A 137,593-nucleotide genomic window follows, 5' to 3' on the forward strand; every position below is an offset into this window, starting at 1 on the left:
GACCCAGGGAAGCCGGTGGTGGGGCTCAGTCCCAATCCGAAAGCCTCAGAACCAAGGAAGCTGATGGTGTAACTCTCAGTCCAAGCTGAAGGCCTGAGAGCCTGCAGGGTCGGGCTGGTGTTAGTTCCAGAGTCCAAAAGCTGGAGAACCTGGAGTTTGATGTCCAAGGGCAGGAGAAGGAGGGCAACCCAGATGCAGAAGAGAGCCTCCCTCTACCTTCTCACAACATCTGGCCCCTGCCAGTGGAGGATCTCCATACTCAGGTCACAGACTCACACACCAGTCCCCTCCAAAACACCCGCACAGGCACACCTGGGACAGCCCAATCATCCTCCTCAAATACCAAACCACCTGCACTTCCCTTTCAGCAGAAGAGAGACGGCGCCAGTCCCTGCAGAAGCACTGAGAATGGCCAGCGCTTACCCAGCTATCCGGGCACCCCTCATGAGAAGCACTGAGAATGGCCAGCACTTACCCAGCTATCCAGGCACCCCAATCAGAAGCGCTGAGAATGACCAGCGCTTACCCAGCTATCCGGACATCCATCAGAAGCGCTGAGAATGACCAGCACTTACCCAGCTATCCGGGCACCCCTCATCAGAAGTGCTGAGAATGACCAGCACTTACCCAGCTATCCGGGCACCCCTCATCAGAAGTGCTGAGAATGACCAGCACTTACCCAGCTATCCGGGCACCCCTCATCAGAAGCGCTGAGAATGACCAGCACTTACCCAGCTATCCGGGCACCCCTCATCAGAAGCGCTGAGAATGGCCAGCGCTTACCCAGCTATCCGGGCACCCCTCATCAGAAGCGCTGAGAATGACCAGCACTTACCCAGCTATCCGGGCACCCCTCATCAGAAGCGCTGAGAATGGCCAGCGCTTACCCAGCTATCCGGGCACCCCTCATCAGAAGCGCTGAGAATGACCAGCGCTTACCCAGCTATCCGGGCACCCCTAATCAGAAGCGCTGAGAATAGCCAGCACTTACCCAGCTATCCGGGCACCCCTCATCAGAAGCGCTGAGAATGGCCAGCGCTTACCCAGCTATCCGGGCACCCCTCATCAGAAGCGCTGAGAATGGCCAGCGCTTACCCAGCTATCCGGGCACCCCTAATCAGAAGCGCTGAGAATAGCCAGCACTTACCCAGCTATCCGGGCACCCCTCATCAGAAGCGCTGAGAATAGCCAGCACTTACCCAGCTATCCGGGCACCCCTCATCAGAAGCGCTGAGAATGGCCAGCGCTTACCCAGCTATCCGGGCACCCCTAATCAGAAGCGCTGAGAATAGCCAGCACTTACCCAGCTATCCGGGCACCCCTAATCCAGGCAAGCTGACAGCCAAATCAGCCATCACGGTGGGTTCAGGAAAAGCCCCCAACAAAATAGCCTGAGACCTTAAAGTCAAATGGTTAAAAAAACAAAAGTAGAAAATTCTATTTCTCTTAAACTGACTTTGTATGAGTTAATTTTTTTTTTTTTTTAGTTCTCTGATGTAGCATAACTCAATATTTTTCAAATTCTTTGTCCCGGCAGAAACTCAAAGATACAAATATTCAAAATGCAAAACTGCCACCTTTAAAAGATAAACACTTCTAATATTTTAACGTATTTCTCCAGTCCCTTTCCTATGCATACCCGACATGGTTTTTTAATTAAAAATGGGTTCACATGATCTGTACTGTTCTAAATTGCCCTTCATATGTGATGATATGTTGCAATCATCTTTCCATGGCACTGACATGTTTCTCTATATGATCATTGCAATGAGGTTGTGCAGTCCTCTCACTGGATGTGCTGTCATTTGTTTAACCAATTTCTGTGTTGCCAAACATTTGAGGTCATTTACAATTTTCACTGTTAAAAAGCAACAGTCCTATTCCTGCAGCATTATCCACGTGCGAGATTAGGTCTTCAGGATGTATTCCTTAAAAGATGAACTGTCAAATGGAAACATACGCAGTTTAGAAATTTCACATTAACTGGCTCTCTGAAAAGTTACGCTGATTCAAATTCCTGTGAATGTACGGCGGTGCCATTTGCTGAAATCTTTATTCAAGGTCTACAAACTCAACCTGACTTATTTGCTCATTTTAAATCTACACTCTCCGTTTTATGCAACTATTAAAAGATTAAAACTTCAGGTATTCATTCTACATCAAGAATTGGTAAATATCAAGATGATTCAATAAAATTTGGAAAATCATTGAAATCACCACTAGTTGTAATTTTATCATTACTTACTACACATTTTTTTTTTTTTTTTTTGAGATGGAGTCTCGCTCTGTCACCCAGGCTGTAGTGCAGTGGTGCAATCTTGGCTCACTGCAACCTCTGCCTCCTGAGTTCAAGCGATTCTCCCGCCTCAGCCTCCCGAGTAGCTGGAACTACAGGCATGGGCCACCATGCCTGGCTAATTTTTGTATTTTTAGTAGAGACAGGGTTTCGTCACGTTGGCCAGGCTGGTCTCAAACTCCTGACCCCAGGTGATCTGCCTGCCTCAGACTCCCAAAGTGCTGGGATTGCAGGCATGAGCCACCATGCCCAGCCTTATTACACAATTTTTTTTTTTTTGAGATGGAGTCTCACTCTGTTGCCAGGCTGGAATGCAATGGCTGCTCACTGCAACCTCCGCCTCCTGGGTTCAAGTGATTCTCCTGCCTCAGCCTCCTGAGTAACTGGAACTACAGGCGTCCAAAACCACACCCAGCTAATTTTTGTATTTTTAGTAGAGACAGGGTTTTGCCACGTTGGCCAGGCTGGTCTCAAACTCGTAATCTCAAGTGATTCACCTGCCTTGGCCTCCCAAAGTGTTGGGATTACAGGCATGAGCCACCGCAGCCAGCCTGGGGTTTTTCTTTTTTTAAAAAAACAAACAAACAAAAACAAGGTCTCACTCAGTCTCCCAAGCTGGAATGCAGCAATGCAATTATAGTTCACTGCAGCCTCAACCTACTGGACTCCAGCGACCCTCCCGCCCGTGTCCCAAGTGGCTGGGATGATGGGCACGCAGCACCACACCCAGCTGCTGAATTCTCTTCCAGCGTGTCGGGATCTCGTCGTTACGCTTCCCTGGCTGCGAGGAGGAACCTCACCACTATCAGTGCATGTGTCCGGCTGTGAGTATTCTCTAACACCTAATAAAATGATTATGGTCATTTCGTCCTACTGTTTGTTAAGACCTTCCAAGGTGACAAACCCGTTAGCCATCCCAGTAACACTGAAGGATGTATTTTATCCCCGTCTTGCAGATGAGAAAACTGAGCCTCTAGGGCTTAATCAGTTTGCCCCAGGTCATCCAAATGATAGAGTGAGGATGTGAACTGAGACCTAGCTATCCCCAGGGCCCTCTCCGAGCACCACAGGGCTCTCCCTCCATCTCTTGAGAAAGTGATTCCAGATGCCAAGACCCACAGCCACTTACAGAGGGACAGAACACTGTCACTGGGTCACAGCCATCCGTCAGGAGCTGTATCCGTGGTGCGGCCCCACCGTTGTCCATCACTAAGTATTATGTAACTTCCTCGATCCACGTTGAACGCAAACGGAATAACAACCAGGCTATTAGAGCTGATGATGGAACCTCAGGAACAGAATCTGATTGGCTGGGAAAGCCAGGACCTGCTAAAAACACTGGGATCCCTGCCATGGAAAGTCATGTGCATTAGAGACGCAAGGTGCTGAGCTCTGCATCGGCCCCCAAGCAGACCTCACATCGGTTCTGGGACAAGGGGCGCCACTGCATGTATTAAACACAACTGCTGAAGTCCCCCTGGGTACAGCGTCCTAGGAACCATGCCATCTATATTTCACTGTGATCATCTCCTTGACATTTATAAATTCATAACGTGTAATGAACTAACCTGAAATGGAAGTCTTTCATTAATGCATGAAACAGAGAGTGTATATTAAAGATGAATAAATAAAACAAACAAGATTGAGTTTGTAGACCTCAAATAAACTGGCCACAGAAAAAGCCTATGTCCGTGTGACTCCTTGGGATTTGAGGACTGGGCCAGTAGCTGAGATGGGTCTCCGAGGGGCCAATGGCTTCCTTCATCATGGAGGAGGTCGTGCAGGCAGGGGTGAGGGCTCCCACCAAGATTGCAGACACTGTTAGGTGTGATGCCATTTGCTTATTTCTGCTGCAGATTTCAGAAACACAAGGGAGTCTCTGAGCTGGACATGCTTGTGTTGCCTGAATTCCCAAGGCACGTTAAGATGCTCTGGACACTCAGGGACACACACGCCCCTGGACTCAGCAGCATGTGACATCTCCCAGAGGCCAGCTCCTGCCTCCACTAGCCATCACCATCATCTCAGGGTCTCCCTAGTGTCCACCATCAGCAGGTTCCTGGGCTGGATGGAAAGGCATCTAGAGCTTTCCTCTACCCCGGTGTCTTCCTTTCACGGCCATTGCAAAGGCAGAACATCAGAGTCACATGACACGACTTCTTTCCTTTCTAGTCACAAATCCTGGAGAATTCAGACAAGAGTGATGTAACTGAGGCAGGAGACAGAAACTTCAGGCTGAGCAGCCCTGGAGTCTAGGAAATAGCCAGGGTTGTTCTAAGTAACCTTGAGTTCGTGGACAGGAGGGATGACAAGGAGGGAGAGTTGCTGGGCAGAGGCTCAGGAGTGGTGGGAGGGGAAATGGAGAGACGCTACCATCTAGTTCTACTGAAGGGTGAGAGAACACTGTATCTGTCAGCTATGGCCACAGTGGTGCTGCATAACAAACCACCAGGAACTTGAGTGGCTTCCACGATGATTCATTCTTGCTCACATGTCTGCAGTTTGGCTGAGGATCCACTGACCCAGGCCAGGCTCACCTGGGCTTTTCTGCAAGCTGTGGGTTGGTTCCAGTGTCCAGATATTTCTCCTTCTCTTTGGACCAGCAGATGAATCATGGCGGGGTTGTCTCAAGGCAATGATGGAAACACAACAGGGGAAACCCAACCACACAAGCAGATTTCAAGGGTATGCTTGCATCATGCCTGCTAATGTCCCATTGGCCAAAGCATGTCACATGGGCAAGTGCAAAGCCACGGAGGTAAAGAAGGACATTCTGTGCTTATTCGGAAAAACAGCAACATCACATGGCAAAGAGTGTGCTTACTGAGAGCTGAAGAATTGGGAAGGACCACACAGTCTACCACACACACATCCATACCATCCCTTGCACGTCACCACCAAGGCTGCAGCAGCTAGGATTTGGTTTAGCTATCAGTAACACAAAAGAATGGCTTAAACAAGATACAACTTTGTTTATCTCAAATTCTTTAAGTCCAGAGGTGGCCAGTATAAAGCGGGTATCGTGCTGCATGGTGTTAAGAACCCAGATTCCTTCTATTTTGTTGCCTCATTATGACTGGCCTCCAGTTCGCAAGTCACTTTATAGTCCAAAGTGGCTGCTGAGCTCCAGCCATCACATTCAAATTCCAGCAATCAGGAAAGCACATAGAGAAGGACATGGTTTCTCCACTTAAAAACACTTCCTGGGAGGGTAACACACACACACTTTCATTTCCATCCCATTGGTCAGAACTTTGAACACAGTTGCATTAAACAGCAAGGAAGGCTAAGAGATGTACCTCTTTATTCTGGGTGGCCAGTTAGAATTAGTTTTCTGTTCGTTTGCAAAAAGGAGAAGGGAGATTGGGAGAAAACGACAGCCTTTGTCACAAAGCCCAGTAGGAAGATTCCCCACCCAAACCCACCTCGTGGCCGTTGAATTAACAAAAACACTTTGGTTTGCAAGTACAAGAAGCCCCCTGAAGGGAGGCTGTGTGGAGACAGGAATTTACTGCAAAGTCCAGGACTGCTTCACCGAACGCACGGGCATGGGCACAGCTGGGTCTCGGGAGTGAGCTGGAAGCCAGGACTGGCTTTGCAGGAAGCACAGAAAGTCCCTGCTCTCTGCTTCTCCTCCAACGCCATCTCCAGTCTTCCCGCTGGATGCAGATGGGCATTCTCTATGTCTCCATCCACGTGGCAAAGAAAATGGCCAGCAAGAGGCCAGAGTTAGCCACCCCTATGGTCAAGAGAAGGCTGAGGCTGCCATCTCTTGGTCCTGGGGAGGCCACCGGAGGGGACATTCATTCCTGGCTGGTCAGTAGCCTCCTCCTTGTATCTGTATCAGAGCCAGTTCCCTTTGGAGAATCACTTCCCTCAGGACTCCCTGCATGCTTCTAGCCAGGGGTGGGCGTGAGCCAGGTCAGACCCATCAGACCCTCCCTTTCAAACACACTCCTGCAGGAATACGGCAGAAGGAGCAAGCTTGCCTGGACCACCCACTTCTAGCCCGGTTCTCCAGTCTCCTGCTGACTCCGTGAGCTTCCGCATAGCTTGCCACTGTTAGCCACCGTTTGGTTTCTGTCACTTGCAACCAAATTAGCCTGTCTGGCAAGATTACTCCACCCTCCCTGGGCCAGGTATGCGAGGGACAGGGTCACTGCTCCAACACTTTCTGTGGTGACCACAAGGAGGGGGCAGACAAGTCAACAGATGTCACACAGATGTCCCTCTCCATGTCCTTTGATCCTGCCTCTTGGGACTTGGGGTGAAGGGGAAACAGCATAGGCTCCCACATCAGAAACTATCATAGTTCAAATCCCAGCTCTGCCACTCACTGGCTGTGTGATCGCAGGCAGGCAGCTCAGACTCTCTGAGCCTCAGTTTTACCATTTATACAATGGGGTTGGTGATGACTGTTACGCCTTGAGTTGGGCTGAGGCTTAGAATATGTCCATAGGCAATGTGCTTGGCACATACTAGGTGTTCAGTAAGTAGCCATTATTAACCGACTGGATTTTACAGTGGGGGGCAAGGGATACGCACACTGGAATTTGCTTTGGGCCTTACCCTTCCCCTACCAGCCCACCCCCACTCCCACTGCACTCCATCCTCTGAGGCATGGGTCAGCAAAGTTTTCTGTAAAGAGCCAGATAATAGGAAACAGTTTAGGCTTTGTAAACCATACAACATCTCTGTTGTAGATTCTTCTCTTTTTCTATTTAAAAATCTAAAAACCATTATTAGCTCAAGGGCCTTTACAGAAACTGGGGATGGGCTGGACTTGGCCCATGAACTGGAGTCTGCTGGCCCTGCCTAAGAAACAGCTCTGCTCATCCCAAAACCACATCTCCAAGCAAGTCCATGAGAGCTCCCCAGACATCACGGGGCAGCGTGGAGAACAGAGAACACCAGGGGGTCTGCCATCAGTCACCCCCAGGGGCGTGGGTCTGCCATCAGTCAGCCCCAGGCATCTCAGGTATACCCGTTCCTTCTTCAGAACCAAGCAAGAGGACTCTCAGAACACAACTAAAAATACCTGAATGGTAAAGTCCCTACCCTGTGCAGGGCCCTGCCCATGAATGATTTCACCAAATAAAGGTAAGCTGGATCTATCCCCATTCTGCAAATGAGGAAGATGAAGCCCAGAGAGGTTAAGTAACTGGACGAAGGTCACACAGCTAACAAGTGTCAGAACCACGATTTGAACTCCAGTCAGTCTTGCTACTCCCATCCTTGGTTTCTCCTGTCTCTGTGATTTACAGGACAAACTCACCTTCCACTCCTAGATGTGGATGCTCTGAGCCTGACGCTGGCCACGGGCTGACCCTGAGGTCAGGACTGCTTGGCTACTGCCATCAGTGAGTGCTCACCAGCCCCTGGGACCCACTCGGACTGGGCCAGGAGCCCTCTCTCCCTATTGAAGCAAGGCCTAATTTCCAGAGCTCTTCGGGAGAGCTCCTGCAGCTAAAAGGAGAGGCTGTAAACACTAAATATAACCGCTTGAAGCGGCGCTGACAGTTCCTTGCAGAATGGAGGCCCTGATTACATAACAAAGCTGCCTGGGGAAGGGAGACTTGTGCCTGCTCAGGTTTTTCCAAAAAGAAAAAAGAAAAATCAGATAAAGAAAGTTAAAGCTGTGCTCCCTAAACCTCATTCATTCATTCCCTGGACGGAAACGTATTAAGCCCTGCCTGTGAGCCAGGCACTAGCGCAGGCACTGGGGACGTGACAGCAAATCTCACAGGCAAAATTCCCTGCACTTGTGAAGCCGCCAGCCTGGTGCCGGGAGACAGACCATAAGCAGATGAATAAATACACTACGGAGCAGGGCGGGTGAAAACGACCGCAAAGTCAAACAGGCGAAGAAAGTATTTTTAGAGTGGAAGGGGACGGTTTTAAGCAGGGGAGGGAATCTGAAAAGATGACACTTGAGCAAATACAGAGAGTGAGAGAAGGAGCCACACGGAGGTCTATAGGGAGAGGCTTTCGGGCAGGGGGCGGGACGTGCACAAGCCCTAAGGTGAGACCACGCACCCAGTACAGAGGCACAAGCGGAGACCCATGGCCTGAAGAAGAGCGCTCCCAGCAACCGTGAAACCAGAGCTGTAGCCACCAACAAGCAGGGGTGGTTGGGCCGGTGGGGGCATGGAAATGGCTCTCAAGGGGAAGAAGAATGAGCGTTGATTCATTCCGAATTCCTGTGGTAGGCAGAGTTCCAGTATGGCCCCTAAGATTCCTGCACAGGAGGCCGTGACTATGATGGATTTTACACCTGTAATTAGGTTGTTACAGGGTACAGCTGACCCTGAGAAAGGGAGATTAGCCTGGGTGACCCCTTAAAAGAGACTGGACTCTTTCTGCAATCAGGGATTGGAGGTGTGAGAGATTCAAAGTGAGGGCGATTCTCCGCTGCTGGCTTTGAAGATGGAATAGGCCAATGAGAAGACACGTGGGGTCCTCCAGGAGCTTCCTTGTGGACAGCCAGCAAGGAAACAGGGACCCCAGTATGACCACCACAGAAACTCAACGCCCACACGACACCAACCTTGAGCACGAGCTTGGCGGAGGGTCCCAGGCTCCAGATGAGGACACAGCCCAGCCGACCCCTTGATTACAGCCTGGTGAGACCCTGAACAGAGAACCCTGCCAACGCCGTGCCTGGATGCCCCATCTACAGAACTGGGAACGAGTAAGTGGGGTTTGTTTTCAGCTGCTAAGTTTGGAGTAACTTGCTACATAGCGACAGAAAACAAACACATATTCATTAAATATCTGAGCACGCACTACAAGCCAGACCCTGTTAGGTGCTGGAGACATAGCCACGGGCAAGACAGACGAGACTCCTGTCCACACGGAGCTGACATTCGAACTGGGAAAATGAACAATGGGCAAGACACCGCGAGAGGGAGGTAACGGCAGCACAACGGGCTAACGGGCTAAGTTTTTTTCTTTTTAGGGTCTTGCTCTGTCACCCAGGCTGAAGTGCAGTGGCCTGATCACAGCTCCCTGCAGCCTTGAACTCCAGGCTCAAGTGATCCTCCCACCTCAAACTCCCAAGTAGCTGGGACTACAGGTACACATCACCACTCCCCACTAATTTTTTTTTTATTTTTTGTAGAGACGGGGTTTTGCCATCCTGCCCGAGCTGGTCTGGAACTTCTGGGCTCAAGTGACCTGCCTGCCTCAGCCTCCCAAAGTGCTGGGATTACAGGTATGAGCCACCACACCTGGCCAATGGGTTAAGTTTCAATGGCCCATGCCAACAAACCGGCCCCCAGCAGACAGAATCTTTAGCCCGATCACCTCTCCAAAGCCCTGTGCGATTTGGCCCACCCATCTCCAACCTCCTCTCCTGTTGTTCTGTCCTCTCTCCTTGTGCTGAAGCCTCCTGGACATCCTTCTCTTCCCCATACATACCATGTTGTTCCCACGTGAGGGCCTTCGCACCTGCTGTTCCCTCTGCCTAGAACACCCTTCCTCCAGATCGCCGCATGGCTAGCTTCCTCTCATCTTTAAGGCTTCTCCCAAAATTCCCTTCCTCTGAGAACTTTGCTGACCACCCCATCTAAAGAAGCGCTCCCATCCATGAATCTATTGACCTACCATGTTTTATTGTCTTTATGGCATGTGTCATTCTCATAAGTCATTTATTAATTCGCTTGTCGATGGCTTATTTCCTCCCCTGGAATACAAGCTCCACTTCTGCAGAAACGGTCCTTTCATCACTGTTTCCCTGAGACTAGAACAGTTCCTGGCCCGGCACAGACACTCAGGAAGTATCTATTGACTGAATGACTGGAAAATTCCTTTGATCAGCCAGTGCTTGTTTTCATTTCTTCCACGGGGAATAAAAAAAAGCACAGCACTGAAAAAGGAATAATTCATAGGAAAACGAAAATCCTAAGCAATAGTGAGACAGCCATTTGCATAATGACAAGCATCTGATTCGTAATAGAATCCCACCTCCGAAGTGAAATGTCCGCTATTCAGATGCAGTCAGGCCCCATGAAAGGGCTCAGATACACAGGAGCGGCGGCTACAAGGGTGGGAGTCCAAATCCTCCAGCGGCTGCTGCTCCCCATCATAACAGTCTCAGCTGCTGCCATCTAGAATGTGCCAGCTATTCCCGGCACCGTCAGCTGTCTGACCCAACACCCGTTCCCAACTTCTTTCTTTGTCCCTTGCCTCCTCGCTTTAGAAGGGGTGGAAAAGCTAAAAACCCCTTTCCCTAGACTCTCCTGCAGTCCTACTTCTGTTCAGTGAGATGAAATAAAAGGGTCTGGAGATCATCTGGGAATACCTTAGCCTACCTAAAAAATAGAACCGAGGTGCCTGACCAGGCCCTATCCCTTTTTCCTGCTTCAATGTAGCCTTGATGGCTGGAGTCACAGCAATCATTTTGTGACCATGAAGAGAAGGTCAAGAGAATCACAGAGATTTTTGGTCCTTACGTCACTAAGCAGCTTTATCATTATCCATAAATAACCACCTCTAAAATTCTTGGTATATGAGAAAAATAAATCCCAACAAGGCCACAATGGTGGGGTTTCCTGGTTGTTTGCAAGCAAAAAACATTTCTTGCTAATATACTGACTATATGGGTACAAACAGCTTCACTTAAGTGAATGAAACTGTCTTTTGCCCAAAGCAATTGCACACCCACTATCTAACCTCATCATGGCAACATCCCCTGAGACTTTTCATGGGCAGACTTTAGATCCTCCACATGTTAGGCAAAAAAATCCACGATTCAGAGAGGTTAAGTGACTTGCCCCAGCATCGCACTGCCATACAATGAACCTTGAAACTCAGAACTAAAACCTAAGCCAGGAACAGGCACTCATGCCTGTTATCCTGGCGCTTTGGGAAGCCAAGGTGGGAGGATAACTTTAGCCCAGGAGTTCAAGACCAGTCTGGACAATATAGTGAGACCCCATCGTTACAAAAATATACATATAAATTAGCTTGGCATGGTGGTGCGCACCTGTGATCCCAGCTACTTATGAGGCTAACACAGAAGGATCCCTTGAGCCCAAGAGGTTAAGGCTGCAGTAAGCTATAATCATGCCACTGCACCCCAGCATGGATGACAGAGCAAGACTTCGTCTCAATAAATAAATAAATAAATACTAAAACCTGGACTTCCAAATTTCCAGTCCAACTTATGGAGAAACAAGAACCCATAATATAAAACAGGATCCCTGGGGCAGCTCTAATAAACCTAAAAACTTTCCTTGTAAATTTCTGCTTTAGGCTAAGAGAAAACTGTCATAACCCACTTAGAAACCCAGGACCCAAGTGTTCCAGTCTCAAAGTAGTGTTGTGGCCAGTGTAACACTGTCCATCAACCAAAAGGGAACTCCAGCAGAACTTACGGTCCTTATTTGCATTTCTTGAATACAATAAAGACAATACATGGTTCACAGAAATATTTCTTAAAATTCTCCTCTCTCCCTGATCCATGTCCTTCACACTCCATACCTCCTCTCATTTCTCCAAACTCTCCCCAAATCTCTCCTCCCAGCCTCTTGTGTCCTTCTTCCTGATCCACTTGTCGATTTATTGTCACTCAGCTCCAAAGCCACCCTTCTTTGCCGTGTTTAGCGATCCTGGAGCTGGGCCCTGGAAACCTTTCTCCTTTGCCAGCTGGCAGAACGCTCAGCTTTGTCCGTATAAGGCATGGGTTACCTGTGCAGCCATATGGCAGGAGAGCCCATCCACTCTGGGCTCCAGTCCTCCTCTCCTACCACAAGCAGCTCTTCTACTAGCAGCTCTCACCACCTCCAGTGACCCTCTCAGGCCATGCTCTCCTCATTTGGTGGCCATTTCCACAGTAGCCTTGAGGGACCCTCAGCTACACTCTCCCTACACAGTGGCTACTTCCGCTTGAGCTTCACCCATCCCCTCAGGCCATGCTCACCACACCCAGCAAGCAGCTTCAACCAACCAGCTTTCACTCTGCCCTTGAACCATGTTGCCCGTGAACCATGAACCATGTTGACTCTCCCCGCCATGTTGGGCATTTCTTAGAGAACAGCTGTGGCCACTCACATGCTCTGGCAATGGCAGATGGTATATATGGACCAGCTGCAGCCTTCGTTGTTCGACAGTGTCCTCATCCAGCAAACTGTATATTCTTGTAGTAGCTACATTCTCTTGGAAGAAGACTGGTTCTTAGTCTCAGGGACTAGAAGAGTTCCAAGTTCATAGTTCTTCACTCTCCCTTTCTCCTCAGTCTAGAGGTAGTAGTAATCTTTTTTTTTTTTTTTAAGAAACTGATGTTTATTTTCCATCAGCCTTATGTCCATATTGCTTAGGAGCCCGTGCAAGAACAGCTAAGACCATTCAGTGGCCTGAGCAGAGGGAGCTGCAGACCAGTCTTCCGTGGCAGGCTGGGCGCTCCAGTCTTCAGTAGGGATCTGCTGAACAGGCACAGAGGTCACCTGCACGCCTTCAGACCAGCCTGCAACCTCAGGCTGAGTAGCAGAGAACGCAGGAGCTGGAGCAGTCCATTCGCCCTGAAATTCCTCCTTGGCTACAGCCTTTTCAGCAGTAGCCTGCTCTTCTTTTTCATCTCTTCAGGATCTCTGTAGAGATGAGGCATGACCTCCCACGAGTGTTCATGGGAAATGGTGCCACGCACGCGCAGAACTTCCCAAGCCAGCATCCACCAAGCCAAACCCACTGAGTGAGCTCCCTTGTTGCGTGGGATGGCAATGTCCACATAGCGCAGAGGAGAATCTGTGTGACACAGAGCAATGGTAGGTACGTTAACATAAGACGCCTCCGTGAGAGGCTGGTGCTCAGCCCTGGGGTCAGTAACCACAAGCAGCCGTGGCTCCCGGAAGGCTGCCTGGATCTGGTTGGTGAAAGTTCCAGGAGTGAAGCAGCAGCAACTGGGGTGGCTCCAGTGGCAGCAGCAAACTTCAGCACAGCCCTCTGGCCAGTATTCCTGGAGGATATGACACTGACATCAGCAGGGTTTTCAATGGCAACAATGGCACGAGCTGCCAGCAGCAGCTTCTCCCAGGTCCTCTCCAGATTTAGGATGTAGACGCCATCACTTTCCTTCTACAAATGTACTGTTCCATCTGGAAGTCAAGGTCGGTGCCAAGTGGGTCCCTGCTGGAAGGAACTTAAGGACATTTGCAGGAAATCAAGGGCTCCAGACATTGTGAAAGTTTCCCTTTAAGTTACGATGTGAGTCCAGAACAACACTGTATGGACCCTTCCGTGGGTAGCGCAGAAAGGCAGGAGTAACCTTTTTATACCTGATACTTCTAGACCCCTTAGAGTCCTCTTTGACCCCATTAGTAAGTTAAGCACATTTTACTAGTTAATCATTCTTTTTTGTTGTCTTTTTTTTGAGACAGTCTCTGTTGTGCAGACTGGAGTGCAATGGTGCAATCTCAGCTCGCTGCAACCTCTGCCTCCCAGGTTCAAGGGATTCTCCTGTCTCAGCCTCCCCAGTAGCTGGGACCACAGATGGGTACCACTACACCCAGCTAATTTTTGTATTTTAAGTAGAGATGAAGTTTGCCTTGCTGGCCAGGCTGGTCTCAAACTCCTGACCTCAGGTGATTCACCTGCCTCGGCCTCCCAAAGTCCTGGGATTATAGGTGTGAGACTGCGCCCAGCCCTGAGGTGGTTTTTTTTTTTTTTTTTTTTTCTTTTTGGACAGGGTCTTGCTCTGTCACCCAGGCAGGAGTACTGGAGTGCAGTAGTGCTATCATAGCTCACTGCATCCTCAATCTCCTATGCTCAAGCGATCTTCCCACCTCAGACAAGTATCTGGGACTACAGGCACGTACCACCATGCCCGACTATTTTTTATTTTTTGTAGAGACCCAGGCTGGTCTCAAACTCCTGACTTCAAGTGATCCTCCCGCCCTGGCCTCCCAAAGTGCTGGAATTATATGTGTGAGCGACCATGCCCGGCAATAATTCTATATATTAGACTTTCCCACTTCAAGGTGCCGATGTGGTATCAGTCAGGGTCTCCTGATAGGCCCCTGACTTATATAGAACTAGTTAAGAAAGTAGTGGTTCTAGATACAGACAGACCTCCAGAAGTGAGATTTGGAGGCTCGGTCATGCCTTTGGAGTTGGGTGCCATATGGGGATTTTGACCATGTGAAATGGGAGAGCAGTGACCCACGGCACACAGTGCCATCACAGTGAATCAGTCTATCACCTGTGGTTGGTTCTGACAACGTGCTGACCAAAGCACATGCTTGGGAAGGTAGGTGGCTGAGGCACTTGACATGATGACCATGACGACGGCCTCAAGGGCTGTAGTGTGGGACAGATGCTCCTGTGTGCACTGGAGCACTTACAGGAAAATAAAATGGAATCTCAGGTCCCTTGACTCATATCAAAGCACAGTCCTAGAGCCAAAGAGCTTCCATGATGCCCTTAATGAAAATTCTTATTTATTATAGCCTGGCTTATTTACATTAGCCAGGGCTAATGCTACTGAAAATCAAAACCACAATTGAATTGTGTGGGTTATAGAATTACACCAGGAGTACAGAATTACTCACAGCCTCACCACGTTTCTCATATGAAAGGCAGGACATTGAAAAGGATGCTGAAGCTTAGAATGGGGACATCTGGTGGGACTCAGATGAAACTGAGAATCTTGAATCCGCAAGTCACTCTGAGCCTCTTTTGCCTCAGGAAGGAGATTGCTCTCTTGTGTCCAAGGAGACTAGTTGTCCTTTTCTTGAAAACTGTATGACAATCTCGCATGAGGAGACAGCCATTCTCCTTCAGACCCACCACAACTTCTACCTGTTGGCACCAGACTCATAACTAGGATCTTAGTGTTTTTTTGTTTGTTTGTTTGTTTTTTGAGACAGAGTCTCACTCTGTCACCCAGGCTGGAGTGCTGATCTCAGCCCATTGCAACCTCGCAGGTTTGAACAATTCTTCTGCGTCATTCTCCCAAATAGCTGGAACTACAGGTGTGTGCCACCACGCCTGGCTAATTTTTGTATTTTTAGTAGAGAAAGGGTTTCACCACCTTGGCCAGGCTGGTCTCAAACTCCTGACCTCATGATCTGCCTGCTTTGACCTCCCAAAGTGCTGAGATTACAGGTGTGAGCCACTGTGCCTGGCCGGATCTTAGGTTTTTAGTACCCACTATGGCCTAGAGTGGATAGCTTTTACACCAAGAGAACTCAATATTTTGCCAATGTATATTGGTGGAAACATAAGGAGTGTGTCGGAGCATCAGACCATGGCAGGCAGAAGAACATGACTCTACAGTAGACTAAACTCACTGACCTCGGTGCACTAAGATTTTTGGATATCATGTGTTAGTTTGCTTAACTGGAGGTGGCTCTCAAAGCGTATTTGGCTGGTGGCTGGAACCAGGACTCCACAGTGGCCTAAGTTTAGTGAGCAGAGATGCCAGAGCTGCCCTGGCATGCTATGGAGGCGGGAATCCAAAGGTGTAGGGAGACTGGAACGTTGAAAGGATTTACCATGGCAAGCTGCACACCCGTCCACCAGCTACATCCCCCAGGAGACCCCCAAAAATGCTTTCTTTACTTAGGTGTTGAGAAATACATTCATCGGGGGAACACCTGCATCCTTAGACGGTCCGTGGCTTTCTCCTTTGCAGACCAGGTATGATGAGTTGGGGGTGTGGCCACCATTGATATGAGCGCCCAACAGCAGAAGCCAAGAGGCAGTGCCCAACCTCCAGACGCAGCACAAGCACACCCGCCATAAAGGACTGCAGGACAGAAAAACTGTCCCAAGGTCCCTGGGACTGAGATAGACGAGAAGCCTACTAGAGTATTGCTTCCTCATTCCACAACAAAGAGAGTGGAGCAACGGGTTCAGGCCCATAGAGTTAACTTCAAGGAGAAGGAAAAGAATCAGAGGCACAAACGGCAGCAGAGGCAAGAAACCAGCAGCCCCAGAGAAAGCCGCAAAGAGACAGCAGGTTCCCACGAGGTCAAGCTGTGTGTCCTGCTCTGGCGCCCTGTGGGAGACCCCGATATCCTCATGAGGCTGGGTAGCATCGTGTGGGCTTTGTATTCCTTCCCTCTGTCTAGCAGATAATAGATCTGTGATTATTGGCTCAGGGCAGGGATGTGGCTTTCATGAAAGCAAATACAAAAGCCTTTTAGTTTCATCGTTTTGTTTTTCAAAGACCCTTGCTCTTAGGTTCTGGAGTCACCAAGTGAAATGTCCATGGGAATCAGGCTAAGTACCGTATGTGAGTGAAACGAGGCGGGTGTAGGGCACTAGGGAGTGGGTTAGATGCAGTGAACCGGAGAGTGCACACTCTGCTTCAAAAGGTTCCAATTTAAATTTAAAAAAAAAAACGGTAGAGAACAGGTATAGGGCTCCAGATTGACTGGGATTTTTTAGAAACCATAGAGGAATCAGGGCTCAAAATAGAAATAAATCTGAGTGGTAGAAAAAGGAACAGGAATTGCTGTGGTAGACACCTGTCTTGTGTATCCCCCTCTGTACATTTGGAGAATCCCCCACTGTCTGAGTCTTCATGAGAAACAGCAGCTGCCTCACACAATAAATGCCAAATAATTTTAAAGTAATAATAGTAGGTTGGGCATGGTGGCTCACGCCTGTAATCCCAGCACTTTAGGAGGCTGAGGCAGGTGGATCACAAGGTCAAGAGATCGAGATCATCCTGGCCAACATGATGAAAGCCCGTCTCTACTAAAAATACAAAAATTAGCTGGGCATGGTGGTGGGCACCAGTAATCGCAGTTACTTGGGAGGCCGAGGCAGGAGAATCTCTTGAACCTGGGAGGCAGAGGTTACAGTGAGCTGAGATCACACCACTGCACTCCAGCCTGGAAACAGAGTGAGATTTCATCTCAAAATAATAATAATAATAATGGTAATACCTAAAACTTAAAATGCTTACTCAGTCACCTCTTCTACATGCTTCCACATACATTCTGACATTTAGTTCACACAACCCCCTCCCCACACAGAGGTAGCCATGACTACACTAACCCCATTTTGTAGATGAGCAAGCCGAGGCAAGCATGGTGTCCAAGCTCACACAGATACGCAGAGCCGGGATTCAAACCCAGTCTGTCTCCGGCGTCCACACACTTAACGCCTTGTCACCCTTTCAGTGAGGGTATTCACTTGTGACGGGGCTTGGCCAACCAGGCTTGGAATTTGGAGCAATTGATCTGAAGAAGCAGAGACAGGGAGAAGCTATTCTGGTGGCAGCAACAATGTCCAGTACCCACGGGCAGCAGGGCGGTAAGGATCGGCTCCGATGTTCTCTGGCTCTGACGCCCTCTGCCCGGCAGCAGTGGTAGCGACGGCCCCGTCAGGCTAATTCCGCTGCATGCTTGCCTTCATCTGCATGTCCTCTTTGGAGTCTATTTTTGCAGTTTCTCAACAACTCTGTGAGCTCTCCAGGTGTTGTTTCAATAAATTCCTTTTCCACTTGAGTCAGTTAGAGTCCATCTCTATTACTGACACCCAGGTATCCCAACTGATGGGTCCCATTTGATGCACACCTGAGTCTGTGAACTCAGATCTGTGGCGATAGCGCTTACAATAAGTTCCCTTGTGACTTGAGCTTCTGTGGAAGGGATTCTGGTCCTTGCAACTCACCAGCCCTGGATTCGAATAACCCTGACTTTTCAAACTCTGAAGCCACACCAGAAGGGGAACGAGGCTGCAGATCTACCCAGCTCTAGTACAATCACATCTGTTCAGGTGACAGCGGCCAGGACTGCTGCAGATAGCACCATTATAAACAGGTACTGAGCTGACCCAGATGAGGGGTTTTTTTCATCACATTTCATCATTATTAAGAATTAGCTCTGTGTCATTAGCACACCGAGCTATCAACTCAAATCCGTCCTACCATCTGGAAGAGGCTCACACGAACAGCATGGGGCACAGATGGATGCTGTTAGGAGAGTTGTGAGCAGAGATCAGAGGAGAGGGAGGGAGGGAGGGAGAGACAGAGACAGAGACAGACAAAGCAAGACGGACAGAAAGAGAGAGGCAGAGAGAAATAGAGAGATGGACAGAAAGAGAGAGACAGAGAGAAATAGAAATAGACACAGAGAGAGAAATAGAGAAACAGGGAAAGAAAGGGAGAGACATAAAGAGGGGAAGAGAGAAAAAGACAAAGAGATGGTGAGAAATAGAGACAGCGACAGAAAAACAGAGACATACAGGAAACGGAAATAAAAGAGGCGAGAGCGAGAGACACACAGACAGAGAAGAGTGAGAAAGAAACACAGAGGCAGAGAGACAGAGGGAGAGAGAGAGAGAAAAAGACAAAGAGATGGAGAGTGAGCTAGAGAGAGGTGTAAGGAGAGCAGCTGAGAAGCAGGGACTGTAAGAGAGACAGACAGCGTCCGGGACACCCCATGACAAGGAGAGATGGGATATGTCAGGACACCCTGGGGCGAAGTTCTCAGATAAAGCCACAGCTGTGCTCCCTCCCTCCCAAGCGCCACGCCCAGCCTTACAAAGGAAGGTGGGGCCCTCCTACTAAGGGGTCAAAGGTGAACGAGAAAGAGGAATAACCCAAATGTCCATTAATAAGGCAGAGGCACAAATTACACAAGATTCATACAATGAAATACTATTCAGAAACTGAATTTTAAAATGTTGTTTTAAAAAAAAAAAAAAAAAAAATTAAAATTTAAAGGAAGTCTCCCTCGGGAGATGTGTTAGTCTCTTCAGGATGCCACAGCAAAATGCCATAGTGGGTCATTTATAAGTGTCAGAAATGTACTGCTCAGAGTTCTGGAGGCCGGGCAGTCCCGGTCGCCGTGCAGCAGACGCCACGAGGCCCCCTCTGCACCACAGTGGCCCCTTCTCGCAGCACCTTCACTTCGGGGAAGGGTAAACAAGCTCCCTCGGGCCTCCTTGATGAGGCACTAATCCCAGTCACGACACTGGGGCCCTCATGGCCTCATCACCTCCCAAAGGCCCCACCGCTTACTACCCTCGAGGTAGGGATTAGGTCAGGAGCCAACAGTCCTAATTATTCACATTTGTTTCAACAGCTTCACCTGCTCTGTCCTCAGCTTGCCATTTCTGGCAGGTGACCTAAGACAACAGAAGGGTGTCACTAAATCCCATTTGGGGCCCTCACCAAGGCTTCCAGACGAGCATCTGTGAAGCACACCCTTCTGTCTCCCTCACTTGAAGCCGGCCTTGAAGGGGGGCATTTGGAGCAGGGCAGAAGGTTCTAGTGCAAGGAGGTGAACCCCTTTCCCTCTCACCTCCCCCCATCCCCATCCCTACCACCCTGAACACACACACACAGGGCCATGGCTAGGACAGTCAGCAAGTCCCTCCCTGAGCCTGGTCAGGCCCAGAGCAGGAAGAGCACTGTGACAGAGTCCCCTCTCAGAGCCATACCTCCGCAGGCTGTTCCCAGGCTGCTCACAAAGGCCCCATGAAGAACCAGGGCAGGAATCCATTTGCCATGTGTCCCCATTTTATAGACGTGGACAATGAGTGCCAAAACAGGTGATGTGACAAGCTGGCCAAGGGCCAGGCCTTCTGCACTGACAGCCTGCAAGGTGGAGCCACGGATTCTGCCTGCACAGCAACCATTCCCTTCCCTGCTGAGAAGAGGAGGCAGCTCTCCTCTGGTCAACTACAAAGGGGTGTTGTTGGAAAGGGATGCTCCCAACCATGAGTGGTCACATGACCCAAGCCTAGCCAATCAGATTCACAAGGAGGGTTTGGGACGAGCCAGGTATCCAAATTTCCACCAATGAGAGTCAGGCCTGGGAGTTTTGCTGGATCCCTTGGCACCGAGAAGGCTGGCTTCTTGGAAAATGCCCCTCGGGTGTTCTTGGGTTGCTGAGAAGCAGGCCCTGAGAGGAGGCTAGGAGGACAAGGGATATTGAGAGTGATTCCTGTGAAAGACAAAAGGTGGAGGAAGCGAGGTCAGGCATGGTGGCGCATGCCTGTAATCCCAGCACTTTGGGAGGCCAAGGCAGGCAGATCACAAGGTCAGGAGATCGAGACCAGCCTGGCTAATACAGTAAAACCCCGTCTCTACTAAAATCACAAAAAATTAGCCGAGCATGGTGGCACGTGCCTGTAGTCCCAGCTACTTGGGAGGCTGAGGCAGGAGAATCGCTTGAACCCGGGAGGCAGAGGTTGCAGTGAGCTAAGATCGCACCACTGCACTCCAGCCTGGGTAACGAGTGAAACTCCGTCTCAAAAAAAAAAAAAGAAAAAGAAAAAAGGTGGAGGAAGCAGAACTGGAAAGAAAAGCCTTCAGCCCCTGACATGAATCTGACAGCGGCCATCACAGCAAGGTCTGATAAATTTATATTTAAACTTATATATATATTAATGAAATAATATTATTGGCTAGAATACTCATCATCTAAAATATTTTGAGTACCACACTTAGATGTTTTTGTTTTCCCAAACTTGACCTTTGTACACCAAAGAAGGCTTCTTCCCACGCCGCATAGCTGGGGCGGAGCTGGTGAGCAGAACTGGGCCCAGCCACTGCCTTTGCTTTGGTTTCCTCTGAAGGAAAAATATGCCAGCAAAGACAGTGTTCTATAACCCATCTGAGTGTCTCATTACAATTACATAACGATAATTGCCAGCTTTAAGTTCCATTTGGCAACTTGTTAAAGTCATTGAACAAAATATAACTAATGAACAATTATAATGAAGTTCATAATTAGGTCCTTGAAACACTTGATATAAAAAATATTTCAGATTCTTAAAAAAAAAAAAAAAAAAAAACTGTACTCAAGTGAGATCAGGTGAGGCAGACCCAGGAGCTGGAGAAAACTGGGAGAGGTTCCTCTGGTTTGAAAGGAACGAAGCCCCCCAGTCATCATCCAGGTGACTGGCCTCCCAGAGCCGATACACTAATTTGAAGGAGACAGTGGATGTGAGTGGCTAACTCTAGGCTTGGCGGGTAGTAGGTGAACAAGAAATACTTGTTCCTTCCCTCTTATTGGGCAGGAAGTTCACTGAGGGTAGGCAATGCCATCCATTACTGTCTATATTCTGTGGGGCCTTGTCTGGAAGCCTGTCACCCAGAGGTTCTTAGAAAGTGTCGCTAAAACGAGAATATCAAATCTGCTGCTTCCTGAAGACCTCCTTCCCTGCCACTCAAGATGTACGATAATGGAGGAACCACAGGTCACACACTCAGATCAGCAAGAGTGTAGCGGACTCTAGTTGGCAACCCAACAGCCATTCCCATGATCAAGGTGAAAAATTCAATACCTAAATAGTAACTTCACAGTGGAGAAGTCTGGCAGCCCCACCCTACCCAAGCACCCAAAGTTAACAGGCCCAATAATGGGACTAATGAGCACTGGCCTCTGACACGACCTACCAAGAAGGCATCAGCACCACCTCCACGCGTCCCGCCGAAAGTTCCTAACTGAATCCAAACATCAGGAGCCATCAGCGTCAGCACCACCTCCACGCGTCCCGCCGAAAGTTCCTAACTGAATCCAAACATCAGGAGCCATCAGACAACCCAATGTGAGGAGCACGCTGCAAGTCACTGGCCTGTCCTCTCTAAAACATCAAAGTCAAGTGAGGCAAAGAAAGTCCCAGGAAGTTCTTCTGATTCACGAAGAATAAGGAGATGTTTCAATAGCGCGCAATGTGTGATCTAGGCTTTTATTCTGCCATGAAGGACATTATTAAGACAACAGGCAGGATCTGAAAAAGGTCAGTAGATTAGATGATAGTAGCTTCCATGTTAATTTCTTGATCATTGTGCTTTGGCTATGTAAAAGACAATCCTTGTTTTTAAGAATTCACAATGGAGTATTTAGGGACAAAGGGACATTGTGTCTGCAGCTGACTCAAACCGTTCAGAAAAAAATCCACAGACATGTGTATGTATGCATGTGTGTGTGTGTAGGGAGAGAGAAAAGGATTAAGCAAATGTCACATGATGCCAACATTTGGGCAGTTTGAGTGAAGAGTATCTAGAATTGTTTGCGTTATTCTTGAAACTTTTCTTTAATTTGAAATTACGTCAAAACACAAAAAGGAAAGGAATACAGATACCTGCTTCCTAGTTTCCTCTAGAGCTAGGAGTGGCCATGAGACACAGTTCTAGCCAATGAATTGGAGGAGAAGGCTGCTGAGGATCTTTCTGGGGAGAACTTTTTCTCTAGTAAAATAAGAATGGGCTTCAAGGGACTTCTCCCTGCACTGGCTGCCTCACTGCTTTAAGTATGTGAGGATGTGGTGCCAGAGCTGCAGCAGCCATCTTGTGACCATGAGGAAGAGGCCAAGAAACTCACAAAGCTTTCTGCATGTATGAGTTTCCCTGATACTGTTGCCCCACTTATGAGGTTACATAGGATCATTCAATTCCTGTCCTCCTTCAATCCTATTCATCATTCCAGGCCCAGTGTCAGAACCTGTATCACTAGGGACCAGGGGACAGGGCAGCCCCCATGCCAAACATGACCAAAGGGAAAAGAGAGCTTTGGAGACTTTTACATCAGCAATTAAGTGCTATGGCCTAGAAATGACACGTCCGTTCCATGCACAACTCATTGGCCCTCAGAGAACACGTGGCCTAGCCTTGATTCCACAATTCTTATTCTTGAGGGGTTATCATGCCTAGGTTTTGCCCCTTTTCCTCAACTATAAGTTCCTCATGATAAGTTTTTGAAGATACTGATGATCAGACTTTTCTCCAAACTATTAAAATCATCACCTGAAGTCAGGAGTTCAAGACAAGCCTGGCCAACATAGTGAAACCCCATCTGTACTAAAAATACAAAAATTAGCCAGCATGGTGGAGCACACCTATAATCCCAGCTACTCAGGAGGCTGAGGCACAAGAGTCGGTTGAACCCAGGAGGTTGCAGTGAGCCAAGATCGCACCACTACACTCCAGTCTGAGCAACAGAGTGAGACTCCATCTAAAAAAAAAACAAATCAGAATCCCTAGAAGTAGGTCCTGGAAATCAGTATTTTACAATTCAAGTGTAATGTATGTTTATAGTCCACAGCAAAAATCTTAACTGTACATCTCAAATATTTTTATTATGGTAAAATATACGTAACACAAAACTTGCCACTTTACCCGTATTTAAGTGTACGGTTCAGTGGCATTAAGTACATTCACAGTGTCATGCAAAAGTCACCACCATCCATTTCTAGAACCTTTCCCCATTGCAAAGAAAAACCATGTACCCATTAAACACGCACTCTCCATTTCTTCTCTCTCCCCATCCCTGAATAAGCTCTGGTCTACTTTCTGTCCCTGTGAATTTGACTATTCTAGGTATTTCACGTAAGTGGAATCATACGGTATTTACCATCTTGTGACTGGTGTCTGTCACTTACGATAATGTGTTCAAGGTTCCTGTACGTTGCAGTGTGTGTCACAACTTCAATCCTTTTTATGGCTGAATAATATTCTATTGTAGGGATGGACACATTTTGTTTATCCATTCGTCACTCAGTGACGAATGCTGGGGTGGTTTCCCAAGCATTGGTGATCGTGAATAACGCTGCTACAAACGTTAGCGTACAAACATCTGTTTGTGTCCTTGCTTTCAGTTCTTTCAGGCATATACCTAGGAGTGCAATTCCTGGCTCATAGGGTAATTATAGGTTTAACTTTTTGAGGAACCACCAGTGTGTTTCGACAGCAGCTGAACCAATGTACATTCCCACCAGCAACGCACCAGGGTTCCAGTTTCTCCGCATCCTCACCAAAGCCCAACTTTTCGGTACGCATATATAAACTCAAGTAAGCACCACGTGGACAGACATCTAACATTTCCCGCACCCCAGAAGCTTCCCTCATGGGAATCGGTATTGTTGCAGGCTCCCCGGCAGCCAGGGTCAAGAACCATGCCCTAAAGTTTTAGTGGTTCTATCTCTGGCAAGGCTGGCTCTCAACCTAAAAATAAACCTCGAGTCTGAAGACGGAACATTAAAAATGACATTGTCACCTTGACAGAGTGGCTAATAACACCCCAGCGGGCAGGAGCCCATCCATCATGGGCTGCTGCCTTGCATTTAGAGAGCTGAGGAAGACAGCAAGATGGAAAGGAGGGAGGCGACACAGGACAAGCCAGGTGGCTGCCTGGGCACAGAAATCCCAGCCCACACCTCCCCAGGCCTCTCCCCAAACTGGGAACAAGAAATCTAGCAGCCAGACGGAAGCACTGCCCTCCCTGAATTCAATTTGCAAGGTCAACCATGCAAGAACCCAGGCCTAATAGAATTGTCACATCTGTGTCGCGGTCATTTACAACGCACTCTTGCCGCGTCTGAACATGAAAGCAATTATGTGATACATACTTTGGCAAGAACCTGAGGTTCCCATCAAGGGAGAGAAAAATGCTGTCTAGTCAGATTATTTAAAGAATGAAAAGAAGGAAAGCCACAAAGACACATTCATTATGAAAATTTGAAAATTTCCACTTCCCTAGAAATCACATAAGAAGACTTAACAGTCGGAATCCTTTTGAAAGCTCCATTGTCTTAAGAGTATAAATAGCATCTTTTTAGAAACCCACAATTTCAATCAAGCTGGAATAATGGGAAGTACCATTCATGGAACGTTGTCTTTTAAAATTTCATGACACATGAAATGATTCTCACTCCAAATCTAATTAGAGGCTCAAGCATATGAGAGTTTGTAACAACGTCAAAGCGACTTGGAAAACGTACATGTAATTGATCTTCTTCACTGGGGTATGATTTTTTTTAAATCAATCTAGATATTCAGGAGGTACCCAAAGAAAGGACCATGAGAAACAGTGTTATCAAAAGAAGGAGTCTCTCTATCCTTCTTGGGAGCTGTTTCCAAAAGGGCTGGCCCTAGCCCATGTGACCTTGGGCAGTTCCTTGAACTTGGGCCTTATTCTCTATCTTCAAAATAGTGATCATGATGACACCCATCTCCCAGGTTGATAGGACTGTGGCCCTGGAACAGCACCCAGCATACGGTATGTGCTATAGCAATGTTAGCTATTATTGGCACCAAGTGGCTAAGCCCTAACGGCTCAACAGAACCCAGCCCAAAGCCCACACAACTGTGTCTCCAGCACCTGAAGCCAGTGGTCTCAGGCCCTGTTGCAAACGGACAGCTCGGCAGACCACACAGTAAGAGCCATATCCTTTAGACCACACAGTAAGAGCCATATCCCCAGACAGCCCAGGCTGACAAAAAACCTTAGCAACAGGCACAGAGGGGACCCAGGAGTCATTACCAAAACTGCAGGCGCCACAGTCTGCTTGATGCAGTTCCCTGCCCCACAACCTGGCTGAGGCATGAGCGCCCACCACCTCCCTCTGCAAATGCCTTCTTTCAGCAGCCAGTTCCCACCAGCAGTCCTTAAGCACTCCTTGCCTGTAGACCAGGGACCCCTGCCCCAGGCCACTCAAGGTTTCCATCCTACCTGGGGCCTCTGATGGGCCATAGGAGGGCACCGTCTCCGCTCTCCCAGGACATTTTTCCGAGAAATGGGCCATTGACGAAGACGGGTGGCACAGCACACAGCTCATGAAGTCTGCAGCCAGACTGCCCAGGCTCCAGCCACAAATCCACTACTGCTGGCTGTCTGATGCTGGGTGGGTCAGCCTCTCTGTGCCTCAGTTTCCATCCTATAAAAACAGAGATCATAAAAGCATCTTCTTTGTGGGATACTTGTGAGGGTTAAATGAGTTGATGCTTTATGTGCTCAGGACAGCCTAAGAGCTCACTGAGGGTTTGCAAAAGGAGTGAGCAAGAAGCAGGGCTATTTTCTATGAACAAAAGTAAATTTTTTATGAACTCCCACTCTCCTAGGGATGCGAAGTGAATCTGCCACGGGTGAGACTTCCCTTCTTTCCCCAGGGTCGTGCCTAAATTTGGGCAGGAGTGTGTCTCACCACAGCAGGGGTAAGGGGGACATGTTTTCACCATCACCTCCCCACCCTGGTGCCCACTGGGGCGGCCTCATCGCTCTCTAGAGCTAATCATTGATCTAGGAAGGTGCTTCTGGCAGAGCCTGGGGATGATGATGACGCGGCCCCCGAAGGGCTGTCCGAGGGCTGATGAATCAATGCATCATCAAAACAGGGCCCAGCCCATGCTGGTGGTCATTCCATGTTAGCCACTGTGACCTGGCAATCAGTGACCCAAGGAATATGGGCGCAGCCTTGCCTGATCTTTCCTTTCATTCCAAGAGAAGCTGTGAAATCTCCCAATTTCTAAATTGGCATTGGATCCAAATAAACAGTGATTGTGAAAAGCAAGCAAGATACAGCTGAGGGCTGGATTTGAAACCTTGGCCACGGTTTGAGATGTCTGTCCCTTGTTGCTAAGTTTGCCTTTCATGGTTAGTGCCATTTTACAGATGGAAGAAGTGAGGCCCTGAGTGGTCGAGAAACTTGCCCAGTATGACCCAGCTGGCTGAGCCAGGACTTGAATGCAGACTTGGATGCAGGGCCAGTCCTCTCACACTCGTGCCTACCATTAATGGCCACAGCCTTTAGATAGAGCAGTCTCCTGCTGTCCCCAGCTTCCCTGTGGCTGTACCGGACCTTCTTCTTGGATTTACATCACCAAATCTCTGTTCCAATTACAATTGCTGTATAACTATCCCAAAATTGAGTAGCATACAGCAAAAGTGATCTTATATTTCACAGATTCCACGGATCAGGAATTCAGTCAGGGCTCGAATAGGTGATTCTTCTGTTCCACGTGGTGTCAACTGAGATTACGCAATGATATTCAGCTGGCAGATGGCTGATCCTAAGGCTGAAAGATGGCTCCATTCATATGCCTGGTGCCTTGGTGAAGATGGCTGGAAGACTCAGCTCTGCTGGGACTTCGGACCACAGCGCCCCCACGTGGCTTTTCCAGCATGGTGCCTCAGGGTATGAGACCTCTTAAATGGTAGCAGGCTCCTGCCGGTGCATCCCCAAAAGAACCAGGCAGAGGTACCTGGTTTTCCTGGTCCAGCCTATAAGTCCCTGAGCGTGAGTCATCTCTGCTATATATACTTTACAGAACAAACCAGTCACCAGCCCACCCAGATTTGTGGGGAAGGGATATAGACACGCCCCTCACCAAAAGAAGTGTCAAAAATTGTGCCACCATTTTAACTGCCACAACCCCTGAGGTAACTGTAAAGTTCAAGAGCACAACAATTTTATCAGATAGATTTGTGAACCCGCAGACTCAGAAAAAAAATTTTTTTTTTTTTTTTTGAGACAGAGTTTCGCTCTTGTTACCCAGGCTGGAGTGCAATGGCGCAATCTCGGCTCACGCCTCCTGGGTTCAGACAACTCTCCTGCCTCAGCCTCCTGAGTAGCTGGGATTACAGGCACGCGCCACCATGCCCAGCTAATTTTTTGTATTTTTAGTAGAGACGGGGTTTCACCATGTTGACCAGGATGGTCTCGATCTCTTGACCTCATGATCCACCCACCTCGGCCTCCCAAAGTGCTGGGATTACAGGCGTGAGCCACCGCGCCCGGGGACTTTTTTTTTTTTTTTTTTTTTTTAATTCTGATTGGGAACTCTTCCAGGCCAGAGCCAGGTAATTCTTTAATTCTCCGACCGCCCAAAACAAGGTCTGTCTTACAGATTTGCATGCAACCACCATCAATGGGGGACTCATTGCCTGAGGCAAAGGTCCCCAGCCTTTCTGGCACCAGGGACCTGTTTCGTGGAAGACAGTTTTTCCACGGGGGGAGCTGACTGATTCAGGTTGAAACTATTCCACTCATCAGGCATTAGCTTCTCATAAAGAGTGCACCACCTAGGTCCCTGAGATGCCTGCAGTTCACAATAGGGTTTGCGCTCCTAAGAGACTCTAATGCCATCGCTGATCTGACAGGAGGCAGAGGTCAGACAGTAATGCTGGCTCGCCCGCTGCTCACCTCCTGCTGTGTGGCGCAGTTCCGAGCGCCCGGGGCTTGGGGAGCCCTGGTAAGCCATCCATAGTCAGGCAGAGAATGAGGCAGACCTAAGCGCAAAACTCAGCCACGGCACTTCTTCCTCACCTGGAACTCGGCCTCTTCACAAAAGCCCCATGGCTGCTATTAGGTGGAGGTGTTTGTGTCTTGCCTGAGATCCATCCTCGCCCCCGTCATCCTCGAGCCCTGATCTTCCCCTGAGGCACAACCAAGCCCCCGCACTCAGGTCACGTGTTTCCGGTTGGGCTGACCCCACCACGGCCACCCCACAGTCACATGATTCAGGTACAGCCAATCAGAACCTCCCATTCCCCTGGTCTCTATGATTGGTTCAGAGATGGTCACATGACCTCGGCCAGGCCAATGAGACTCCTCTTCAGGTCTTTCCTCAGAACTTGGGCAAAAAGTCAAGGACTGAAGACCAGGCAGAAGAAAGCAAGAAGGAGAGCTTATTAAAAAATCACAGATAGCATTTATTGAGCACATGCTATGTGCCCAGAATTGGCAACACGTTGATTTCACCAGCATCACAGCCTTGTGAGATGCACAGTATTCTTTTTTTCCTTCTTTTTTTTTTTTTTTGAGATGGAGTCTCTCTGTGTCACCCAGGCTGCAGTGCTCACTGCAACCTCTGCCTCCTGAGTTCAAATGATTCTCCTGCCTCAGCCTTCCGAGTAACTGGGATTACAGGCACCCACCACCACCATGCCCACTTAATTTTTGTATTTTTAGTAGAGACAGGGTTTCACCATGTTGGCCAGACTGGTCTCAAACTCCTGACCTCGTGATCTGCACCCCTCAGCCTCCCAAAGTGCTGGGATTACAGGCATGAGTCACCACGCCCAGCCAAGATGCATAGTATTCTTAATCCTCACATTGCTAAATGGGATAAAAGAGGTTCAGAGAGGTTAAGCGACTTGTCTATGATCACACAGGAAGAGGAAGAGCCATCACACACATCCAGGCACTTGGTTCCAGAATAGTGTTCCAGATTTAACAAACCTTCAGGATATCTGGTTATATTTTAATTTCAGATTAACAATAAATACTTTTTGTGGTATAAACACATCCTATGCAATATTTGGGACACTCTTGCACTGAAAACTAGCTATTCATTGTTTTTTCTGAAGCTCGCATTTAATTGGGTGTCCTGTATTATATCCAGCAACCAATTCCAGAGCTCATGGTCTTAACCACTAGGCCCTACTGTCCGTATAGACACCATGAGAGATGCTGAATCCCGATTACATTGACCCAGCCCTGGATCCTGCTGTGCCTGAAGCCAGTGATGAGGGATGACTTTCTGTTACTTTCTGTCACTTGCATCTGAAGAGTTCTGAGTGATGCAGTGCTATGCCGATTTCAAATGAGCACTTTATTGAACCCTTACAATGTAGCTGGGACCAAGGGGTGGGGAGATACAGAGGAGGTAAATAAAGGAGGAAGATTTCCACCCTCAAAGACCGGAGTGGGGCTGAGAAGACAGAACTTGCACATCTGGAGGTGCTAAGTAGAGTGTCCCGCACCCTGAGGCCTGGGCCACTGTCCGAGTGTGTGCATGTTCTATTGCTCCGTAATAAATGATCATACACTTAGTAGCGGAAAACAGACTGGGACTCTGTTGTGCTGGGGTGGGGGCAGGAGACAGGCACAGGGAGGCTACAGAGAGAAAGAAGGGGCAAGGGAGGAAAAGAGAGAAAGGGCCAGCACCTGTGAAAAGAGGAAACGAAACAGGGCTGGTTGCTGCCTCTTGCTTCTTTAAGGAAACCACCTGCCCCTCCAGGACCCACCTCCCCAGCCCTCAGTCCTGGTACTGTGTGCAGCTGGTTCTGCACCTGAAATGACCCAGGTCTAACCAATCAGCATATTCCTGCTTCCTGACCAGTGATTGGCACAGGTTTAGTCATGTGATCCAAAATAGCCCAATAAGCTTCAAGATGGGGGACTCACGTTGAAACTACTGAGGGGAACATCTTTCTTCCCCTCTGAACACTGTGAGGACATAAGCCTGGAGCTGTAAGAATCCATCTTGCCATCATGAGAGGAGAGTCTGTCTGAGAATGTCAACACAGAGGAAGGCAGAGCTGAGATGGAGAGAGAGAACACTGATGATGTAATCGGAGCGTCTGGATCCAGCCACACCTGAAGCTAATGCTAGCATTGGCGTTTTCCAAATGGTGAGCCAGTAATACCTCTTTTCTGCTTGAGTCAGCTAGTGTTGGAGTTTCTGTTACCAGTAGCCAACAAAATGCTTAGTCATGATTTAAAAAAAAAAAAAAGTGAATGCCAAAAATAAGCAGACCAGGCCCCACAGGCAAATGGTGAGCAGGGTCAGTGAGACTGATAAAGCACAGAGCCTAAAAAATGGAAACTGGGTCCAAGCCTCGTGGTGCCACTTGACAGCCACTCCTTTCACTAACCCAACGTGACCTGTGAAATCACTGTTTGAGCCAGGGAGAGAAAGAAAGAAGCAGGAGCGAGTCCCAAGATGAAAACGTTTGGAAATAGTCCCAGAGCATAATGAATTGACTGACACCTGCTTCTCCCTGGAAGTCATCTAATGAAATTATTAGACCATCAGTTTACCACCGTAATGGCCAAGAGTGCTCTCCAATGGGATAAACCATGAAAACAAAGCCAGAGTTCCGCTTGTAATGTGCCTTACACCTTTTTTTTTTTTTTTTTTTTGAGATGCAGTCTCACTCTGTTGCCTAGGCTGGAGTGCAGTGGCACGATCTCAACTCACTGCAACCTCTGCCTCCTGGGCTCAAGCTATTCTCCTGCCTCAGACTCCTGAGTAGCTGGGATTACAGGTGTCCACCACCATGCCCAACTAACTTTTGTGGAGTTTTTTTGTATTTTTAGTAGAGATGGGGTTTCACCATGTTGGCCAGGCTGGTCTCAAACTGGTGACCTCAGGTGATCTGCCTGCCTTGGCCTCCTAAAGTGCTGGGATTACAGGTGTGAGCCACCATGCCCAGCCATTAAACACCTTCTTTTTTTTTTTTTGAGACAGAGTCTCACTCTGTCACCCAGGCTGGAGTGCAGTGGCACAATCTCAGCTCACTGCAGCCTCCGCCTCCCGTGTTCAAGTAGTTCTCCTGCCTCAGCCTCCCAAGTAGCTGGGACTACAAGCTTGTGCCACCATGCCCAACTAATTTTTTGTATTTTTAGTAGAAACGGGGTTTCACCATGTTAGCCAGGATGGTCTCAATCTCCTGACCTCATGATCTGCCCACCTTGGCCTCCTAAAGTGCTGAGATTACAGGAATAGCCACCGTGCCCAGCTAACACCTTCTTAATGGGCCTTTACTTATTCACTTATGACTGTCTTTAAAGTTTGAACACAAATTGGCAGGAAGCTTTTAGAAATCATTTGCCCTAATCTGAAAGGCAGTCACAGCTTGGAGAAAAAGAATCTCAGCTCATCAAAGCCAGCCTAGGCTTCCGAGGCCTAATCAGACAGGCTCCTGATCATCTTTGCTGTGTGTTTGCCGCCTGTCTGCTGGATGGCCAGAACCCTTCTCGTGTTTTGTGCACACATGGTGCTCAGGCACAGTGAGAAGAGCAAGAAGAGAAGGAAGAAGCTGATGGGCAGACGTCGTGGAGTCACTGGGCTTTCGCCAGCCAGTGCCAATGCAGACCCCCGCTGCCCCTACTGAGCCCAGCAAGAGGAACTGCCCTCGGCACGATCCTCCTAACGTCCATCCAATGATGTCACTGCTCTGGGCGCCCTTAGAATGTGGTCCTCGCCCAGTACTGCGATCCTGCCTCCTCTCCCACTCTCTTCCCCCTGGTATTAGTCAGGGTTCCCTAGAGGGACAGAACTAAGAGGACAGATAGATATATAAAGGGGAGTTTATTAAGTATTCACTTACACAATCACAAGGTCCTACAATAGGCTGTCTGCAAGCCAAGAAGCAAGGAGAGCCAGTCTGAGTCTCAAAACTGAAGAACTTGGTGGGCAGGAAGCATCCAGGTGGGGAGAAAGATGTCCACTGGGAGGCTAGGCCCGTCTCCTTTTCACGTTTTTCTGCCTGGCAGCTGATTAGATGGTGCCCACCACATTAACGGTGGGTCTGCCTTCCCCAGCCCACGGACTCAAATGTTAATCTCCTTTGGCAACACCCTCACAGACACACCCAGGATCAGTACTTTGCATCCTTCAATCCAATCAAGTTGACACTCAGTATTAACCATCACACCCCCATATTCAAATAGCCTTTCTTGTTCCCATAGTTTGGTTCATTCCCATCTCAGGACCTCTGGCTGGCTGATCATCCTGCCATCTTCACGTGGCACCGTCAGGCCTCCCAGGCTACGGCTTCAGTGTCACCTAAGAGAGGCCCCCCAACCGCTGTGGCTGAAGCGCGTCCTGTCCCGTCAGACCTCCTCTTGTTTCCCGTTGGCCGTCTGTCCACTCCATGAGGCACACCCTCTATGGTGCAAAGAGCTCAGCTACCTGGTGATCACTGGGCCCGGGGACGAGCACAGATATAGCTGTCGGATACATGAGTTAGTACCTGGTCCCCGGGCTCTGCAGAACACCCAGGAGAAGCCACTTGATTGGGACACAGAGCTGTCACTGAACTGAAAAGCACTGAGGGCACAGGCTGAGGTCCGGTGGCCGTGAGCAGCTGCCGATGGGCACTGTTCTTTGAGGACCAGGAAATCGCCTGCTTGCCTGCCCGTCTGAGTGGGCACTGGGCTTTTGGGATTCAACTTGAACTAGAATAGAAACTACATTCTGGCCTGCTCACAGCTCTGTTCTTAGGGGATTTCGGGGCTTTTCTTGAGACAGGGTCTTGCTCTGTCACCCAGGCTGGAGTGCAGTGGTGCAGTCACAGCTCACTGTAGCCTCACCTCCCAGGCTCAGGTGATCCTCCTGTCTCAGCCTCCTGAGTAGTTAGAACCACAGGTGCACACCACCACACCCAGCTAATTTTTTAAAAAGTTTTTGTAGTCAGGGTCTCACCGTGTTGCCCAGGCTAGTCCCAAACTCCTGAACTCAAGCAATCCTCCTGCCTTGGCCCCCCAAAGCACTGAGATTATAGGTGTGAGCCACCGTGCCTGGCTCTTTCGAGTTTTGACAGGGTGCAATCTCAGCTTTAAGGGCACACACACACTCTCATATTCACACACATATACACATACATTCACATATACACATATGGCCAAAGTGTTGTAAAAACCGACACGTTTGCCGCACAGACCTCACAGTCTACCCTTCAAAATACAGAGATGCGAGCACAAGCAGCATCGCCTCTGCACACGCGCACATACACGCTCCACCCCAGCCGATTCTCCAGCTCCTGGGCAGCAGGACCCAGTGGGGTAGCCCCCACCCCAGCTCAAGCGAAGCAGCAGCTGCCAGGGAGAGATGGAGTCGGGCACAGAGGCAGCCAGATTCCTTAATTCCTGTGGGAGGGGCTGCGACTGTGTCACCATTCCCCACCCTTCCTGCTCATAGAGCATTCTCCACCCGCTACCAGAGTTGGGGGAGGGCACTTGTCACCCTGATAGGAAGCACATCTCCCTGCCTCCTGTACAGCTGAGTGCAGTCAGGTGACAAGGATGTGGCCAAGGGGGTGAGGGTTGATGTTAGGTCACCTCCTCCTTGACTGTGGCGAACCAGCATCTTCCAAGTGGACAAGACCCGCACACCACGGGAGGCAGCAACCATGCAGAAGCGCAGGTCCTTGACTGACCTTGCAAAACAAAGCCACCGACCTGCCCAGGCCCACCCATTCCCCTCAGGGCAGTGCCAGGAGGGAAAACACATTCCTGCTTGAGCCAGACTTGGGGGAACCTATGAGAGCAGCCCAGCCTGAACCTAGTGACAGACCATCCCCCGTAAATCCACATGTGACATTCCCTCTGAAGGCCTGAGCCCATCACGGGATAGGATGAGGCTGGGTCCTCAAGGGAAGTTTTGTTCCCACGAGCCTTCTGGCATTTGCAGACTCGAGGGAAGGGGCTCTTCTGTTCACCTTCAGCCATGGTGACGGGGTGTTGTGACGCCAGGAAGATGCCTTTTCTAAGGCGTGTGGGTTTCAGGCCATCTGTTTGGGAAACAGATGAGTGAGCCAACCTGGGCCCTATCCTCGAGGGCTCAGATGCCACCATGGGGACAGCTGGGCGGTTGCCTGCAGCTGGAGTTGATTGGTTCAGCTCCAGCGTCCCTGAGGAGATTCTGCCCAGGCGAGAAGGTGGGGCTTGGCAGCCAGAGTGTGAGAAGGAGACCTCCAGCCTGGAGAATGTTCCTGGAGGTGGGCAGGAAGGGTCTGGAGGAGGACCAGCTGCTCGGAGGCCTGCTGGCCGTGGGAGACAGCAGAATCCTGGCAGCCCCAGCCAGGCTGTGTGGCAGATCCTGATGGCTTCAGAAGCTGCTGATGGGACAGGCCTGGTGGGGAGCTGGAAGAAGACGAGGAGGCACAGTGCAGCCCACGGCCATCTCAGAGATGAAAAGGCAGCTGGCCGGCAGGTGGTGGCTTTTTTAGAGTGATGCTCGGGCCAAGGAACGTCAAAAGCAGGCTCAGCACCGCGTGCACTCAACTCGCTGTTGTTCCAGACCATCTGTCTCTCATTAATGAAGTTGTCCGGCGGGGCTTATTAATAAGGACGCGTGGGCTTATTCAGCCTGGGCCATCTTGCTGGAACTAAAGGGCATGCTGATTAAGCTGTGATGACTCCTCAGGCGCTGTCAACATGAAGGGAATCTCCAAGCACCCAGTGCGAGGAAAGGACCTTGGAGGCCCCAGGCCCGACCTGAACCCTAAGGCCCACAGGCCACTCGCAGGCGAGGACAATCCCAGCCCAAGCGTCATCAACCAGGGTTCCCTGCTGCTCAGTTCTTCCAGCTCAGGGCTCATCTTCCCAACAACCACCATCCACTTCTTCCTTGGCCATCAGGATGAAGACTGTTTGCAAAGTGAGGTCAGCAGAATGGCAGCCCTCTGAAGATACCCACATCCTATTCCCTGGAACCTGTGAACGTGTTAGGTTACACGGTGCTATGATTGAGATGTGGCTTCTTTCACCAAAACTCATGTCGCCATTTGATACCCAATGTGGCAGTGTTGGGTGGGGTCAGATACCTCCCGAATACATTAATGACCTATGTAGGGGGTGAGTTCTCACGGTCACTTGCGCCTCCTGGGAGTTCCCGAGGGCACGGTTGAAGGGTCTGGTTTCCTCTCTCACCACGTGATCTCTGCATGCACCTGCTCCCCCTCCGTGTTCTGCCATGAGTGGAAGCAGCATGAGGCCCTCACCAGACACAGCTGCCCAGTCTTGGACTTTTCAGCCACCAGAATCATGAACCAAATAAACTCCTTAATAAATTATTAATCTATACATCACCCAGCTTCAGGTATTCTGTTACAGCAAAATAAAATGGACTAAGACTTGGTGAGGGGGAGTGAGGGCTGTAGATGGAATTAAGGTTGCTAATAAGCACACATCAAAACAGGGGAATTCCTGACTTATTCACGTGGCCCGCTGCAATCACAGGGGGTTCTGACATGTGGACGAGGTGGGTGGGAGTGGCAGCGTCAGAGCGCTGCAGTGGAAGAGGGTGCGACCGGCCACTGCTGAAGACAACAGGGCGCCAAACACAGTGGCCTCTGGAAGCAGAAGACAAGGAAATGGATTCTTTCCTGCAGATTCCTGAAGGAACACGGCCCTGCTGTCTCCCTGATGTCAGCCCAGTGAGACCCACAGCAGACTTCTGACCTCCAGGACTGTAATAAATTGGGGCTGTTAAGCCACCACCTTTGTGGAAATGTGTTACAGCAGCTGTTGGAAACTCACAAAGAGGGAACAGGTCCTGTTTGAAATATGCAGACCCCGATGCCCTTGCAGCGAGGGCGGCCACGTATCCCCATGCTGGCTGGTGAGGCCCAGCAGATGCTGCTGGCTTTCCAGAAAAGTCATCATTTTGTGGATAAAAAGGAACACACTCCAGAGATGCAGCTTTCTGCCTTTCCCCAGCCCCCTTGTCACTCCCGCCTTCTTCCTTCCTGGAGCACCGATGAAAGACTAGAGGTGGGGCCAAGATGATGACTGCCACATCCTGAGGACAGCAGAGTGCAGGAGCCAGGAGCCAGGACTGCTGCATTGTAGAGTTGCTGCCTGGCCCCAGGAGAATGGACTGCCTCCAACTTCCTGTGACTTGAGAGCCATAAAAGCTGCTGGGCCAAGCCTGGATTCTATGGCATGCAGCCAGACACAACCCAAGTGACATGAAGCTCTTGCGATGACAAGAAAGGAGCTGACATCCAGAACCTGGCTGGCTCTGGGTGCTGGGGGATCTCAGGGTGGAGGGAGCCCAGGGTGCTGGCTTCACACTCAACGGCATTCCTTGGACGGTCACAAGGGACTGTGGCTAAGTACCAGGGCCATGGGAAGTGCCCCCAGCAATTCGAACCACACAACAGCAGGGCACAGCTGCTGGTGGGCGCACAAGCACAACCAGCCTCACACCCACAGATGCAGTCTCTCCCCCTTCCGAGAAAACACAAGCACACTGCACGTGCGTCGTGGGTGCTTGCGTGCACACACGTATATGTTTATTGCATAAAATTCATCATTGCACTTTCCTCTTTATTTTGTATAATCCAGAAGGATTCCAGAAAGGATTTCATTGTGCTCAGTTTCAAAAAAATACCAAAATGAACATCAGATTACAGATACGTGTTCATATATTGAACTGAATGGTACATCCCAACCGCCTGGCTATGGAAACCCGTGACTTGACTTAGGAGTCCTGATGACGTGATCTCGACAGGAACTCCCTAGACTGGCATGTGGAGGCAGCACAGTGATGTGGTTCCTCCTGAGGAGGACCTCGGTGGCCGCACGGCCTGGGCTCACAGCTGGAGGGCTCACCCATGAGGGACACGAGTGGACACCCGCTGCTTCGCACGCCTAATTAACAGTAGAAACACGTAAAGCCATTCAAGTCTGTGCAGTAAAGAGATCCTGTATGAAATCCACTGAGATCCAACCTGGCCCCGAGGCGTGCTCTGGTTGAACGGGGACATTCAGTCCTCCAGGGACCACATTCCATCCACGACACAGACAGCACGTGAGCAGCCAGCCCACCGGTCCTAACAGCCAGCTGTGAAAAGCTGTGTCAAGTCACGGGGTTTCTCTTGTAACAGCTAAAGCTCAAAGGCATGATGGGCCCTGAGGGAAAACAGGAGAGCCTGAGCTGGGAAGGGAAGAAAGGGATTTGCACCTTCACAGAGCCAAGTGGGACGAAGGGAGGAGGTGACTGAAGACAGGGTGTAAATGCTCAGGAGTGCCTGTCCTCAGCACCAGCCAGCCACACTGATCCCGCTGCCCTGTGTGTGCAAAGACACTCACTGTCACCACAGTGCCACACACGTGGCCCAGATACGCCCTCCTGGTCTCTGAAGGCCAGGATCCCACTCCAGTGTGTGGAAGATCCAGGCACCCACCGGATTTAACGACAAAACAGAGAAACGATCCCTCCCCAAGCCTGCAGAACGCCTGGTGTGAACATCTTTTACAACAGCTGTAGGTTTCCGTGTCATTTCTTGAGCATACGAAAGTTACAGTGCACACGGGGGCGGCTGAGCGACACGCCAGCCAGTCCGACTCAGAAGCCCTGCAGCTCAGGGATGTCCCGGTACAGATCCAGGGCCTCGGGGTTCGAGAAAGCACTTCGTTGCTCCACAGCTTTTCCCGAGATGACCTGTTTGACGGCAACCTCCACTTTCTTGCCATTGAGTGTATACTGCAAGGGAAAGGTAGGAAAAACAAGAAATGCCATTTAAAACCGAAGCGGGGAAAACGAGTGGCCCTGGGGATATCCAGGCCCAAAAGGCTCCGCCTCCACCTGGAGTTCTGAGAGTCAATGAGTCTCAGCTCCAAGGTGCCCCTCTCCCCGGCAGGTCTGCAAACATGCCCCGAAGTATAGCAGCTGACAACTCTCCCCTCTGAGTTTGGGGAATAAAACCTGTTCTGAAAGGCAACTTCAAGGCCTGGTGCTGAAACCCAACTCTCACACTCTCCAAAGCCCTCCACGCTGCCCCTAGCATGGCTGTTGAGAAAGCAAGGCTCTTTCCAAGATGCCCAGAGGTCACCATGAGCACATTCACTTTTCTAACCCTGCACACTCCACTGGGCCCCCCGGGACCCACTGCACATCACATCCAAACTGGCCTCGAGGCGGCCCTCCAGATGCCCCACTGACCCCGGCAGTGCAGATTCCAGATGGGAATACAGAAAAAGAGTGTCTCTCAGGGGTCAGGGCCTGCCTGGTCAGGATAAAAATGCAGACACAGATCATTCCTAACTCCCAGCGGGCACCCCAAACAAGCAAGTTTTCAGGAAGACGTGGCTTCTGCCGCCACCCCCCGGGGGATGCCGGGTGAATTCCTGAGCCTGAGCTGGTTTCCTCGAACAAAAGTGGGGGTGCCAGCACCTAGGCTGTAGGCTGTGTGTCGGGTTGAATGAGTCAGCACACACACAGCTTCAGAAGCGCCCAGCTACGTTTTATAATTTCACTTTTATTTTACTTCTCTCTATATCTTATCACATGTTATTCTATGATGAAGACTAGCTACTGCCATTACGTCAGGAGTGGCCCAGCTTCTTAGAACTAGGGACAAAAGCATCCCCAAGCCCCCATTAACTCCTGCTCGGAGCCGGCCATCTGCATGGGATGCTGCATTACTTTTTCTCGTAGTCAGACCCTTTGCAAACATTCAGGGCTCCCTCTAAGTAAGATTCGTGGCACATGTGTATCCAGGTTTGTCCAGATTCATGGCACCTTGAATCCAGACAAGGCTTTGGCGGCATTCGTGTGTGTCGGGCTAGGAAACTTCACGAGCAACAGAGCCCAGTAAGGCTCCTCGCCCGAGCTCTCCATTGCTGGCGCTTTTTTTTTTTTTTTTACCTGAGATGTAATCAAAATTCATTCATTTGAAAAATTCAGTCAACGCGTGAAGTAATTAAGGATCTAAGCGCAGGCTTCCGAGGGCCTGCCTGCCACTTCATGCGGTGTCGCCAGCCCTCCCGCCATGAGACGAAAGCATCTCGCCTGCTCCATGCCCCACTACGCTTCATGCAGGGGTCCACTTGCGGCTCATGGGAGCTAATAATGCCACCTTCCACCGCTGGTAAAATACAGAGGCATCCTCTTAAAAGAAATCCTGCTACCATTTCCTCTGGGGAGAGGAGAAAGGCAGAGAAAAGGAAAAAGAAAGAGAAAGGAAGAAGCCCCCACCCCCGTACCCCCCCACTCCTGCACCGGGCCTCCCCAGATAGACGGGAGCCCAGCAGCCTCCTATCAGGAGGGGTCAGATATCCCAGTCATGCCCCGAGAAAAAGGCCCGCTGGACATGGACAGCCATGGCTGCCTGGGGGCTGCAGGCAGGAAGCCCTCAAATGCCAGGAGTCCATTCCACTTGGCCATGACCCTCCGGGGTCCCCAGGTCTTTATTCTGGGTGAGCAGAAGACAGAGCTGACTATAGACACCGCTTCCTTGGGCAGGACCCCTCATCTCTCCGGGTTTCCTCAACTGTAAGATAGGCATGAGGAAGACAAGCTTGTCCCACCTCACCAGGGTCAGATGACCAGCTCCCCACCCCCATTCACTCACCAGACACCAAAAGCACCTGCTGTTTGCCAGGCAGTCAGCTGGGCTCCAAGGAGGAGGTGAACCCACAAGGTTCCTGTCCTCAAGGAGCCTCCACTTCAGACAGAAAGATGTGGACATATGCAGGAACTCACCCTCAGTCCATGGCAAACACTGTGAAAGCTGCAGATGGAGGCCAGGACACTGTTCAAGCAGGAAATGCAGGAGAGCCTCTGACACTTGAGCTGAGAGCAACTAAGGTCAGGTGTGTGGAAGGGCTTTGCGCAGTGCACAGACCCACTCCGAATGAAGGCTGAGAGTGAGCAGAGGCAGCACAGAAACAGAGGCACGGAGGCTGCGTCTGGGCACCCCATGGCCCACGGCACCCACCAGGCAGGCTCTGCTGTCAACCCACCTTAGAGATGAGGAAACTGAGGCTTGGATGCTAAGTGAGTTGCCCAAAGTCATACCTCAGGAGCAGAGGGGGAGCCAGGGCTAAGTGATAGAGCCCCTGTGCCCAAAGACCCTCAGAGGACCCGCTGTGAAGGTTGGCGGGAAGGCCCATGCCGGCCACAGACCCTGTGTGTAAAGACCCTCAGAAGACCCGCTGTGAAGGTTGGTGGTGGGAAGACCCACGCAGGCCACAGACCCTGTGTGTAAAGACCCTCAGAGGACCTGCTGTGAAGGTTGGCGGGAAGGCCCATGCCGGCCACAGACCCTGTGTGTAAAGACCCTCAGAGGACCCGCTGTGAAGGCTGGTGGTGGGAAGGCCCACGCAGGCCAGAGCCCCCCAGTCCCCAGGGTCTGCTCACTCCATTGGTGCCGCATCATCACCCTGAGCTGTGGCAGGCAGGTGGCAGACGGGTGACAGTTTGCTCTCCTCATGTCACAGGCCGGAGATGGGACGAGTCTTACTCAACTCGAGGAGTGGGGCTGGCTCTGGACCCAGATCTCTCCTGGGCACTCGCCAGGGCCACCACAAAACGTCAAAATTGGCACTGGCTTCCCAGGGAACAGAAGCAGAAGTGTCTCTCTGCAGAGACAGAGACGGGCCGCTGGCTACTCCCACCACTCAGATGCGCCCCAGGCTCAGGCTCTTCTTGGGGTGGTGGGGGGAGGGTAGCCCTTTTCCCACAGACACCATGTGAAGGGTCAGACCCGCAACATGTTCTGCTGCCTCAGCAAGGCCTGGGACTTTGCAGACGGGACCTCAGTTGTCTTCTTCTGACCCTGAAGTGGATCCAGTTCCTGAATGGGCAGTTCCCACGCCGTGTCACCTCCCTGTGGAGGCTGGGCCCCTCTCTAGCTCGCAGCAAAAGAGCTAAATCCTCTCCTAAGCCTACCGTGAGGGTCCGAAAATACAAGGCCATTCAAAAATCTGGAGGAACTCTCCAAATGACTTCCCGGATGGACTTGGGAGACCCTATCTGGGGAGAAAAAGAGCCCAGAGCCCAGCTGGGCGCCCTGGCAGCAAGGCCACGAAAGCCAGGATAACCCTGGAAAGAAACGAGATGAGTTTTCTCCCCTCCTAATAAACTGCTCCCCTGCTCTCGTGATCAGATATGGTTTGGTAATAACCATTTTGGCAGCAAAAGTCCCAAGTTCTTTTTCAATAAAATAAAGCCACGGGGACAAATTCAAATTCCACTTCCCTAAAATGTTCCGGATGAAACTGCACTGATTCACTGAAGGAAAACCTCAGACCCTCGTCAGCAAAGACAAGAAGGGTCACCGATTCAGGAACTACCTTCTTGGAGAGCACCAATGACCCCACAGAGAGCTGCCAAGACTCACCAGCCAAAAAAAAAAAGAAGAGAAAGAGATTGATGGAAAGCCCCCCAGCTGCAGGGCTCTTCCCACGCATAACCGGAACGCAAAGGAGACGTGTGGACACCGCAGAAAAGGAACCAACACCGCAGACGTGACAGGCGCCGGGAGGAGCAGCGGTCCCGAGTGGGAACCAGTCCTCCAGGGATGGGCAGGGAATGCACGCATGCCCATGCTGCGAGTGCCCTCCCCAGCCTACTCCTCAAAAGGTTATTTTGAAAATGTTTAAAGAACTTTCCATAAGGCAAAGAGAATGATCTACAGGATTCAAAGTCAACGGCATCACTTATTTCAACATTCTCCAGAAAGCATCCTCTCCTGGTAAACCCTGTCTCCGGTCACACCTCACAGACTCAGCCCTGCTCCTGGCAACGTCAAAGTCAGCTTCCCCGGGACCCAGTGAGTGTCTGCTCCCATCTTCTCCTTAATGAACAGCCAATCCATAGGCTTCAAATACAGCCTGCCACTGTCTGTTTAAATTGTGTATGTGTGTACGTTCACATACACACATGCACACACACACACACACACACACAGAGCAGCTTCTGTCAGCTTGTGGGGGTATCCGTTTTGTAAGCAATGCGAATTAAAGCTGTGATCCAATCTGGGGGAGCCCCCTCCTCCCCCACTTAGAATCCAAGCAGAGTGAACTGGGGCCAGGGCTGGGGGATGACCACACAGCCTTCTGAAAAAGAGTCAAGTCTTGTCATACCAGCAGAACTTAAAATTAAAAGGCAAGACCAACGGCTCCCAGCAGCACTTTAAAAAGTTAAAATTGGCCGAGCTTGGTGGCTCATGACTGTAATCCCAGCACTTTGGGAGGCCGAGGCGGGTGGATCACTTGACGTCAGGAGTACAAAACCAGCCTGGCCAACATGGCAAAACCCCATCTCTACTAAGAATACAAAAATTAGCCAGGCATGGTAGTGGGCGCCTGCAGTCCCAGCTACTCAGGGCTGAGGCAGGAGAATTGCTTGAACCTGGGAGGCGGAGGTTGCAGTCAGCCAAGATTGAGCCATTGCACTCCAACCTGGATGACAGAGCAAGACTCAGTCTCAAAAAAAAAAAAAATATATATATATATATAAAATAAAAAGTTTAAATGAATGTCCTCATTAAAAATTTTGAGAACACACTAAAACCAGGGGTTAGGAGGAAGAAGTCGACTGGACCTGTAAGGGCTGGGCCCGCTAACCCTCTGAACGTGGGTATTTAGCAGACATTGCTTTAAATGCAGTCTTAGGAAGGGTAGGGAAAAGGATGGCAGGGAGAGGATGGCGTTGCTAGGCAACGTGGACAAACGATACATAAAGCACCAGCAAGCTGCTCAGATGTGAGCGCCCCTCGATGTGTGGGCTCGTGGGGCGATGGCAGCGGTCTCTTCGCTGGCAGGAGACGGCCATACCGGGATGCCCCTGGTTTCCAGGATGAGGCTGGGCACGTGCCGCGCAGACAAGCCCACGCGGATGGCGTCACGGATCCTCTTCACCAAGTCAGGCTGGAAGGTGTGCCCAGAGGCCATCTTCAGGAAGAGGATCACCCTCTCCTCCCCGTATCTGCTATACTGGGGGACACACAGGCTGTCCTCCACCTCCTCGAAGGATTCCACTGTGGAGACAGGAGAGGTGCACGTTCACACAGGGGGCTCCTCAGCAACCTGGCAGAGCAGGAGGGGCATGCCGGGTCCCCCAGGCTTCAGCTTTGGCAGGACAGGCAATGTTTTACCAGGGGGGCAGGTATGGGCCTTACTCACTTAATGAGAAATTAACTCAAGATAAAAAAAAGGACTGGGTATGGTGGCTCATGCCTGTAATCCCCCAACTCTGGGAGCTGAGGTGGGAGAATCACTTAAGTCGAGGAGATTGAAACCGGCCTGGACTACATAGGGAGACTTCGTCTCCACAAAAATTAAAAACTAAGCCAGACATGGTGGCACATGCCTGTAGGCACAGCTACTCAGGAAGCTGAGGCAGGAGGATCGCTTGAGCCCAGGAGATCAAGGCTGCAGTGAGCTATGATTGTGCCACTGCCCCCCAGCCTGGGCAACAGGGTGAGACCCTGTCTCAAAAAAAAAGGAAGCAGGTGGCCAGGCACAGTGGCTCACACCTGTAATCCTAGCACTTTGGGAGGCCGAAGTGGGTTGATTACTTGGGCTCAGGAGTTTAAGACCAGCCTGGCCAACTGAGAAAACCTCATCTCTATAAAAAATACAAAAAATAGCAAAAATTAGCTCGCCTGTAGACTCAGCTACTCGAGAGGCTGAGGTGAGAGGATCCCTTGAGCCCAGGAGGTGGTGGTTGCAGTGAGCCGAGATTGCGCCCCTGCATTCCAGCCTGGGTAAGAGAGTAAGACCCTGTCTCAAAAAAATAAATAAGTAAAAATAAAAAGGAAGCAGGGGTCTGTGGTGGGGACTCCACTGGAGGGAGGAACAAAGGCTGGAATCAGACCGTCGGGATTTCTCCACCCTGGCTACACAAATGACCTTGACACAAGTTTAGAACTCTGACCGAAGCGCTAGCGTACGAGGCCATCTGACCAACTTTGCGGCCTGGGCCGGGCGATTTGAGGGCCCACAGGTGACCACACTGCACTCCATCCTCACGCAGTTGTGAGACTCACGGGCCTACACCTTTTGTGCTTGGCGTCCTAACCCTGCACCCTCTCTGTGTTTCTGGTTTCTTCACTCATAAAGAGGAGACACAAGTTGACCGGGCATAGTGACTCGTGCCTGTAATCCCAGCACCTTGGGAGGCCAAGCCAGGTGGATCACTTGAGGTCAGGAGTTCGAGACCAGCCTGGACAACATGGTGAAACCCTGTCTCTACTAAAAATACAAAAATTAGCTGGGAATGGTGGTGCATGTCTGTAATCCCAGCTACTAGGGAGGCTGAGGCATGAGAACTGCTTGAACCTGGGAGGCAGAGGTTGCAGTGAGCCAAGATCGCACCACTGTACTCGGGCCTGGGTGACAGAGTGAGCCTTGGTCCCAAAAAAAAAAAAAAAAAAAGGAGTAGCACAAGTAACCAACCCAGCAGAGCTCACCGGGAGGATGAAATATAATGGGCAAGGGGATGGAACAAGGGACCCTAAAGATCCCATCTGAGGTTTCATGAGGATAGCAGTGTGGGCAAGGTATGTTCTGGAAGGGAGGTCAGGCTCACAAACGCCCACTGTCACACCAGAGACCAGGGGGCCACAGTCGTGCCAAAGGTGGGGCCTTTGGAAATGGCTCCTGGGGCGCCAGTCAGGACCCTCCTCCTTCCTGCGTACTCAAGAACGCAAGGGGAGAAGGCGCAGTACGTACCAATGTTATAGATTTCCGAGCTGCCGAACCGAACCCCATTGGGGTTGAGTGTGCCATCACTGGAAAGAGAGAAGAGGTCAGGGACACACCACAGCTCCGGAGTGAGGTAAGTCCCAGGGGTCCCTGGGGAGGGCAGTCACCCCCCTTCCACATGGCATCCTCAGCACCCGTCACAGACCCTCCCATCCCCAGCTCCTTGCCCCGCTACCCGGCTCTGTCTCCCTCTCAGGTTAAAAGCTCGACATCAAGGGAGGCCCCTCTGCAAGGGAACACCTGTCACCTCACTCCCTTCCCACCTGCAGACACGACTCAGCCCGGGTGTGGATACTGCTATGCCTTTGCTGTGAGATCCCCAACCTGACACCCCCTACCTGAGAACCCCATCACAGGGCAGGGAAACTTGGATCACACCCAGACCCAGCCCTCGGGAAGGAAGCTGGCACAGGGATGCCCCACCTCAGAAAGGACACAGGAAGGGTCCAAGACAGGGGACAGTCAGCCATGTCACAGACAGAGCAGACAATGCTTCCTCGGAGAGGGCCTTCAGGCCCAGGGACAGCGTGTGCTCGGCACAGGGGTGGGGAAGCATGGCGCACCAGCCAGTGGGGGCTGCGTGGGTGGTGTGGACACCCTGGTGCTGGAGTGGAGTGGGGTGCCCAGGAAGGGAGTCACTGACTCTCACAGAAAGCACCTCCCACCCACCCCCATGCCTCCCAAAGGTGGAGCTCCAGGGAAGAGAAGCCCACTCCACAGCCCTCACCTCCGGCCAAGCATGACGATGCCCCCGGTCTTGGGGTTGATTCTGCAGTAGTCGCCATGAGTCCAGACACCTGCAAGGACAGCAGAGATGCCCGGTCATGGGAGGAGAAGGGGCCATGAAGAGCTGCCTCGACAGACGCTGGGCACGGGTCTGCAGACGTCACTGGGGCCCAGAGTCAGGTCAGGTGTGGGGCTGGGGAAAGAAGGGAGTCAGACTGTTCCTGCCAAAAGGAACACACCCTTTAGTTGGGGGGGCTGCTGCCAGGGCAGCTGACACAGCTGGTGAGGAGTAACGCAGCTCCTCAGGCACCAGCAAAAACCTGGGAATTCGCAGAGGGCGGGACCAAGCTGGGCCAGGGCACTGGGGGTCCACAGGAGCATCTGGAGACAACTCCGAGTGGAGTGCAGAAAAGAACGAGCTCTCGGGAAGCAAGAGTGGCCAGGGGCTGCGGAGGCTGGGGACAGATCTTGGAATGGAATACACAAGGTCACGACCACGAAGGGGGCTCCTCCACCAGTGCCACATGGACGGAGACCCGATTAGCAGGTAAAACCCAGGGGACGAGGAGGGTGGGGGAAGAGCAAAGAGCCAGGGGTGATCACGGTGTCAGCAGGCCACATGAGTGGCCACACGTGCAGCCGTTCAGCGAAGGCCTGTGCGCTGGGGTGGCGCCGTGAAGCTATCAACCAAGGGACACAAATCCCAGCTTTGGACGCAGCATCTAAAGAGAGAGGCACCAAACAGTGAAGAGAAGCCACACGTCCGAGTCACCCAGGGAGCAGGAAACCAGCTGTGGCCTCCTCCTCCCGGCTCCCACCGCCAGCCCTTCATCGCCACACTGAGGGGAACTGGCTGACTGTAACTGAAAGCACATCTCTGCCGCCTTGCAATGCCGAAGTCATCTGCCTCAGCAGCAGGTTGGCCTCCTGAAATAACGTCCCGAAGATTTCCTGCGATCCGGAAAGGGAAAACAAGAAATAAGCCAGCTTCCGTGTCTCCACTGACGGGGGGCAGCCTCAGAAAGCATCTCTTCCCTTCCAAATCGAGACACTTCTCCAGCCCTTCTCCACTCTCGGCAAGCGCTAACCCAAACAGCTCATGACTCAGCAGCTACGTAGTCTATTCACGCATTCATGTGACACGTGAAGGAGACACTGCCACAAGCCACAACCAAGCCTTCCACAGGGACGAGGGCCAAGGGACCGTGTGCAGGGACTGTCCCTGGGAGGCAGTGGAAGAGAATGAAATGAGCCCTAAGCTACTTGTTCTGATGCAAAACACAGAATTGCAGCCCTTCAGGTCTTTTCTTCCGCCTCCCCAAGCTAGAGAATGAAACCAAATCTTTCTCACTGGACTTTTAAAAGATTCACATCCACAAAAAAGGAAAAAAAAAAATTCACTCCTAGGCTTGCAATTGACGAGCCCGGGTTCTGCAGGAGCACGTGTGTGTGGCTACTCAGCAAACTGAGTCTATGAATGGCAGCCGCGGGAGAGGAGAGCCGCAAGCCTGTCCCGCTGGCCTGGGAATCCTGCCTCACTCTGGGACTTCCATGCCAGCAACATACAGTCTTGTTTGCCTGGAGTCAGATCTCCCTTGAATTGGATGGGAAATTTCTGGGTTTTCTGGGCCATTTGCCGTACTGTGCCCTAATTACCGAGACCCCGGAAATGCAGAGGAAAAGGAAGATGTAAAGCCACCCTGAAGAAATTTTCTTTTGTGGAAATGTCCCCTGACACACTTTGATCCCTTGCAAAGCCAAGCTGAGAGAAGGAATCCACAGGTAGTGGCTGGTGCCAGGGCACCACAGAGGAGGAGGCTTGACTAAAACAAAGCCGCAGAAGCAATGTCTTCCCTTCCATAGCAGACTGAACAGATTTAGGTCATTCTCATTCTTCAGGGCATCGACTTCAGCTCTGAGTCTCCTGGGAGCTGAGGCGAAAGTGGAAATATAGTGGGAACAGGTGACTGCCAATAACAGACCAGGCCCGTTTGGAATGTGTCATCTGCAATGACCTAAATCTTAAGTCTGCTTTTACATTCTTTTAAAATATTAAGTTTTTAAAAATAATAAAAAAGCAGCCAGGTGCAGCGCCTCACACCTGTAATCCCAACACTTTGGGAGGCCAAGGTGGGCGGGGCACAAGGTCAGGAGTTTGAGAACAGCCTGGCTAACGTGGTGAAACCCCATCTTTACTAAAAATACAAAAATCAGCCAGGCATTGTGGTGCATGCCTGTAATCTCAGCTACTCAGGAGGATGAGGCAGGAGAATCGCTTGAACCCAGGAGGCAGAGGTTGCAGTGAGCCAAGATTGTGCCACTGCGTTCCAGCCTGGGCGACAGAGCAAGGCTCCAACTAAAAAAAAATAAAAATACAAAGCCATAAAGAAAACCAAAATGGGCTCATAATCTCACCACTCATATAAGCCCTTATTCACACTCATTATTCATTTATTCACACAATCACATGTATGTACTTGCTTTTTAAAATTTACACAAGGCCAGGTACGGTGGCTCACACTAGTAATCCCAGCACTTGAGGAGGCTGAGGCAGGAAAATTGCTTGAGCTCAAGAGTTCCAGACCAGCCTGGGCAACATAGAGAGACCTCATCTCTATAAGAAAATACAAAAATTAACCAGGCATGATAGCACATACCTATAGTCCCAGCTACTTGGGACGATGAGATGGGAGGTTCCTTTCAGCCCTGGATATCAAGGCTGCAGTGAGCCGAGATCACACCACTGTACTCCAGCCTGGGGGACAGACAGAGACCCTGTCTCTAAAAAAAAATAATTAAAAAATAAAATGTCCAGAAAAAGGGATGCTACATCCTCTGTTCTTGAACTCTCATTTTCACTTACTAACTCCCTGGATATCTTTATGCCGACATACGGCCTGTTTACATATTCACCCGGCATCACTTTTTAAGGTAACGATGTCCATAAACCCACTCCCCGTCCTGGAAAGGAAGGCTTGCTCTTGTTGCTTGGTTTTGCCATTAGCCATTTCCTATACAGCCCCAGGATCTCTCCATGTCGGTGCTTGAGCTAAGGTCTAAGAGTAGCCTGTGTTCACCGTGTCCATGATAAACAGCCTTTGTCTTTCCATATTTATTCATCTCTCTCACCTACACCCAGGAAGTATCAGAGGAAGCTACCTATAAAACTGACTTCATGATAAGATTACTCAAAGAAAAGAAAAAGCCTACCCTAAAGGTAAGAGGACTACAAAAACAAAGTAACGATTTCAGCTCTGAGTTTCCTGGCAGCCAGGGCAAAAATGGAAATATAACACATCACAAGGAATTTGTTTTATCCAAGAAGAAATTTATCAGTTTCAAAAAGAGATTATTCTGAAATTAATCCTGAGAGACATCTATCACATAAACCCTCGCACATGTGACCAAAAAAAAGTGACAGAAAAGAGAGTTTTCAAAGAGCGATGTTACAGAAGATGAAGGGCTGTCGTTTCTTGGATGGATCCTCAAGCTGACAGTCTAATCCTTTTGGCCTCTCCTCCCAAGGCAGGCGCCCTCGGCCTCCTCTTCAGGGTCATCTGAAGAGTGTTTCTCTACATCCACTCTTGCTTTTCTGCATTCTGCGCACAACTGCTCACGGCAGGAGCCAAGGTGGGGCACAGGTGCAGCAGGTGTGCAGTGAAGGCTGAGCCGCCCCAGGGCGATGCCCCGCACTGCTGCAGGAAGGCGCTATTCCAGGCACAATGGCTCTGACGGTGACATGCAAACACGCGAGGCAGGAAGGATCCCTGGCAAATCCTACCACTTGCCGCTTTCTGATTCTCCATACGTGGTCTACACTAACCCAGATTACCTTTTGAGAGACTGCAGAAAGCAAATGCTGAGTATAAATAACTCTGGAACAGAAGGCTTGCTAAATGATGAATTATATAGACTGCTTATGAAATAAGATGAGAGAGAGGCAGGAATCAGAGCTTTAAATAAAAGACTTCCCTACTCTGGGGCAAGGCACCACTCAGAAGACGACACTCAAGGGCGTCAGTCTATGTGAGAGTGACGTGTCGGGTTGTAAATCCTTCTACCGCAAAAGTGCTCTTCCTCCAGCGTCTCGTGAGGACTGGATGATGGTGAGAGACACGAAGGAAGAGACCCAAGCCAGATGCCGCTTCCACATGCCACTCCTCTTGAACACGCAGGCATCGCCCTGTTTCAGCGAGTGATCCCTGCACCCTCCACCCTCCCACACGCAAACCAGAGGCTCGTGCCAGCTCCCAGCAGCTGGGGCCAGGGCCAAGAGGCTCTGGGCAGAGGTGGCTGAGATTCAACTAAACCCAGATTACAGTTGCACATGATAGCTTCAAGCTGAAGACAACAAGATAACGATCAAAAACTGATCATCGCCCCACTGGCAGAATGAGCTATAAGCAGCTTCTCCAAGCACTGGTGGGGGAAGAAAGAGGGGAGGGGCGGGATGTGAGGGAGGGAGGAGGATACAGAATTAGACACAGAAGGCCCAGCCAAGGCAAAGGCTGGGCAGCTCCGCCTGCATCTCTCCAACCGACCTGGGAATTTGGAGAAGTACGCCTTCCTGTACTTGTGGCCGTGCTCATCGTTCCAGAAGTGTGTGGGCTGGCAAGGGATTGGCTTAGTACACACCAGCTCGCCGCTCTCTCCCCAGACCGCCTTTCCTGGGATGGGCAGAATTAAAAATAAGCCCAACACACACCACAGCCACACACCCTGGCTGCCTCTCCCTTTCTTAAGCTATTACTTATTATGTAATATTCCAGACATATACAAAGGTACAGAGATGGTCACGCCCACACACCTGTCACGGCAGCCTAATAATGCATTCCTCCCAGCCGAACTCCCTTCCCTGTGTGCTCCCCAAAATCACCGTCCTGGAGGTAGTGATTTGTCATTCCCATGTGTGAACATTTCTGCTCCATCTGCACGCATCCCTGAATAGCACATGTCACTCGGCATGCCTCTGAACCATACAGTCATTCTGTGTCCCGCGTCTTCCTTTGCCCACTCAGCATGACATCTGGGTGGCTCGTTTGGGATACTACGTGTCAGTCCGGTTCATCCAATTTACCAACTGGTCATTCTCCATATGTGATCACAGTTTCTTCCTCCCAAGAATGGACATTTCCATTGTTCCCAATTTTGTTTTCCATTACAAATCGTGGGGCTACAAACATTCTTGCGTGTATCACAAGTAAGTCTTCCGGGAGTGGAATTCCTAGATCACAGGGCACGTATGCACCTTCAGTTTCGCTGACTACTCCTGCGTTGCTCTGCAGAGCAGCTGTGCTGAACCCTGCTCACCCCTCCTAGCAAAGCTGGATTTCTAGCTGCCAGGCACAGCACAGCAGGAGACTATCCCTTCCATGCCCAGGCTCTCAGAAGCTCAGAGCTGGCTGCTGCCTGTATATCCAGCACCAGGATTCAGATTCAGGCCAACGACCACCCACCTGCCCACCGTTCCTGAGCACAGAGCCCCCCATCTGGCCTCCAACTTGACCCTGACTTCTCAGGGGCTGGGGACCACAAGCCTAATGGGTGTTAAACCAAGCTGGGGGAAAGGACATCACACTGCAAGTGACAGGGGCCTCCCCTTGGAGAACTATCACCAAGCCAAGTTACACATCCGAGCGCTCCCAAGCTCCCAACTCACGCCTAATCACAGAAAGAAACAGTTGGTGAAGCCATCACCTTCCTCGTTCCACGCTTCCACGGCCATGCCCAGGTTCCGGGCCTGAATCTCCCCTTTATACACAGGAATAGAAACATTCTGGCCCATGAAGCAGGAGATGATGTCGGTGCCTCCTGCAAGCAATGGCAAAGGGAGATTCAAAATTCAGAAGCCCAAGACAAATTGCTTTTAAATTAGTGAGCAACGAAGGAGAAAGTGCCCAGAGGACACGTACCTACTACTCTCCCAGACAAACACTGCCAACCCAGGCAGGTGGGGCTTCTTTTCAGGGAGTAGTGCGACAGGTGATATGGAAACTGGAACGAACCCCCAACACCTGGGGATTCAGGTTTTGGCTGAGCCTTCCTGCTAAAGGATGCGCTAAGTAAATGACCTCCTGTGGCCACGCTGAAATTCAAGACTCAGGATCGCAGAAAATGGAAGCTTTGCCTGTCTGTGTACCCAGCAGACACTGCTAGGCGGACCCATCACATGGGAAGGCTCGCATGCCACAGTTTACATGGACTTCATGGTTGGAAAAACAGAAACATTCCCAGCTGTAAGGACCACGGAGTGTGATATCTCACGAGAGACTGTGCTACATGGAAAACACTCCTCTTTCTGGAATGAGCTGGAAATGGAGTCCGGCTCCATGGGCCACCATGCAGGGGAGCAGTGTGAATTCCCCAGCCCAGGCCCCTGCTGACAACAGCCACTCTCTGACCCAAAAGCCTGTGCGGGAAGAGAAACGGTAGCAGGGTAAACCTGCGGGAGAGCATAGACCCTCACACTACACACACACACACACACACACACGCACACACACACGCACATACCACACATGCACACACACACGCACACACCACACATGCATGCACACACACCACACACACAAGCACACACCACACATACACATACCACACAGGCACAGACACGTGTGCACACATGCATACACACACACCACACATACACGCATACACACACATGCACACACCACACATGCACACATGCACGTGCACACACATGCACATACCACACACACGCATACACACATGCACACACGCATGCGTGCACACATGCACACACCACACATGCATGCACACACCACACATGCACAGACACGTGTGCACACATGCATGCACACACACCACACATACACGCATATACACACATGCACACAAGCACACACACACGAGCACAGCATGGGCAGAACACACAGAGGACAGGGTCATTCCACTCCCGCAGGTAAGAAAGCAGAGTGGAGAGTGGGTGACAAGGAGCACCCCTCCCTAACCCCTGGGCCTGGTTTCTGAATTCTTTTTTTTTTTAAAACAGGGTCTCACTCTGTTGCCCAAGCTAGAGTGCAGTGGTGTGATCTCAGCTCACTGCAGCCTTGACCTCCTGGGCTCAAGTGATCCTCCCACCTCAGCCTCCCAAGTAGCTGAGATTACAGGCACACACCATGCCCAGTAATTTCTTTTTTTTGTTTTTTTTTCTGAGACGGAGTCTCACTCTGTTGCCCAGGCTGGAGTGCGGTGATGCAATATTGACTCACAGCAACCTCTACCTTCCCATTTCAAGCAATTCCTGCCTCAGCCTCCCAAGTAACTGGGATTACAGGCATATGCTACCACACCCAGATAATTTTTGTGTTTTTTGGTAGAAATGGGGTTTTACCATGTTGGCCTGGCCGATCTTGAATTCCTGACCTCAAGTGATCTGCCTGCCTCAGCCTCCCAACGTGCTGGGATTATAGGCGTCAGCCACCATGCCCAGCCACAGTTAATTTTTTAATTTTTTGTAGAAACGGTTTCATTATGTTGCTCAGGCTAGTCTCGAACTACTGGGTTCCAGCAATCCTCCCACCTTGGCCTCTCAAAGTGCTGGGACTACAGGCGTGAGCCACCACGCCTGGCCTACAGCTAATTTTTCAATTTTTTGTAGAAACAGGGTTTCATCATGTTGCTTAGGCTAGTCTCAAATTAATCTCTAACTCGGGGGTTCAAGCAACCCTTCCATCTTGGCCTCCCAAGTGCTGGGATTACAGTCATGAGCCACTGCGCCTGGCCCATGCCACTCTTTATACTCACTCCTATACCTGAAAAAAACATTTTCATTAAGCAAAGGTTTTCCTTAATCAGGCTCCTCGTGTATGAATTGGGAATGTAGGGTATTCAAGAGCCGTATGAAATTACTTGATGGCTCCAAAACCCAGAAGGGTTGACATTGGCTTCAACTCTAAGATGATTTTATTTCTTCTTTCAGGCAGAGAATAAAATGTGATGTCTTCTCTGCCATTTCATGTCACTGACTGACATGTCCCATGAAAATGGGTGAGTCACGTTCGTTTCTGCCACCATCAAGGCCTGAGCAAGGCTCCTGACCTCCTTCCCGCTGCTCAGCCTGCTGGTGGGAATGGCTCAGATCCCCCACCTCAGGCTGAGGAACCAACTGTGGGGAGAAAGGGTCGAGGGCGGCCTCAGGCTTCGGGCAAATGCCACCTCTTAAAGAGGTGCTTTGAGGGTACATTTTTAAATCATAAGCAGAAAATCAGAACTACATATGTGTAAAAAGAAAATAAAAGTGACCCAGACCAAGCACAGTGGCTCATGCCTGTAATCCCAGCACTCTGGGAGGCCAAGGTAGAAGAATCACTGAGCTCAGGAGTTCAAGAACAGCCCGGGCAACATGGTGAAACCCCATCTCTAAAAAAAATTCAAAAACATAGCGGAGCGTGGTGGCGAGCATCTGCGGTCCTAGCTACTCAGAAGGCTGCGGCAGCGACTCAGGAGGCCGAGCCCAGGAGGTTGAGGCTGCAATGAGCTGTGATCGTGCCACTGTGCGCCAGCCCGGGCAATGGAACAAACCCTCTCTGAAAAAAAAAAAGGAATCAACTCTAAGTCACATTACTGGGAAGTGAAGTATGCACCCTAAACTACATGTGTGTAAAAAGGGGGTGCTCTCGCCCATTTACACACACTCACAAACACACACTCGAGCACACACGCTCACCTACGCATTGAACATCGCTGAAGGAAACAACATCAGCTTCCTTGGGGAAGGGGACGGCAGCAATGAGGAATACTTTCGTGGACTGAATTTTTTACCACATGCGTGAACCATTTTCCAAAGCACAACTTTATGTTAAGAAAAAAGTTATGAGAAAAAATGCACTTGGGGGCCAGGCGTGGTGGCTCACACCTGTAATCCCAGCACTTCAGGAGGCAAATCAAGGTGGGTGGATCACCTGAGGTCAGGAGTTCACGATCAGCCTGGCCCACTCGGCGAAACCCCATCTCTACTAAAAATACAGAAAAATTAGTTGGGCATGGTGGTACGTGCCTGTAATCCCAGCTACTTGGGAGACTGAGGCACAAGAATTGCTTGAACCCAGGAGGTGGAGGTTGCAGTGAGCTGATACTGCACCCACTGCACTCCAGCCTGGGCGACAGAGCAAGACTACGACTCAAAAAAAAAAAAACAATTTCACTTGGAATCCACATACAATATACCCATATATATACATACATGAGTGTACATGTACACATCCATACATACCTGTTTTCAACCTACAAAAATGACCATACCCTATAATTCTGCAATCTGATTTTTTCACTCATTGCGACCACGTTTCAATGTCCATCAGTATATTTCTATCTAAACAAATACTTTCATCCTTGCACTTCTAATGGCTACATAAATAAAAAATGTACCCTAAGTTATTTAATGAATTTCCTGCTGCTGGACAGACAGGTAGTGTCTGTATCTTACTTATATAAACAATGTTACAATATTTCTCCTTCATTTAGTGGATTCTCATTGTTTGCAGATTCTATTTTTGCAAATTTGCCTACTCACTAAAATGTATGTGTAACCTCCAGATCTATACCCTGGAGCTTCTGCGGTCTCTCTCAGACATTGCAGAACAGTTATAACCCTAAGTTGCCCATGGACGTTTCCACTGAGGTCACATAAGGTGACATGGCCTCCCTACCTTGCTCTCACACACAGGAGACAGGGGCAGGGCGGGGTGGGGCGGGGCGCTCTGTTCCCGGGCTTTACAACCCAGCCCTAGCACAGGACAGTGCAGGCCTTGGGCAAGTCACTGAATGCTTCTGAACTGCATTTTCTTTCACAAGATAAAAAAAAAAAACAGAACCTACCAAGATGTGTTGTTTTGGGTTTTAAGACTATAATTGGGAGGGGCGTGGTTGCTCATGTCTGTAATCCCAGCACTTTGGGAGGCTGAGGCGGGCAGATCATGAGGTCAGGAGTTTGAAACCAGCCTGGCCAACACGGTGAAACGCCGTCCCTACTAAAAATACAAAAATTAGTCAGGCATGGTGGCAGGCGCCTGTAATCCCAGCTACTTGGGAGGCTGAAGCAGAAGAATCACTTAAGCCCAGGAGGCGAAGGTTGCAGTGAGCCGAGATCGCACCCCTTCACTCCAGGCTGGGTGACAGAGCAAGACTCCATCTCAGAAAACAAACAAAAAAAAGACTACAGTTGATATGAGAGGGGTGTATATGTGTGTATACACACGTATTTCCCCCACGAACAAGGGTTCTGTACGTGCTAACAGTGTTCACAGGGACTCTGTGGAACATCACTGCCTCCAGTAATGAGAAGGGACTGTGCGTACTGGCTGCACAGTGGACCATGTGAATCCGAGCACTGGGCAGAGGGTATGCACACTTGTGGGGCCGGCGTGCCTTCCGGAGGCGGCGATGGCTGGGAGGACTGTCCCCCCAGAGCTATACCTGAGATGGAGCCCAGGAGGACGCTGCTCTTGATGCACCTGTAGACGTACTCGTAGCTCTGGGCTTTCAGTGGGGAGCCGGTGGACAGGATCGTGTGGAGCATCTGGAGACTGTGGGTTTCCACTAGGGCGAAGAACCACCAAAAGATGAAAACTAAACCCAGTGCCTGAAGCCTCACTCACAAGCAAGAAATAGGAGGGATCTAATTTCCTTGATTGGCAGTACAAGGAATGAGTATTAAAGGGTCACACTCACCCGGCTTCATGGCCTTCTCTTCCAGCACCGACAGCCACTTGGCCCCAGTTACCAGGATAGTGATGCTAGGGCCCAGGTGGGAAAGAAAACACCAGAAACTCTTCAAGGCTCTTGCACCAACGCTTTCTAAAGTTAGTGATTTATTCTGAGAAGTTTGCAAAAACCAAGAGGGGCATTTTTCTGGGTTGAACGCATGCTTTGTGTTTTCTCCAGTCTGAGTCATGGCACCCGTCTTGCTCTGAGGCACACCTGACTGTGCTCTACGCTGACTCCAGCATCCAGGGCCAGCTCCCTTTACCATGAGGCCTCGCATAAAACAGCTGCTCACACGAACACGTCGCCTTCCCAACTGCAGAGTATTTCCTCTTAAGGGACCAGAGGAGGTCATAAAATCACGACCCCTCAAATTCTAACCTCACATAGTCATTCACCAATGAAGAGAGGGCTACAGAATTTTTTTTTTCTGAGACAAGGTCTCCCTCTGTTGCCCCAGGCTGGAGTGCAGAGGTAAAATCACAGCTCACTGTAGTCCCCCACTCCTGGGCTCAAGTTATTCTCCCACCTCAGCCTCCCAAGTAGCTAGAGCTCCTGGTGTATGCCACCACATGCAGCTAAGAGACAGGGTCTTGCTATGTTGGCCAGGCTGGTCTTGAACCCCTGGGCTCAAGTGATCCTCCTGCTTTGGCCTCCCAAAGTGCTGGGAGAATTCTTTATTTGTTAAAACAAGTGCCATACTTGAAACTCTCCACCCATCCCCTTTTCTTACACAAGTTCACGTTTTTATGAAACTTAGAAAAGTGCAGCTCTTCCTAACACTTAGAATCCATAGTTCTACGCATTTGTGCTCAGAGAAGGACACACGCTGCTGAATAGACATCACTGCGTTTTCAAGGGCAGCACTGTCTAATATCCGATTTCCTTCCTCGGCTTTTCTTCCAGCCAGGCAGCCCTTCACAAGTAAACTCCATCTTCCTAACTAAAGAACATTTTCTCTTCGGGGCCCAGAAGAGGCTGTGAGGTTAAGACTCTTCTGTGTCACTCTGGGCAGTAGAACCTCAGTCCCTCTGCACATTCGGTGGAGAGATTCATCTGGCGGGGAAGACTGACATGGCACTCCCTGTCTGAAGCTATGAGGCAAAGTTGCACAGAACATGCTGAAATTCAGGGCTGGCTGGGCTGGGCGTGGCCAAGGCAATGGCAGGGTGGATCTCCCTCCATGCAAGGAGGTGGGTTACCACGGTCCAGTCCTTCCACCTCCCACACCTTCATTCTCTTACTTCCCCAGACCCACCCCGCCACCAACAAAGCCACCACTGTACCCTGGAGATGGCTGGAGTTTGCGGGGAGGGAGACTAGCTCCTCCCACCATCCCCCATGCTTCTTTCATAAACTCAGAGTTTGATTAGCTACTTCGACATCATAGCCAGGGAGTAAGCTACCACTCCCTTTGCAAGTATAGATAATGGAGGATGGAGATCTCATGACTGTAACTGTGATCACCCGGCCCTGGGCAGGAGTGATGGCCTCGAGCTACAGCTACAGAGCTCTCCAACCAACAGCCACGCCCAAACACCACATGGGTTTTACGCAGCTTATCCCCACACTGCCCACCCCTAGAACACTCAAAGACTCTGTGGTTCTCAATCGCATCTAAGTGCAGGCAAGATTCTGCAAACCCTGATCTTGGTGAGGCTCTGCCGCACTCGGAGGTGGTGCTCTCCAGCCTGTCAGTCACAGCCCTGCTTGTCTGAAGAAACGGCAAAGTCCCCCATCTATCTCCAGGGTGCGCATAAGACGGGTGAGAAATGCAACACCATTCGGCTCCTGGAAGCACGGAAGCCCATCTGCGGGCGCTCAGGCCACGTCTTATTTCTAGCGAGTACTGTGGGGGTTGCTGCACTGAAGCATGAGACAGCATCAGGGCTCTAAATCACTGGGAACCAGTGCCCACTACTGCCCAGAGCCCTGCATGGAATGGGGTGTGGATCAGCCCAGAGGCAGCCCCTCCAGGGTCGCCACCGGCGTGTGGATTCCAGCAACCTGAGTCTCCCAGCTTCTCCCCCTGCCTCTGTCCCTACCCCGAAATGCTCTCTCTACTCAGACATTACATCACCCTTTTTTTTCTGAGACGGAGTCTCTCTGTGTCTCACCCAGGCTGGAGTACAGTGGCGTGAGTGCAGCTCACTGCAACCTCCGCCTCCAGGGTTCAAGTGATCCTCCTGCCTCAGTCTCCCAAGTAGCTGGGATTATAGGCGTGCGCCACCACACGAGGCTAATTTTTGTATTTTTAGTACAGATGGGGTTTCACCATGTTGGCCAGGCTGGCCTCAAACTCCTGACCTCAGGTGATCAGCCCACCTCGGCCTTCCAAAGTGCTGGGATTACAGGCATGAGCCACCATGCCCAGCCTACACTGCCCTTTTAATAACATGAACCTGATCACAGTGCTCTCCTGATTCAAAGTGTCCACTGCTATTCCATTCCACTTGGGGAAAAACTCACCCTCCAAGCAGCCCCAAAAGTCCCTGCTCCTCCAACCCCTGCTTCTGCCCTCGCCCCACATCAGCCCTTCACACTCGGGCCACAGGACGCCCCTTCCAGCTTCCACAACACATGGACCCCAGGCCACCTCCGGGCCTTGGTCCTGGAGGTTCCCTCTGCCTGAAGCCCAGTCCCCAGTCCTGCAAGAGTAGTTCCTGAATCTTCCAGCCTCAGCCCAAATGCCAAGACCTCTCGAGGACTCCCTGGCCCGAAGTCTCACAGCACTCCTCACTGCCCCAGGTCGGCCTCTCTTTTCCTTACCTTCCCCTGCCCAGTACCAGCCCCATGAGGACAAAGAGTGCTGGCCCCTGGTCGCTGCTGTGTGGCCCCCAGAACCCAGCAGGGATCCCGGCAAAGTGCTGCCCAACCCATGCACTTCCTTAGAGGGACAAGCCCACTCACCCGCTCACTCCTGCCCTCTAGAGCCATCTGAGACAATGGCCCCATTCAGAGACGGGCAACACCAGGCAACCCACGCAACGTGCACGCCTGCCCCGGTACTAGCAAACCTGGACAAAGTCGTCAAGGTCCTGACCCTAATTCTATCCAGAATATTCCCCTCACTAGAGCCCAGAAACACACCCCTATGAAGAAAATTCATCTTTTAAAATTATCTTGTCTGTGCCTACAAAATGAATGTTCTTTCATCAAATGTGTCAATAAGGCTGGGAGCTGATATGCTGGTAATCCATAGAGATCTCACCTCACATTTACTAACACGTGGGTTTTAATCAGAGGCACTGAGACAGCATCACGAGGACTGTGCTGCCCCGCGCTCCTCTTGCCACAAAACAGGATTTGCCATGACTGCATTCAACTGTTTCACACCACTCAGTTTCTAGGAAGTGGACAGAACTGAGCGGAAGCGTCCTGCCCCGCCCAGCACCCACTCTCTCTCACTGCTGACCACTGGCGACCAGGACAGTGGCTTGAAGCCTGCATCCTTCCGAGAGTCCCACCCGCAGCCCCTGCCCACGTGCCGAGTCACACCTGCCTCGCCAAACTGCACAGGCGGCTCTCCCAGGAGGGGCAAAGGCCACATCCAGAGGGAGCTCCTCGACAGCACGACCACACCTCAGTCAGCCTCGGTGCTCTGGCCAACCCAGGGCCCATGATTACAGTAGGGAACCAGCCACTCTGCTGCGAACACTCGCACAGGTATGCATGCACACAGGCACGGGCACACATACACAGGCGCAAATGCATCCACATGTACAGCACACATTCACAGCTGCATGCACACGAATACACACCCAACACCTACACAAGCACAGACACCTGACACCTATACACACACAGCCACCTGACACCCATGCGCACATTCACGTGCTCGCTTGCACTCACATGGATGTGCACATACACTCACACACACATGCGCTCACATGCTCCCTTTCACATTATCACACTCCATGCACACACACACATACACTTTTACACTTGTGCACACACACAGACACACACACAGCAGGGTCTCCCTGGGACCTTTCACCTTGGATCTCATTAGCACCAGCCTCACTGACGTACATCCCTCTCCCTCCCTCCTCCAGTAACCCCCGACCCAGCACATGCCTCCCCTACACCAATAAAAGCACCTCCACCTGGAGCCCAGCTTAAGGGTAAAAGGGTAAAGATTCTAAAGCCATCGCAAGTTCCCAGGGATTTGATTAACCTTTTGCTGGAAACAATCTCATTAGGAAATAACCTTCCTCACTAAGATTGTGAGCCAAATGTCTGGATTTCAATATCACCCAGGCCAGCCCAAGTTATATTTAAAATGTTAATGGCCAAAGATTTAAAAACATGAGCGGCTCCTGTTCCCCGCCATGAACAAGTTCAGACAGAGTAACTAGGACATTTCACAGCATGTTGGTTTCTGGGCCCCTGGAGCTCTGGTGACTTCTACACTCTTATTTCTGGAAACACTGTCATTAAGCCAAGGGTGACCAAGACCACGGTGGCCAGGGCGTGCCAGCCAGTTCTGATTAATTCATCAGCAAAGTGCTGACGAGACTTTCTGATGCCTTCTAATGATGATGATGAGAAGGTGGGGGAAAGCTAGGACCACCGTACCTGTCCCCATTTGCATAATTCTCAGGCACCGGGAGGGTACCCGATGTGTCTCCTAACTGGCTACGGCCTCTGCTCATGGGATTCCTATATACCGTCCAGCCAGGGCCACAGGAAAGAAGTGACCACCTCCAGGGGCCCCAGGAAGCACTCAGTACAGTTACGATGAGGTGAGGAGGACCCTAGAAGACAGGTGGCCGCCACTCCCAAGGGACGGCTAGGGACAAGCAGGGCTCTCCTCCTGCCAATGGGCTCAGGAGAAAGGTGCCAGGAAATCCAAACACCACGCAGCCTCCCAATCACAGGTTCTGCACCCACCCCTCATGAACTTATCCACACACCTCCCCTGTGCGTTCAGCCTTCACCTCGCTTCATCTCTGAGATGATTTGGTTGTCCCCACCCAAATCTCATCTTGAACTACAGCTCCCATAATCCCTATGTGTCATAGGAGGGACCCGGTGGAAGGTAACTGAATCATGGGTGCAGGTTTGTCTCATGCTGTTCTCTGGACAGTGAGTAAGTCTCACGAGATCTAATGGTTTTATAAAGGACAGTTCTACTGCACACGCTCTCTCGCCTGCCGCCATGTAAGACATGTCTTTGCTCCTCCTTCACCTTCTTCCATGTCTGTGAGGCCTCCCCAGCCACGTGAAAACTCTGAGTCCATTCAACCTCTTTTTCTTTATAAATTACCCACTGCCAGGTATTTCTTCACAGCAGAATGAAAATGGACGAATACCATCTCACTCCTGAGTCTGAAGAACCTGTGTGAAACAGGACTCTAAGCGACCCTCAGTGTTCCTCCTTTTGCTGGGAAATGTCACAACTACAGAAATAAGATCAATGCACAGCTCGATGGCTGCAGTTGACAACGCCCTACTGTGTAAGAGCTGGAACTTTGCTAAGAGAGTCGATTTCAGGTGCTCTCAGTGCTAAAAGCAAAAAGGTAACTGTGTGAGGAGATGCAAATGCTCATTTCCCTATGTGTACACACAGCAAAATACCATGTTGTGCGCCTCACGATATATACAATTTTTACTAAAAAATACTCTTAAAAATAGAAATAGGTTCTTAAAAGAAATGAGATCACATGCTGCCCGTAGGATTTTTCTCAGCCCTTTCTAGAGGGAGAAGCCTCAGTCCTTGGTGTCCCTCCCTCCTTAACAGTTTCACCTTCTGCTTCTGGCACCTCCCACCCCCTCTTCTTGGAGAGGGGGTGTCCACAAAGGCAGAGCATTTCGGAGACACCCTGACCACAGTAGAAGGCAGCCACGGCTCTGCATCTGATCCCAAGGAGCCCTCCTGGTGCCACCTGTCCCTTGTTCTGAGCACAGCACCTTGGTACCTACCCTATCCTGTCAACCAGGTCCCAGAGCACGTTGGGTGTGGGCACCAGCGGGGAGCCGTCGTACAAGACCATGGCCGCTCCTGTGGCCAGAAGGGACACCATCCAGTTCCACATCATCCAGCCTACCTGCAAAGACAGGAGGGGCACAGCTTCAGCGGGTGCCAGGCAGCTCCCTCCAGTGCTGCCCCTCAGCTTCCTGTGTCCCTGGAAAACCGCCTAAAATGGTGCTAACTGCCCATTTCAAACACATGACACTTCGGCCCAGAAACTCCACGTCTAAGAATGTGTCACACAGACATATTCATACATGTGCATGAAGACGTGTCACAGAATGTCTGTTGCACCCTTGCTGATGACAGAGACAAAGCAATGTAGGTGTTATCGACACAAGAAAGGCCACAGGAGGTGCACGCGTGCTATTGACACTCCAACACAGTTAGGGAACCCACGCGAGGCGTTCAGAACAGGTCTGGCCCTAGCAGGATGAGGGGAGCCATTAAGCAGCCATGAAACAGAATGAGGCCTGGACTGACACAAAACCGTCTCCAAGACATCGTTCATACAAAACAAGCAAGGCGGAGCGCGTGTAGCATAACCCTGTTAGTCTAGAGGAAAGGACAGATATGTAAGCACACACGCAGATACACGTACATATGCACGCATGCACGGGCACATATACACATGCACATACACACACACACCCCTCTACGGGGCACTGATCCACGCTGAGGCAATGAAAATGCCTGGCATGGCTGCCTCTGGGCCCTGGGAGGCATCAGCCTTTCCCCACGTATCCCACTGGGGCTGCTTGAAATTTTTACCATATCCAGGTAGATTTAATTTTTTTAAATTTTAACTGAAAACTGTTACTAAGCATAAAAATGTTAAGGCAAGAAGGTGCAGATACACTCACAGCACCCTCATCTACGCAGGGAGACTGTGTGGGTGGTCCTGGAGTGAACAAACATCATGACAGAGCGAGGGGTAAGCTCCAGCAGGAACCTTGGCCCTGGAGGCCAACAGGGAGCTCCCCAACCCCACCAACCACGGAGGCAAGGAGGTCACGGGGGATGCACACAGCCTGGGAAGACTGGAGTGGATGTGGCTGGGCATTCTGGGCCTCACCCCACATCCCCAAGAGCAGACTCTTGGGGATCAGAGGGTGGGGATGCGGTGGCCATGTGACAACCCCAGGTGGTTCTCCTTCAGCCCTGTGTCAGAATCCCTGGACAAGAGCTCGCAGAGCTGAGGGTGAAACAGAGCACCGGGCCAGCAGGTCACCTACGGCATGAGCGACGTGGTTTAGCCTGTGTCGGGAACTTACCTCCCACCTGCCACAGCCTAGGTCTGTCCCCAATTCACGTGGGCTACAGTGACCCAAACCCAACATCCCCCAGAAGGTCCACCCATGCCTACTCCCCACTCACAAAGGCAGGGGGCACAAGGACACAGGCAGAGGGCTCCATTTAGTTGAGCTGCTTTTGTCTTTTTTTTTCTTCCTGAAACAGGGTCTCACTGTCACCCAGGCTGGAGTACAGTGGCACAATCACAGCTCACTGAAGCCTCAACCTCCTAACCTCAAGTGATCCTCCTGCCTCAGCCTCCCATGTAGCTGGGACCACAGGTGTGGGCCACCACGCCCAGCTAATTTTTTTATTTTTGTAGATGAGGTCTCGATTTGCTGTCCAGGCTAGTCTTGAACCCCTGCCCTCAAGTGATCCCCCTGCCTCAGCCTCGCAAAGTACTGGGATCACAGTACAGGCATGAGCTACCAAGCCTGGCCACTGAGCTGCTTTCTGAACAGGTCTTAATGTACTCGTTCAATTTCTCTCATTAAGGAACTATTCCCCAAAGAGGAAACCAGTGCCTGGAGGCCCCAAGCAGCATAGCGTTCCTGGCTACCTCAATGTCCAACAAAGCTGCTAAAAAGTTGAGTCAAGGCGTGGTGGCTCACACCTGTAATCCCAGCATTTTGGGAGGCCAAGGCGGGAAGATCACTTGAGCTCAGGAGGTTGAGACCAGCCTGGGGAACATAGTGAGAACTCGTCTCTATGGAAAAACAGTTTTGTTTTCTTTTGGTTTTTGAGACAGAGTCTCGCTCTGTTGCCCATGCTGGAGTGCAGTGGTACAATCTCAGTTCACTGCAACCTCCGCCTCCTGGGTTCAAGCAATCCTCCCACCCCAGCTTCCCAAGGAGCTGGGATTACAGGCGCCTACCACCACACCCAGCTAACTTTGTATTTTTAGTAGAGACAGGGTTTCACCATGTTGGCTGGTCTTAAACTACTGACCTTAAGGGATCCACCTGCCTTGTCCTCCTAAAGTGTTGGGATTACAGCCATGAGCCACCATGCCTGGCCTCTAGAAAAAGTTTCTTTTTAATAAGCCAGGTGTGGTGGAGTGTACCTATAGTCTCAGCTACTTGGAGGCTAAGGCAGGAGGATTACTCGAACCTAGGAGGTTGAGGCTAGAGTAAGCCACGATCACTGCTGCACTCCAGCCTGAGCAACAGAGTAAGACTCTGTTAAAAGAAAAGAAGAAAGGCAAAGGGAAAATGGGAAAGGAAAATTAGGAAGGGAAGTGATATCCCAGGGGTCTGTCCCCTCCCGCATCTGTGTGTGACCCCAGGGGTCTGTCCCCTCCTGCATCTGTGTGTGACCCCAGGGGTCTGTCCCCTCCCGCATCTGTGTGTGATATCCCAGGGGTCTGCCGCCTCCTGCATCTGTGTGTGACCCCAGGGGTCTGTCCCCTCCTACAGTGTGACCCCAGGGGTCTGTCCCCTCCTACATCAGTGTGTGACCCCAGGGGTCTGTCCCCTCCTGCATCTGTGTGTCACCCCAGGGGTCTGTCCCCTCCTGCATCAGTGTGTGACCCCAGGGGTCTGTCCCCTCCTGCATCTGTGTGTGACCCCAGGGGTCTGTCCCCTCCTGCATCTGTGTGTCACCCCAGGGGTCTGTCCCCTCCTACATCAGTGTGTGACCCCAGGGGTCTGCCCCCTTCTGCATCTGTGTGTGATATCCCAGGGGTCTGTCCCCTCCTGCATCTGTGTGTCACCCCAGGGGTCTGCCCCCTCCTGCATCTGTGTGTGACCCCAGGGGTCTGCCCCCTCCTGCATCTGTGTGTGACCCCAGGGGTCTGTCCCCTCCTGCATCTGTGTGTCACCCCAGGGGTCTGTCCCCTCCTACATCAGTGTGTGACCCCAGGGGTCTGCCCCTTTCTGCATCTGTGTGTGATATCCCAGGGGTCTGTCCCCTCCTGCATCTGTGTGTGATATCCCAGGGGTCTGTCCCCTCCTGCATCTGTGTGTCACCCCAGGGGTCTGTCCCCTCCTGCATCTGTGTGTGACCCCAGGGGTCTGCCCCTTTCTGCATCTGTGTGTGATATCCCAGGGGTCTGTCCCCTCCTGCATCTGTGTGTGATATCCCAGGGGTCTGCCCCCTCCTGCATCTGTGTGTGACCCCAGGGGTCTGCCCCCTCCTGCATCTGTGTGTGACCCCAGGGGTCTGTCCCCTCCTGCATCTGTGTGTGACCCCAGGGGTCTGTCCCCTCCTGCATCTGTGTGTGACCCCAGGGGTCTGTCCCCTCCTGCATCTGTGTGTGACCCCAGGGGTCTGTCCCCTCCAGCATCTGTGTGTGACCCCAGGGGTCTGCCCCCTCCTGCATCTGTGTGTGACCCCAGGGGTCTGTCCCCTCCAGCATCTGTGTGTGACCCCAGGGGTCTGCCCCCTCCTGCATCTGTGTGTGACCCCAGGGGTCTGCCCCCTCCTGCATCTGTGTGTGACCCCAGGGGTCTGTCCCCTCCTGCATCTGTGTGTGACCCCAGGGGTCTGTCCCCTCCTGCATCTGTGTGTGACCCCAGGGGTCTGTCCCCTCCTGAATCTGTGTGTGACCCCAGGGGTCTGTCCCCTCCTGCATCTGTGTGTCACCCCAGGGGTCTGTCCCCTCCTGCATCTGTGTGCAGTCCTGGGGAGTCTGTCACAAGGGTCACAGAAGGGCCCTGGGCATCAACGTCACAGGTGAGGCACGTGCTGGCCGCTTTCCACTCGGCATAAAAACTCAGCACAGAAGCACCACCCAGGACCTGTAGCTAGATCCTTCTGGAAGCTCTTGATGTTTTGAGTTCTCCTGCTCTGGGGTAGAACACACTTTCTTTAACTTGTCCTAACCATTTGTCTTTCTGGGCTCAACAAGGGAGGGAAGCCCTCCAACCCCTCCAGTTCGAGTTCTGGCTTAATGGCATGGATTCCATGCTGCTGAGGCAGGCTGAGCAGAGGAACCCGCCCATCTCCACATCGCACTGGGGAAGCCCTCACCGCAGTGGAGCATAGACAGTGCCCCAGGAAAGCCCCTACCGTGTGTAGCACAGGCCGGGGACGAGGGAATCCCTTGCCACATGTTGCACATGCCAGCACCCGGGGAAGCCCTTACCGCGTGCAGCACAGGCCGGGGACCGGGGAAGCCCTTACCGCGTGCAGCACAGGCCGGGACTGGGGAAGCCCTTACCGCGTGCAGCACAGGCCGGGGACCGGGGAAGCCCTTACCGCGTGCAGCACAGACCGGGATCGGGAAAGCCCTTACCGCGTGCAGCACAGGCCGGGATCGGGAAAGCCCTTACCGCGTGCAGCACAGGCCAGGACTGGGGAAGCCCTTACCGCGTGTAGCACAGGCCGGGACTGGGGAAGCCCTTACCGCATGCAGCACAGGCCGGGACCGGGAAAGCCCTTACCGTGGTGTAGCACAGGCCGGGACCGGGAAAGCCCTTACCGTGGTGTAGCACAGGCCGGGACCGGGAAAGCCCTTACCGTGGTGTAGCACAGGCCGGGACCGGGAAAGCCCTTACCGCGTGCAGCACAGGCCGGGACCGGGGAAGCCCTTACCGTGGTGTAGCACAGGCCGGGACTGGGGAAGCCCTTACCGTGTGCAGCACAGGCCGGGACCGGGAAAGCCCCTACCGCGTGCAGCACAGGCCGGGACTGGGGAGGCCCTTACCGCATGCAGCACAGGCCGGGACTGGGGAGGCCCTTACCACATGCAGCACAGGCCGGGACTGGGGAAGCCCTTACCGTGGTGTAGCACAGGAGGATGTCACTGCTGGTCATGTTGCTGTGCAGCAGGTGCTCCTTCAGATGCTGGATGAGGGTACCCTGCAGGGTAGACACAGGGAAGCAGGTGCCCTCTGTTAGGCATACAGTACTGTGTACCTGGTACCTAGCTCACGCACCGCTTAGATGCTGCCAGGAAGAAGCCCCAGCAGATCCCCATTTTCTTTCCTGGGAGAAGCAGACTGGAGGCTCCCTCCTCTCCCCTTTGATGAGCCATGCCCCCATGTCCCTCTGTCGCCCGAGAGTTAAGCGTGGCTTGTAGCCTGGAGAGAAAAACCCTGACACTCCTGCCTGCCCTTGAGCTCTCAGTGCCCAAGGCATCAAGGGCACCACGGAGGCCCACCAGCTTCAGGTAGAAGAGAAGTGACCCTTATTGAGAAGACAGTTGAAGAGCAAAAGACCAGGACCTGACCCTTCCAGGACGGGCGCTAGCCCAGCCTCATGGGGGACAGGGAAGGGAGGGGTGAGGGTGAGTTGTAGGGGGGCCTGCTGGCAACAGAGCAAGACTGTCGCTGGGACTCACATTCAAGATTGCAGCTCAAGGGAGGCAGCATGAGACCCTCCTTCTGGCTAAAACACCCAAGCAGACCCACTCCCTCCCACCCACTACAAACTATTAATTTTCTTGTTTGTTTGAGACAGAGTCTCACTCTTGTCACCCAGGCTGAAGTGCAGTGGCACGATCTCAGCTCACTGCAACCTCCACCTCCTGGATTCAAGCAACTCTCTTGCCTCAGCCTCCTGAGTAGCTGGGATTACAGATGCCCGCCACCACACCCAGCTAATTTTTGTATTTTTAGTAGAGATGGGGTTTGACCATGTTGGTCAGACTGGTCTCGAACTTCTGACCTTGGGTGATCCACCCGCCTCGGTATCCCAAAGTGTTGGGATTGTGTGAGCTACTGCACCCAGTCACACTATTAATTTTTAATTTTGTTGCTTAACAGGCAATATAATTGCACGATCCAGAACTCTGAAGCAGATACTGTGAAAAGCCTTCCTCTATCCCTGTGCTATACCCAGTTCTCCCCAGAGGCAGCCAGGCCTAGCAGTTTCCTGTGAATATCTTTCTTGTCAATGTCAGCACATATTTATTAATGCCATTTTGTTCATTTTGACACAGTGTCCTGCCCTTTGCCTTTTCCCCCTAACAGCATACCTGTGAAACCTTCCCTGGCATCCCAAACAGATGACCACCACCTGTCCCACCAACAGCAGCAACTGCAGCCTCCAGAGACTGCCAGGCGGACGGGCGGACGCTGTCTGATATGGTTGGCTCCATGTCCCCATCCAAATCTCATCCTGAATTGTACTCCCATAATTCCCACATGTGGTGGGAGGGACCTGGTGGGAGGTAACTGAATCATGGGGGCTGTTTCTCCCATACTGTTCTCATGGCAGTGAATAAGTCTCATGAGATCTGATGGTTTGAAAAGGGGAAACCCATTTTGCTTGGCTCTTATTCTCTCTCTTTGCTGCTGCCATCCATGTAAGACATGATTTGCTCCTCCTTGCCTTCTGCCAAGATTGTGAGGCTTCCCCAACCATGTGGAACTCTTAAGTCCATTAAACCTGTCTTTCGTAAATTGCCCAGTCTCAGTACATCTTTATCAGCAGTGGAAAACAGACTAATACACTGCCCTTGTGCACTGGGAGGGACAGGCCCTTTTCTACAGTCCCCCGAGGCTGCCTCCAGGCCTGGAAGCTGAGCTGCAGGCTGGGGTTTAACAAGAATCCCCAGTGAGGGTCGAGGCCAGCTTCCCCTTCTCTTCCCCAGGCACTCATAAGCTTCTTAGAAAGTTCCAGGACACTCTGTTCTCACCCGCAGTGACAGGCAATAATTTGGGGGTGACAAACTTTTCAGGAACCGTCTCCATGAACTACATCTCTCCACGAATCCATTCAAAGGACAGGGAACTCTGATTCTAGGAGCCTGTGGCAAATCTCCCTCCCATTCTCTTCTTCACTTCAAATCAGCACTTAACTCTGCAGCTTCGCCCACGTGGTCTGTCGCGAGCACAGCGGAGCTGGGAGCCCACATTCGCTCAGTGGTTCGTTCAGTGGTTCATCAGCCTCATTCTCTCAGATGGCACCAAACCAAAGACGAGCCCTCCTCTCTCAAGAACGTATCTGTGTGAATCTTAACAATTCACATCCATGTTTTCCCCTTAATTCTTAAATACTTATGGTCAAATCTGAATGCTTTCCCTGAGGGTAAGGCAGTGTAAACGGCATGGTTTCCTGGGTCTCAGCACAGGAGAGTAATTTCATGTCAAGGAAGAGAAAGGGGAGCTCCTTTCTGACACTTTTCACGGACTTAGAAAACACAAACCCACAAACCAGTACCACAACACCCACCCCACTAAATCAGAAGGATTATGAGCAGCCCGAGGGCTCCAGCCTGTGTGGCCTCGCTGTTTTCAAGTTGGCGATCAAGGTAACTCTAGAAAATGAGCAAGATGCTTAGTCACTTCTCTGGAGATGCAAGAGCCCAGTGAAGCTAGAGCACATATAATTTTTCCTGATTTTTCCACACTCTAAATATACCAGGCACGATCATTTTATGAGCAAGCTATATTATATCTAATACATTTTTATGCTCCTCTTAAAAAAAAAAATGACATGCACTATGCAAAGAGCACTAAAAATAAAAGTTCAGTTATCCATTTCCATTTTTCCTAAAATGTCTTGTTTGGCCACATACACCCGTCCCACCCCCACCCTTGCAAAATTTCTAAAAATGCTCATCTTGCTGGCTCATCAACAGACCTGCGCCCAAGCACACAAGGGCTGCCCTTTCACAGGGAAAATATGATTCCAACTGTACCTTAGACTATGAACACACCCCAACTGGCTTTCATAAAATCAGATTATTTGAGCGACAGGACAGCTCACTGCCTGCAAAGAGGCAACTCGGTTCAGCCAGTGTAATTGCCAGAAATAAGGCCTTTCCCCCAACTACCGACACTGCCCCCTCACTCCCATCCCCGGGTTTCTTGAGAATTAACCGGCTATGCATGGACAGGCTCGTGAACCTCTGGATCTGCTATTTCACAGCCTGCAACAAGACTGTCAGTGAATCCAAATCCAGGTGATGAGGAAGCCACGTTAACTCCTTTCTATATTCTGATGAAAACACTCTGTTAAAAAGCATAATAAGGCTTTCAAATGATTCCAGTGTAAATGTTTTCTTTTTATGGAAGGGATTCAAACTGCTTCTAGGTAGAGGGAATATCTGTAAACGCTAAATGAGCTAGAATGAGGGAACTTGTATATTTCCTTTTCCAACGCCACTGTCTTATAAAGCAAAGGTTTTTCCATTTGGAGAATTCTCTTCTGAGTTTGGGGGGAAGAGTGGTGATCAGAAGATCTGACCAAGATTCCGTGAATTTTTCTCCTCCCTATGGGCTGAGCCAGCTGAGAGAGAAATGGGGAAACGAGCTTTGGGGAGAGCTGAAGAGCTGGCCCAGAGGAGGGCCTAGAGCAGCGTGAGGGCGAGAGCCACGTCGTGGAACGAGCATCTGACTCCCACAGACCAGCCCAGGAGAAGTCCCAGTGCGAGGTAAGGATTCAACCTGAGTCAGGAAGACGCTCTCTTATCAAGCCCAGGGGCAGAGGAGAATCAGAGGAAATAAAATGTGATAGCAGTTATTAGAAAAGCGCCACATTCGGCCAGGTGCTCACACCTGTAATCTCAGCACTTTGGGAGGCTGAAGTGGGTGGATCACAAGGTCAGGAGTTCAAGACCAGCCTGGTCGGTATAGTTAAACCCCACCTCTACAAAAAATACAAAAAAAAAATTAGCCACATTTGGTGCAGGTGCCTGTAATCCCAGCTACTTAGGAGGCTGAAGCAGGAGAGTCGCTTGAACCCCAGAGGCAGAGGTTGCAGTAAGCTGAGACTGCGCCATCACACTCCAGCCCAGGCAACAGTGTGAGACTTCGTCTCAAAAGAAACAAAGAAAAGCGCCACATTCACCCAGGCATTTCATTTCTGAAGAGCAATGTAGTGAAATCACGAAAATGAAAATGAAATACACCACCGACATTGTGTCCCCCCGATAGATGCACGGAGGAGGACACATCATTTCCAAGGTGTTCCCACCAAAGCTGCATAACTGGACCTAACCACGAGGAGACATCAAACAGGCCCAAAGAGAGCCATCTGCCAAACCAGGAGCCTGGGCCCTTCAAAAATGTCAGTGTCACGAAAGATGAAGAAAGCCCGAGGAACTGCTCCAGATCCAGGCACACAAAGGAGACCTGGTGACTGACGCACCGCCGCCTGAACTGCTAAGATGCTACAGGGAAACCGGCGACCTGCGAGTGTGGACCGCAGACTAGGGGAGGGCACTGCACCAACAGCAACCTGCCTGAATCTGATGAGCATGCTACACTCTCTAAGAGAACGTCCTTGTTCTTGGGAGATACCTGCTGAAATATTAAAGAGTGAAAGATCATTATGGCTCCAGCGTACTCTCAACTGGTTCAGCAGAAAGCAAAACAGCAACAGGTGAATATACACAGAGCCAGAGAAAGAAGGCAAAGAGGCTTTGAGGACATGTAAATGGATGTTGACATCAGGCGCAGTGGCTCTTGCCTATAATTCCAGCACTCAGGAGGCCGAGGCGAGAGGATCGCTCGAGTCCAAGAGTTCATGACCAGCCAGAGCAACATAGCAAGACCCCGTCTCTACAAAAACAAAAATGTAGCTCGTGCCTGTGGTCCTAGGTACTTGGAAGACAGGTGGGAGGATCACTTGAGCCCAGGAGGTAGAGGTTGCAGTGAGCCATGATCACGCCACTGCACTCCAGCCTGGGCAACAAAGTGAGAACCTGTCTTAAAAAAAAAAAGATGAGATTACCAAAATTAAAAAATTTAAAAATAAAAGAACATTGAAAATGTTAAAAAGAGAATGTTAACAACGGAAGAATCCAGCTGAAGGGTATCACGGGCTTGGTATTCTCGCAACTTTTCTGTAGGTTCCCTAGGTTTTGTTTTGTTTTGTTTTGTTTTGTTTTGTTTCAAAAATAAAAGGTTTGATTGGGCACAGTGGCTCACACTTTGGAAGGCCAAGGCAGGAGGATCACATGAGCCCAGGGGTTTGAGACCAGCCTGATTAACATGGCAAAACCCTGTCTCTACAAAACACACACACACACAAAATACAAAACAAAACAAAAAAACTAGTAGGGCATAGTGGTGCACACCTATAGTCCCAGCTATGTGGGAGGCTGGGGCGGGAGGATCACTTAAGCCCAGGAGGCAGAGGTTGCAGTGAGCCAAGATAGCATGACTGCACTCCAGCCTGGTCGACAGAGCAAGACTCCATCTCAAATGTAATAATAAGTAAATAAATAAATAAAAAGTTAAGTCACTAACCTATATGTATAAATTCTATTGCGGGGTGGTAACGTATTATTTCAGGTGCTTTAATAAAGTTAGACTTTCAGTGAAATAAGAAATAAAAAATAAAAGCACATGTCATGGGCTGAACTGTGTACCCCCAAAAGTCGTATGTTGAAGCCCTAATCCCCAGTATTTCAGAATGTGACCAAATGGGCCTTTACAAGGTGACTGAGTTAAAAGGAGGATGTCAGAGCAGGCCCAGATCCAATCTGACTTCCTAAGAGAAAAAGCTTGGACACACACAGACACACCAGGGGTGTCACATGAAAGCTGGTGCGAGGACACAGCAAGGCAGCGGCCGTCCATAAGCCGAGGAGAGAGGCCTCAGACGAGAACATCCGTGCGGCACCTCATTGCTGAAGCCAACAGGCCACGGTGTTTGTTAGGGCAGTCCTAACAGACTCAGCACAGGGAGGCCTTCTCAGTTCATTAGACTCCATAACCTAACCAGTGGCTTTCACATTTTTTACCACAACCCACAGTCAGACATAAGTTTACAATGCCCCCAGCACGTGCACACATCCATGTATACTCTGTGTAAGGACAGCTTTACAAAACAATACCCATACCTCTTCTGAGCCCCTGTTCTGTGCTAATATTTTATTCTTATTTTTATTAGACAGGGTCTGGCTCTGCTGCCAGCTGGAGTGCAGCGGCATGATCTCGGCTCACTGGAACCTCTGCCTCCTGGATTCAAGGAATTATTCCACCTCAGCCTCCCAGTTAGCTCGGACTACAAGCATGTGCCACCACGTCCAGCTAATTTTCATATTTTTTTTAGTAGAAATGGGGTTTGACCATGTCAGCCAGGTTGGTCTCAAACTCCTGGGCTCAAAGCAATCTGACCACCTTGGCTCCCAAAGTGCTGGGGTTATAGGCATGAGCCACTGCACCTGGCACTGTGCTAACATTACCTATTCTTGTCTATTCCGATTCATTCTTTTTAAAATGCCGGCAGGGCCCACCTATTGAGTACACAATCCCCAGGTGGTCCGGACCTACAGGGTGAATGTAGCTAGTTCAGCCAGCACACCCCCTACCTCCAAGGCACGGCACACTGTACAGCGACCTCCAAGGCCTGTCATCATGGTGGCAGGTGCCATCCCAGCCCCTGGAGTGGCAGCTCTCCACTGTCCTGGGTGCAGTGCCAGATCTCCGCACTGCACCCCACTTGGAGAGAAGCTGCACGCTGGACTCTCGGGCATGGGGTGCAGCTTGACAACTCCAGCACTGCCATCATCAGCTGGGAGGCCCTGTTGAAGCAAACAGACAACAGGAGGCCCCTGCAGAGCCTTCCCAGGAGACTCACCCCAGCGGAATGCACCATGCACTTGGGCGCGCCCGTGGTGCCCGATGAGAACATGATGAACAGTGGGTGGCTGAAGGGCAGCTGCTCGAACTCCAGCTGCGGGGCCTGCTCGCTGGGGCCGCTGGCAAGAAAGTCATCCAGAAACACACTGTGGGCAGAAACGCAGGGAAACACGCCGTGAACGTCCCAGAATGCTCAGCTAGACCCGCTGATTCCACCTGCGCACTTCCCTCCGCTGCTACCCCAGGAAAGCCGGGATTTCAGGGAGACAGTGGCCTGATTTGGAAACTTTCCAGGATGAGGGGAGGATGTCAGATCTCAGAGATTGAAGCTAATTGAAGGAAACACATTGAACCAGTGAAGGTTTGAAGTTGCTTAATCAGCACTGCTGACAGGGCCAGGGGCTGTCTTTTAGAAAATCTTTTAAGTGTTTTCTTAACCACCCAGGAGAAGGATCACTTACAATTAACAAGTCATGTGTGTACAAACACTGCTGAAGGAGGGTTGATCACCTGATTAGCAAATGCTTTGTTTCCAATGATTCCAATGATTGCCCAAAACCACTTGCCAAGTGGGTCTGAATTAAGATGCTTCCCCCATGGGAAGAAGGGGGAGGAGGTGGTGCTGAATTAATGAGACCTGCGGGGGGTTGGGGAGGGTTGGGGAGGGTTGGGGGGGTGGGGCAATTTCCTAAACCACGGCTCAATGACAGAACCCCGAGGCAAATATGTGTAACCACTAACTTACTAGATCCTGAGGTTTACAAGAGCAAGATACAAATATCTGTCCAAGAACAAATACATTTAATCTCAGTTACTGACTGTCACCCAGGAAGTGTGCCCGGCTGACCTCCAAAGCTGACATGCAGCATCGCTGCAGGTGGCCAAGAACCACAAGAGGGGCGACGGGAACAGATTTGTTTTTTGTGCTAGAAACCTCCGCAGAAGCTATAAGCCATCTTGGGAAAAGGTGGTTTTCTATTTTGAGATCAGCAGCAACATCCATCTCAAAACACTGGCCCTATACGCAATTGACAAATGGAACTTTCTTTCAGGGAAGGAGGTGGGAATCAGCTAAGCGCAGCCCGCAGCCATTTGCTAGGGATAATTACTCTGAAATACAAACGCCATACATCCTAAAATGAAGAATTTGGCTGTCTGGCATGAGAAGGCATCTTTAAAGATAAGGGTTTCTCCTGGGAAAGACATGGTTAGAAAGGTCATCCAAGATAATTCAACTCTAAGCAAGAAATAAACAAAGCCATCTGCTCCAGCCTGTCAGGAAAAAACTATTCACTGTGGAACTTCACAGCCAATGGAAACCCCATCCCACCTCCACCTCCTGTGAGAATCCCGTTATAAAGTGCCCAATCTAATCGGATACTTCACACAGAGAAAAGCCTTTTCTTTCAAATGGCCCATAAATCACAGTACTTAACGATTACCTTTGTCGCTCTTCCAAGAATGAAAAGCCCACAGGGTGGCTCCCCCCGTCAATTCTCTGCAGACGGGCACATGTGTGTTTCTGGTTTATATGTGGCATCCACAATCAAAGGATGGCGTGCAGTGGGAGTCCTGCCCCTGGGGTGCCGAGAGGGGGCTTTCGCATTGTGTCAGGCTAAATGAAGTGGCTAACCCGATTCTGCTGGATGCCCTCATTTTATATCAACTGCTGATGAATATTATTCAGAAACATAAAAGCCGGGCCACCGGGGAGCTGGTCAATGCTGTCTGGTTTTCCTCTGAGCCTCCATGCGTCACGGCCTCCATCCATACAACTGGGGCGCTAAAGCCGAGGTTGCATGAACTAAAGCCAGGGCGCCAGCACCGGGCTGTGATTTACTAAGGTCCGCAGGGTCCCACAGTCCACAGGGACAGGCACCCGGCCTGCCTGTGAAGGATCTGCCCATACTGACCCGGGTGCTTCAGGGAGCAGAGCCTGCCGCAGCCGCACAAGGACAGGTGGGATCACGTGCACGCTGACCACGCACGCTTTGCAGAGCAGCGGCTTATTTAATCCTCCCAGCCAGCCCGAGAGGACGGTGCTGACAGAGTGTGGATGGTTGTCCCCACCCTCCTCTCGTGTTGAAATGTAATCCCCAATGCTGCATCGGGGGCCTGGTGGGAGGTGTTTGCATCACGAGGGTGGATTCCTCGTGAATGGCTCGGACCATCCCCTTGGTGATGACTGGGTTCTCGCTCTGAGCTCACACGAGATCTGGTCACTGAAAAGTGTGTGGCACCCTGCCCCCTACTCTCTCCTCCACGCCTGCTTTCCCTGCTTTGTGACCATGTAAAGTGCCTGCTCCACTTCCCTGCCACCATGGTCACAAGCTCTATACAACCTCCCCAGAAGCAGATGCCGGCACTATACCTCTTGCACAGCCTGCAGAACCGTGAGCCAATTAAACCTCTTTTCTCATAAATTAGCCAGTCTCGGCTGGGTGCAGTGGCTCACGCCTGTAATCCCAGCACTTTGGGAGGCCAGGGAGGGCAGATCACCTGAGGTCGGGTGTTCGAGACCAGCCTGACCAACATGGAGAAATCCCATCTGTACTAAAAATACAAAATTAGGGCGGCGCAGTGGCTCATGCCTGTAATCCCAGCACTTTTGGAGGCAGAGGGCAGATCACGAGGTCAGGAGATTGAGACCAGCCTGGCTAGCATGGTGAAACCCCATCTCTACTAAAACAAAAACAAAAAAAAGTAGCCAGGCGTGGTGGCACACACCTGTAATCCCAGCTACTCAGGAGGCTAAGGCAGGAGAATTGTTTGCAACTGGGAGGCAGAGGATGCAGTCAGCCAAGATTGCGCCATTGCACTCCAGCCTGGGCAACAAGAGCGAGACTACGTCTCAAAAAATAAATAAATGGTGGCTCACACCTGTAATGCCAGCACATTGGGAGGCCAAGGCGGGTGGATCACCTGAGGTCAGGAGTTCGAGACCAGCCTGACCAACATGGAGAAACCCCATCTCTACTAAAAATACAAAATTAGCTGAGCATGGTGGCGCATGCCTGTGATCCTAGCTACTCAGGAGGCTGAGGCAGGAGAATCGCACGAACCCGGGAGGCGGAGGTCGCCGTGAGCTGATATGGCGCCACTGCACTCCAGCCTGGGCAACAAGAGCGAAACTCTGTCTCTAAATAAATCAATAAATTACGCAGTGTCAGGTTTTCTTTATAGCAAGGCAGGAACGACCTAATACAGGTACCATCTTATCTCCACTTTACAGGTAGAGAAACAAGGCTTAGAGAGGTTACTTGCACAGGGTCGCACAGCTAAGAGTTGAACCTGACAAGCTGGATCTGAAACCACAGCCTTTGCCAAGGTGCCACGTTGCCTGCAGCACCCTTCAGCCTCTGGAATGTGCCCAGCACACATAGCTGTACCCACACCCTACTCATACCTAAAAGCCACCCACAGATGCCACCTCCCCAGACCCTACAGAGAGGCAACCAGGCCCTGCTCCCAACTCCTGGGCACATCCTGTCCCTCCCACTCCTAGTGGTCACAGCTCACCCTCCCTGCAGGTGGGTCTTGCCTCTCCAACTGGACTGCAACTCCCAGAGGACGAGACACATGCTTTGTACCTCTCGGTGCCCTGTGAACAACCTGACAGATGGTAATAAGCCATGCACCAACCACCGCTTGCTGGAACAAAAAGGCCTCCGCCATCTCCTCCTGTCTTCCACCTCTGCTCCCATGGCTGGTATGAGGACACCTGCCATGTCTGTGCAGCCCCGCCTCACCAGGCCTCAAGGAGCCACGCACGAGGTGCCTTCCAGCAGCCCAGACCCAAGGCTCAAGCGAAAGCTTACCCTGAGAGGGGAAATGCCTGCACTCAGACCCTCCCCAACAGTTGCTTCAAGAAAAATTAAAAGAAGTAACTCTAAGAACTTAGGGACAAATTCAATTTTGACTAATCCATAATCCATTTCCTTAACCTCTATTCAAAATTAAGATTTTTATGATTTTACTTGGTAAACAGAATGTGGTTTAATCTTTTATAAATGTCAGAAAAACCAAGGAAGATGTCATTAGCAATGGGGAACACATGCATGCCCTAAAAGGTGAAAAATTAGGCCAGGTGCGGTGGCTCACGCTGGTAATCCCAGAACTTTGGGAGGCTTAGGCAGGCGAATCACCTGAGGTCAGGAGCCTGAGACCAGCCTGGCCAACATGGTGAAACCCTGTCTCTACTAAAAATACAAAAATTAGCCAGGCGTGGTAGCCGGCGCCTGTAATCACAGCTATTTGGGGGGCTGAGGCAAGACAATCACTTGAACCCAGAAGACAAGGGTTGCAGTGAGCCAGGACTGTGCCACTGCACTCCAGCCTGGGGAACAAAAGCAAAATTCTGTCTCAAAAAAAAAAAAAATGAGGGGGTGAAAAATACATGTATGTGCTCACATATCCATAGTCATACATATACATGTGCTCATGCATGTGCACCTGTGCATGTGGCATGTGTATAAATGCACGTGTGTGCACACATGTAGGTATGCATGTACCCTGTGTCATGTGCACGCATGTGCAGTGCATACAGCCACATGTGCACATACATGTACACATGAATTCTAATGCAGAATTTCTGTGGCCAATCTGGGAAGGTGGGCTTGGCCCCATCAGAGCCCCCTACATAAAGGGACACCAGATCGGTAGAGTGAGGGTTCCTGGGACCTTCTCTCTTCCGCCATTCATTCACTACGTGGCCCTGGAGGATTCACTCTGGGGCCTCAGGTGCCTTATCTACAAAATGACACTTTTAACTAAGACCTCCTCCACTTCTAAAATGCTCTGAGTGACCCCAAGTGGAAAGATCCAGAGACCTACTTCCCTGCAGGAGCTCCAATGGGTTCCACACGGACCTGTGCATCAGCATGCGGAGCATTACCTGTTTGGAATCTTCGAAATGTCTATCTTCTCTCTGGAGGACACGTAAGGAATCACCACTACTTTCTTCAAGTCTGGGAGGCCTGAAAGGAGCAGGAAGAGAAAACACAAGGGTACAGGAAAAAGATGCTTGGCTGCTGATTTTTTTTTTTCCACAAAATAGAACACAATCTAGGGCAGAGACTACCCAGGTTGACTCCGGGGAGACTCGTGTACGCGCACATGCACAGCCATGCCGGCTGGGAGCCGGATCGCGCACACGCACAGCCATGCCGGCTGGGAGCCGGATCGCGCACACGCACAGCCATGCCGGCTGGGAGCCGGAAGGGCCACGCACCTTTAACCACCTGCTGCAGCTTTTCCATGTGGTTGTGCTCTTTGCCGTTATAGACGACAGCCTCCACAGAGAAGATGAGCTTTGGCTGAATTTGAGAAAACCGGTCCAGCACACCCTAAAAGCAGGAGGAAAAAGTCATCACTGGTCATCCAAAAGGCAAAAACCAGCAGGCATGGTGGTGGGCGCCTGTAGTCCCAGCTACTCTGGAGGCTGAGGTGGGAGGCCTGCTTGAACCCGGGAGTTCAAGGCTGGAGTGAGCCATGCTTGCACCACTGCATTCCAGCCTGGGCACAGAGTGAGACCCTGTCTCTAACAAAACAAAACGGCAAAAACCTTCAGTAGCCAATAGGACCACTGCATTTCACGGGGAACAAAGAGCAGCAGCATCAGTGCACGACCAGGCCCCTGTGTCCCAGCACCCACGGCCAATAAAGAAAGTTGATGAGGCCAGCCACAGTGGCTCACACCTGTAATCTCAGCACTTTGCGAGACCGAGGCAGGTGGATCACTTGAGGTGAGAGGTTCAAGACCAGCCTGGCCAATATGGTGAAACCCCATCTCTACTAAAAATACAAAAATTAGCTAGGTGTGGTGGCATGTACCTGTAATCCCAGCTACTTGGGAGGCTGATGCAGGAGAATCACTTGAACCCAGGAGGCAGAGGTTGCAGTGAGCCAAGATCAAGCTACTGCACTCCAACTGGGGCAACAGAGCAAGACTCTGTTTAAAAAAAAAAAAAAAAAAAGTTGATCAAAGCGTAACTTATATCTGTGAAACAACCACCATGCCAAGGAAGGCATCAATGTCAAGTAATACCAAAAGTGGCTGGGCGCAGTGGCTCACACTTGTAATCCCAGCACTTTGGGAGGCCGAGGCAGGTGGATCACCTGAGGTCAGGAGTTTGAGACCAGCCTGGCCAACATGGTGAAACCCCATCTCTACTAAAAATAAAAAATTAGTTGAGCATGGTGGTGGCAGGCACCTGTAACCCCAGCTAGTCAGGAGGCTGACGCAGAAGAATCACTTGAACCCGGGAGGTGGAGGTTGCAGCGAGCTGAAATCAGGCCATTGCACTCCAGCCTGGGCAACAAGAGCAAACCTCCATCTCAAAAAAAAAGAAAGGAATACCAGAAGTATTTACAGACATATACTGAAATAGGAAGACTATAGAGTGTATGTTTGCACTACCAGAAAGATTTCCCACTTTATAGAAAGAGCCTGTTAGCACAGCTCCACTAGGGTATACAAAAGAAGACTCATCTTCCTAAGAGGTAACGACAGCAAAGCAAAGTGGTCCCGTGTTTTGGTTCTCTTGGAATCTTCAATTAAAGAGGAACCTGAATCCTCCAAGCAGTGCATTTATGCCAACCAATCACATAAGCCCACACGTGCATACACTAGTTAGCCCCATCTTTAAAAAGGCAGGATCACCACACCCGTGTCTCCATTTGTACTGCACGTGGAGTCTGCATCCAGTCAAGGGCATCTCTTTCCTAAAAGACGGGATTCCTCCTATGAAGGCATGAGCTTGTTTCTGGAACTCATAACATTTACGGATGCTCCCTGAGTGTTCGTCCAGATGATTAATTATTAACAGATGATTAATGTTAGTAACAGATTAAAGCACTCTCACACAGGGCTTCTATTCACTTCCTTCTAGCCATCCTCAAGGTCGCCCTGTGTTAAGAGTCTGCCATCCACAAACATGGATAGGCATCACCCAGATGGCTGCTATTCCCTTGCACATGAGCCTGATATAAGCTGTTCAAGACCCACACCTGGGCTACCCCCAGGGCACACAGAGTGGCCCCAGAACCTCTGAGTAAGGACTTCACAGGACAGGGCCCTCCACCCTAGCTGCCAGATAGCACCACCTGCGGTGGGACTAAGTTAATTAAGCTCATTAGGATAACTAATTAACCGATAGAAATAGCTGGCATTTGTTTTCAGAGCTCCCCGTGACTCTTAGCAGGGAAGTAGAAGCGCTGACTCTGCGGGAGTCTAAGGGGCAGTGTTAGGGGAGGGAGACTGGACAGCTCAAAGTGTGGTCCCCTGGGCAGGCAGCGTCAGCCTCACCTGAGGCCCCAAACCTAATGAATTGGAAACCAGGCAGGGGGCCCAGCAATCTGTTCTCACAAGCCCTCCAGATGATCCTGAGGTGTGATAAAATGTGAGAATCTCTGGGCTAAGACTTCTAGGATTGAGCGTTTACTCTCAATGCTGTCCAATTTCCCAAACTAGAAGCTGAATTAACAGAGAAGGCTAGGGAGTAGAAAGCATTTGTTTATTCCATGTGCTGGGTGCCAGGCTCCATGCCAGGGAACCAGACAGACGGGGTTCCCACTCCCTGGAACATGGATCTATCAGAAACACAAGAAGAAAACAATTGCAAATGTTATTGTTTTCCATTTCCAGTGTTTTCAGTAAACTACACTAAAAATTAGGCAGCCAGGGAGAGGAAAAGAGAGAAGGAAGGAATTAAAGCCTCAATGAGAAACTAATGATGGACTTGACCAGCAAAACCAAAAATCATTTTCCCGAAACAACCAATAACATAAGCTTCTTAGCAGGCACAATGGCTCGCGCCTGTAATCCCAACACTTTGGGAGATGAGCTTGGACAGCTACAAATAATTTTTTTATTAAATTAGCAGGGCACCGGTAATCCCAGCTACTTGGAAGGCTGAGGTGGGAGGACTGCTTGAGCCTAGGAATTCGAGGCTGTAGTGAGCTATGATCACACCACTGTACTCCAGCCTGGGCAACAGAGCAAAAACCTGTCTTAAAATAAAATACAGTAAGCTTCTTGAAAAATCTGATCAAGAAAAAAAACTAACATTTCAGCTAGACAAGGTGGCTCACGCCTGTAATCCCAGCACTTTGGGAGGCCAAGGCAGGCAGATCACTTGAGGTCAGGAGTTCGAGACCAGCCTGACCAACACGGAAAAACCCCGACTCTACTAAAAATACAAAACTTAGTTGGGCATAGTGGTACATGCCTGCAATCCCAGCTACTCGGAAGGCTGAGGCAGGAGAATCACTTGAGCCCGGGAGGCGGAAGTTGCAGTAAGTCAAGATCGCGTCACCGCACTCCAGCCTGGGTGATAGACCGAGACTCCATCTCAAAAAAAAAAGAAACCTAACATTTCCAGTTACCCCTGTGTGTCAGGTGCTGCCTAAGCGCTAGACCAATATTCACTCATTTACTGCTCAAAATAACCTTGGACATGGGTGCCCTTATCATCCTCATACTGCAGATGAATAAACTGAAGCATGTGGCCTCTCAAAACTTGAAATCACACTTAACTACAGAATAAAAGATTCATGAGCAAGAAAACAATGTTTAGACCATTCAGTGGCTCACATCTGTAATCCCAGCACTTTGCCGAGGAGGGCAGATCACCTGAGGTCAGGAGTTCAAGACCAGTTTGACCAACATAGTGAAACCCCATCTCTACTAAAAACACGAAAATTAGTTGGTCGTGGTGGCACATGCCTGTAGTCCCAGCTACTCGGGAGGCTGAGGCAGGAGAATTGCTGGGAGGTAGATGCTGCAGTGAGCCAAGATCACGCCATTGCACTCCAGCCTAGGTAACAGAGCGAGATTCCGTCTCAGAAAAAAAAAGCGTTTAATAGATTTTGAAATCCAGATAGGATGGATGACTTCTCAAGAAAATATCAACTACCAAAATTTATTCAAAAAGCAGCACAACATCTGAAGCGACAAAGGTCTACCTCCTACAGGGACACCAGGGTGGGCAGCTCTGCAGGAGAGCACCACCAAGTCTCCGTGAGCTAGAGCATCCCTTCCGTGTAAGCCACTACAGAAGGCAGAGAAAGACAGGAAACATATAAACCAAAAGAGGGAGAGAGATTGGCCGGGAGCAGTAGCTCATGCCTGTAATCCCAGCACTTTGGGAGGCTGAGGTGGGCGGACTGCCTGAGGTCGGGAGTTCGAGACCAGTCTGATCAATATGGTGAAACCCTGTCTCTACTAAAAATACAAAATTAGCTGGGCATGGTAGTCCATGCCTGTCATTCCAGCTACTCAGGAGGCTGAGGCATGAGAATTGCTTGAACCCGGGAGGCAGAGGTTGAAGTGAGCCAAGATTGTGCCATTGCACTCCAGCCTGGGCAACAAGAGTGAAACTCTGTCCCCCCTCCCCAAAAAAAGAGAGACAGAGATTACACACCAATGTTACTGACTACAGCAATGGACTAATGAAGGGGAAAATTGCATGATTGTCTTGGAAGCTTCTGATAAAAGGCAACATGCTTTCCACCCAAAAAGCTTTAATCAGCTGGAAACTGAAGCAAACCTCCTCACTGACAAAAGGTATCTAGCAGACACCTGACGGCACATATCACACTTGATGGTAAATGAGAAGATATCCAGTGAGAAGAGAACACACAAAACACCCACCCCCAGCCCACCTGCACCTGCGCCGAACACCCCCACCTACGCAACGGGGTAGAACTAGAAACAGCTTGCCCCCTGCACTCAAAGGGAACAGCTGCACACAAAATCTGGGAAAATCACCAGAAAAATCACTAGAACGAATCGAAGTTAGGCAAAGTGGTCACATGTAACTCAATCCAGCAAAATAAATAGTGCTGTTAAACCCCAGCAATACAGTTTGAAAAGGTAATGGGGGCCGGACGCGGTGGCGCACGCCTATAATCCCAACACTTTGGGAGGCCAAAGCAGGTGGATCCCTGGCCAACATGGTGAAACACCATCTCTACTAAAAATACAAAAATTAGCCAGGCATGGTGGCACGTGCCTGTAGTCCCAGCTACCTGGCTGAGGCAGAAGAATCGCTTGAACCTGGGAGGCAGAGGTTACAGTGAGCTGAGATCACGGAGTTGCACTCCAGCCTAGGTGACAGTGAGACTCCGTCTAAAACAAAAGGTAATGAGAAAAACAAAACAAAATAAAATGAGAAAGTCACTAAAGGATTTTTTTTTTTTTTTTGAGACAGGGTCTTGCACTGTCACCCAGGCTAGAATACAGTAGCCTGATCACAGCTTACTCAAACTCAACCTCCTGGGCTCAGGATCAGGCTGTGCACCACCATGCCCAGATAATTTATTTATTTTTTGTAGAGATGGGGTTTCTCCATGTTGCCCAGGCTGGTCTCAAACTCCTGGACTCAAGCGATCCATCTGCTTCAGCCTCCTAAAGTGCTGGGATTATAGGTGTGAGCTACTATGCCCATCCCACTAAAGAACATTTAATCTGGGGCTGGGTGCAGTGGCTCACGCCTGTAATCCTAGCACTTTGGGAGGCCGAGGCAGGTGGATCACGAGGTCAAAAGATGGAGACCATCCTGGCCATGGTGAAACCCCGTCTCTACTAAAAATACAAAAATTAGCCGGGCATGGTGGCACACGCCTGTGGTCCCAGCTACTCGGGAGGCTGAGGCAGAAGAATCGCTTGAACCCAGGAGGTGGAGGTTGCAGTGAGCCGAGATTGTGCCACTGCACTCTAACCTGGCAACAGAGAAAGACTCCGTCTCAAAAAAAAAAAAAAAAAAAGAATATTTAATCTGGGAGAGAGACAGAAGCAAACATTGGTTCAAATCCACTTGTTAAAGGGTGTATACTGGATAGTAGAAAGATGAGTAAAGTTTTTAAAAAAGAAAGAAAGAAAAAGTAGACAGGGTGTGGTGGCTCACACCTGTAATCCCAGCAGTTTGGGAGGCCGAGGCAGGTGGATCACCTGAAGTCAGGAGTTCGAGACCAGCCTGACCAACATAGTGAAACCCCGTCTCTACTAAAAATACAAAACTTAGCCAGGCATGGTGGAAGATGCCTATAATCCCAGCTACTCGGGAGGCTGAGGCAGGAGAATCGCTTGAACCTGGGAGGCGGAGGTTGCAGTGAGCCGAGATTGTGCCACTGCACTCCAGTCTGGGCGACAGTGCGAGACTCTGTCTCAAAAGAAAAAAAAAAGAAAAGAAAGAAAGAAAGGTGTATACTGGAGAGAAGCAGAAACAAGACTGGTGTGAAGCCACTGCAACAGCACACGTGAGAAACAGCAGAGCCTCACCGGGGTCACGGAGGAACCGAGGAAACGCTGAATCAAACGTATGAAGGACAGTGGAGAGGAGGGAGAACAGCCACCTGTAGGGACAGGAGGGAAAGGGTGTGGGGCACAGCCCGGGCTCCTGGCTTGGCAGGGTGTGGCGGGGGCAGTTACTGAGATGGGGGACCCCTGGGGACTTGTGAGCTCATCTGGAACTCCCTGAGTCTTGAGAACTTCTGGCAGCCCCCCCACCCCGGGGCAGACTGGACAGGAGTAAGGAAGGATAGAAGTGCCATTGGGAAGCAAAGTCATGACAGGAACGAGGGGTCCTCCTCAAGCTGAACACCCCGGCCACCGCAGAAGGCCCGGGAGGAGGCGCACACTCGCAAGTCCCCAGCCAAGCCTCTCTCTACTCCTGCTACTTCCTCTGCCCCTCAGCAAAGCTCGGGGGTGGGCAAGGGAATGAGTGTGCATTATTACAGAGACGCCCTGGGAGCTGCCCCCAAACACCTTTTTTTTTTTTTTTAAGTAAAACATTGGCCAACTTTAGCATCAGTTTTTAAAAAAATGCCTTGGACATGCAGTTGGCAGGGACTTGGCCCCTGGCCTCAGGACAGCAGGCCCTTGGTCACTGTCTACCTCCTCCATCCTCCATTTTAAGCGTACCCCCAGCACCCCTTCCTCAACGACACTCTTGGTGGGCAAAGACTATTTCTTACTTCTTCTTCTACTCTAAACTGCTACACAGAGGTGGCTGCAGAAAGCCCCAAAATGGCGACTCCCAGGAGCCCAGAGGCACCAGGATGAGTCTGCAAGCAGGTGGCACCCCAGTCCCACCAGCATTTACTCCACAGGCCACCAGGGCTGCCCTCCTTGAGTCTGATACTAACACACACCCTGCCCAAAACCACCAGAAGGCAAGTGAGAACGTCCAGAAATGGCCCTTCCTGGCACCAAACCCTCCAGGACTGCGAATGCTCCCTCTTCCTCCTTCCCCACCACCTCCGATGGGCAGGAGACCGGGACGGAAGCATGCAGGAGAGAAGGCTTCACCCTCTAGACCAGCGCCCGGGCACGGGCACTGAAACGAGGCATCCAAACAGAAGTTCATCCCAGCCAGGTGAGCCTGCGAAAGCAAGTGCCTGCCCTTCCTGGAAAGACATCACGTCCACTCACCTAAGTGCATGCACAGTGACTTCCCAGACTCATTCACGTCTCGCTGGGACTCGAGTGTCCCTCTATTTACTTCTGAGGCTGTCTCTACGCAAATATCAAGGTAACAGATTCGACCTACTTTGAGGCCATGGTCCTTACTCCTCTCTTTCCTGCCCATATGGCCCTGGACAAGGCATCCCCACATCCCCTGGCTCCCTCCAGCCTCTGCCACCCCTTATGCAAAGTGAGTCCCCACACTCCTGACAGCCAAGCCCCCTCACCCGCAGATAAGGGTACTGTCCAGACCTTTGCTGTGGCGAACACACAAACCACGAATGGCATGTCTATACTGGCGCCCTCTCTGTGCCCAGGATTCTAAGATGGACCGAGAGTTCTTGGTTTAGTGGGGAAGAAATGATTGCCAGTGAAACATACTGAGCGTTTATTGAGTGCTTACTATGTGCCAGGCCCCAGTCTGAGCTGGTTAGAGGCACTCACTAATTTGACCTTCAAGCCCTAAGACAGTAGCAACAGTACCCATTCCCTATCCCTGATGAGGCAGGAACGGGGTGAGTGACTTGCCCGAAGCCTCGCAACTGGCCAGAGGCACGGCCCGGCTACAGCCTGGCTGGTTTGACATGGGTGCTGGTGCTCCTCACCGCTGTGCTGCCTCCACTCAGAAAAAACTAATACTGGACATGGAACAGATTTGGGTGCTGAGGTATCACAGCAGACTGCATCAGGAGGAACAGGAGGAAACCCAGAAAGCCTCTGGAGACGGCATCTCCTACCTAAGCCAGGTGTCAAGGATAAGCAGGTCCCGCCAGGTAGGTGGGAGGGAGGAGAGGCTGTTCTGAACTGAGGACACAGAGTTCAAGAAGCAGGGGCAGGTGGGGTGGGGCCCAGAGGAAGACCTGCTAGGAAGCCCAAGGCCAGGGAGGAAACAGAGGAAGCCAGCCAGGGAAAACCCCAGAGGTCAGCAGAGAGTTTCCACACGGAAGCTGGCATCTCAGAGAACTAGCCCAGTACAGGGTGACAACGATCTCAGGGTGAAAGGACCGAGCCTGCCAGTGATCTGGGGCTCACATGCCACAGGACCCCAGGCACAGTGACAGTGATCAGGCTACAAAGACAAGTGTCTCTGAATCAGAGGTCTGGGCCCTACCCCCACGAAAAGACTCAGGAGTCCTCTGCCACAGCTGAGTTTTTCCTGGCTGGGCCAGCTGGGGTCAAGATCTCGAGCATCAAAACCAGCTGTCAGCCTGTTCTGGCCCAGGAGAGCTGTTCGAGGATGCTTTCATGTTGCAACAAAACAAACACACCCATGAACATGTGTCTGACCCGAATACGGTGCTTAGCAACCAATCAAGCATTGAAACGAACAGTCGGTGTTGAATCAGGCTGACAGCCACCCAGAGCGAGCGAGAATGGCTGCCCCATTTACACACACACACACACACACACACACACACACACACGGCCACCTGAAGGCAGGCTGGGCCCTCTTGTGTGCAGGGATCAGAGGGTGGCCTTCCCTGGCATCTCCGAAGATGGCAAAGGCTCAAAGGTAAACAGTGAAACAAAAAACCCGAAGGCATCAAAAGACTCAGGACCTCGAGATCTTGCTGAGGCTGGAAAGGTCGGGAACCCTGAGAACAGAGCACCCCCCGCAACCTGGCGATGTCCTCTGAGCCCAAAAGCATTAGTAAGGCAACCTGAGATGCCCAGGCAGCCAGCAGAGAGCGGGCAGAGGGAGGTGGGCAATGGTGGGAGAGAGCCCGGAACCGGGTGGAAGTAAAGCACAGGGAGTGACGGAGCCAGAAACGCATTCCACCAGTGTCATCAAGGAAAGACGGCTGCCCAGCCCACCGCGGTCTGTGGCTCTGCAGCAGAGGGTCCCTTCAGCACCCGGCGCAGCCAGCCAAGGAGCTCTCAGTGGGCAGGCGCGTGAACCTACAACAACAACGGTAGGACTCCATCAACAGAGACCGGAAGTCCATGGAGAATGGCAATTTCCCTTTACAATGTTCTCTGTGACTCAAAGAAATATGATTTCAAAGCAACAGAAAACACGATTCCAAGGGGAAGATATTCACATTTCATTGCAGTTTCTGAAAAGCGCCCCTTACCGAAAACGGGGCACCATCTGAAGCTTGACATGGTGATGCCGGAAATTAAAAACGGGACCTCTTTTTAAAGCAGAGATCTGCAAACCGATGCAGGGAACCATCCACCAGCCCAGACCCCGTCAGCCTCGGCTCAGTTCCAGCCCCACTTCGTCAGCAACTCCAGGAGTTCATCCCTGTTAGTTTTGGCCCCCGAACAAGGATGGTAAACGGAGGGTGAGCAGAGGCTTTGGTGCAGTTGACCCGTGCCAGGTCCTTACTCAACTCAGACAGCAGGTGTCCAGGTGTGTGTGGCACCAAGCGCTATGCCACGTGGCATTCACACAGGGCCTCCCATGCCGGGTGCACGCAGCCGGGAGCACAGCCCAATAATGCTAGCCATGAAGCCGCCAAACGCTGCCGGACTCCCTGCCAATGGCTGGATCTCACTTCGAGTGTGAGTAATACACAACACACACGCCCCCGTCTCCAGTAGGATGGAGTCTATACCTCGGACACTAGCAAAATGAGGGACAGAGAGAAGCATCTCAGCAGGAGGGTAGGTGGCCCTGTCATTTTCTGACCTGAGACACAGCTGCAGGGCCTGGGACTGTTTTCTTCCCAGAAGCCGGGGGAGCCTCAGGGTGAGCAGAGCCATGCTGCCATCTAGTGCACCCAGCAGCTCGGCCAGCACTTCCCGCTCCAGAGGTGGCTCCGGGAGGCTGTGATTCCATAAAACCCTGGACCAATCCCGGCCAGGTCCCAGAGACCATGTTTGCTACAGAGCCATGCATCCCTCCTGGGTCCTGCCAGGACGAGCAGATCTTGCTGGACGGGAGTCAGCAGGGAGTGACATGTGCATAGGACAATGACCCAGCGAGGCTGGAAGCAGCTGTGGGACGGGCTGGGGGCCAGCCCTGCCGCTGCAGACACGTGGAGTCAGAGACTCTCCCTCTCTCCACCCGCTGGCTCCAGACACGACACCAAAGGCCGATTCCAGGAGCTCTGACATCACCTCTCCAGGGGCAGAGGGGTGGGACTCCAGCCTTGGGAAGCCATGGTCACTCCCCAGCCACACATGTCTCTCCCAACCTCTCACAACCCATTTACAAAAGGTTAAACAGTCACAGTTTAACTCAAAATGCACCCCTCTCCCAACTAGTTAACAGCAGCTAACGCTTACTGTGCTTGCCTGGAGGGTCACACCCTGTCCCTGAATCCACACTAATGTGGTCCCTGCCGTCTGCACAGGCTCCCTGAAGTTGCACTGCCATTGTTGACATTCCCCCTCTGGGGACACCAGGGCGCTTGCCCAAGGACACTGATCAAGGAAGCCACGTGGAGCAGAAGCAGCCAGCCCGCCCAGCCTTGAGCATACCCAGGGGTCCTGCCGCATCGCCCTGGGGCCTTTCCCTCTGCCCTGGACAGCATGGCTCAAGGTCGGCTGAGGGGTCTGAGAGCAACAGTGTCCAGGAACCCCCCACCCCTCCAGACCCTCCCACAAGGACACCGCTGGCCCCAGCAGCCCAGGCAGCCCCCACAGAGGGCCCTGGGACAGGAGAGGTCACAGGTTGAGTCTCTGCCTCAGGTCAGTCCCTGCTGACCTGGGGTGAGATGGCCTGGGAAAGAACACAGGAAAGTTCCAGAAGGCAGGGCACAGCCATCCAGCCACGAGTTTGGATCTATAGGGTGGCCACGCCCTCCCCGAATTCAGCAGGGCTCTATCATCAGCCGGGCTGGTGCAGAGGCCTGATGCACAGCCGGCCAGTCTCACCCCTCCAGGCCTGCGTCTGATCTCTCCTTCCGTGGTGTGGAGAAAGGAGACTCCTCCTCCAAAACCTTACTGACAAAGCAAGCCTCCAAGTGGACACGGTTTCTAAGCTCACACCCAAAAAGCCTCGCCTGTGGACAAGCACAGACGCCAACGCCAGGCACTAAGCTCTAAAGGGCCGGCGGCCATGCCTACAGCTGCTGCTGTGGACTGACATACGGCGCAGGGCCCGGCCCAGAACAGATGCAGCTGGCACCAGGAGGCGCGGTCAGGGACACGGACGCCATGTGTCCTCTAACAGGGTCTCCTGGCTCCTGAGGGTCCCTGACGCCCAAGGTTCTGCAGCCAGGAGAGGGCCCTGGCTGGGGCGTGGTCTGCAGCTGCTTCATTCGCCCCGTGGAGGAACCGAAAGGCCAGGTGTCCCCAGCGGGGATCAGCACATGCTTCTGGCCCTGCCTGGGCCGCTCTGGGCAGCTGGACACACCCTGGGGCAGTTTGGGGACAGAGAGGCTGCCCTCCCAGGGTGCACATGCGCGCGCGCGCACACACACACACAACATGAGCACAGGTCCAGAGGAAGGGGCTGGAAACAGCAGAAACCAACAGGGCAAGGTCCCGGGAAACTTATGTGAGCAGGACTTTCAGAACAAACCTAGAAAACCGTCCTCAGAGGACGTACACTTAGCAAACCTCATGTGGCCACTAACGCCCAGGTAAAGAAGACGGGGTGACCTACTAGACCTTAGCAACACTGGCTGCTGCACCCGCCACCTGCCGGGTCTTCCATGAACACGGCAGGCAGGGAACGTCAGGACCACTTGAAAAAAGGAACCAGGCGGGGCACGGTGGCTCACGCCTGTAATCCCAACATTTTGGGAGGCCGAGGCAGGTGGATCACAAGGTCAGGAGTTCGAGACCAGCCTGGCCAATATGGTGAAACCGTATCTCTACTAAAAATACAAAAACTAGCAGGGCATGGTGGCTGACGCCTGTAATCCCAGCTACTCGGGAGGCTGAGGCAGGAGAATCCCTTGAACCCAGAAGGCGGAATTTGCAGTGAGCCAAGATTGTGCCATTGTACTCCAGCCTGGGCGACAGAGCAAGACTCCATCTCGGAAAAAAAAGAAAGAACCAGACGCAAGTCTTTCTGGCTCCTTCTCTCCCCATAGAGGCCATTGCAACACCACCTCCTCCCGCTGGGCTCACGCTGCTGTCCAGCTCCCCAGGAATTCCACCCATACTGCCCCTGCCCAGGATGCTCACAGGGCACGGGGTGCCCCCTCTGCCACAGACCCTGACTCACATTCACACCGAAGTCCGGGGACGTGGAGCTCCAGATGGCGCCGATGCTTGCCGCGGCCAGCATCGCCTCGACGGCGTGCTCACTGTTGGGTAAATAACCTGTGGAGAGGACACAGGAAGAAGCCTTGGGTTCAGGGTGTGTGAGATGGAGGCAGCAGGCGTCCAAAAGGTTCCTCTGAGAGCCAGGGCCAGCGTGGGAGAGGGGGGCTGGCCCTGAACTGCCTGAGGATCATGACCACCTTCCCCCGCGCAGCTAAACTGCCTGTTGCCCACCATGCCCCTGCAATCCATTCTCCATGCTCTGATGAGAGTGACCCTGTGGCCTCTCCTCCCTCTGCTCCCTGTCCCTCCCTGGGATCTGGTTGCAGCAGCCTTCTTCCTGCTCCTCACTTGTCCTAATCGCCTCCTGCCTCGGGGCCTTTGCACAGCTGTCTGATCTGCTGAAAACCTCCACGCGCACCAGCCACCTCCATTCAGTGTACACTCATCCTGCAGCTCTTCACTCAAACGAAACTTCATCAGAGCAGCCTTCTCCAAGGCCATCTTGCCCATAACCCTGTGAACTCAAGTCCCCCAACTAGTCACCTGCAAAGGACACTGCATTTCTTCACCACCAAACTGACTGTAACTGCAAATGAATAATCACCTGTGTAACTGGTCATTTAGTATCTGGTTCTCACATGAGGACTGGGACTTTGCCTGTCTTGTTCTTTGCTTTGCTAAATGCCTTTTACCATGCCCTGCACAGCAAGGGTCCTCAGATATTTGCTGGCTGGCAGATGGATGGAAGGATGAATGGAAACACATGGATGGATATATAGACAGATGGATGGATGGAAGGAAAGAAGGATGGATGGATGGATGGATGGATGGATGGATGATGGATGAGGGATAATGAATGGAAGATGGATGGATGAATGGATGGGTACCAGATGGAGGATAGATAAATGGATGGATAGATGGATGATGGGTGAATAGGTAGGTGAAGAATGTATAGACGGATGGATGGATGGATAGTTGGACGGATGATGTATGAGGGATGGAGAATGGATGGATGAATAGGTAGATGATGGGTGGAGGATAGATGAATGGATGGACAGATGGATGATACGTAAACGGGCAGATGGAGAGAAGAATGTATAGACGGTTGGATGGATGGTTGGATAAATGATGGATGAGGAATGAAAAATGGAAGATGGGTGGATAAATGGGTAAATGATGGTTGGAAGATAGAGGAATGATGGATGGATGGGTAGGTGAAAAGAAGGATGGATGATGGATGAGTAGATGGATGGGTTGATGGATGGGTTGATGGATGGATGAACGGACAGGTGGACTAAGAGATGGCTGTGTGGATGGATAGAGAGGAGAGAGAATGAAGAACACAAGCAGTACAGTCAGGCCTATACGGGGCAGAGGTCCTCTGGCCCTCTCCCTAGCAGGCTGGCTTTCATGACAACAGAAGCAGGGAATCCTCACAGTCACAGAGACTATGATCAATCAACCAGATCGCTCTGCACATCCCAGAGGAAAGGACCCGCACAGTCAAGCAGAAGGCAGTCGGGAGACAAAGGGGCCTCCTCAGAGCAAGGCGCAGCTGCCCAGGTGCTCCCCAGGGGTCCCTGGTCGGCCGGCTCCCTTTGTCTCTCCTTCTCCCCCATGCAGTGGGTATTTCTGTTTGTCTGGATTCACACAAGTTTCTCCGGCTGGGCCATAAGCATCCAAGGGGCAGGGGTCACACCCCCATGGGTTTCCACCACATCCGACAGATGGCTGGCGTTTGCTGAGTTTGCCTCGAAGATGAGACTTGGCTGAGTGTCAACTGAAGCATCTCAACACTGTCAGCCCCAGGGGCAGGACAGGACTCGGTGCCCAGGGGAGGCTGCGTAACCAACTGACTCCATGCGGCTGACAACTGGGGAGGAGCCGGCCCTTCTGCGGCACATCATACGCTAACCCTGGGGACCACTTCACAGACAAAGGAAAACAGAGCGAGGCACAGCTTTAACTCCATCTTTTGAAGACTCTAAAGCACCCAACCCCATTTAATCCTCAGAATCATTTTCTAGTGTTTTCTGGGAAACTCAAAGTCCCAAATCCTAGTAACTGTGATCAGGCCAAATTGGTATCCAACTGAGACCCACAAAATGTCTGGGGAACAGGGGACCAGTTCAACTCTGAAGGGTCCAGGGCACTGGAGCAGGCATCTCCTCAAAGAAAGCACAGCCCAGAGGAACCCTGGTTGTCCCCAATGTAACCTGTTCTATCTTTCCTTCGCTCAGAAATGTTTGCTTCAAAAGGAGATTTTTAAAAATGAGAATTGGAGGGAAGAAAAAAACTGGAGACTAGAACATTTTGCATTCCTATGCAAGACCTTAAAAGGGTACAGATTAAATCAGACCAAGAAGAACCCAAAAGAAGTGAGGTTTCGGCCTCAAAAATGCCTGCTTTGCAGCTGGATGCAGTGGCTCACCCCTGTAATCCCAACATTTTAGGAGGCCAAGGCAGCAGGATCACTGGAATCCAGGAGTTTGAGAACAGCCTGGGCAACATAGCAAGACCCTGTCTCTACCAAAAATACAAAATTTAGCCAGGCATGGTGGCACGTACCTATAGTCCCAGCTACTCAAGAGACCGAGGTGGGAGGATCCCCTGGAGCCCAGGAGTTCGAGGCTGCAGTGAGCCACGATCACACCACTGCAGTCCAGCCCGGGGAACAGAGTGAGACCTTGTCTCAAAAAGAAAAAAAAAAAAGCCTGCTCTGATCATCAGCCCAATTCCCACAGTCATTCATTCAATAAACACTTCTTAGACGCTGCCTGGGGCCCGGCACTCTTTACAAAGTAACATACAGCCGTGAGGAGAAAATAAAGCCCCTGCCCTCTAGTACCGAGGACACATGTGCACACACAGGATCCCCGAAATGTCAAGTGAGCCATGAGGGCTACAAACAAAGCAGGTGCAGGAAGAGCGTCAGGTACTTTTCGAAGGCTAACCAGGTACGGCCTCTGAGAAGGTAATGTTTGGGCAGCAACCCCGACGAACCAGGGTGAACCCCGAGGACAGGCAGAAGGCGAACAGGCCACCAAGGGTTGAGACAGGAGGCAGCTGGTGGGCGCTAACTGCATGCCCCGTCCTGTTACTCCAGGAGGAGGCAGGGCAGGGGAGGGGCCTGACGCACAGGATTCAGTCCAGCCGTTTATTGCACTCATAGACAAGGCCACCCAGCTCCTCCTGCCTCTTTGCAAACAAGCTGATTTTTGCAAAAGTAATTTGCAATTTTCAGTAAGTTCCCTCGGGGAGGTACGCCTGTGCCAAATACCAAGGCTCTAAAGCCCAAGCCCCTCCCCGGTGGCTTTTCCTGCCACCCGCCTCCTGCGGTCCTTCTCCCATAATGTGGAGGGGAAAGGGAGGGAAGTCGGGAGCCCTCACCACCAGGGCTGCACTGGAAGATAAATCACCTTCGTCTGCACCTGCTCATCCCCATGTACACACCTGCCTGCATCTCAATTCACTAACAAGTTGCTTGGGGCAAAGAACAGGTCCATGTACAGGCCTTTACATTTGTCCAGAAGCCAGGGGGAAAGGAAAATTGTAAGAAAAACACCTAAGTAGTTCTTAGTGGGAAATCCTCACTTGCTACCCCAGGGAACAAAGGAGGGGCCCTGCCCAGGCGGGAGGACGAGCCACACCTCAGGGTCTGCAGATTCCAGCCCCAGCTCCTTCCAGAACAGTCCTCAGGTGGGGCCTGCTCTTTGCTCCTACTTCCCTTGCTTTATGGCTCTGAGGGGCGGTCAGAACGGGCCAGCACCTCAGGAAACGAGGCAGAGCAGAAGGTGGGCGAGGCCTTTGGAATGAGACCTGGGCACCTGCACTCCATGTTCCGCCCCGCAGAGCTCCCGTGACCCCATGAGACCTCCCACGACCCCGTGACACCTCCCGTTAGCTGTCCCCAGGCCTCTGCATGGGCCGCTGCTGCTGCCCGGACCACCCTTTCCTGCCCTGCCTGGCTGCAGGGCTAACTCGTAAAGGTGCCTTCATTCTTCCGGCAAACCAATATTGAATGGTTTGAATCCGGCAAACTAATGCTGAACATCAATCCCTTGATGTTCCTGGAATGGTTTTAGGCTCTGGGACAAAGCAAAGCAAATTCCTGCCTTCGCAGAGCAGGGTAATTTTTCAGCGATTTTCCTTCATCTATTTTTTGTCTTGCATGCAGAATCCAAGTCCCACAAGGTAATATGACAGGACTCCCCATTGTTCGAAAGTTGTCTTTTTTTTTTTTTGAGACGGAGTTTTTCTCTTGTTACCCAGGCTGGAGTGCAATGACGCGATCTCGGCTCACCGCAACCTCCGCCTCCTGGGTTCAGGCAATTCTCCTGCCTCAGCCTCCTGAGTAGCTGGGACTACAGGCACGTGCCACCGTGCCCAGCTAATTTTTTTTTTGTATTTTTAGTAGGGATGGGGTTTCACCATGTTGACCAGGATGGTCTCGATCTCTTGACCTCGTGATCCACCCGCCTCGGTCTCCCAAAGTGCTGGGATTACAGGCGTGAGCCACCGCGCCCGGCCAAAAGTTGTCTTGACCGTCACACTACCCACTCTAGCTTGATCTCCTCCCTCAAACTGTCACCAGCACCCACAATACTAACCAACGACCCGATCTCCTTTCTTCACACCCATTTTCCTCATTGCTGCTGCAAACAAAGCCACGTCTCTCCTCAGCTCTTCAAAAGTCACCTTCACAATTTCCTCTTTGCCTTCCCCTGGGAAGAGAAAAAGGGTAAATTGTACACAGGCCACCGCAAAAAGAAAGTTTGCAAGCCATAGACGATGAATGAAAAATCCCACCTGTTTTAATGCAGGTTATTAACCCACACCCAGGGTAAACAGATGCAGGGAACACAAGCCAAGATACAGGTCAACTCAACTTCACGCAGAGGAAAGGCTGTGTGAGAGTCAGCCGAGGAAACACAGTAACAACATGTGCTGCGTGAAGATTCTCTATTAGGCCGGGTGCAGCGGCTCAGGCCTATGATCTCAGCACTTTGGGAGGCTCAGGTGGGAGGACTGCTTGAGCCCAGGAGTTCAAGACCAGCCCAGGCAACAGAGGGAGACCTCCATCTCTACCAAAAATGTAAAAATTAGCCAGGCATGATGGCACGCATCTGTATTCCCAGCTACTCAGGAGGCTGAGGTGGGAGGATCACGTGAGCCGTATCACAGCACTGACCTCCAGCCTGGGCAACAGAGCAAGAACCTGTCTCAAAATAAATTTTTAAAAAATAAGATTTTCTACTGGAAATGTTTTTATTAACTGAAGAATCCTTTGATTATAATCGTAGGGATTTTTTAAAATTTTGAAATAATTACAGACTTACAAGAAGCTGCAAAGAAAGTACAGAGAGGTCCCATGTCCCCCTCACCCGGGTTCCCCGGTGGTTACATCCTCCATAACTACAGTACACCAGCAACACCAGGAAACAACATTCATGTGTGTGGTTCCACAAAACAGATGTGGATGCAGTTTGCATGTGGGTGCAGTGCGCATGTGTGGTTTCCCGAAACAGACGTGGAGGCAACATGTATGTGCGTAGTTTCAGGAAAGAGACGTGGATGCCATGTGCATCTGTGTGGTCCCAGGAAACAGACGTGGATGCCATGTGCATCTGTGTGGTTCCAGGAAACAGATGTGGATGCAACGTGCATCTGTGTGGTTCCAGGAAAGAGACATGGATGTCATGTGCATTTGTGTGGTTCCAGGAAACAGACGTGGATGCCATGTGCATCTGTGTGATTCCAGGAAACAGATGTGGATGCAACGTGCATCTGTGTGGTTCCAGGAAAGAGACGTGGATGCCATGTGCATCTGTGTGGTTCCAGGAAAGAGACGTGGATGCAACGTGCATCTGTGTGGTTCCAGGAAAGAGATGTGGATGCCATGTGCATCTGCGTGGTTCCAGGAAAGAGACGTGGATGCAACGTGCATCTGCGTGGTTCCAGGAAAGAGACGTGGATGCAACGTGCATCTGTGTGGTTCCAGGAAAAAGACGAGGATGCTATGTGCATCTGTGTGGTTCCAGGAAAAAGACGTGGATGCAACGTGCATCTGTGTGGTTCCAGGAAAGAGACATAGATGCTATGTGCATCTGTGTGGTTCCAGGAAAGAGACGTGGATGCAACGTGCATCTGTGTGTTTCCAGGAAAGAGACGTGGATGCCATGTGCATCTGTGTGGTTCCAGGAAACAGACATGGATGCAACGTGCATCTGTATGGTTCCAGGAAAGAGACATGGATGCCATGTGCATCTGTGTGGTTCCAGGAAACAGACGTGGATGCCATGTGCATCTGTGTGGTTCCAGGAAACAGACGTGGATGCCATGTGCATCTGTGTGATTCCAGGAAACAGATGTGGATGCAACGTGCATCTGTGTGGTTCCAGGAAAGAGACGTGGATGCCATGTGCATCTGTGTGGTCCCAGGAAACAGACGTGGATGCCATGTGCATCTGTGTGGTTCCAGGAAAGAGACGTGGATGCAACGTGCATCTGTGTGGTTCCAGGAAAGAGACGTGGATGCAACGTGCATCTGCGTGGTTCCAGGAAAGAGACGTGGATGCAACGTGCATCTGTGTGGTTCCAGGAAAGAGACGTGGATGCAACGTGCATCTGTGTGGTTCCAGGAAAGAGACGTGGATGCTATGTGCATCTGTGTGGTTCCAGGAAAGAGACGTGGATGCAACGTGCATCTGTGTGGTTCCAGGAAACAGATGTGGATGCCATGTGCATCTGTGTGGTTCCAGGAAAGAGACGTGGATGCCATGTGCATCTGCGTGGTTCCAGGAAAGAGACGTGGATGCAACGTGCATCTGTGTGGTTCCAGGAAAGAGACGTGGATGCAACGTGCATCTGTGTGGTTCCAGGAAAGAGACGTGGATGCTATGTGCATCTGTGTGGTTCCAGGAAAGAGACGTGGATGCAACGTGCATCTGTGTGGTTCCAGGAAAGAGACGTGGATGCCATGTGCATCTGTGTGGTTCCAGGAAACAGACATGGATGCAACGTGCATCTGCGTGGTTCCAGGAAAGAGACGTGGATGCAACGTGCATCTGTGTGGTTCCAGGAAAGAGACGTGGATGCAACGTGCATCTGTGTGGTTCCAGGAAAGAGACGTGGATGCTATGTGCATCTGTGTGGTTCCAGGAAAGAGACGTGGATGCAACGTGCATCTGTGTGGTTCCAGGAAAGAGACGTGGATGCCATGTGCATCTGTGTGTTTCCAGGAAACAGACGTGGATGCAACGTGCATGTGTCCTCACTGCAATTTGATGAGTGACCACTCAGCTAAGTCACTGCTGGATTTGTAACCCACAGAAACTGGGAGGTAAGAAATGTCTGTTCTAAGCTATGGCTTTCAGGTAATCTGTGACATGGAAAGATAACCAATGCAAGTAAGACTCAGTGTCGCGAAGGTACAGGAAAATGATCTGAAGATAATTTCTACAGTACAGAAGTTATCCTTTGACCATTACTCTTGATGCAAAAATTCTGCTCCTGATTGATCATCGCTTTTCTTTCCTTTTTTTTTTTTTGAGATGGAGTCGCACTCTTTCACCAGGCTGGAGTACAGTGGTATGATCTCGGCTCACTGCAATCTCTGCCTCCCATGTTCAAGTGATTCTCCTGTCTCAGCCTCCCGAGTAGCTGGGACTACAGGTGGGCACCACCACACCTAGGTAATTTTTTTTTAATTTTTATTTTTAGTAGAGACAGGGTTTCATCATGTTGGCCAGGATGGTCTTGATCTCTTGACCTCATGATCCACCCACCTGAGCCTCCCAAAGTGCTGAAATTACAGGCGTGAGCCATCGCGCCCAACTGATCATCACTTTTCAATTCTATAACACAAATTATTTCTTTTCCAAAGCAAATAAACACCCTGATTTCCCTTTGGCATAAATCTGACTTTTTCCAGCCAGATATTATAGCTCACACCTGTAATCCCAGCACTTTGAGAGACTGAGATGGGAGGATCACTTGAACCCAGGAGTTCAAGACCAGCCTAGGCAACATAGGGAGGACCCTATCTCTTAAAAAAAAAAAAAAAAAATTTAAATAACCAGCCATGGTGGCGCATGCCTGTTACTTGGGAGGCTGTTACTTGGGAGGTTGAAGTGGTAGAATCTCTTGAACCCAGGTCAAGTGTGCAGTGAGTCGTGACTGCATCACTGCACTCCAGTCTGGGAAATAGATCAAGACCCTGTCTCAAAAAAAAAAAAAATCAGGCTGGGAATGGTGGCTCACACGTGTAATCTCAGCACTTTGGGAAACCGAGGCAGGTGGATCACTTGAGGTCAGGAGTTCAAGACCAGCCTGGTCAATATGGTTGAACCCAGTCTCTAATAAAAATACAAAATGAGCAAGGCATAGTGGCATGTGCCTGTAATCCCAGCTACTCAGGAGGCTGAGGCAGGAGAATATCTTGAACCCAGGAGGCAGAGGCTGCAGTAAGCAAAGATCACACCATTACATTCCAGCCTGGGCAACAAGAGTGAAACTCCATCTCAAAAAAAAAATCATTTTTTGTTCCTATCTGCCTAGAGTTGTAAGCGTTTCCCCTTCATCCTTTCCTAGCTGCCTTGGGGCAGCCTTTTCCTTACCTCTCCCACATTCCCAGCCCAGGTAACTTTCTATCGTATGAAAATACTCGTAAACCTGATAGCTACTCTTCACGAACGAAATGTGCTACGCAGGCAGCTGTTCTAACCATCTCAACACCGATGCTATTGCCTGTCGTTTGCTCCACTCGCTGGAGCGTGAAGGCAACTGTGCACATATATATATATTTTTTAATTAGGGCATCTCGTGGCTTTGACGGGGATCATCCATAGGAGAGATGAGTTCTGCTGAGAATGCCTGAGTGAGCGTGGAGCAGAGCGTGAGCACATGCACGCAGCTGGGTACATAAGTCAGGAAAACATGCAGAAAACAAAACACAATGATCTTAAAGCCCCCAAGCCAATAATCAGCTGCTCAGGTACTGCTTAAGTAAGGGCTCCAATTTGTAAATTAACTGTGATCACTAGCTGAAGGGTACTTATTCCCACAAGGAAGGGAAAAGCTCATTAAAAGAAGGGGCTCTGGCAGGCGAGGTGGCTCACGCTTGTAGGTCCAGCACTTTGGAGGCTGAGATGGGCAGATCACTGAAGGTCAGGAGTTCGAGACCAGCCTGGCAAACATGGTGAAACCCCAACTCTACTAAAAATACAAAAATTAGCTGGGTGTGGTGGCACAGGCATGCAACCCTAGCTACTCAGAAGGTTGAGGTGGAAGGATTGTTTGAACTAGGGAGGTGGAGGTTGCAGTGACCCGTGATCAAGAAACTGAACTCCAGCCTGGGTGACAGAGCTAGACCCCGTCGCAAAAAGAAAAAAGAAGGCTGGGCGCGGTGGCTCACACCTATTATCCCAGCACTTTGGGAGGCCGAGGCGGGTGGATCATGAGGTCAAGAGATCGAGACCATCCTGGTCAACATGGTGAAACCCCGTCTCTACTAAAAATACAAAAATTAGCTGGGCATGGTGGCGCGCACCTGTAGTCCCAGCTACTCAGGAGGCTAAGGCAGGAGAATTGCTTGAACCCAGGAGGCGGAGGTTGCGGTGAGCCAAGATCGTGCCATTGCACTCCAGCCTGGGTAACAAGAGTAAAACTCCGTCTCGAAAAAAGACAAAAAAAAGGAAAGAAAAAAGAAAAAAAAGAAGGGGCTAAAATATTTAAAAGGGAAGAGAAGGTGGGAGTGAAGAGGAGAGAGGTTAAGGTAAAGGGGTGGGGGGTGTGAAACAGACACAGAATTATAACCCTACCGCCTTAACCCACCCTCGAGACAGGGCTGGGTTTAAAAAAATAAAAGGCAACTGGCTGAGCTCAGCCCACACGGTATATAACTGAGAGAGAGAGACACCCCACCCAGTTCGGTCTCCACCCAGACACCCGTATTACAAGTTCTGGGAAGACTGGCTTATTTCATCACTAGGACTCAAGTATATTACTGATTTTTAGTTTTGGAGCCTTGGTTTTTTTAAGAAGATTCACATTTGACAGTTTCTACTTTCCAGGAGAAACCAGGACCTCATGAAGCGTCTGAGACACTGGGTTGAAGCACACATATATAAAGGGACCAGGAAAAGAAAAGAGAGACAGTGTTCTCATTCTCCATCACAGGATTACGAGAGGTGACTGGGTTGACTGGGTTGCCACCCTAGGGACGTCCCCACATGCATCGCAGTGCCTGGGGCAGGCCAGCCTCATAGGAGCCTCTGAAGGATCAGTAAAACGTGGTCTATCCACACTGTAGAAGATTATCAGGACACAAAACAAATGAAATACTGATCCAGGCTACAGTGTGGATGAACCTTGGTGACACCGTGCTGAGCAAAAGCAACCAGTCACAAAAGGTCACATATTGTATAATCCAGTTCTATGACATGACCACAACAGGGAAATCCATGGAAGAAAGCAGACAGGTGGGTGCCAGGAGCTGGGGAGGCAGGAATGGGGAGCGACTGCTAATTGGAATGAGGTTTTCTTTCAGAAAATGGAAATGTTCTGAAATTAGAGGTGGTGGCTGCACAACCTCTTGAAAGTGCTAAACACCACTGAGCTGTGTGCTTTAAAAGGGTATTTCTGTGGTATATGAATTATATGTCAATTGGAAAAAAAGACCTGGCTGGGCGTGGTGGCTCATGCCTGTAATCCCAGCACTTTTGGAGGTCAAAGTGGGTGGATTGCTTCAGCCCAGGAGATCGAGACCAGCCTGGGCAATGTGGAACTTCATTTCTACAAAAAAAACTTTTAATAAATTAGCCTGGCTGGGCATGGTGGCTCACACTTATAATCCCAGCACTTTGGGAGGCCAACATAGGCGGATCACAAGGTCAAGAGTTCAAGACCAGCCTGACCAACACAGTAAAAGCCTATCTCTACTAAAAACACAAATATTACCTGAGCATGGTGGTGCATGCCTGTAGTCCCAGCTACTTGGGAGGCAGAGGCAGGAGAATCACCTGAACACGGGAGGCAGAGGTTGCAGTGAGCCAAGATTGTACTACTGCACTCCAGCCTGGGTGTCAAAGCAAGATTCCATCTCAAAAAAAAAAAAATAGCCAGACACAGTGGTGCATGCCTGTGGTCCCAGCTATTCAAGAGACTGAGATGGGAGGATCACTTGAGCCTGGGAAGTAAAGACTGCAGTGAGCCACAATCATTCCACTGCACTCCAGCCTGGGCAACAGAGTGAGACCCTGTCTCAAAAAAAAAAAAAGGGACAAAAAAGAATCTTTAACTCCTACCACTCCCCTTCCCAGAGCCCGGGCCAGAGTCTCCCACCTGGGTCTGCCTCAGACTAATGTCTGAAGATTCACAGGGACATGCTGTGGGCCTGCCTAGTTACGCAGGCAGCATGCTCCTGAAACACGGGTGTAAACCATGCCTTCTTCTGAAACAGTGAGGGAATCACCGGACTTTAAGGAATGTAAAGAAATCCTGGAGGGGTGTCCTCACTGATCCATCTTTATGAAGCTGGGACTTACTATCATGAGTTTCCTGAAAACCTGGTATCACTGTGGACACTTCCGCGAGTCCCAGAATCTTGCCTCTGAGCCACCTCCGCCACTGCCAGAGGGTAACACTGGGGATGCAGAGCTGGGGCGGCCTCCTAAGTCTCCTTTCCCATGATGCAATCCCTTCCCGTTCTCTACCAGCAGCCAGGTCACCGTGGAAGAGGACGGCCTCCCTTCCCGTTCTCTACCAGCAGCCAGGTCACCGTGGAAGAGGACGGCCTCCCTTCCCATTCTCTACCAGCAGCCAGGTCACCGTGGAAGAGGACGGCCTACTGCCTCTCACACCCTGCACGCTCCTGGACCCACCACCGAGGCCCCCCAGCTCAGCCTTCCTGGCTGTTCCCCACAGCCCTAGAGCTTCCTCCAGCCCAAGGCCTTCTTCTAGCTGTTCCCTGTGCCTGGGAACGTGACTTTGGCAGAGGTGGGGGGAGGAGACTCCAGGTACAGGGGACAGCCAGAGGAAGGCTTCTTCTTCTTCTTTTTCTTCTTCAAGTTTCTGCTCAGATCTCACCTCCTCCAAACAGGCTTTCCCTGGCAGCCCTGTCTAAAACAGCCTGCACCCTACCCCATCATCCCTTTCCCATCACGATGCTGCACTTACTCTTCCAAGCACTAAGCGCTATCTGGAATTTTATTCTAGGTTTTCTTACTTATTGTTAAACCACCACGCTTTCCCCCTAGAACATCAACCTGCCCCCCAGAGCAGGGAGCTTGTCTATTCCATTCAACTCTTCTTGCACAGAGGAGACATTTGATATACATCTGAGGAATGAGAGGATGAACAGGCAGGCGGGCACGCAACGGGGAAGGGAGAGCCAGATGGAGCCCTGGCCCCAGGCCACCCATCTACTACACCCTGACTGTGTCAAGGCTGGGAACCAAGGAAAGGAGAATGGAACACTGAACAGCCCAGCTGGTACATCAATACTTTGCTCCATGACTTCACCAGGAATACACATTAGAAATGACCATAGGAGGCCAGGCGCGGTAGCTCACACCTGTAATCCCAGCACTTTGGGAGGTCTAGGCGGGTGGATCACGAGGTCAGGAGTTCAAGACCAGCTTGGCTAAGATGGTGAAACCCCATCTCTACTAAAAATACAAAAAATTAGCTGGGCGTGGTAGCAAGCACCTGTAACCCTAGCTACTTGGGAGGCTGAGACAGATAATTGTTTGAACCCAGGAGGCAGAGGTTGCAGTGAGCCGAGATCACACCACTGCACTCCCGCCTGGGCAATAGAGCAAGATTTCATCTCAAAAAAAAAAAAAAAATACATGGAAGCCTGGGCCCCAGCCCTGGAAGACGTGCTCCAGTAAGTTTCGGGGGGAACTGACTGCTGTGATCTTTAAACTGCACAGGGGCTCTCGGTCCTTCCCATGATGGCAGAAGGGAGGCCCTGCTCTGCAACCTGGGTGGGGCCACTCGGGGCCTGTTTCCAGTGGTTTGGTTTCTCATGTTGATCTAGGGAGCAAGTGAAGTTTCTTGGAAATTTAAGAAAATGGAAATTTGCTTTCTGATGAGCATTTTGCACCATAGTGAATTAATATTTCTCTGGCTTCTAATAAAAATTGCCAACTCAGGCTGGGCATAGTGGCTCACATCTGTAGTCCCAGCACTTTGGGAGGCCAAGGTGGGTCGATCACTTGAGGTCAGGAGTTCGAGACCAGACTGGCCAATATGATGAAACCCCATCTCTAATAAAAATATAAAAATTAGCCAGGCATGGTGGCAGACGCCTGTAGTTCCAGCTTACTCAGGAGGGTGAGGCAGAAGAATCACCTGAACCCAGAAACAGAGGTTGCAGCAAACCAAGATCACTGCATTCCAGCCTGGGCGACACAGAAAGACTCCATCTCAAAAGAAAAAAATATGCCAACACGGAGACTCATTTTGGCATTTAATACAGACTGCCAACTGTCAACTGTTGTTGTGTATGTTGGCCTTATTTCCATGATTAGAATATAACATCCTGGAGGCAGATCATGACTTCAGTTTATTTTTGAGTCTTATATTGCAAGATGTCATAGACAAAAATGAGTGTCCAGTAAGCTCTTGCTAAACATACAATTTAGAAAATAATGCTGGCTCACGCCTGTAATCCCAACACTTTCTGAGGCCAAAGCAGGTGGATTACAAGGTCGGAGTTTGAGACCAGCCAGACCAACGTGTTGAAACCCCGTCTCTACTAAAAATACCAAAAAAACAGTTAGCTGAGTGTGGTGGCACATGTCTATAATCCCAGCTACTCAGGAGGCTGAGGCAGGAAAATTGCTTAAACCTAGGAGGCAGAGGTTGCAGTGAGCCAAGATCGTGCCACAGTGCACTCTACTCTGGGCAACAGAGCGAGACTCCCATCTCAAAAAAATAAAAAAATAATAAATAATAAATTTTTAAAAGCTACACAGGGGCCGAGTGCAGTGGCTTATGTCTGAAATCCCAGCATTCTGGGAAACCGAGATGGGAGGACTGCCTGAGCCCCAGATTTCAAGACCTGCCAGGGAACATAGCAAGACCTGTCTCTATTTAAAAAAAAAAAAAAAAAACAGCCATGCACAGTGCTGTGTGCCTCTAGTCCCAGCTACTCAGGAAGCTGAGGTGGGAGGATTGCTTGAGCCTGGGAGACTGAGGCTGCAGTGAGCCATTCATGATCATGCCAGTGTGCTCCAGCCTGGGCCACCATGCCCAGCCTCTGCGCCCAGCCTCAACTTTATTTAAAAGGAAAAGCCAGTGGGAAGAGATTCTAGTTACAGTTCCATCACTAACTCTCTGTGTGATGAGAGCCGGTTACTTAATACTGAGTATCTCCATTTTGCCTGTAAAACATGACCACACTGGCCCTCTCCCCTCTCCAGCAAAAATAAAGTCAACAGAGGTCGGTCGCGGTGACTCAAGCCTATAATCCCAGCACTTTGGGAGGCCGAGGCGGGTGGATCACGAGGTCAAGAGATCGAGACCATCCTGGTCAACGAGGTGAAACCCCGTCTCTACTAAAAATACAAAAATTAGCTGGGCATGGTGGCGCGCACCTGTAGTCCCAGCTACTCAGGAGGCTGAGGCGGAAGAATTGCTTGAACCCAGGAGGCGGAGGCTGCGGTGAGCCGAGATGGCACCATTGCACTCCAGCCTGGGTAACAAGAGCGAAACTCTGTCTCAAAAATAAATAAATAAATAAAATAAAATAAAATAAAGACAACAGAAATCTTAATTACATCAGAAAGGTGCCAACCTATGGTTTAAAAATCCCATCTCTTCAAACATGTGGCACCGCACACACGCACCATCTAGGACTTCCACGGAGGAAACCCCGGGTCTCGCCATAAGGACTCACTTGCAACGTAGAGGGCCACTCTGTCATTCTCTTTGTGCCGCAGGAGGTTTTCTGCATAGTTGAGACGACTGCCTTTGAACCACTCGGGGACATCTGCGATTCCTTTCGACGTGTCCACAACCTGTAGAGAACCACAACAAACTGAGATGCGCACACACGAGACCTCGGCCGCACGTGAGCTAAACGCGGTTCTGCTGCCCGGGAAGCTGGCTAACTCACTGGCCCAGAGCATTTTTAAATCATTTTATAGACTGAACTCTAAACTGGCCTAAAGGCTAGAAACTGAAAGTAGGAATTAATGCAAGGGAAAATAACCATCCCAGTAATGTATGCATTCCACAAATATTTATTAAGCACCTACTTAATGAGAGATACTGAAGACAAAGACGACGTCCAACACATCAGGCTCTGCCCAGAAGAGCAAGCTCCGGGGACCACCTGCCCCTTTCCCACAACTTCCGGGAGTTTCAGCCTTTGCTTCCTTCCTTGGGGTCCTGGAACCTTGATTTTTATTGTCAAAGTCCCAAAAGATCAACATTTCAAAATGATTTGCCCCAAAGAGACAATAAATTAGACTTTGAACAAGAGCACTCCCTGTTCCCAGATACATATTGATTTACAGTGTAAGGAGTTGAAAAGTTTTCTAAACTCCAGGTTACAAAAATAACAAAACTCCTAGCTAGGCACAGTGGCTCATACCTATAATCCCAGCACTTTGGGAGGCCGAGGAGGACAGATCACCTGAGGTCGGGAGTTTCAGACCAGCCTGACCAAAATGGAGAAACCCCATCTCTACTAAAAACACAAAATTAGCCAGGCAGGGTGGTACATGCCTGTAATCCCAGCTACTTGGGAGGCTAAGACAGGAGAATTGCTTGAACCCAGGTGGTAGAGGTTGCAGTGAGCCGAGATTCAGCCACGGTGCTCCAGCCTGGGCAACAAGAGCAAAACTCCATCTCAAAAAAATAAATAAATAACATTAACTCCAGTAGTTTAAAAAACTATGACAATGTGGCCAGGCATGGTGGCTCACACCTGTAATCCCAGCACTTTGGGAGGCCGAGGCAGGTGGATCACCTGAGGTTGGGAGTTTGAGGCCAGCCTGGGCAACACTGCGAAATCCTATGTCTACTAAAAATACAAAAATCAGCCAGGCATGGTGGCATATGACTATAATCCCAGCTACTCAGGAGGCTGAGGCAGGAAAATTGCTAGAAACTGGGAGGCAGAGGTTGCAGTGAGCCAAGATGACACCACTACACTCCAGCCTGGGTGATAGAGCAAGACTGTCTCAAAAAAAAAAAAAAAGAAAAAGGCTGGGCACAGTGGCTTATGCCTGTAATCCCAACACTTTGGGAGGCTGAGTGAGGCAGGCAGATCACCTGAGGTCAGGAGTTTGAGACCAGCCTGACCAACATGGAGAAACACTGTTTCTACTAAAAATACAAAATTAGCTGGGCATGGTGGCGCATGCCTGTAATCATAGCTACTCAAGAGGCTGGGACAGGAGAATCATTTGAACCCCAGAGGCGGAGGTTGCAGTGAGCTGAAATCATGCCATTGCTCTCCTGCCTGGGCAACAAGAGTGAAACTCCATCTCAAAAAAAAAAAAAGTCCAGGCACAGTGGCTCACATCTGTAATCCCAGCACTTTGGGAGGCCGAGGCAGGCAGATCACAGGCTCAGGAGTTCAAGACTAGCCTGGCCAACATAGCGAAACCCCATCTCTACTAAAAATACAAAAATTAGCCAGGTGTGGTGGCGCACACCTGTAGTCCCAGCTATTCAGGAGGCCGAAGCAGGAGGATCGTTTGAACCCAGGAGGCAGAAGTTGCAGTGAGCTGAGACCACACCATTGCACTCCAGCCTGGGTGACATAGCGAGACTCCGTCTCGAAAAAAAAAACCTACCACAATGTAAATGTACTTAATATCACTGAAGTGTACAGTTAAAAATAGTTAAGATGGGGCCGGGCACGGTGGCTCACGCCTGTAATCCCAGCACTTTGGGAGGCCAAGGCGGGTGGATCATGAGGTCAAGAGATCGAGACCATCCTGGTCAACATGGTGAAACCCCGTCTCTACTAAAAATACAAAAAACTAGCTGGGCATGGTGGTGCGTGCCTGTAATCCCAGCTACTCAGGAGGCTAAGGCAGGAGAATTGCCTGAACCCAGGAGGCGGAGGTTGCGGTGAGCCGAGATCGCGCCATTGCACTCCAGCCTGGGTAACAAGAGCAAAACTCCATCTCAAAAAAAAAAAAAAAAAAGAAAAATAGTTAAGATGGTTACATACATAAAAGTTTATGATACATGTATTTTAACATAATTAAACCTTTTTTTTTTTTTGAGACAGGGTCTGGCTCTATAGCCCAGGCTGGGTGCAGTGGGACAATCATAGCTCACTGAAGCCTCGGCCTCCTGGGTTCAACCGATCCTCCCACCTCAGCCTCCTGAGTAGCTGGGACCACAGGCATGCACCACCATGTCAGCTAATTTATTTTTTTGTAGACACGGTCTTGCTATGTTGCCCAGCCTGCTCTCAAACTCCTGGGCTCAAGAGATCCTCCCATCTTGGTCTATCAGAGTGCTGGGATTATAGGTATAAGCCACTACACCCAGCCCCAAATATTTTAAAATTAAAAGCAAACAAACAAAAAAAAAACTACTATTTACGATCACTCAAGTTCCCGGGACAGAGCATGGGGTCCCCACACAGCGGGCTGCAAAGTTCTCAATGAGTCTGCGATAATTTCAAGCCAGTTCTCTAAGGCAATGACTTTTTCCCATCCATATGAGATTGTGAAAAGAAGATACAATTCCATATTCCCCAAAATTAGCATTTCACTTTGAAGTGCCGCCACAGAAATAAAGAGATCACATGCACAGAAAATCTCTACTCACCTCATCATACGTGCGTGAGAAGATGATTCCACTGAATTTCCAGAACTCTGCCCAGAAGTCTGAATATGACTCAACAGACCAATGGTACAAGTCATCATAATTCTCTAAAAATAAAATAGTTCAGATTAACCTTAGGAGGGAAATCTCAGCAATTCATTAATAAGATGGACACACCACCTCAGGAGCCTCGGGCGTATCCAAGCAAGCCAAAGTCATCTGAGGAGAAATGGTCTGGCGGAGGAAGGAGCTTAATTTTTATTGACACAAACCCAACACCTCTAGTCCCCAAAAAGAACAAAAGCTGAAGCGGTGATTTTTTGAGTCATCTTCAGTGATTTTATATCTTAGCCACCATGCCGAAGAACACAGATTCTGGAGCCCGAATGCCTGGGTTCAAATCCTGGTTCAGCCATTTATTAGCTTTGTGACCTCAGGCAAGTACAAAATGGGGATAATTAACAGCCCCCCTCAAGCCACCAGGCTATTGTGAGGATTTAAATGAGCACATGTAGAAAGTGCTTAGAACAGGGCCTTGGAAGTGACCACAGCGGCATTAGGAGTTTGCCATTATTATACCATACAACCTTAGAAAATTAAGTCAACTTAGCAAATTACAAACGAGGACATTATTATTCCCCCCTTAATGAAAAGTTATCTTTTAGTGTCACATCATCTTCAACTGTAAATAAGGACATTATTATTCCCCCTTAATATAATACATGAGATTATATGATTTTATATACATGAGATGTGTATATATAACATTTTTATAATTTTTAAAAATATTTTATATGTATATATGAGATTATACATATATCCATATATATGTATATATGTATACATGTGTATATATGTATACATATATGTATACATCGCTATATATGTATATACATATAAATATGCACATATATGTATAGATATTTATACATATTTATATATGTATAGATATATATGTATATATAACATTTTCATAATATTTTTTGCTATCTAGTATTCAAAGCAAAACAGCAGCCACTTTTTTCCTATGTTGTAATCATTTCTATCAGAAATACTAAGTATAAAAATCACCGTCTATTAATAAAGTAGCAAAAAATCACATTATGAAACATAGATTCAAAAAGACAACCATACAATGAATATTGATACATTTTCACTTTTTGCAAATACAAAATCTGGTAAATAATCCAAAAAAAACAAAAAAAGAAAATTAAGTCAATACCTTGGAAAACCCAGAAGTTCAAAACTGGTAGTCTGTTGATGACTTCTCAAGGCCATAGTATAAAGTTTGGGGGTCGGGGGCAAGTTACTTATTGTGATTTTTGAATAAGCAATATGTTCACAAGACTCAAAATTACAGAAGTATAAAAAGTTATATGGTAAGGCCGGGCGCGGTGGCTCACGCCTGTAATCCCAGCACTTTGGGAGGCCGAGGCGGGTGGATCACAAGGTCAAGAGATCGAGACCATTCTGGTCAACATGGTGAAACCCGGTCTCTACTAAAAAACACAAAAATTAGCTGGGCATGGTGGCGCATTCCTGTAATCCCAGCTACTCGGGGGCTAAGGCAGGAGAATTGCCTGAACCCAGGAGGCGGAGGTTGTGGTGAGCCGAGATCGTGCCATTGCACTCCAGCCTGGGTAACAAGAGCGAAACTCCGTTTCAAAATAAGAAGAAAAAAATTTAAAAGTTATATGGTAAAAGATCTCCCTCCTTCTACTCCACAACCATCTAACTTTTTATGCCCAGGGGAGTTCCTCCTTGCAGATTCCACTCAATTACATTCAAAACAACTTTTCCCCACCAGCCAGACATGAACTGGAAAGTGATACAAGGAGAGGTATTTAAGTCCTAAAGGAAATTTGACTTCACTGCGAAACTGACCCCAGCCTAGCTGAGGACTCTTTACCCTCTCAAGTGCATAGGATCCAAGTGGACTGGTCGCAGTGAACCAATAGGCCCTTAGGAGAATTTCATCCTATGGGGGACCAAGTGAAGCCAAAATACAGTGCTTCTGTTGCAAAGCACAGCCCTGCTGGGGCTCCAGGAAGGCAGAGACTGGCAGGGATATAATAACATATCAGGAAGATGGCCAATGAGGTATCAGGAATGGGGGAAGGCATAATACCACCACTGAGCTGAATTATCTTACTGCCATCAGTCAATCAAGATTGCCCATCGCGGCAGGGCATGGTGGCTCACGTCTGTTATCCCAGCATTTTGGGAGGACGAGGAGGGCAGATCACCTGAAGTTGGGAGTCTGAGACCAGCCTGACCAACATGGAGAAATCCCGTCTCTACTAAAAATACAAAATTAGCTGAGCGTGGTGGCACATGCCTGTAATCCCAACTACTTGGGAGGCTGAGGCAGGAGAATCGCTTGAACCCGGGAGGTGGAGCCGAGATCACGCCACTGCACTCCAGCCTGGGCAATAAGAGGGAAACTCCATCTCATAAAAAACAAACAAAAGATTGTCCATCCTCACTGTTCCCAGCCCCGGGGGAGAAGAGAGGAAAAGACATGATGCTCTGCCCTTCAGCAGTGTACCCTCTGACTGTGGTGTCCAGGAATGGCCCTCCGTCACACTGAGCTCAGAGGGATCACGAGAACTGGGGCAGCAGGGACAGCTGAGAGGATCGCTTTAGCCTGAGCTCAAGACTATAGTGAGCTATGATCCTGCCCCTGCACTCCAGCCTGGGTGGGTGACAGAGTGAGACCCCATTAAAAAAATAAAAGCCTATCACAAAAGTACATTCACCAACAGCATCGCTAAGGAAGGCAGACATGGCCGGCCCCACAAATCTGGAAGGAAGCAGCCACAAAGGCATCTGGACACCACAAGGACCCTGGGAGACTGCAGCAAGAGTGGCGACTTCACATGGAAACTTGCGCACTGTTGGCAACTCAGCCTTCTCATTGAATACGACTCTTCAGACACACTCTTCTGCTCCCATGCTCCCCGCCTCTACCAGGGAGGAGGCTGCAACCCGCAAGCCCAGGTCTGATTCAGCCTACACAAGCTGCCCACACTTCAGAGCCTGTTCTTGTTTTTAAGGTCTACTTTGTGGATGTGCATGTCCACCATGTGCAGGGATCATGATCATCTTTCTACCTAGTATATGTGCTGCCAAAGTAAGCACATAAATTCTTTTTTTTTTTCAGACAGAGTTTCGCTCTTGTTGCCCAGGCTGGAGTGCAGTGGCGCAATCTCGGCTTACCACAACCTCTGCGTCCCAGGTTCAAGCGATTCTCCTGCCACAGCCTCCCGAGTAGCTGGGGTTACAGGCATGCGCCACCACACCCAGCTAACTTTGTATTTTTAGTAGAGATGGGGTTTCTCTATGTTGGTCAGGCTGGTCTCAAACTCCTGACCTCAGGTGATCCGCACACCTCGGCCTCCCAAAGTGCTGGGATTACAGGCATGAGCCACCATGCCCAGCCTTATAAATCCATTTTAAATGAAATTCTGGCTTCTCCTGAGAAAAGTGAGTACTTGACTGTGGTCATCAGCCAGTAATTGTCACCTCCAGGCATTCATGCCCTTCGATGGTCCCCTTCCCAACCTGAGCAGGGGTGATCTGTGTACCAACAGGGTACTGTGGAAGCGGTCAAACATGACTTCCAAGGCCAAGTTGTAAGGGTCACTGCAGCCACATGGCCCTCTTGGGTCACCTGCTCCGGGAGAAGCCAGGGATGGGTTGTGAGGATGCTCACGCAGTCCTCAGTGGCGTAGGGCAGACGCCTCCTACACTACCTTGTTGCCACCACTAGCACTAACTTACTGACATGTGAGTGAGCTCTCGGGGACAGGTGCGTTCCCACAGCAGCTCTGGTCAAGCCTGTAGATGACTGCAGCCCGAGGGACCCCAAGCTAGAACCCTGCCGCTAGCCACTCCCCAATCCTGGCCCACAGAAACTGAGTGGTAATAAAGGTTTATTCTTGTGTAAGTCGCTAACTTTTGGGCTGATTTGTCACCAGCAAGAGATAACAAATGCCTTGTCCACACCACATAGTGACAATTAGCTAGAACTGGGAGCAAGGCTCATCTGGCCCTCACGCAAACGCCAGAGGCAACAACTGACCAGAAGGCAGCCTACAGCTCCACCGCCTACAGCTACAAAGTCTTTTTTTTTTTTTTTTTTTTTTTTGAGATAGAGTCTTGCTCTGTCACCCAGGCTGGAGTGCAATGGCACAATCTCGGCTCACTGCAGCCTCTGCCTCCCAGGTTCCAGCAATCCTCCTGCCTCAGCCTCCCAAGTAGCTGGGATTACAGGTGCATACCACCACTCCTGGCTAATTTTTGTATTTTTAGTGTATTTCTTTTTTTTGTGGGGGCGGGGGACGGAGTCTCCCTCTGTCACTCAGGCTGGAGTGCAATGGTGCTATCTGGGCTCACTGCCACCTCCACCTCCCAAGTTCAAGCAATTCTCCGGCCTCAGCCTCCTGAGTAGTTGGGATTACAGGCGCCCACCATCACGCCTGGCTAATTTTTGTATTTTTAGTAGAGACGGGGTTTCACCATGTTGGTCAGGCTGGTCTTGAACTCCTGACCTCAGTGATCCACCCACCTTGGCCTTCCAAAGTGCTAGGATTACAGGCATGAGCCACCATGCCCGGCCCTTTTGTATTTTTAGTAGAGATGGGGTTTCACCATGTTGACCAGGCTGGTCTCGAACTCCTGACCTTCAGGGGATCCGCTCACCTCAGCCTCCCGAAATGCTGGGATTACAGGCGAAAGCCACCGTGCCCAGCCCCCGACAGCTAAAAAGTCTTAACTGAGACTTCATGCTTTGGTTTGTTCAGCTGTGAAATGGGACTACAGCTCCCAGCTACTTGGCATGATTATTGAGAGAATTACATTAGCTGATACATATCAGGTGCCAGAGGGGGCCTGGCATATAGAGCGAGCTCACTAAATGGAACGATTATTATATCTTGGGCACCTATCTGGTCCCTACAGGCTTCTGAATTTTCAGCCCTTCTTCCTCTCTACCTTTGAAAATTTGGGCCAGCTCACACCTTCCAATCTCAGCTGACTATTTTATCTGCCCTGTCTTTATTCATTTTTTTAGAGACAAGGTCTCACTCTTCTGCCCAAGCTAGAGTGCAATGGCATGATCATGGCTCACTGCAGCCTCAAACTCCTGGACTCAAGCAATCCTCCTGCCCCTGCCGCCCAAGTAGCTGAGATTACAGGCTACCTGCCCTTCTAAACCGCATTCTCTGCTAAGCCACTGCTGTCGGAGATTACAGGTTACCTGCCCTTCTAAACCACATTCTCTGCTAAGCCACTGCTGTTGTGCTGGACCCCCTATTAACTCCAACAGATGGCAGCAGTTTCCAGAGATCTGGAAGCAGTGAACATGACACAGGCTTTATTGGAAACTCACCTACATGGACGGTCCGGGGGCAGCAGGCTGAACAGAAGAACCGCAGCCGCTTGTAAAATGCATGTAGTTTACACAGCACCTTCACTTAGCACCCTCCCCTAGCACCTTCCACCTGTAACCTTCACTTAACCCAAAAGAAAGGGCCTCGGTCCTCACATAGAGCTTGCGTTCCATGGGATGGGTCAGGGGTTCAGATGTTCCTCACAGACAAGGGATAAATCGGGTTGGCCACTCCCGGATTCCTTAGCTTGGAACTCCGAACACAAATTCTTCTGAAGTTCGGCATCAGGTGCATCTGCCACACAGTAGTGCAGTACTCAAAATGTCAACACCAATGCCCCATTTGTGGGACACCCAGTGTCCACTAACTTGCGGCACTGTCTTCACATGAGCTCTCCCCCAGCCACCCTGAGCTATTTGAGAACAGGGCCCAAGTCTTCTATCTGTTGGCAAACTCCACCCCAGCTGCTTGCACAGAGAGCCAACATGCAGCTTGTGGTACACAGAAGGACACTTGGCACAGTCCTCCAAAAGAGCATGTCTTTGAAACTGGTGCCACCTCCCTGCCCCCTAATTACAGAGGGCTGGTACATGTAGCACATCTGTCAGAGCTTGCTAGAGCCTGGAACCACATGCACATATGCCAGGCTGGAGCTGCGGCCGCCCCCGAGGAAGCTGCATCAGAGCACCCCAGAGTCCTACATGGGTGTACAGGGAGTGCACAGGTGGGTTTGGCTGGATGCAGTGACAGGAACCAACTAACCTGCAGCTTCGGTAGTGGAAAAGAGGGTAGGTGACCCCACCAACGCCTCCCAAAATGCAGGGATACAAACTTCCTGCCAACTTTGGTCTGGGAAGACAGGCTGACGGGAGAGGCAGCCGGAGTGGGGAACGTCCATCCCTCTCTTCCTCTTTGGGGCTTGCAGGGCTGGAGCAAGGCTGCTGAGGATGTGTGCCTCGCTCTCTGCAGACCTCCCGTCCACAGCATGGCCCCGTACTGTATACAGGCTACAAGCGAGCCTCTACTGGGACACAGACGATACAAGTTCACGGGCACTGTCTTTAAGCAAGAAGAATGCTCACAAATTCAGAAAAAGGCAGGGCAGGAGGAAAGCCCAAAGTACACGTGCTTGGAGAGAAGAGGGAAGGCAGAAATATTCAAAGAGAATAATCAAAAAAGATAGCACTGGAGCTGGATCATCAAGCAAAGCCCAAAGCCTCCAGGGCCAGGTATATGAAAGGGAAGAGGCAGGTGGAAAATCACCATCAAGAGTGGTGAGAGGGCTGGGCGCAGTGGCTCATGCCTATAATCCCAGCACTTTGGGACGCCGAAGCGGGCGGATCACCTGAGGTCAGGAGTTTGAGATCAGCCTGGCTAACATGGTAAAACCCCATCTCTACTAAACACGCAAAAAAAAAAATTAGCTGGGCACAGTGACGCATGCCTGTGACCCCAGCTATTCTGGAGGCTGAGGCAGGAGAATTGCTTGACCCAGGACGGGGGAGGTGGAGGTGGCAGTGAGCCAAGATCATGCCACTGCACTCCAGCCTGGGCTACAGAGCCAGACTCCATCTCAAAACAAACAAACAAACAAAAACTGAGCTCTATACCTTGAAGATCTTGTTGGAAAAAAAAAGAAAAAATAAAAAACTGAGCTCTAAACGCCCAGGAAAGGGCCTCACTCAGTTCCCGACAATGGCTGCCACGTTGGGAATGCAGACCCAGCATCACAGGCCTTGGGTTCTCAGAGGTTAGAAAGCTTGCTTTTCATATGTGCTCTCACAACTTCTATTTATTTGAACCAGGGACCTACTCTTTCACCGTCTGCAGTGACCAGGCTGGTCTCAAACTCCTAGGCTCAAAAGATCCACCCACCTCAGCCTCCCCAAGTGCTGGGATGACAGGTGTGAGCCCCCACACCCAGCCCCCTCTCCTAACTTTTAAATGCAGGCAATTCAACAGTGTGTCTGCAGACCAGACCTGACCCGTGACCGCCAATCTGAGAGCCTAGAAAGAGGGAAAGGAGTTCCGCAGCTGCTCAGGCCCTCCCAGCACTTGCTCACGATTACTTCACAACCCCATGGGCCCAGGGCAGAGCTGAGTGCTGGGCTTGACCATCTCACGTTGCGCCCAATGACTCAGGTCCTGTTATGCCCATTTTACAGATGAGGAAATGAGGCATGGGGAGATCTAATGACTTCCCCCTGGTAAATGGCAGAGCTAGTTCAAAATCCAGGTGGTCAGATTATAGATCTCCTCCTTCGCCACTTCCCATGGAGGCAGGTGGTTTCACCCATCTCACAGGGCTGCCTGTCCCTGAAATTATTTCATAATATCAGGGCTGGACAGGCACCAGATCAGCATTCTATTACTGCTGGCAGAGGATAGGCAAGGTGACACAGAGGAAGAACCTAATCCCACATCGCAGCCTCCTGCTTCTTCCAGGGTCTCCAGGCTGTTCTGCCCTAATCCTACAGACAGTGATTTACCAGCTGCTGTCCGGAAGCCCTGGTTGCCACAGGACTAAACCTGTTTCCAAGCGAGAGAAAGGGAAGGAGAGGAACAGCGCTGTCTTAGCATAGGAAAGGGACTCTGTGGAAGATCCCCATGCTGTGGAGGGCCTGGCAGCTGCCAGGCAGCCGCCTGCAATTCTGTGGTCAAGAAGGAACCACTGAGAACTTCTGAGCCAAGGAGTGGCAAAGTAAGACCTGTGTGCTTCAAGGTTACTTTGGCAAAGCAAGCAGGATGCAAATGGGTGGAAAAGCAGGAAGCAGGAAAACCAACTACTGTTCAGAGAGGAGGAAAGGAGGCCCCAGAATCCCTGGCACATGGCAGGGAGGGTGGGGTGGGGTGGGGCTGCAAAGGAGGGGATGAGAGAAAGACATGCGGCTGCAGCTCAAGACTTCTGGTGCCGGCCAGGTGACTGGGATGTCCATTCCTGTGAGCCTCGGCAAGAACAGTAACGCCACCAACAGAAACAAGGGAGTCCCTGCCGCCGGTGGAGAGGGTGAGGAGAGACCCTGAGTTAAAAATCCGGAGGAACACCCAGGGGAGGCAGGGGTGGAGAGATGGAGCTGGTAGTTGGGCAAATCAGCTAGAGCTCAGAAAGCGCACCCCTACCCACCCACACCCAGAGAAGCAGTTTCTGATTCAAGGGGATGGCTGGAAAGTCTTTTACTAGGTTCTGTTTGGGGTCCGGGAGTGTGGACGAGGGCAAGGGCTCCCACCTGGGCATCCTTCTAGGTGCTGGCCTCCAGCACGGGCAGCTGGAAATGGGGGAGGTCAGGGGGGCAGAGTGCACGGCACTGGGGGCTGGCAAAGGACCCCCACAAACAGAGGAAGAGCTGCAAGTCAAAATGGCCCTATGTCCAGGAGGAAGCCCCCACAGGGGTGACCTTCCCGAGGAGAGGGCGACCCCCACATGCAGAGGAAACGCCGCAGAGTTAGGAGGTGCTGGCAGGTGCTGTGGAGGGGTGATGCTCCCCAAGATAGGAGGGAAAACCCCGCAGTCCGAAGGCCTCCCAGCCATCAAGTGGCTCCTCCAGCCCCAGAGCAGGAAACTAGCCAAGGGGAGACCACCCCAATCACCCTGCACGTCACCCCCGCCATCCCCCGCAGGCCCGGCCGCGAGCCCGGCTCTCACCCAGCGCCAGGCCGCAGGCGGCGCCCACGGCCGCCCGGAAGCGGTCCATCTGCGTGTTCTTCTTGCTGTCAGGCTCCCACATCACCTGGCACTCCAGGATCTCCTCGCGCCCGGAGCGCTCCTCCTTGGACATGGCGGCAGCGGGGCGGCCGGGGCTAAGCGAGGGCTGGGGACCAGTGGCCGGGGCTGCGGCGAGGGCCGGGGACCGGGGACGGAGGCGTCGACGGCCGGGGAGTCCTGGAGGAAAGAGACGGCGGTGACGGCGACAGGGAGCGACGGTCTGAACCGGTGCCACCACTTCCCCGCAGGCCACTTGGCCCAGGCCCCGCCCCGCGGGCCCCGCCCCCAAATCCCCGCCCCCTGGTCCAGGCCCCGCCCATCCGCGTGTAACCCTCCGCCGAGCGTCCTGCCGCGCAAAGGAGTGCTCGCCGCGAGCCCGCGGCAGGGGGCGGGGCACGGAGGGGCCTGAGGGTGAGGGGCGCGCACGTGCCTTGGCCCCGGCTCCCCAACCTCACCTGGAGCTGGAGGCCGTTAGGGCAGCAGATGCAGAAACCAGGCATCTGAGTCCTCTGGCTCCTGCACGTGTGCGTCATTCATTCGCTAGTTCTTCCTGCAGGTCTTTACTGAGCGCCTGCGGCATTCCGGGCACTTTTGGGAGTTTTGCGGATACAGCAGCGAACAAAGCAAAATTCTTGCCCTTCTGTCAACAGGAGAGGTACGGGTGTGAGGAAGACGGGAGACAATTAACAAATAAATACATCGTGTATATACACAAGATAATGTCATAGCATAATGCAATAATATACATAGTATACCAATGGGTATGAAAATATACATTTGTGAAAGGAAAATAAATCGTGGGGCCCCACTCTACTAAGCTACTAAGGGAAAAGTCAAGCTGGGAACTGCTTAGGGCCAGCCAACCTGCCTCCCATTCTATTCAAAGTCACCCCTCTGCTCACTGAGATAAATGCATATATGATTGCCTCCTTTGGAGAGGCTAATCAGAAACTCTAAAGAGTGCAACCATTTGTCTCTTATCTATGACCTGGAAGCCCCCTGCCACTTCGTTTTTCTGTTTTTTGTTTTGTTTTGTTTTGTTTTGTTTTGAAACAGGGTCCCACTCAGTCTCCCAGGCTGGAGTGCAATGGCACCATCTCGACTCACTGAAACCTCTGCCTCCCAAGTTCAAGCGATTCTCCTGCCTTAGCCTCCTGAGTAGCTGGATTTCAGGCACCCACCATCATGCCCTGCTAATTTTTGTATTTTTGTAGAGACCGGATTTCACCATGTTGACCAGTCTGGTCTTGAAACCCTGACCTCAGAGGATCCGCCCACCTCAGCTTCCCAAAGTGCTGGGATTACAAGAGTGAGCCACTGCCCCCGACCCACCTTTGCTTTTTTTTTTTTTTTTTTTTGAGATGGAGTCTTGCTCTATTGCCCAAGCTGGAGTGATCTCGGCTCACTGCAACCTCTGCCTCCTGGGTTCAAGTGATTCTCCTGTCTCAGCCTCCCGAATAGCTGGGATTACAGGCCCAGACCACCACGCCCAGCCAATTTTTGTATTTTTAGTATATAGATGCGTTTTCGCCATGTTGGCCAAGCTGGTCTCTAACTCCTGACCTCAGGTATCCGCCTGCCTCAGCCTGTCAAAGTGCTGGGATTACAGGTGTAAACCACCGCGCCCGGCCCTTCGCCTTTGCTTCAAGTTGTCCCGCCTTTCCAGACAGAACCAATGTTCATCTTGCATATGTTGCTGGATGTCTCATGTCTCCCTAGAAGGTATAAAATCAAACTTCACGGCCGGGCGCGGTGGCTCAAGCCTGTAATCCCAGCACTTTGGGAGGCCGAGGCGGGTGGATCACGAGGTCAAGAGATCGAGACCATCCTGATCAACATGGTGAAACCCCGTCTCTACTAATACAAAAAATTAGCTGGGCACGGTGGCGCGTGCCTGTAATCCCAGCTACTCAGGAGGCTGAGGCAGGAGAATTGCCTGAACCCAGGAGGCGGAGATTGCGGTGAGCCGAGATCGCGCCATTGCGCTCCAGCCTGGGTATCAAGAGCGAAACTCCGTCTCAAAAAAAAAAAAAAAAAATCAAACTTCACTCTGACCATGTCATCAGGACCTCCCGAGGCTTTGTCACGGGCATACATCCTCAACCTGAATTAACCGAGACCTGTCTCAGATTTTCTGGGTTCACATGTTGGTAACCATGCAGGGATTCTGAGTGGAGATGCCCTTGACTTTTGACAAATCTCCTATCAGTGCTTGGTACCATGAGCTAACTTTATGGCTCAAACCAATAAGACAGTTTGCTAAGGTCTGAGAGCAACCCCTCCAGAGAAACCCTGATCTCCCAAAACTTGGTGGAGATATAAAGTTTATTTTGCTGTACAACTCCGTTTTAGAGTTTTACTTGCTTCCAACAAGAAAGGCAAGATTTCCTGTTTCCATGACAGTGGAAGGCAGGTAATTCCTTTATGGAGTTTGAGTTCGCTTCCAACAGGAAAGATGACGTCTTTTTTCTGCTTCTACAATGGTAGAGAACAGTCTACAGCCTAAGACCCATCCCTAGGTAAGTAACTGAATTGGGGTTTGTCGTGGCTAAAGTTAAGGTCAACAACCAGCTGGTCTTAATGTCAGAAGTATTTGAATCAGGGCAACTCCACCTTGAGTAGGGGCTGGGTAAAATGAGGCTGAGATGTACTGGGCTGCATTCCCAGGCAGTTAAGGCATTCTAAGTCACAGGATGAGACAGGAGGTCGGCACAAAATACAAGTCATAAAGACCTTGCTGATAAAATAGGTTGCAGTAAATAAGCCAGCTAAAACCCACCAAAACCAAGATGGCGATGAGAGTGACCTCTGTTTGTCCTCACCGCTGCACTCCCACCGGCGCCATGACAGTTTACAAATGCCATGGCAATGTCAGGAAGTTACCCTATGTGATCTAAACGGGGTGAGGGGGAAGGCATGAATATTCCACCCCACCCATGTTTAGCATATCATCAGGAAATAACCATAAAAATGGGCAGCTGGCAGCCCTCAGGGCTGCTCTGTCTGTGGACCTTCTTTTATTCTACTTTCCTAATGAACTGGCTTTTGCTTGATTACAGACTGGCCCTGAATTCTTTTTTGCGTGACATCCAAAAACCTCTCTTGGGGTCTGAATTGGGACGCCTTTCCCGTGACATTAATTTACCCTCACCATTAGAGCGCTCATTAGAGTGATCATGTGAGTTGCGCACCGTTTGTTTTGCTTCACTGGTTTTTTCGTTGTTTGTTTCTGTTTTTGTTGTTGTTTTGGTCATTTTCCCACTGAGTGTGGTCAACTCTATCCGCCTTGATCAAATCAAAAGGAAACTTCCAAATTTCGGGGAACAAGGACATTGAAGTGGGTAAATTCCCATCCAAAAAAAAAAAAAAGGTGATATGGTAGGAAAGAGAACAACCGGCAAAAGAAAAAAAATTTAAAGAGGAAAGATGTTTGATTTTGACTACTCAAGGGGCTTTATCGACATGACAAGGCCACCTTTTTGCTAGCCAGGTCACACTGAAAGCAATGGCCATTGCCCCGTGCTGCAGTTCTATTGCTGAGGTTCTGCCTGCTTTTTCCACCAGGACAGCCCAGATTGGATCCTAAATCAAGTCCTTTCTGGTTTAATACTTCGTACTTCTGAAATAGCAGCAATTTGTCCTAACAGGAATATAGTAATGACAGGCCAGGGATGGCTCACATAATCCCAACACTTTGGGAGGCTGAGGCGGGCAGATCACAAAGTCAGGAGTTTGAGACCAGCCTGGCCAATGTGGTGAAACCTCATCTTTACTAAAAATACAAAAGTTAGCCAGGCGTGGTGGCAGGCACCTGTAGTCCCAGCTACTCGGGAGACTGAGGCAGGAGAATTGCTTGAACCCACGAGGAGGAGGTTGCAGTGAGCTGAGATCATGCCACTGCTCTCCAGCCTGGGCAACAAAACTGAAACTCCATCTTAAAAAAAAAAAAATCCATACGTATTAAAAAAACATGAAGACAAGCAAATAAATGCTTAACCATATTCAGGGCACTGGTTTCTTCTAGGGCAAAAAAAAGGGGCTGAATTTAGGGAGGAATTTCCAAAATAGGTCATGCCCTATTAAGCTGGGAGATGAGTACTTGGTCCACATTTATTATTCTGTAAATTGCACATTTATGTTATATTCAGTATTTTTGTATGCTTTGTACATCTCACAATTTAAAACAATTAATAGGCCAGGCACAGAGGCTCACGCCTGCAATCCCAGGACTTCGGGAGGCCAAGGCAGGTGAATCACTTGACGTCAGGAGTTCGAGACCAGCTTGGCCAATATGGTGAAACCCCATCTCTACTAAAAATAATACAAAAATCAGTCTGGTGTGGTAGTCGATGCCTGTAATCCCAACTACTCAGGAGGCTGAGGCAGGAGAATCACTTGAACCCTGGAGGTGGAGGTTGCAGTGAGTCGAGGTGGCACGCCACTGCACTCCAGCCTGGGTGACGGAGCAACACTCTATCTCAATAAATAAATAAATAAATAAATAAATAAAACAATTAATATAAGCAGGGCCCCAGGACTCTGGGTGAGTCTTACTTCACTAAGCCTGGGGTGAAAAATTGGAAACCAACTGAAGTCCTTCAACAGGGGAAGGGCAAAGTGTACTGTAATCCACGCTGCACAGCACTACACGCACCCACCGAAAATAATAACAGGCAGGGCGTGGTGGCTCACCCTTGTAATCCCAGCACTTTTCAAGGCCGAGGAGGGCGGATAACGAGGTCAAAAGATCAAGACCATCCTGGCCAACATGGTAAATCCGGTCTCTACTAAAAATATAGAAAAATTAGCTGGGCACAGTAGTGGTCTCCCGCTTGTAGCCCCAGCTACTTGGGAAGCCGAGGCAGGAGAATCGCTTGAACCAGGGAGGCGGAGGTTGCAGTGAGCTGAGATTGCACCACTGCATTCCAGCCTGGGTGACAGAGTAAGACTCCATCTCAAAAAAAAAAAAAAAAAAAAATTGACTTGCAAATATCATGGTTTCAAAGAGGTGTTTTTTTGTTTGTTTTTTTTTAAATAGAGATAGAGGGCTGGGTGCAGTGGTTCATCCCTGTAATCCCAGCACTTTGGGAGGCTGAGGCAGGAGGATTGCTTAAGCCCAAGAGTTCAAGACCAGCCTGAGCAACATAGTGGGACCTTGTCTCAAAAAAAAATAAAAAATTAGCCAGGCATAGTGGTATGTGCCTGTGGTCCCAGCTACTCAGGAGGCTGAGGTGGGAGAATCACTTCAGTCCAGGAGCTGGAGGCTGCAGCGAGCTATGATTATGCCACTGCACTCCAGCCTGGGTGACACAGCAAGATCCTGCCTTGAAAAATAAATAAATATACAAATAGAGACAGGGTCTCCCTATGTTGTCCAGAATGGTCTCAAACTCCTGAGCTCAAGTGATCCTCTGCCTCAGCCTCCCAAAGTGCTGGGATTACAGGTATTAGCCACTGCACCCAGCTTCAAAGAGATTGTTGAAGAAGATAGAATAAATTGCAGAATGACACGTACAGTTGTAGAAAAATACATACAAGAAAACATCTGTGTTTTAAACTGTCTCCATTGACATATATATTTTTTCTATACATTAATGTATACGTGTAGAAAAAGAACTGGAAGGGGCTGGGGACAGTGGCTCACGCTTGTAATCCTAGCACTTTGGGAGGCCGAGGTGGGTGGATCACCTGAGGTCAGAAGTTCAAGACCAGCCTGATCAACATGGCGAAACCTCATCTCTACTAAAATTACAAAAATTAGCCTGGCATGGAGGTACACCTGTGTTCCCAGCTACTCGGGAGGGTGAGGCAGAAGAATCACTTATACCTGGGAGGCGGAGGTTGCAGTGAGTTGAGATCACATCACTGCATTCCAGCCTGGGCAATAGAGTGAGACTTCATCTCAAAAAAAAAAAAGAAAAAAAAGTATATTTTCTTATATGTAAGAAAAAATTCAGATGACTGTATTATTATTCATTGAATCTAAATCAAGAAGATTAAGCCATAAAATGCTATTTTTGGTAAGCTGGTAAATCTAGAAAATTCTGCTAAATCACTGAATTGATTATTTGGCAAAATGACTTTCAACTGAATTGATTTTTGATGAATCGGCCCACTTCTGCTGGGATCACCTGACCCAGACTCAGTCAGTCAACGACTATTAAATGTTCCTCCCCACCCCTCAGTCACTGTAAACATGATCTTGTTTTGCTTTCTTTCAGGTGCAAGGCCAAATCATCCTGATTATTTCTTTCTTTTTTTTTTTTTTTATAAAGACGAGGTCTCACCATGTTGGTCAGGCTGGTCTTGAACTCCTGATCTCAGGTGATCAGCCCGCCTTGGCCTCCAAAGTGTTTGGATTACAGGCGTGAGCCACCACACCCGGCCTGATTATTGATTTCAATGAAATTAATACAATGAAATTTCATGAAAGCAAGAACCTTTCTCCTTGTATTCACATGTGGCAGGCATGCAATAGATATTTGTTACATGAATGCAACTTACGCTACAGCTCACAGATATCTGCCACTGAGGACTCTTAGCAAATACTTGGAAGACACAGCTACATTTCTGCTACTGTCGGTAATTGAAGATCACCAACAACCAGGTGATATACCCTTAAAGGGGGGTTAGGCAGTGCTAATCCTTATTAACCTAATGCTAATAGTGAAACAAAGGAGCGCCACAGAGGCCTCATTTAATCCTACAGAGACTTAGACAAGCCATCAGAAGCTTACTGCACTCTGCTCTCCTGCTTCTAATAGGGCAAGAAAAGGTGGCCAGATGAGGTGACACTCCACCCACTGGCTTCTTTCTCCTCTTATGAAAGTGTAAAGTTCTCTCTTCTGGCTTCTGAAGAAAAGGATCCTGAAACATACAAAGTCCCTAGTGGCACATATGGTGAAGGGAGGGGACAGATGTTGTAATAAGATGAAATCTTACGCGCACAAATGTCCCTTTCCTTTTTTATACTATCTCTTATGCAGACAGTTAAAAACCTCGAAAAGTAATGAACAAATTTCCACCAAAAAAAAGAAAAAGAAAAAAAAAAAACCTCGAAAAGGCTGCTCCTAGATTGGGAGCCTTCCCCACCCCATGTCATAGCACGTGGCTACAATTCAGAGGAGCGCCCAGATTCTCCACTCCATCACCCCTCATTGCACTTTCATCATCTGAAATGAAGCCCTTTGAACGCCTCCAAGAGCAAGCGCCGTGACAGCCGGGCTATGATCCCCGTGGCTCTGCCTAGCACGAGGCGCGGCACAGAGCAGCAGCTCTAAAAACATTTCCAAAAAGATTAACGATGTTGAGGCTGCAGAATTTGCAGGTATCATCTGTATATATTTTAAATCTGTCCTGGGCATTTCTTTTGAACATTTTGGGCAATTTAAGCCTTTCTTTTATTTTTTATTAGCCTCGGTTTATTTATTTGATTTGTCTTGATGATTCGTTTGGTGGAGTTCCTTTTTAATTTTTAAATTTATTATTAATTTATTCTTTAGGACGTCACGCGAGAGTCTGTATTTGGAGAAGGGGTCCTTAGCAGAAGGGGAAGCCTTCTGGCAAACCTGTCCGGCTCCGCTCGGTATTCCTCCATCTGCCGGTACACGTGTCTTCGCTCCCAAGTCAACCCCGCGGGCCTCCTGCGCCTCCCCGCCCTGTCCCCTCCTTTCCTGGGACCCAACGCCCCGACGGCGGAGGGATCCCGGACTCACTCAAGCGCCACACTCAGCCCGCGCGCTGATTGGCTGGCGGAGAGCTAAGCCCACATCGGCCCAGGGCTTCGCGTTGCGCAAGAGTGGCCTGAGCGCCCACTAATCACGACGCGTTCCGGTGCCTGAGCCTCAGCTCTCAGCCAATCCTGAGGGAGAGCCCGAAAAGGGCGTGCCCAATTGCAACTGAGCAATGGGGCGGAGTCACCTTCCACCAAGGCCAGGCCGGGCGCTGTCACCTTGACAACCTGACCGCCCCGGTGAGTCGGTCCTGTCCCACCCGCCCTGCTTCTCAACCCCAAAACCACCGAGACTCCGGGCGTCACGACCTCGAACTTGACTTCTGCGCTGCCCGGCGAGAGGTGTGCCCAAAGTGCCTGCGGGGTGTTTATTCTTCCATCCGTGTATCCAAACACGCAGATGAGCTCCTAGGATGAGTGCGCTGGGGAATAGGTGGGAACCGCACTAAGCCCTGTGGGAGAAAGTGGTGGGTGGAAGGTGGCATTTCCCCACCAATCCCTCTGGGGCGAGCAGAGGCGCGGAACCCCAGGCTGGATCCCTACAAACGCAGGTGCCTAGACGGGAGAGATTTTCGTAGGGCAAGGACTAAATGCCATGTCTTCTTCCCCCTCCCTACCCCTATAGTTCCAAACGGAATTTCTCATTACCCCTCCTAAACACAAAATGGATGTGGGTAACTGTCAGCTTGCCTCCCTAGGCCAGGGCCTGTTATGCCCGTTGTGAATTGTCTGTTGCTTAGGTTGGGCCGCCTTGGGGTGAGGTCTGATGAGCTGAAGAAACTTAGGAACAGAAAATGGTGACTGGTCAGATCTCATGACACCCATGAGCCAGGCAGGCATTTCGAGGTGGCATTGCATCTTGCAGAGTTTAAATCCCTTCGCTACAGTGTGCCCCAACTCCCCGGGGATAAAACCACAGAAAAACGACCACTTTTCCTTGAAGGAATTCAGTTTTTCAGTGTATCCAGAGCACTTCATGTCTAAACAGTAACACACTACCCACCCAAACTCAGAGTTTAAAGAGAGGGCCGGGCCACATATATAATGTGTAATCCCAGAACTTTTAGGAGGCCGAGGCAGGCAGATCGCTTGAGGCCAGGAGTTCAAGACCAGCCTGGCCAACATGGCGAAACCATGTCTCTACTAAAAATACAAAACAATAACGGGATGTGATGGTGCACGCCTGTAGTCCATACTTAAGAGGCTGAGGTGGGAGAATAGCTTGAACCCAGGAGGCATAAGTTACAGTGAGCCAAGATCTCCGCACTGCGCTCCAGCCTGGGCAACAGAACAAGACCGCATCTCAAAAAAAAAAAAAAAAAAAAAAAAAAAAAAATTGCTGGGCACAGTGGCTCACACCTGTAATCCCAGCACTTTGGGAAGCCAAGGTGGGCAGATCATCTGAGGTCAGGAGTTCGAACCAGCCTGGCCAACATGGTGAAACCTCGTTTCTACTGAAAATACAAAAATTAGCCGGGCATGATGGTGCACGCCTGTAATCCCAGCTACTTGGGAGGTTGAGGTGCAAGAATCACTTGAACCCGGGAGGCATTCGTTGCAGTGAGCTGAGATCAAGCGACTGCACTCTAGCCTGGGCAAGAGAGCAAGACTCTGTCTCAAAAGAGCTCTAATCCCAACATCATCAATTGGTGTTCAAGACTTGTAAACCTGGCTGTCATGAGAAAATCATCTTTTTTCCTTTTTTTATTTTTTTGAGACATCTTGCTGTGTTACCCAGGCTGGAGTGCAGTGGTATAATCACAGCTCACTGCAGCCTCTACCTTCTGGGCTCAAGGGATCCTCCCACCTTAGCCTCCCAAGTAGCTGGGACCACAGGTGTGCACCATCACACCTGGCTAATTTTTATTCTTTTATTTTTTGAGACTGAGTCTCACTCTGTCACCCAGGCTGCAGTGCAGTGGTGCGATCTCGGCTCACCGCAGCCTCTGCCTCCTGGGTTCCAGCACTTCGCCTGCCTCAGCCTCTGGGTAGCTGGGATTACAGATACGTGCCACAACGACTGGCTAATTTTTATATTTTTAGTAGAGACAGGGTTTCACCATGTTGGCCAGGCTGGTCTCAAACTCCTGACCTCAGGTGATCTGCCTGCCTCAGCCTCCTAAAAGTACAGGTATTACAGGCATGAGCCACTGCGCCCGACCACACCTGGCTAATTAAAAAAAAAATTAAGCCAGGCACAGTGGCGCATGTCTGTGATTCCAGCACTTTGTGAGTCCAAGGCGGGTGGATTATCTGAGGTCAGGAGTTTGTGACCAGCCTGACTAACATGGTGAAACCCCATCTCTACTGAATACAAAAAAATTAGCCAGCGTGGTGGCGCATGCCTGTAATCAGAGCTGCCAAAAAAAACAAAACTGGCAGAGATGAAGTGTCACTATATTGCCCAGGCTGGTCTCAAACTCCTGGTCCTTGGCCTCCTAAAGTGCTGGGATTACAAGCATAAGCCACCACGTCTGGCCAAAAAATAATTTTTAAAAAGTGTTTAGGCTGGGCACAGTGGCTCACAACCATAATTCCAGCCCTTTGGGAGGCTGAGGTGGGCAGATCACCTAAGGTCAGGTGTTCGAGACAAGCCTGATCAACATGGGGAAACACTGTCTCTACTAAAAATACCAAAAAAAATTTAACTGAGCATGGCGGTGGGCACCCATAATCCCAGCTACTCGGGAGGCTGAAGCAGGAGAATCACTTGAACCTGGGAGGAAGAGGATGCAGTGAGCCAAGAGAGAGCCATCGCACTCCAGCCTGGAGGACAAGAGCGAAACTCTGTCTTTAAAAAAAAAGGTGTTTAAACCCCCTCAGTTATGGCAGAAACTGTCCAGCAGTTCTGAAGGACAAGAAAACAAAGCCTGAATTGTTAGCACAGCAATAAACAAACTACTAATGAGAGATTTTACATTCTCTCTCTCTCTTTTTTTTTGAGACGCTCTTGTCGCCCAAGTTGGAGTGCAGTGTTGTGATCTCAGCTCACTGCAATTTCCGCCTCACGGGTTCAAGCTACTCAGCCTCCTGAGTAGCTGAGATTACAGGAGTGCATCACCACGATGGCTAATTTTTGTACTTTTAGTAGAGATGGGGTTTCGCCATGTTGGCCATACTGGTCTCGAACTTCTGACCTCAGGTGATCCACCCACCTCAGCCTCCTAAAGTGCTGGAATTACAGGTGTGAGCCACTGTGCCCAGCTATTTTACATTCTTTTTGGTACAATGTCTTCAAAATGTAATGTGTATTTTACACTTACAACACACCTCAATTCGGACTAGCCACATTCAAGCACTTGGTAGCCATGTGTGGCCAATGGCTACTCTATTGGATTGCACAGATCTAGACAAGGGGGCCATCAAATTTTGTTGGTAAAAGGTCACATAGTGAATATTTTAGACATTGTGGCCCTGTTGCAACACCTCAACTCTGCCTTGTGACATGAAAGCAGTTACAGACAGTACTGAATGAATGTGTCTGTATTCCAATAAAGCTCTATTACAAAAACAGGCAGCTGGCTGCAGTTTGCTGACTCCTGCTATAAACTGTCATTTTTTGATTATTCGTTCCTTCATTTATTATTTACTTATTTATTTATTTTGAGACAAGTTCTTGGTCTAGTGCCCAGGCTGGACTGTAGGGGTGTGATCACAGCTCACTGCAGCCTCCTCCTCCCAGTCTCAAGCGATCCTCCCACCTCAGTCTCCTCAGTATCTGGGACTACAGGTGCACACAAATTCCTGAGCTCAAGCAATCCTCCAGCCTTGGCTTCCCAAAGTGCTGGGATTGCAGGTGTGAGTCACCACGCCCAGCCAGTGATTTTGGATTCTATCCAAAAAAAAAACAGGAGAAACACAAGCAGGAGCTTCTATTGTGCTCATTTGCACAGGTCTTAATTTATCCCCATCTTTTGCTGCCAGCTTTTTATCAGTGCTCAAGAGAGGCCACCAGAATAAATCACTAAGCTGCCCAGAAATGAAGGACCCAGGCTGGGCGAGGTGGCTCACACACTTTGTGAGACCAAGGCGGACGAATCATTTGAGGTGTAGAGTTCGAGACCAGTCTGGCCAACATGTAGAAACCCTGTCTCTACTAAAAGTATAAAATTTAGCTGGGTGTGGTGGTGTGCACCTGTAGTCTCAGCTACTCAGAAGGCTGAGGCAGGAGAATCCCTTGAACCTGGGAGGTGGAGGTTGCAGTTAGTTGAGCTCGCACCACTATACTCCAGCCTGGGTGAAAAAGCAAGACTCTGTCTCAAAAGAAAAAATAAAAGAAACTAAGGACCCACACTTTCAAAAGCACAAGAGACGGCAAAGGAACGGCTCTCTTGGTGTTCCTTAATTCATTATTTTTTTGAGGCTGCCTCGTCTGTAATCAAATTTTTTTTTTTTTAAAGATGGGGTTTCACCATGATGGCCAGGCTGGTCTTGAACTCCTGACCTCAGGTGATCCACCCACCTAGGCCTCCCAAAGTGCTAGGATTACAGGCGTGAGCCACAGCGCCCGGCCGGTAATCAAATTTTTTTTCCATTACACTCTGACACTGCAAGTGCCTATGAATATGCAAACAAATGTGAGTTGGAAAGAGCCAGTTCTTCCAAATGGAACCAGAGTGGCTAACTTGGCCTATGTTTTATTTTATTTATTCATTTATTTTTTTGAGATGGAGTCTCACTCTGTTGCCCAGGCTAGAGTGCAGTGGTGTGATCTCTGCTCACTGCAACCTCTGCTTCCCTGGTTCAAGCAATTCTCCAGCCTGAGCCTCCCAAGTAGCTCAGATTACCGGTGCCTGCCACATGCCCTGCTAACGTTTGTATTTTTAGTAGAGACAGGGTTTCACTATGCTGGCCAGGCTGGTCTGGATCTCCTGTCTCAGGTGATCCTGGGCCTACATTTTAAATAGAGCCAAGCAACCATTTACAAACTACAGGTCAAGCATGCACTCTCACTTCTCCGAAAAACCTCTGTTTGTTTAATTTTGGGATTTTCAGGCATCCCGGTATGGACCAGCCAGGACTCATCTGTATCAACCAATCAGGACTGAATTGTATCGCCCAATCAGAACTAAGCAAGTTAGGACTGAATTATATTGCCCAATCAGAACTAAGCAAGTTTGACTCATTCATTTGCATGAAATGGACCTGACTGGGAACCTGGGTGGGAACTTTTCTTCTAAAACCCAGACCCTCCTTTTCTTCCCGGAACACACCTTCTTTTACACAGTAGACTACATCTCCCCAGTCTGCAAGCTGTTCTTTGGAATACAGTCTCTTTCTTCCAAATTCCATTGCAGAAAACTTGTTCACAAATGTTGGCTTGTTTGTCCTAGGGGTGAGATGCAGAAGTAAGATTATCTGCTGAGACATAAGGTACATAGGAGTTCTTCTGTGTGTTTATTTGTTTCTTGTTTTGAGATAGAGTCTCACTCTTTCGCTCAGGCTGGAGTGCAGAGGTGCTATCATGGCTTACTACAGCCTCGGCCTCCTGGGCTCAAGCGATTCTCCTGCTTCAATCTCCCAAAGTACTGGGATTTCAAGCATAAGCCACTGTGCCCAGTACTATTGTTACCTCCCTCTCAAATTAAAAATATGGATCTACACAAAGGAAGAAAGACTAGAACACCAGAAATGGATGAGAACCACAGGCTCTAACTGCCATTGGAAGAACGGCAAGACAGGAGATGGTGCGTGTTGGGCAGTGTAAGATTCCAAACCACCGTGACTGCACAAAGGGACAAGCTTCTGAGATTCTGGAGCCTGATGAGCTATGGCAAGGTCAAAGCAGTGACGGCAGACCAGCTGGTGTAGCCACACCCTGCACGCCTTCCCTTGCTGTCCAGCCGGCCCCCAGCAGAACCTGGAAGAAGGCCAGCAGGTAAGTGGGACCCCTGCTCCCAGTCCTTTCCTTGTGTGAGGCTGACCGATACTTCAGCAGGTCCTAGAGAGAATGCAGATTTGGTAATGACAAGCTCTTGGAAACGGTGTAACTGTCACGTGTCTGTGTGTGCACCAAGCAAAATCATTATTATTCCCAGAAGAGCTGGATTTTATTATTTATTTATTTTTGAGACAAAGTCCTGGTCTGTCACCCAGGCGACAGTGGTGCAGTGGTGCCCTCTCAGCTCTGCAACCTCTGCCTCCTGGGTTCAAGGGATTCTCTTGCCTCAGCCTCCCAAGTAGCTGGGATCACAGGCACTTGCCACCATGCCCAGCTAATTTTTGTATTTTGAGTAGAGACGGGGTTTCACCATGTTGGCCAGGCTGGTCTCGAACCCCTGATCTCAGGTGATCCGCCTGCCTCGGCCTCCCAAAATGCTGTGATTACAGGTGTGAGCCAAGGCCTGGCCTTGGATTTTATTTTTGTTTATTTATTTTTTTTAAAGACAGGGTTTCACCATGTTGGCCAGGCAGGTCTTGAACTCCTGACCTCAGGTGATCTGCCTGCCTCGGCCTCCCAAAGTGCTGAGATTACAGGCGTGAGCCACCGTGCCCGGCCAAATTTATTTATTTTCCATAAAGGCAGGGTCTCACTATGTTGCCCAGGCTGGTCTTGAACTCCTGGACTCAAGCGATGCTTGGCCCCAAAGTGCTGGGATGAGAGGCGTGAGCCACCAGGCCTGGCCACAGAATGATTCTCTTAATCGCAGGTGCTGACTTTACTCAAATGAGCTCTTCCCTCTCATTCTGGTTTCCTTCTCACCCCAAGCTGTTACTGTCACTACCTACTGGACATCCTCTGGTGCCTCACCGCCCCCACTCACCTGCCTGCTTTCCCAGTGACAGGCCACCCAGGCTGCCCCCAGGTAAACTCACAATAACTAGCCTCAAATTGTCCCCTTATCGACCTATGAGCCTGTCTTTGCAAAATAAGCCAGGAGCAGAACTCTTGGGTCATACATAAGTGTATTTATCTTCGTTATATTCCTGTTACATTTGCTCCTAAATGTTTACTAAGAATAAGATTTTTAGGGCTGGGCATGACGGCTCACACCTGTAATCCCAGCACTTTGGGAGGCCGAGGTGGGCGGATCACTGAGGTCAGGAGTTAGAGACCAGCCTGGCCAACAAAGTGAAACCCCATCTCTACTAAAAATACAAAAATTAGCCGACATGCTCGCTTGAACCCAGGAGACGGAGGTTGCAGTGAGCTGAGATCTTGCCACTGTACTCCAGCCTGGGTGAGAGACTCTGTCTCAAAAAAAAAAAAAGAAAAGAAAAAAGGATTTTTAGGACCCAAGAAAGCAGCATGAGTATGCGTGGTGGGGTGGAGAGGCACACATCATTTGCACTATCCTGCTAGGACTGTCAGATTTGGCAAATAAAAATACAGGAAACTTGGTTACATTTGAATTTCAGATAAGCAACCAACCCTTCTATAGTATACTAAAACACTACTGTTTGTTTATCTGAAATTCAAATTTAGCTGAGCATCCTGTATTTTATCTTGCAACCCTACCTCCAACTGAATACATAAATTCAAGGTTTTATGACTCTTCTCAGATTGAGAAATAGAACCATAGAGTCCTGGTTACACATCAAAACTGAGGAAACTCCACAAATGTTTGATTAGAAGTGATGAAATATATTTTAAAAGTCCATACGACAAAATTACAATAAACATTTATTAAGCTGTAATTTTCACAATATTTTAATTCTGTTCTGAGATCTACAAATACCTCTATGTAACACCAAAGCCAGTGATTTAATAAATAACAGGAATGTATATATCGCTTTGCAAAAAAATATGCCTGATATGTTTATCTCTATATATTTGTAGAATCAGTTTCCCAAGGCTCATGAAACTAAAGTGCACACACACGCCATGTACACACACACACTATTATATTCAAATCAAATGGATTTAGATTAGGTGCCAAATTAAATGCTATACAAAATTGATAACCAGATACACAGAATACGAAGTCGATCATGAATACACTGTTGATAATGGGTACCGCGGCTCACAAGGGTGACTTCCGGTTAAGAAGAGGGAAACGATGGCTTCATTGGACTTTTAGTGTGTGCTAATCATCATCACCATCACAGTTAATCAGCTTAATTACACGGTATTCAGAGATTAAACACACATGCAGATATTGAATTGACACTACAATAAAACCTTTAACTCTGCAGAAAGACGTTAGAGCACATGGGCAATAACACCATTAGCTGCCACAGCTTCTCAGCGGACAACGCAAAGGGCGATCAGCATTTTAAGCCACACAAGAGAAGAACCGGTACTGGTGCACCTCCTACGTGTCAAGGAAAAGCAAAACACAACACGCTGAATATTTGTGTACAACAGATACTGTACATCATACTGATGGTTGTCCAGTATGAATTTTAAGGGTATTGTGTTCGATTCTGCAAAATATATTCCTATTATTCACAAGTAAGGAGCCAAAGTCCAACTATTCAAATGGCCATAAACAAAAATGTTGCAGAAGGTATAGCCCATTAAAAATAAAAAGTTGGAAGTGGGGTAGCTGACCCCTTAGGAACCTCAGGAATTCCTTTTAATGCTAGACTGATGGCAAGAGCTGGCTTTTTGGTTAAGTCAGCCAGTTTGAAACCCATCAGCCAGTTATCAGGTGTCAACCTGTAAGGCAGATGTCATTTGTCAAAAGCATCTTAAGAAGTAGCAGCGGTTACAGAAAGGAAGCAATTCAGAATTTGCACTAGCGACAAGTGGCATTAACCATGTCTTTAGGTTCTGCCTAGGCCATTTGGCAGCTGTTATTCTTAACTGCTGCCTAAGCCTGCTGAATCACAGGGCCACAGGAGCAACCAAAGCTGCCCATAGCCTCCCTGCAAGCCAGCCCTTCCCAGGCACGCAGAAAGTCTTATTATAGCCTTTTTAATCACTGACCTGAACCTTTGTGTTCTTACTCAGTTCCCCACAGGGAACCACCCCACTTGGTTACCTCCACCACAGTCATAAAGACATAGTCCCAGGTCCCTGATAGCTCTGCCTCCCGACTCCTGCACGAGACAGGCTTCACGTGAGACAGGCTCTAGTTTTTGGGGGAAGTGTAGTAGACACCTTTCTACGGCATTCACCTCCCCTTTGTGAATTCAGATACAGGCACAATTCACAAGGCCTGCTTTCCAGAAATTCTATTGCTGTGCTCTCTTACCAGAAAGGATACGGGGCCAAAACCCAAAGCAAAAGAAACCAAAGGGTGGGTAATGCCGATTGGTATTGAAAGGTTGTATACACGTGTGTATATATACAAACATATGTATGTATATAAGTGTGTGTATATGTGTGTGTGTACCTATATATACTTTTTTTTTCTGAGACAGGGTCTCACTCCCCGACTGGAGTACAGTGGCGCGATCTCAGCTCACTGAAACCTCTGCCTCCTGGGTTCAACTGATTCTCCCACCTCAGCCTCCTCTGTAGCTGGGACTACAGGCACCCACCACCACACTTGGCTATTTTTTTTTTTTTTTTTTTTTTGGCAGAGACAGGGTTTCACTCTGTTGGCCAGGCTGGTCTTGAACTCCCGACCCCAAGTGATCCACCTACCTTGGCCTCTCAAAGTGCTGGGATTACAAGCGTGAGCCACTGCACCCAGCCTGGAAAGTACATTTATGAAAGGTTTACACTCCACAAAAGCATGTTTGCTAGGGTGTCAAGGAAGAGATCACTAAACCAACCCCAACACACCCATACAATTCCAGCAATCTAGAGATGGCAGGTCCCTTTTGTTTTTTGGATTATTTTCTGTTCTCAGTAAAAACAAGTTATTTATTGTGATACTGAAACATTGGGAAATAAACACTGATTAAGATATGTTAAACACTGAGTCTTAATTATAACAGGACCAGTTTTCATCAGAATGTTTTTACATCACATTCAGTGAAGTGTTGCACTAATATATTCTATAGCCCTGAAGATATAAAAAGGTTTCTCTATAGGTGTGAGATATGGTACAAAAACACACTTTTCCACATACAACAGAGAGCAAAAACAAAGAGATGTGGTGGGGCGGGGAGGGGGAGGCCCGATCCCAGCAGCCTACAAGCTTCCATGGAGCGGAGAAGGAACAAAAACCCCCAATTATTTTGGGTTAAGATGTGCCCAAATGAAGGTGAAAGATATGCAATAAAAACCAGGAGTTTTTCAAATCTAGCATCTAGGATTTCTATCAGATTTTAAATAATGTTCTACCCTGAGGTGACACCTACTTACTGTAGGTTAGTTCATTAAAAATGAAGACATCTTTCACTGGAGTATATCAAACTATAAAATTGGCTTCAGAGCCTAAAGTGGAAAAAAGTTGTGCATATTTTCGACAGCAATGTTGAATTGATGCTTGAGGTCTCAATCTACCAGCACCCAGATAAGACGTCCCTCCCTCAGAGGAATACAAGTTAAAATGATGATCTTATCAAGATTTCAATAGAGCACAGTGCCCTTCGTGATTCAGGTAAGAGGGTGGGAGGAGGAATGAAGCGGGTATTACACCCAGTCCAGTGACAGCTTAAGCCTTAATGTGCAGGCATCTTACAATGACCACAAACAAGGGAAGGGCCGAGGCAGGGCCGGCGATCACTGGCTTTGTGCACAGAACATCAGTCTTTCCCTGGCCAACATGAGCAAAGCTGTTTTAGTATCTAAACGTGGTATGGCCAAATGCACAAAAGGAAAGAAGATGATGACATCCCGGGTTATTTATCCCCTGCGCTAAAACAGATTCATGTCCAAGTATCTAATGACAAAACTGGAATGTGCATGGATAAAGATTTGCTCTGGTGAATTTTTTTTTTAATTATTTTCTTTAAAATTTCTTTTTTACTTTCTTCAGAGAAGCTCTGATGCATGCTCCAGTAAATCTTTTATTATTTATTATTATTTATTTTTAGACGGAGTCTCGCTCTGTCGTTGAAGCTGGAGTGCAGCGGCACAATCACGGCTCACTGCAACCTCTGCCTCCCGGGTTCAAGCGATTCTCCAGCCTCAACCTCCTGAGTAGCTGAGATCACAGGCGCCCACCACCATGCCTGGCTAATTTTTCTATTTTTAGTAGAGACAGGGTTTCACTATGTTGGCCAGACTGGTCTGGAACTCCTGGCCTCAGGTGATCCGCCCACCTTGGCCTCCCAAAGTGCTGGGATTACAGGTGTGAGCCACCGCGCC

The 137,593-nt window shown here is 50.2% G+C and overlaps 1 protein-coding gene and 1 pseudogene across 3 annotated transcripts; both read right to left on the reverse strand.

Annotated features, from left to right (window-relative positions):
• Window positions 1-12,633: 12,633 nt before the first annotated feature.
• Window positions 12,634-13,471, reverse strand: LOC105713403 (small ribosomal subunit protein uS2-like; annotated as a pseudogene).
• A 23,276-nt stretch (window positions 13,472-36,747) lies between these two features.
• On the reverse strand, window positions 36,748-118,934 carry AACS (acetoacetyl-CoA synthetase). 3 transcript variants are annotated; one of them, XM_064379579.1, is made up of 18 exons: window positions 118,653-118,934; window positions 109,620-109,723; window positions 106,720-106,840; window positions 96,425-96,538; window positions 91,774-91,871; window positions 79,413-79,527; window positions 79,077-79,158; window positions 74,181-74,328; window positions 67,425-67,505; window positions 62,363-62,487; window positions 56,405-56,469; window positions 56,150-56,272; window positions 51,410-51,523; window positions 50,254-50,379; window positions 45,714-45,783; window positions 44,954-45,012; window positions 43,055-43,257; window positions 36,748-37,976 (listed from the first exon to the last, which is right to left on the reverse strand). In XM_064379579.1, exons 1-18 carry the CDS (start codon window positions 118,783-118,785, stop codon window positions 37,839-37,841), a joined length of 2,019 nt encoding a protein of 672 aa, XP_064235649.1. In that variant the 5' UTR covers window positions 118,786-118,934; the 3' UTR covers window positions 36,748-37,838. The 3 variants fall into 3 exon arrangements, with proteins under 3 accessions (XP_064235649.1, XP_012302584.2, XP_064235650.1); XM_012447161.3 differs by lacking the exon at window positions 43,055-43,257; XM_064379580.1 differs by lacking the exons at window positions 43,055-43,257; window positions 56,150-56,272; window positions 56,405-56,469; window positions 62,363-62,487 and having other exon boundaries at window positions 118,653-118,785.
• Between the last annotated feature and the right edge of the window lie 18,659 nt (window positions 118,935-137,593).

The sequence above is a fragment of the Aotus nancymaae genome, unplaced genomic scaffold (genome assembly GCF_030222135.1).
Source record: "Aotus nancymaae isolate 86718 unplaced genomic scaffold, 86718_ANA_hifiasm-v0.15.2.pri h1tg000021l, whole genome shotgun sequence".
In the NCBI taxonomy this organism is placed as follows: Eukaryota; Metazoa; Chordata; class Mammalia; order Primates; family Aotidae; genus Aotus; species Aotus nancymaae.

Coding starts and splice junctions, on each gene's coding strand:
- AACS (XM_064379579.1), bottom strand. CDS start 118,785: ATGTCCAAGGAGGAGCGCTCCGGGCGCGAGGAGATCCTGGAGTGCCAG. Junction 74,329..79,076: donor ATTTCGAAGATTCCAAACAG/GTAATGCTCCGC, acceptor TTCTGCCCACAG/TGTGTTTCTGGATGACTTTC. Junction 56,273..56,404: donor AGAGAAGGCCATGAAGCCGG/GTGAGTGTGACC, acceptor TCTTCGCCCTAG/TGGAAACCCACAGTCTCCAG.